This window comes from Zalophus californianus, chromosome 4 (assembly GCF_009762305.2).
Source record: "Zalophus californianus isolate mZalCal1 chromosome 4, mZalCal1.pri.v2, whole genome shotgun sequence".
In the NCBI taxonomy this organism is placed as follows: domain Eukaryota; kingdom Metazoa; phylum Chordata; class Mammalia; order Carnivora; family Otariidae; genus Zalophus; species Zalophus californianus.
In genome coordinates this window covers 78,527,596-78,654,858 of record NC_045598.1, presented here as the reverse complement: position 1 = coordinate 78,654,858, position 127,263 = coordinate 78,527,596, and the positions used below count along the sequence as shown (strand labels likewise).

At 36.3% G+C, this 127,263-nt stretch overlaps 1 protein-coding gene and 1 pseudogene across 4 annotated transcripts; one reads left to right on the top strand and one right to left on the bottom strand.

Moving 5' to 3' along the window:
• Positions 1-5,786: 5,786 nt before the first annotated feature.
• On the bottom strand, positions 5,787-103,996 carry FNBP1L (formin binding protein 1 like). Of its 4 annotated transcripts, XM_027611941.1 has the most exons (16): positions 63,665-63,783; positions 59,311-59,426; positions 41,288-41,341; positions 39,923-40,070; positions 38,536-38,598; positions 33,000-33,104; positions 29,417-29,545; positions 27,459-27,605; positions 25,112-25,315; positions 23,555-23,713; positions 18,976-18,990; positions 16,355-16,464; positions 13,713-13,845; positions 13,254-13,348; positions 11,248-11,396; positions 5,787-9,452 (listed from the first exon to the last, which is right to left on the bottom strand). In XM_027611941.1, exons 1-16 carry the CDS (start codon positions 63,695-63,697, stop codon positions 9,274-9,276), a joined length of 1,839 nt encoding a protein of 612 aa, XP_027467742.1. In that variant the 5' UTR covers positions 63,698-63,783; the 3' UTR covers positions 5,787-9,273. The 4 variants fall into 4 exon arrangements, with proteins under 4 accessions (XP_027467742.1, XP_027467730.1, XP_027467729.1 ...); XM_027611929.2 differs by lacking the exons at positions 18,976-18,990; positions 23,555-23,713; positions 63,665-63,783 and adding an exon at positions 103,733-103,996 and having other exon boundaries at positions 5,787-7,487; positions 9,294-9,452; XM_027611928.1 differs by lacking the exons at positions 18,976-18,990; positions 23,555-23,713 and having other exon boundaries at positions 5,787-7,487; positions 9,294-9,452; positions 63,665-63,779.
• Positions 39,317-39,768, top strand: LOC113932656 (annotated as a pseudogene).
• Positions 103,997-127,263: the final 23,267 nt, after the last annotated feature.

The window sequence follows — 127,263 nt, the reverse complement described above, 5'->3', positions numbered from 1 at the left end:
ACAGCAAAAACCCAGATTAGATCCAACTGAAGCTCTAATGAACTCTGAAGACCATGCCCAGAATACACAGAGACAAGGAGAGGAAAAGTAGAAGACAGAGATGAAAAGATTTAAAGGACCAAAACAGAATGACCCAAAGCATCTCACCAGAGCTCCAGAAGGAAAGAAAGTGGGGTGGGGAGGAAGCAATTCATCCAGAAGAAAGGATAGAGATTTAAGGACTGTTGAGCAGTGAAATGGGTAAACTTTTAGGTATATTGAGACAATAGTGTCTACTGTGTAAAGTTAAAAAGGCAATTAAAACAGCACAAACCAGGAATGGGGTGATCATTTACTAGAGTTCTGATAAAGTGTTTTCTTCTAATCAGTAGGAGGATTAAAGATACTGATTAGCTTTAAGTATGTAAAATGTCAACGGTAAATGCTATAAGAATAAAAATTGGGGTCAGTTTCAAACTACTAGATGAAAAAATGGAGAAAACAAAAAATATATGTAAAAAGACAGTAAAGTGAGATGAATAAGAGGCACAGAGATGTCAGAAAACACTCCAAACTTAATCAACAACCACTCTAAATACAAATAGACTGAACCTGCCAGTTAAAAGTCAGAGATAGCCATCTAGATTTAAAATAAAACAACCTGGGGCGCCTGGGTGGTTCAGTCGGCTAAGCATTCAACTTTTGATTTCAACTCAGGTCATGATCTCAGGGTTGTCAGATCGAGCCCCACATTGGGCCCCGTGCTGGGCATGGAGCCTGCGTAAGAGTCTCTCTCCCTCCCCACCCCTTGAGTTTTCTCTCTCCCAAAATAAAAAATAAAACCTATACTCTTTATAAGAAACAAAGTATAAAAACACATAAAAATTTAAAGTCCATATAAAAAGGTCAGAATTATGAGGGAACAGGGTGTGATTAGGGGGATGCAGTATGTGTCTGGAATGCTGGTAATGCTTTATTTCTTTTTTTTTAAGATTTTATTTATTTGAGAGAATGAGAGAGAGAGAGAGAGAGAGAGCATGAGAGGGGGGAGGGTCAGAGGGAGAAGCAGACTCCCCGCTGAGCGGGGAGCCCGATGCGGGACTCGATCCCGGGACTCCAGGATCATGACCTGAGCCGAAGGCAGTCGCTCAACCGACTGAGCCACCCAGGCGCCCGGTAATGCTTTATTTCTTGACTCAAGTGTTGACTTTCTAGTAACTTAATGTGTACATTTATGTTTCATGCATTTCTCTGAATGTGTATTTTATAACAAGGTGTTAAAGCATTCGTAAAAACGTGATACCTAGGAATTTCAAAAGATGTACAAGAATTTGGTGAAGAAATTTTTAAACTTTAAAAATCTGAGAAACACTTTAGAAAAATAAACAGGAACATGATGTTCCTAGACTTTAAAACTTGGTATCAGAGATACTACTTCTTAAAATGACCTATAAACTCAATGTAATCCCCAAATCCAACAGGATTGCTCAAGCTAACTTGATAAGGTTTTCCCAAAATTTACACGGCTAGAAATAGTCAAGACCATCGTAGGAAGATAAAATGTAGGAAGGGGGGAAATCTGTTCTACCAGATATAAAAGTTCATTATTAAGCTATAGTAATTAAATTGTCATTGGCAATTTGATATGACAGAAGTAACATTGGCAATCAGTGGGGAAAGGGGTAACTTTTTAAATAAATAACTCTTGGACAATTGGTTAAGCAAATAAAAGGGGAGGAAAATGGCCCCTTGCCTTCTATCATACACCAAAATAAAAATCTAGATGAATTAACAACCTCCATGTGAAAGACAAAACCATAACACGTTTAGAAGGAAATCCAGAATATCCTTTTTACTTAGAATCAAGGAAGAATTTTTTAAACTAGACAGAAAAAGCATTAACTATACAAGATTGATCGGTCTACATTAAAACAAACTCGTCATCAAAAGATAACATATCATAAATGCAGCCTCCAACATTGGCTACTGCTGTTCCCTGCCACCTAATATTCACACCCTTCTGTTGTCCCCTCCTATACTGCACCAGGTTTGCTCTGCATCACTAAGTAAATACAGAAGTCATGGTATATTATGTCTGAGATTAGGTTATAAAAACTACAGCCTCTGTCTTGAATTTTTTCTCTTGGATACTTCACTGGGGGAAGGAATATGCCATGTTCTGAGGATCTCTATGAAGATGTCCACATGACAAAGTCCTGAGACCTGCCAACAATCGTGTGAATTATCTTGGAAGTGAACTCTCCAGGTCCACACAAAGCTTTGAGGTGATTGCAACACCAACACCTTGACTGCAACCTCCTTATAAATTGAGGCAGTCACCAGCTATACTACATAGCAAGATAACTAATTAGCATCCTTAATGTATAAAGAATTCCGATGAACGAATATGGAAAGACAATCAACAACAAAAAATGGGCAAAAGATATAAACTGGTTTTTCACAGAAAAGGAAACACAAAAGATTCTCAACTTCAAAACACAGGGAAAAGCAAATTAAGACTACAATGAAATGCCATTTTCATTCACTGAATTGACAAAAATGGAAAAGTCTAACTCCTGTTGGCCAGGATATGGAGCATAAGTAACCCTTATACACAAGTTGTAGGTGTGTAAAACTGTTACAATCACTCTGAAGGAAAATGTGATAAAAATTGAAGATAAATATAACCCACAAACTAGCAATGCCATAACTTTTGTTATCAATAAACATGCACATGGATGTACATAGCAGCACAAGAATCAGGAAAAAGTGCAAATGTCCATCAACAGGAGGATGGATATATTGTCTATTTATATGATGGAATACCATACTAAAATGAACTATACATAAACACAGATAAATCTTAAGGGCGCTGAGTGAAAAACAAGTCTCAGAAGATACCATGCAATATTCAAAATACTTAAGAGTGGGATATTAATAATATACAAATCATATATGAACCAATAAGTTAATATATGTCAATGTGCAAATAAAGTAAAATAATCCCTTTTATTCTTTAAATAAACTACATAATAAAACTTAACCTAAAGTGATGAAAGTAGCACAAATCATTCAGCAACCACTAATCACTTCGAACAGCTTGGCTGATACAATTTGTTTGACATGGCTCTCCCCAGCTAAATGATACCCTCATTATTTGACATAGGGCTGCAAACTCTTCCAGTGACTCCCCCCATTCAACTGATAGTCATTAATGTACTACTGTGAGGTTTGGCATGTCCCTGAAGAGAAAGGAACATGCAGCTGACCCCCATCTTACCTCATGGGACAGGATAGTGCCATCTGGGTGCTGGCTCCATGCCAAGAGCCAGTGGTAGGAACTCCTAGTTAGAGGAAAGAATGGTGGGGTTGGGGGAGCGAAAGAGTACTAGCTGGGTGGGGATTGATGATCTTGGTTGCCAGAACTGGGAACTTGTGTTTTATGTCTGTCTCATTGCATACCCAAAACTGGGTCCCACATTGGCCAAACAAGAACCAATGACTGGTCAGATGATTCAGGACAAAGAAATAAGGGGATAAGTGAAGAGAATTAATAACAGGGCAAGTCTGCCAGAGCTTCTGCCGGCCCTGAGACGGAGCAGCTCGGTCAGACCAGTGAGTGTAAACTGGTAGAGATGAAGAGGGTAGACACATGAGATACTCCTGTCTATAGACAGGATGCGGGAGAAAAGAGCAGGAGTTGTGCTTTCACCTGGGGAGAGCACATTCTTTACAGTCACTCTCCTCACACCTCTTCAGTGCACAAGGCAGGTCACCCGCCACCACAAAATAAGCTGTCAAAATGTTTAAAAAACCATCTGCACCACAAAAGGTTATGTCCCTAACACTTGTGCCTACCCACACTTTCAATCTTCCCAGCTGCTACCAGAGCTTAGACACATCTCCCCTTGAGCAGGATGAGGCATTTCTTTGGGAGGATGAACAAAAGAGATCTTCTTCAGCTTGGTTGCCCAGGTTCCTCTTCCACTCATGGGCTTACAAAACCAGAAAAGATTTCCCCAAACCTGAAATAATAGTAATCTATAGTAAGCCCTTCAGCTTTTATCCCCATTACTCAAACCAGAAATACATCACAAAGTATCATGTATAGTTTCTGAGAAACCACATGTTCTGGAACTTGATTTTACTAGTTTCTGGAATTACTGTTTACCAATCATCATGGAAATATTTCAGTATTTAGCGTTAACCATGCCTTTATCAGTGTGCACTGACTCAGTATCAGGCCTGCACAGAGTATGACAACATCTTTACTCAAAAACATGGATAGCTAATCAAGTTTAGGAAAAAACACCCTTGTGGTAACATTAAGAGAAACTAAGAAAACAAAAACTAAGAAATTCAGGATAGTGGTTATCCTTGAAAGAGAGGAAGATGGTAATTTTCTATTAAATTGGGTGACAGACTTACATTTATTATGTATGGTTCATAACATATACATATTTTCCACAGGAAGTTTTCCTCAGGGTTGACATTCTGGGTTTACCATATTAGCTCGTTGCAAGCTCCCATTTTCTACAATGCTATCACCATCTTTTTACAAAAATGAGTTAAGAAATCCTGTCAAGTCCTCAACTTGACAAGACTTGAAATTGTGCTGAAATAAAGACATTTATGTCTCTTGAGTTTCCCAATTGTATCTAAAGAAAGGAATGAGGCTAATTTGATGTGGCTTGTTCTTAGGATCTAGGTCAGTTGCCCATTACATTTTCTCCTAAATGTTGACAAAATTACCCAGTATTTTTGAGTTGTCAAACTTCCAGAATTTACTGTTCACATTTTGTATTTTCCCACCCCTAATCTTTTGGCACCTCTTATATTTTCTGTAGTTTCTTATTCACAGTAACTATACTTGGGAATATATTTGACCCCAGGTATAAGAGCTCACTGAAACAGGTTTGGTGTTTTAGTATTTTTTTCATCTGAAGGAATACCTTCTCACAAAGAAAATCTATCCTTTTCAACAAGTCTGGAGATCCTTTCTCTCCTGTTAATATTGTTGTAGGATGTTATCTTTCCCTAGCAAGTAGGATTTGACTTCCCTGATCTCAATTCAGATAGTAAAAGCCCTTTTCATTGTTTTGAGTTTTTGTTGTTGACACTGTTTTCCTGCTATTTTGTATGTGTCCCTACTTCCAAGCTTGGCATGGATCTCTAAATTTTAATCACAACAATTGCAACCCATCACTGTTTAGGATCAACCCAGAGTTTTATAGTATTTTCTGGGGTTTCTAGAAGTTAATAGTCATGATTTCAAATTTGTCCTTTTAAAAAGCTGAGCCTTCTGAAATGAAGACTTCCTAAAACGACAGATGTGACACTATTGTGACAAACACTGCCTTTCCATGTTTTGACATGCCAGGAAGATACAGGTGCTCTCTGACCAGGAATTCAAGCAGAAGCACAGTAAATGCTGACCGGCATGTGGGTAGATCAAGCTATGTGGTACAGGGACTTCTTATGGATGCAGAGGATAAGATGGTGTAAAAGTCGTCTGTGTAACATAGCTACGGTAAAATAAAGATTAAAAAATCCAAATTATTACACTCAATTTAAAATTACTCTAAAGAAAGTTAACTTTTCTTACCTTTAGGAAAGCTTGAAAGAAACTAAAACTAGAATAAAATTTCCAAAACTGTTTTGCAAAAAATGTCACCCAACAGATGCTTCCACTTACAGAACTTGTCATCTACTTTGTATCATCAGGAATTCAGCACAACCAAGAACAAAATCATTACATCTCTTTAGTTCACATAGGAATAAGAGATAACACACTATACACCTTAACCGACCATGAAAAGATTGTTTTATTCTGTGAAAATATTCTCAACAGAGAACACGATCTTAAACAAAGCATTTACCATTAAATCAACATGTGCACAAAAAGAGTAAAAATTACTGAAAAATTAAAGATTTCTTTTGGACGATTCACATGTTCAAAATTTAAGAATGATTTAAACTGTGCAAGTACAAATGTCTGTCCTATTGTACTAACCCATATACAGGTTGCACTATTCCACGTGAAGGACCTTGCCTCCTACGGAAGCAAATCCTGCTTTGAGAAAAACAAACAGTAGCTTGAAAAGAACAGTTAGTCCTTACAAGAAAGCCTTAAACTTTGCCCTCTGTGGCTGTCAGCCAAAAAAACACAAGCACTTCAGGCTTTGTACAGAGGACAAACACAGCCAGATCACATTTCCTCCTCAATGCTAAACTTTAAAATAAAAATAGCACTAGATTTTAAAACTACTTTATGTAGTCTGTCAGTATTGAATAATGTCACATTATATAAATAACCCTGTAAAGAGATTCAAAGTCTAAACTTTATAGTTTACTAGCCGCACAGGTAATACACTACATGTCAGCTGTGTAACGGGTGTACTTGATCTTATGAAGGCATTAACTTTCACACAATTGTCATTCAGCTTTAGTATAACTGGTAGTACAATTCAAATAACACTGGGGAAAAAATTATTAAAGCAGTCGCACAGCTTCTAAAATATTGCTTAAAATCCAATAATACACACACCATTTCACATTCCTTCTTCCCTCAAAACAGTAACGAACAAAATTAATGAAGCTTCTGTGGTACAAATACCTACCCCCCTCCCCGAACCCATGCCCATCTCCTATTAAACACCACTAAGAAATTAGTTAAGATACAAGTCATTAACAGAATCACAAATGCGAGGCAGGACAACATGAGCAACAGGGGAAGTAATGACAATTATATTTACAAGTATAAACATACAGAAATTTCCATTTTACAAGTAAAAGTGCACAGAGATCATTACAAAGTTTCACTAAATTTTATCTGGTTCAAACAAAAGCATCACTTGGAAACAGACTATCGTTTTAATAATCAAATAAGAACACGGTCACCCCAAATTAAAACAATGGGGGGGGTCCATAAAACTTCTTCATAAAAACACTGAGTAAAGTAAAATGGACTTGGATATGTCTTTAGCTTGATGCATAAATTTGAAGATGCACCATCAAACATGGTAGAGCTCTAAAAGCCACCTACCAAGGCTACATCGGCATCCGCAGCAGCGCTGCCGAGTTAAAGGAGGTCGCACTGAGCTGACACATAAAGCCCTTTGTGGGATACTGTAGTGGTAGTGTTGGCAATCGACAGATTTAGGCACTCTAGTTTAAGGCAGCATTTGAATGGAAGCAGCTGACTTCTGACAACAGTCCTTTGTCTTGAGGTGGTGAGTATCTTGTGTGTTTATTATGCCAGGATTTCAGTGCTGACTATAGATTCTTCTCAGACTGAGGTGAAGATGTATCAGGTTCAGAGTTCTTTCAACTGGGCTGTAGGCTAGAGCAGAGATGTTTTCTTTTTCTTATCATAAATACTTCAGGTTCACAAACTACTTCTTCATAATGCCAAAACTGGAATGTTTGCAGTGGGCAAGTTATAGCAGCGTACACGAATACTAGGATGGAAACATTAGTGCTGGAGATGTCTGACAAAGTAACTCGCACTACAAATGTAAAACAAAACAAAGACTTTGACGAGAACAAGGGATTATAAAGACATGCCTGCAAACTCTAGCCCAATCGCTCTAGACATGCAACAGGATGTTAAGCAAGCACAGAGGTGGCGCAGGCAGACACTGACAAATGGCAAGGGTTCTGACAGACAACGGGTCTAAAAGCCAATTACAACAGAGCTGGTATAGACAGTCCTGCTGGGACAGCCAATATAAGACAAATTTCATGGTAGCTCTGCATTCTTTTTGATTTAAACATCAGTAAAAGAAATGGAAAAAAAAGTTAGCCATTTTTGGCTTTTTTCCCTTTATGTGAATAATTGTGAATGAGGAATTTAAGGATTGGTATTACAATGATTCTTTAAAACAATGTATGGAAATGATAATGAAGTTAGTAAAAAAAAAAAAAAAGATGTCTGCATGCACTCATGCAACTTGCTTCTCTCACTCTGTTTGAGCCTGACAACTCTAATACCCTCCCCCTAAAAGCAGCTGCATGTAACCTCCTTCAACATCTTGCCCATTTCCTCAGAAACCCTCTTCAGGAACCTGTAGTCCAGGAGGAAAAAGAAAAGAACAATTACTGAAGACCTTTGGTAAGACCAAAAGGGGTGTTCAGTTCAAAGTGTCTGTCCCAAATGTCTAAAATCATTTTAATAGTCAGCTATGTGAAAACACCAGAAAAATCTGGACATGAGCAAAATTAAGGACCAGTCTCTTAATTGCTTCTTCACTTTACTTCCCCACATGACCAGCACTGCACAATCCTTTATTATACAGTATTTTCCAAGAAATGCTTGTTGAAATTAATTGGAAAAAAATCTTGAATTGACGATTGAGCTAAAATGAGGAAATGTCCTAAACAATGGTACAGATATAGTCCTGCAACCCAGTCAAAAAAGTTTTTTCTTTTCGAAGTAAAATTTGCCAGTACTTTCCTTCCACTCAAGATTTCCTCTTTTAGAATCTATTTTCCTATGTATAATTGCTAAATGCTAAATCATCATGAAAGTGGTATTTCCCAAAAGACATTTTCAAGATGAAAAAATACAAGTGTTAACCTGGAAGGAAGTCTGTATGTTACTGAAAACAATTAGTACACTAGATGAAAATATTTTCAGGTCTCAAAAGAAAACCATTTTATTCACATAAGAGCTAGACCAGGTTGATTTTTTTTACAGGTCTCTTAATTAGCTTACTACTAAAATAGATTTGTGTTCAAGGTGTTTTCTTCCTTTAAGAAACCAAAGCTAAGAATAGGGAGAAAAATTAAAATGAATGTATTTATTTTTTTCAATTAGCCAACTATTACTTTTCTTCCTGGAAACTGTAGCTACAAAAATTCAAACTCCTAGGCCAAACCACTCTTTTGGGAGTTAGCTTTCAGAGCAGTTTTCCTTATTTGAATTCACTTACAGTCACTGCATTTTCTGGAGCAAAGAGTGTGTTGGGGGAGGAGGGCTTCCTATATCTGGATTCCTGCCCAAAAGACCAAATTCTAGGACTTATAAGGCAGAAAAACACAAATCTTTCACAGAGACTTAAGCAGGACATAAAGCAAAAGGCATCAATTAAGCTTCACACCGACGTCACTCAAATGGTAAAACATCACGAGAACAGTTTCTTGTGGTAATATTCACATCTTTAAAATCGAGCCTACACTCAGCTCACATAGTGAACAATCTATCTTGGATGCCTCTAAGTTTTCTTATGTTTTCCCACCCGTTGAATGTGTTTCCGTTTTATGTTATACACGTCACAAAGCTGCCTGGTTAGTTTAGATGTAAGTTACTGCACCTTTACTATTTTTCTCTAGAGTTACATCTATGTATGATGTGGGGACGTAGCCTTCTTCACCGTTCTGTCTCCGAGCTCTTGTCCATCCATCACCTTTGTCTTCCTCAATAATGTATAGAACTTCACCTTCTTTCATTGCCAGGGTACCTTCATTATGTCCTAAGTGAGAGTTTTAATAGCACAAGCATAATTAAGTGATAATTTCAAATAAAAGTTACAAATACAACACTCAAAATGACACGATACCCTACTAGATTTCAATGTACCTAGAACCAAGAGCCCACTGACTCTCATTAGCAACAGCTCTATAATGCTTTTGTAGTTTATCCAACACTTTCACATACATTATGTCACTGGAAATGCACAATAACCCTGGGAAACTGGCATTAATATCACCCCCCCCATGTAACAGATGAAGTATCTGAGCTACAATGACATTATATGATTTGACAGGATACTCTTATTTCACTACTCCAAATCCTTTCCCAAATTTGAGTGCATTGCTATCTAAAAAATTCATGAGGTGTGGATCAGGAAAATATTACTGACTGTGGGAGGGTGAGAAGAAAAAAGAATATAGTTTGGAGAGGGAACAGAGAAAAACACAGATTCAACTCTGGTGATGGTGGAGGCAGAATAGTCACAGCCACAAAGCACGAACTTTCTTCGAAATATCATCAGACTCAGGGCTCTCTTTCTTCTCCACTGCCAACTACTTCCAACCCAATTAGCTCTAACAGTTTTCACAAATGAATCTTCATTTAACATACCCTAAATTCTCTAGGTAACATTATTCCAAGATCTTATTTAATACTATTTTCACAGAATGAGGAGTAACTAAAAGCTTTACTCAACTTTATTTTTTTTTAAAGATTTTATTTATTTATTTGAGATAGAGAGTGAAAGCAAGAGCATGAGCTGGGAGACAGAGGGAGGAGGAGAAGCAGGCTCCCCACTGAGTATGGAGCCTGACTCAGGGCTCGATGACCTGAGCCGAAGGCAGACGCCCAACCGACCAAGTCACCCAGGCGCCCCTTTACTCAACTTTAAAACCAATACAATGGGGGCGCCTGGGTGGCTCAGTCATTGAGTGTCTGCCTTCAGCTCAGGTCATGATCTCAGGGTCCTGGGATCGAGCCCTGCATTGGGCTCACTGCTCCACGGGAAGCCTGCTTCTCCCTCTCCCACTCTGCCTGCTTGTGTTCCCTCTCTCACTGTGTCTCTGTCAAATAAATAAAATCTTAAAAAACAAAAAAACTAATACAATGGATGGTTGGGGAAGGACCTTAAACCATATACCATTTTATAACAAATGGTTTATGAAAGTATTACTCTGCTCCTCTGTGAATTGAGGAAAAGAATTTTTCACAGTCCAAGAGAGGGAAGGGCAACAAAATATCTCCAAGAGAGAACCACAATGTCTTCCTTCCCTCACAGGGACTGTTCTCCAACCATCACAGCAGGATGGTGTAGTCAGAAGTGACACATTCTCTCCTCTCACTTGAAAATATGGCCTACAGAGTACAGATACAGTAGGGACATTCAGTTATGCCATGTGCCTTGTACCTCTCTCTCAATGACAGCAAGTTACAAGGAAGAGCTTAAAGTGGCATCTACTAGCTTTCCACTTCCTAGGTTGCACTATGCTCAAGCTGCTTCAATTGTGATGAGTACATATAGTATTAGTAAGATCTCTGGGGGAAATTAAATTCTGTATCGACCAAAGTTGATAATTAAAATCTGTACTAGGATGTTGATAACACAAGTAATTTTCTTTCAGTGTCATGTACAGAAGAAAAACCTCTATTTGCAATATAGTTAAAACAAAAATATTCATACTAATGAGCTGGGATTACAATTTGCTGACAATGAATTATATAACTAAGGACACTAAAGTACATGATTCAATGGTAGACTTTAAGGAACCAGTTTTATCAAATACAAAAAATCACACCATCAAAAGGGTAGATAGCTTTGCAGTGTCCAATAGCAGGCAAAGGATCGTCGTCTTCAAATTCATCATCAAACTCATTGTGGTGCCCATGTTGTTGGGGTGGCCCACGGACTTCTTGGTTTGCATCATCAGTGTAACTTCCCTCAGGACTATAAAACATAAAAAGTATACCTCATCAAGTATCACAAACATGGGAAATTTTTCCCAAGTTGAACTCCTCAGGATCAATACAGACAACTAAATATCAATGACACAGTTCCAGATTAAGCCTTTATTTTCTTAAATCATGATGGACATACATAAATTGCTGGTAATACAAAATACTTCTTTGTTGAATTTCCTGAAATTAAAAAATTACAATGTTCTAGCCATATGGCATGCATTCAATAAATATGTCTCAGTATCACTGGGCCCAGAGATAAAATGGGAGAAATGTAGGGGACACTTGTCTTTCATCATCCCAGAATTATCACCTCCTCTTCTGGCAAAAAAACCCTAAAATTCTATGGGGGACCCACCCACACCCATATTCAGTTCCCAGGCTTCAGGCAGAGCTGTGTCCTGGCTCCAGAGGGCCCGTCTCAGCACAGCACTTGTATGGCCAGAGTGAACAGTTCACGATAGGCTTATAACCAATCAGGTAGAATAGACCCATGGAGACTTTTCTTTAGGGACTGAAGAGAAGCTCCCTCCCTGCCTTCTCCACTGGACTTGAACCTGGAGATATATGAGCCCAGAACTTTGGAAGACCATCACATGAAGTCTTCAAATGAAGCCAACACAGTGGAAGGCAGAACTGTGAGGTGGAGAGAAATAGTTCTAAGTTCCTAGATCAAGCTCTCCCTAAAGCAAGCCAATAAAATCCCTTTTTAGTTTAAGCCAGTATGAGTATTTATCCTGTCACTGAAAGCAAAAAGACTCCTAATAAAGTTAACTCCCAATTAACCATGCTAACAAGGAAGTTAGTAAAACTCAGAAAATTCAAAAGAGCAGGTAATCCAAAGGTATCGATTTCCTTAAAATTTTCTTAAAGAGAAAAATGTTAATAATTTTGCTGAAGAATCAAATGACTGTATAAAATAGGAAAATCTGTATGATTAGAAATTAAAAGCACTTTCAGTACGCCTGGAAGCCATGTTCTTAGATAACACAAACCAGAGATTAGATTACTTTAATCTAGGTCTTTCCTAGTAACAAAAAAGCAGTATATTTGTGAGTACCTCTTGATATACTAAAGATAAGTACTCTTTCAAAAAGTGGTAACATAAAAGAAGGAAGAACTAGTATTTGTCAAGCACGTACTATTCCCAGGTATTTTACTATGAGGTGATTATGTACATTATTTCATTTATTACTAATAACCCTGTATGATAGGTATTTTAATCTCTACTTTATATTTTAAGAAACTGAGACTCAGATTAAAAATGAACTTGTTCAAATTATACTGTAATTAAGTAGTAAACCAAGATTTGATACTAGATCTCTCAAATCCTCTCTAAGGAGAATCCTAATTTGTTGGATATTAGTGGGGGAGGGGGAAAGACATATACACAGAGGGGGAAATGTCATAAATGGTATGAAAACATGGAAACTTAGCAAAATGCCCTTTGGAAGCTCTGATTCAAACTAACAATACAGATTTCTTTTTTCCTTCACAAAACTTTGAGCAACTTAACAGTTAAACTTTTCCTTGGCATAAGCCACCCAACTCCATCTAAACCTTGGAATCTTCCCAGGTCGGAAGAGCCTATGCCTCCAGACTGTAGCTCCATGAATTTTCTGTTCCGACCCCTGTTTCTGGATGCATGACAATCTAGAACAGACCAGCAAATAGGAAATTTCATATTTTACCTGTAGCTACTTAAGGAAACAGAAAAACCATTTAGGTTCAGAAGACTAATGTTATTAAAAGCCAAACCTGCTAAATCAGGGAAGAATTGTTAGGACAAAAGGGTGAGAAAAATTTGAGGGAAAAGAAGAAATACAAATAAAATGCAAAAAGTAACCTTTCTCGTCCCTGTGTTACAAGATGATTTATGTCACTGCTATGTCTTCTGTCTCCTCTCCCACCTGTTTTGCCTTCAACTTCAGAGAGCCAAGCCTTAGGAAAAAAATAAGTAAAACTGAGCTCAATATTTCTAAAAGCTCCCGAGATAGTCTACATTTAAAATGTGCTTTAAGTTTTTATAATTATATAATTCTTGGAGAAGGGAAACATTTATTCCAGTTTGATCAATGAGCAACTTTACAGCTGGTAAGAAAAGCATGTTTAATTTTACAGTTTTAATTAAGAAAAACTTGAATGAGGAACTAATTCTAAAGATATACCATAATGATTCCTTTCAGATCATAAACCCTAAAATTAAATAAAAATTTGAAGATGAACTTGTAGCAAAAACCAATCTATCATAATGAAGCTTATAAAAATGATTTTACCTTAGACAACTGCAAAACAATAAATATACCTCATTTTTGTGGATTTCCATTCGCAGGCGGTCAATGTTATTCATGGTCTCCGCTAATTTAGGCTGCAAACTCCCTGGATCCCCCATTTGTGGATTTTTCTCATACACATCTTTCATTTTGTTGAGTGCTTCTCTGGAAATGGAAAAGAAGTCACAGAATTAAATATTCACTTCATATGGGAATTCCCAGATATAAGAGTTTCATTTGATTTTGGGGACTCTCACGTAAGCTAATCTTAAAAGAGAGCTCTCTCTTTAATCAAACGTAAACCTGCTTAAAGATAATCTGCATAAAGATGATAATGTGTATAGAGTTAGGAATTTATGGAGTTTTTTAAAATATTTGGAATAATAGATTTCTCATTTCTTGCTTCTCATTTATGAGATTTTATACATAGAGTATATATACTGTATATATGTATATTGTGTGTGTATGTATATATATATTACGTGTGCCTTTGTATATATAGGTTTAATCAAGGCCTGGAAGAATATTCCTCAATATTCTTAAATTCATGTCCCAAATCAAATCATTATGTCCCCATGTAGCCATACATTCCCCAGTGTGCCTCACCTTAAATCATAGCATCTTTGTCCTCCCACTCAACCATGCTATAAATAGGAATGCCATCTTTCACTTGCCCCTCTCACAGCTCATTCATCTCCTCTTCATTTCTCTTATCATATCACTGCTGGTTATACCTCAATCAGCACTCTGTGACTCCCTCTAACATCTGACATTATTGACTAACACTCTTAATATTCTTGTCCCTCTTAATTCCTGAAGGTTACATTTTCTCTTCCCTTCTCACCTCTACTGTCTCATCTCCTTCCCTGGGTCCTTCTCTACCTCTGTTCAAACTTTGTGTGTTACATAAAATGACAAAGGTTTCTTCTCACCTCATCCTACACTCGTTTTTGAAAATGATTTCTTGTTTTTTTTTCTAGTTTTATTGAGATATAATTGACTCTTACTATCTTCAGAGGATACTCAAATATCTCCAGTCTTCTTTCTTTCCTAAGTTCTAGATACCCTGAACAAGTATCCTTTCTGTGGTCCGTCTACTGCCATGTTTTTTTAAATTTTGTGCTCTTTGTTGATTTTTCTTTTTAAAATAAGCCCTTAAGTGTACTGAAGTATTGTCTAGTGTTTCCAAGTGCAAGAAGGCTGTGAGGTGCCTTATGGAGAAAATATATGTGGTTAGATAGGCTTTGTTCACACATGAGTTACAGTGCTATTGGTCTTGAGTTCAAAGTTAATAAATCAACAGTATATATTAAATTATGTGTCTTCAAACAGAAACACACATAAAACAAGGTTATAATCTGGGCACCTGTGTGGCTCAGTGGGTTAAGCAACCGACTCCTGATTTCAGCTCAGGTCATGATCAGGGTCCTCAGATCAAGCCCTGTGTTGGGCTCCATGCTCAGCCTGGAATCTGCTTGAGATTCCTCTCTCCCTCTCCCTCTGTACCCCCCCCCACTCACTCTCTCTCAAATAAATAAAATCTTAAAAAAAAACAAAACAAGGTTATAATCGATCAGTTGATGAAAATGTGACCAGAGGCTAAATGGAGCCTAGACCTGTATTTTCCATTTTAGTTTTCACTAAATCAGTGTTCACAGTGACTTTATAGAACTACTACAAATAATGAGAATCGACTATATTACAATATTTATGATTAAGCATCCTATCATACCTGATGTAAAACTCTTAAGATCAAAACTTGAATCACTTCTACACCTGAAACTAAAGTGACACTGTGTGTCAACTATACTTCAATAACAAGAAAAAACACTAAATCTGGAATAAAACTGCCTGAGCTGCAAAAAAACAAAAACAACCCCCCTAAAAAACCTTCAATCACTCATGCTACAGTTTAAGCTCCAATTTTATCTTCAGTATAAAAATCAGATAGTAGGGCACCGATTCACTCGAATAACCCTTTATTCATAACTATCTGTTCATGAAAACAAAATTGAACTAAAGGAAACTTCTATAAAATTGAAAAAAATTGGGGCGCCTGGGTGGCACAGTTGGTTAAGCAGCAGCCTTACGCTCAGGTCATGATCCTGGGGTCCTGGGATCGAGCCCCACGTCTGGCTCCCTGCTCATCAGAGAGCCTGCTTCTCCCTCTCCCTGCCACTCTGCCTACTTGTGCTATCTGTTGAATAAATAAAATCTTTAAAAAAAATTGAAAAAAATTACAGCTATGAACCAATGCTATAAGTAATCAAGTATTGTTTGCCAACACATTTGCTGCAAACAAAATAATTATAGCTTTAGGTTTCTACTGAACTCAATTTATATATCGGAGCAAAATGAAATGGATCAAAGTATAAGAGATGGTTAGTGCTGGTGAAACTATTCTTGATAATGAATCATCAAACTATTTTATAATATTAGGGAAAGCATAGACTATTGGCATCCAACAGGTAATCTGCAACCTAAGAAACTAACATTTCATTTTGATCTGTGATATGGCAACCATAAAATTTTTCAAAGTTTAGGAGTTTTTCCCTCAAAAGATAGGTCAATTAGGATATATGATTTTTAAACCTTTTATACATCACATTTAAACACATTATTCAAAGTTGACCCCTTAAGGAATAATATGGTAGAAAAGATAATGGAAAAATACTTTTGGTCTGATTCTTTTTGTAGTTCTCTGTTAAGTTCATCGATACGCTGCTGCAGCTTTTTACGTCTCTGTTCTGGTGGCAGATGACTGAAATCTTCTAGTGCTGGGCCCTGAAAAGGGAATCTAAATCATTATAAAAGACATCTTCAGGAAATTTTATTTTTTAAATACACCCACTATAAAATAAAAATACATATCAATTTTAAGTTTAATTTCAAATTAGCCCCCAAACAACTTTTTTTAAGAAAAAATCTAAACAGATATGTATGTATGTTAATTAAAACAACTGTATGGAAGAAAGAGCTCGAATTCCAGTCAGTTTATAAAATCATGAAAAAGAACAGGTAAAAATATAACCAGATAAAGAAAACTGGTAATGATCACTATCACATTATTTTCAGGTCTTGGCAGTTAAAATAAATACATATGAACCTTCTTACAGCAACAACAACAAAATGGAAACACATAACATTTCTCACCTATACAAATTATTGTTTTATAGATAACATCACATTGCCAAATATTGTAAATGTTGATTGCAAATATGGAAAGTTTATACAAATAAGCAACTTACCTCATGAAGATAATCTAATTGGTGAAATATAGTTTAATATTGCATAGTCTTCCAATGATTACATTATTAAGCCACTCTTTAGAACCAAAACATTACGTGATTATTAAAAAACAAAAGGTAGAACTATCCACTGTGTGAAATGTAAGAAATTATTCTAATAAGGAGTTTATTTTCAATTATCCTTTTGTACAACCTAATAACATTCCTCCGTTATTCCTGAAAGAAAGATATAATCCAAAAAAAGATGGGATCCTTCTTTAGGAATGCTTAATGTTTGAAAAATTTTTAATGTTTTAATAGTCAAGAAACTATCATTTAAGAAGAAGTACTAGTATTTAGATGTAAACTTCTGATTCAAATTATGTCTTTCTTATCTTAAATGTTAATCACGTCACTCTTATTTATCTTATTAGAGCTTACACAACAGAACCAATATTAGCAACTACTGATTCCATTTACTATAAACCCATATTTACATTAAGTTTTATACACTCCAAAAACTGATGACATTTTTCTTTTGGTGATTTTAGGACTATGCCAGTTCAATTTTTCAAGTATTTTTGAAATGAAACACATCTTTGCTCTTTGGGCCACTTATGCCTATAACATATGTGAAGTAGCTTTATTTCGCCATCTATAAAATGCTTCCCTGACTTCTAAAAAACTCACTTTTAGGATAGAGCCATGACCAAAGGTAACATTTAATTAATAAATAGAATCTCCAGAATTTTCCCCAAGTGGCCTACACATTATGGATATTTAACAAGCTTGCCTTAAATAAAGTAGGGCATCTTGTCTAAGTGGCTTTTGTTTTTTAATCTACCAGGTAGCAGAAATAAGAATCTGTCAATCAACTAAATCTGACCTAAATAAATGAATGGCAGAATTTCCTGATTCTGATTGGAATTTAGTGGTCAATTACTAATGTAAGTTGTCAGATTTAATCTAATTTCAGGTACAGGTTTTGAAAACTATTATATATGTGCCAAAGACAAAACTTCATAATTTATATTTTTAAAAATACTTAAAATTCTGAAAAATGATTTATTGAAGTAAAGAAATATATTTCAATGTGCTTTTTGGTAGTATTACAATAAACTCATAATTATCTATAAGTAAACCTTCCAGATTTCCACTTATCCCTAATTAAACCTTGTTTTCAAATTTATTAACAGTGGATACCTAGGCATTTCTGATATCCCATTTTGACATTATAACCTGCTCTTTTACAGATTATGAGAACTAAACACTCTACTTCCTATGGATATAAAGACCTCTGAGGCATTTAACAACTTTTCCTACTACAAGGGAATTAATTTCTAAAAGGCTAGGCTGCAAGTCTGAAAAAAGTGGTCTGAAAGAGAGTGGTCTATTTTCCAAAAATAAGAAACTATGCAAGCACCCAAAGATTTGGGGGTTAGGCCTTCACAATGTAGTTCCATTAATGTGTTGAAATGTATAAAGGACCATCACACACATACAACGCGTGCATGTACACACACACACACACACACACACACACACACAAATATTTAGGTTATATGTGCTTTTATTCCCATTCAGTAGTACAGAAGAAGAAAGCACTGACTCTCTAATGAAATTAGTAGGAAATTTTCTTTCTGTTTTGAAAATCTAATGATTCTTGTGGTAAACTACGAATAAAAATTTATACAATCTTTTTAAAAGATGTTAAGAAAAATCACTTTTAATTTTCCTTCTGTAAAAATAGGAACTTTTGTTCTATCATGTAACTTTTAAAAATAATGATTAACTATAATTTTATGCTCTGTAACATGACAAAGACTCCACTCAGTAACATTTAAGAACTTAATGGGTTGATTACAGTTAATCACATTATTTTTTAATTTTATGACATCAAGAAGTACTGGCATATATTGGACTATGGAATAAATTATAAAAAGAAAAGACGCATACAAGGTGAAAATGTGGGGTTGTACCTTACCACTTATTTTGAATTAAAAAAAAACACAATGTTTTGAAATTATTTAATGTTGGCACAGTATATAGATCAGCACATAAGGCTTACCATCTTCACCGACCACTGAATAGTTCAATGGAAAACAGAAAGAAATGGTAAATTATTCACATGAAATCATAATACAGAAGATGCAATAACTTATACTTTTTTTTTTACAGTATTAAAATAAATCATGAACATTTCACAATCCAAACAATTATGCCAGAAAAACAATTTTAAGCACATTTTGGGGAAAATAAATTACTTGCAAAAAAAAAAATACACTGATGATAATGGGCAGATATTTTCTAAATGCAACTAAAACTCAAAAGTAAATAGAAATCATTTGATCAGTAAGCATTTATTTTCTTTAAAAGATAATTTTTTCCTTAAGTGGATTCACTTAGCTCTTTATTCTCAAAATACTAATATTTGAAGAGCTGAATATAAAGATCTAATATGAGCCATTTAAAAGAAATCTTATATGAAGTATTAAAAAATGAAAGGCTCTTCCCAATGCATTAAACAAAACACCATCACAGGAATTTTTATAGTTCAAAATACTATTTTGAATTTAAATATGTCAAGGGTAGATAAAGGTAACATTTCTACTTTAGTTTTAAGGTTTTTGTTGTTTTTTTTTTTTTAAGAAAATTACATTATCAAAATAATAAACGAGTCACACAGATCCAAGTTTCCCATATGTATTTCCTAATAGACACAACTATATGGGGTGAATGTTGTTTTGAAGAAAGAGCTTCTATTTTTCAAATTTTATTCTGAAATCCATATGCTCAATAAGCAACACTAAAAATATAATGCCAATTTTTAGAAAACTGGATAAAATTTCTTTCTGAAAATATGAAATGACATAGCCAGAGTGCTCTCATACAGTATATATACCACTAGTATATATAACCCACATTACGTGGGTTAGCAGGGCTCTGCAACTGACATCGCATCTATCAAGCATCCCCAGTAAACACATGTGTGCACACATGTGCACACTTATGCACACACACGCACACACAGACACACCCCTTGAGACCCATAATATGCAATACAGCTTTACAAAGTTAATCTTCACATTCACTGTGTTTGGTTTGCAACCTCTAAAACTTATTTTTTCCTATTTTCTAAATCGTGATGTTTTAGAGAAGGTGGGGGGGATGTCAGGTAGAATTTCACATAAAAAATTTGAACTTTAATAAATAACTGACAAAAATATCTACCCCTTATCTCCAATGAATTAGCTATATATATTGATGGTTATGATGATAAGAAAGATGACATTTACTATCCATTATCTTTCCAAATTAAGCTTAACATTCTTTAGACTGTCAGTAGTTTCAGGGAACAAAACCACAACTTATTTTGGTATCACAAAATTCCTGATAAAAAGATTAAAAGGATTAAATTTTTAAAAGATATTCACGATCTTCTTTAATGTTCCTAATACAAAATTATACAGAGCACAAGAAACAAAATATGTGAAGTATTTGAATTTATCTTTTATAATTTTCCCCAGCTAAATTTCTAAGTGAAATAAAAATTATTTTCCAGTTTCTATATTTTAAAGAAAACATTAAGATGATTATAACTGAAGTATCAAATGTTTCAGTTTTTAATCTAGTTTCCAATTAGAAAATTAATTTATAGTTCAATAACGGTAGATTTGGGGATACAAAAAACTCAAGTTCTTTGTAAAAATATTAGAAATATATTAAAATATTTTTTAAGTAATTCATGTTCAATGCATAAATATCTGACTCTCATAAACAATTATCACGTACCTATAACTAGAATATTTCACATACCCCCACACCTTAATAAATACACAAAGGAACTAAACAGGAAATCAAGCAATTACAATTATTAGATGTATTTCATTTAAAGACAGGAAAATCCTGATAACTGTATTCTGAACAAATAAAAGCTTACAAATATGACTCCTGGTTTTTCAGACCATGAATAATTTAGACAGAAAACATGGACTTACTATTGCTAGATAAATCTTTCCCCCAAAAAAGAATTACGCAGAATCTCAAATGAAACAGTTATAGAGTAAAATTATTTGTTTCTGTATGAAGTAGTTAATTTTAGGTGTGCACCAAATACCCCTTAATGGTTAGATCCTGATGTCACAGAAGGAAATTATACACCACCAGCCCTCAGTAAAGTCTACTGGTCAAAAACATCAGCCCAATATAACATTTCTCATATCCTTAAAAATATTAGGAACTATACATACTAGGTTTCTTTAAAAAAAAAAAAAAAGGAAAGAAAAAGAAATTATAACTTCTTAGAAAAGCCAAAAGTAGGTATTTAGGAAAACAATGTAGCAAACATAGTTCAAAGCAAGAGTTTCTGATCTGAACAGTACAACTCATCAGCTTTAAGAAACCTTAAGACTTATTTTGTAAGCTTAACGGACTGACTTGTAAATCCATGTTTTAAAAAAAATCTGGCCTCTTAAACCTTCTCTTCTTTTTGGATTTTCCTACATTGAGAAAATTCTTCAGTGGCAGAAAAATATCTCTACAGGTTAATTCTGAAATAGAATCTGATAAACTACCAAATACCAATCAAAATGAAAAATTTCTCAAAGCCAAGGTTGTAATAAACGTGCTTTTCTGCTCTTTCCTCTAATCCCCTATCATCAATTTATCTGTCATATTTTCTACCTTGCATATTACTTTTTTCCTTTGGTATGATAACTAATAACAAGAGGAGGAAGACTTTGGCCTTCTGGAACTGCCCCCCGCCCCCGAACAACTAATGTTTAAAATTAAAGCAGTAAGTGTAAATAAGACAAATAATGACTAAGCAGATACTTTTAAGTTCTACAGTTTATAAAATTTCACCTATAAACTTACTCAGTAAGAATGAAGATGTCACATATTTAAAATTCTCTCTCCAGGGCTCACAGTTTTAACTTAACTTTTTTTCACAGAACTACATTTATTTCATCTCTCTGTAACTTTACCGTGTAGATTACTGTAACTGGGTCTGGTAGACTCAGTGTGTAAGATACATACACAATTACAAAACTATAGCTATAAATAGTAATTTTTCATGATTTATGTAGCACATAGTATTTAATTAAGTCTAAATCATCGAGAATAAAGATGAGAATTCTACCCTCATAATTCAAGCAACAGAAATCCCAAATATGATTTCTTAAAAGTCCTTCAAACAAGTGTTAAGGGCTTTTAAAAATGAACACAGGTACCTATAAGTGCTTGTAAATATAATACAGACTTATTTCTAGCGACTTTTCAGAATATCATTAATTTCCTATATTATCATTCACACAGAATTAGGTAAGATGGATGTAAAAATGTTCATGACATTATAGGAAAAAAGGAAGTCCAAAAAGAGACACCATACACTAGAACATGTCTGCTGCATTACTGACATCACTTTGGTTTGTCATATTGTTTTAATGAAAATGCAGAGAATAATGTAATCTTGCCCTAAACAAATATATCTTGTTCTACATGTGGCGAAAAGAGAAACTCAACTAAAGCAATTTGTAGAAAAGGCTACAAAATGTAATAAAACCAGACAGGCTAGACAGAGAAGGAAAGAGAAGGCATGAAAAAGAAGGAAGGACGACAGGGAGGGAGGAGGAGGGACAGTGCGGGAAGAGTGAGCAGCAAGAACAACAGTGAGCCCAACTACAGTATACCACCATTAATGATGAGATTTTTTATGGCACTGATAGACTCGAGTTCTCACCTGTGAGCTTTCAAACCTGTTTTTCATATGTCCAAACAAATGCTCAAGTTTCATAAATATATCTAAATTATGAGCTATGAATATTACAAGCACAACCTTAAATTCAAACATAAGAGAAATTAATTTTACTAACATAATGGAATAACGCTAATATTTATCAGTAGTATAATCAGCTGTTGCTAAAAAATGGTTTAATATTTGCTTTTTACTATTCTAAAATTTTTCATTTGCAGAGAATATCTTTAGTTTTAAGTAAACATCAAAGGCTGGCCAATTTTTTTTTAAAAGGAAAAATTCTGATAAAAAATACTTTTGTTTTAGTTCAAGAACACAAATTCCATGTAAACATTACTCAATATCTAGTATTTTATAGGCTTTTTAATTTACAAAATACCTACTGATGTATTATCTTACTTTGATCTACAATCCTGATATTTAACATGCCTATCTTTAATTCTTTAACTACTGGAAACTGTTTTTTTACTTCTAAAAGTAGGGCAATTAAAATTGAACTTGATTTTTTTTATTGGCAACAAAATATAAATTGGCAGAAGTCATTATTAGTGACAAATTATTACATGAGTAACTCCAGTGACAAATTACTGAAAGTCTTAAAAATGTAAATACATTACAAGACAATGGTGGACATATGATTTCACATAAACAAAAAAAATAGCTAATATGATTGTACCCAGCACCCTCTTTATAATACCATTCTTTTATGGTTGAGCATTTCAAATGTTATAAAGAGGAGTTATTTTTAACTTGAGGGCATCTATACTTAATTCTGTGGTGTTTTTAATCTACGTATTTACAGGAGAGAGCCTTATAATGAGGGTGGAGAGTATTAAAGCCACACTACACACACAATAGGCCATCATGCATTTTAACCCATTATTAAACTTACCCCTCTTTTGAGGCTTCTGAAAGAAGGAATTCTGGGCTTCCCTGTTTTTATTTCATTCATACAATAATGCACGGGCTCAATGGAGAATGTGAGAAACTGGGACCCATTAGGAGTACTGGATGTGAATAAACTAGTAGGGGTTAAGGGTGGGGACTGTGGCTAATATGGAAATAAAGAAAGGAATCAATAAGCCAAATGTGCATAGTTTTTTCCTAAATGAAAATTCTATTTTTGGCAACACACTTTTCACAAAATAAATCTCAAAGTTTTCTATAAAAATAAGAGAATTAACATAGTTTTGCCAAAACTGTCATTTTAAAAGTCAAATTTACTTTTAAAAATGCACCATTTCATTTGATCACTTTTTACAAGCTGACATTAAAAATATAGAGTACACAAATTATAATGTTAGAGAGAGCAATATGACCTACATAAAAAAATTCTCTTCTGGTTTCTAGAATATTAGCACTACCTAACTGGTTATACTTAACCTGTACTTGTCAGAGATAAAGGTGGCAGCTACAGGTAAAGTTATCTAAACAGGTAATGTCTACTAAAATATTAAAATTGCAACTGATTATCACAAATAGACAAATTTCATTACGTTTGTGGTTTTTCTCTCAGACTGTTTCTATTTTATCTTCATTACACCTCATTTTTTTAAAAAAACTGAGTAGTCCTTGTTTTTCTAAGCTCTCCTATCTACTTTAAAAGTCTCACCTCTCAACTCTTCGCCTGGAAAATATTATTAAAAGCATGAATAATGCTTGAGTTAATTCTAAGTGCACGTCTAAAGATATTTATAGGTATATTATAATTTGAGTTAAATTTATCTACATTCTTATGTCAAGCGCAGAAAAATGAATTACAATGTGTACTTTAATAGAGCATATCAGATTAAAAGTACATATCTATTCTCAAACTAGATAGACACTGTTAATCACTAAATTGGTTAAGATTAAGCACTCATCTTTTCCATTTGCTCATCTGCTGAGCTAGACTTATCTAACATATACAACACATCAAAAAAAGGATTCCAACAAGAGTGAGGATCTTTTAGTAAACTAGAGACTTTTTAAACTTCAAATAACCACAAACATTGAGCCCTTCCCATTAAATATTCACATGAATGATAAAAATAACCTTATTGGTATAACCTGTAAGACCTAATGTGACATTTATTATTGCTATGGTCAACCATTCATTCTAATAGAGAAACTGCAATTTTAGTGGTCTTATAGTTAGATCATAATGATTCCTTAGAAATTCTGATTGGAAACTACAAACAAGTGAAATTGCAAAAGCATACAATGCAAGAGATATTAACAACTATTTAATATTTTTACTTATCAAGTGGTGTTCAAATGTTAAATCCAGAAATAATTTTTACTATTAACATACAAAACAGTTTCTAATAAGTGAAAAGTTAACTGAATCATTCAAATAAAAATGCTTATTCTCTATTAATAGTAAGCCATTATCCAATCAACACCTACATTGATTTAAATGACACACTAAAACAAAATTATTAGCATAGAAGAATTTTATGACTTTTACCTTTGGCTTTTTTCCAAAGAGCCACAACTTGCCCTTGGCCTTTCCTACTGTGGTTTTGGCATCCGTCTTCCCACTTTCCTGTTTGGATGCACTGATAGTCCCATCAGAAATGGTTCTATAAATATGCTGACTGTAATCTTCAAATGGGAAGTCTCCTGGAGGTTCAAATCCAGACTTGAAGGAGTCTACTACCATTTGAGAGTCCTACACATATGAAACATGTTTTTAAAACCATTTCATTTATTTTTAATACCATCAGCTTTTAAAACTTTATTCAAGAATACAAATATTTAAAGGAAATAATCCTATAGTTATCATTAAAGGTTTAAAGTGAATAATTTGTCCCTGTGGATTAGTAATAAACCTTAAATATTTTAATCCCAATAAAGATACTAATTTATAACCAAATTAACCCATTATTAATTTGTAATATTCATGAATGTTTTTATTTCATAGCTTCAACCCACTGAAATTCATCTGAGGACAAGGATAAGTAAGATCTAACTGATGAAAGGAATACAAGAAGAGGTTATTCTCATGTAGAAATTCTAAGAAGTTTCAAAAGAAAAGGTCTTTTTGCTTACAGGATATCTCCAAAGATGATCTTTGGAACAGGGGAAAAGACACCTAATTGTAAAAGAGAGTAAGAAACAAGTACAAACGCTTTCATTCATCCAAAAGGGGAAAGGATAAACAAAATATCTTAAACACATACTCGGGAATGTTAACCAAGCAAAAGAGAAAGATCTCACACACAGTATTAAATACAAAAGGCAACTTAAAAAATTAAAAGTTCAGTATGATTTCCCTAAAACTTTAAAACTCACTTAACTACTGTATATTGTCTTTGGACATACCTACCACTATTCCAACGTTAGCTACTGACACCTTAAGCTCATTATTTTCAAACAGAATACTTTATCTCTACAAACTCCTCCCAACCCAACCCCTAGCTACTTTTTTATTGCCTATTTCTGTTAATTGTGCATTTTGCCTGTCATTCAGTCAAAAGTTATCCGTAAGTCACAGCTCAGTTTTGTCCTTAATGCCACCCCTACCAATCACTCACTAAAGGGTAAGAATGAGAAAGGAGAAGGGACATAACTATATTTGTAATCTTGCATCCAGCCATACTGAAATATAAATGTGATTTCTGAATTCCCAATTAAAGAACCCAAAAGTCCTTTTATTTTTTTTTAAAGATTTATTTATTTTGCGGGGGGGAAGCTGGTGAGTGGGGGGAGGGGCAGAGGAAGAGAATCTTCAAGCAGACTCCCCACTATGCACAGAGCCAGGGGTCCGGGGCTTGATCCCAGGACCCCAAGATCATGACCTGAGCCTTGAGCGAAACCAACAGTCTGACACTTAACCAATTGAGCCATGCAGGCACCCCAAAAATCCTTTTATTTTTAAAATTTAAGTTAGAATTCTATGTGTTATTACAGGAAGGATGCTAATTAATACCAACTTGCTATGAAGACTAAAATATATGGTAAATATTTGGTACTCCCCAAACACTGGTTCTCTTCTCTTGTTCTTTCCTCATAATCTCCGTTTCTGCCAACCATCCGTTCTGGTCACTCTATCAACATTTACTGAAAAATGACCAGGTACCAGAGTCTTACTAGACCTTAATCAAGACAGAATGTGACTGGATATTCTTCCTCAAGGGGAGCAGGGCTATGCTGTTCCTTCTACTCATGACGCCCTTCTTCCTTTTTCCCATGGGCCATTATTCCATACACTACCCATGCTTCAAGTGTCAAGTCATATATTAAAAGCAATTCTTACAGTAACTCTAGATCTTTCTCTTAACTTTCACGAGAGTAAGAATATAATACAGTTTGTAACCCACAGTTCACAGGTTATGTTATACTCTTGGAACAGAACTGAAAATTTAGTGAGGGGAGGAGAAGGATTAGAACTTTTTTCCTTCAGAACAACTAGAATTTTAGTGTTTAGAATGGTCTTTAAAGCCCAAAGCAGGGGCGCCGGGGTGGCTCAATCGTTGAGCATCTGCCTTCAGCTCAGGTCACGGTCCCAGGGTCCTGGGATCGAGCCCCGCATCGGGCTCCCTGCTCCGTGGGAAGCCTGTTTCTCCCTCTCCCACTCCCCCTGCTTGTGTTCCCTCTCTCGCTGTGTCTCTCTCTGTCAAATAAATAAATAAAATCTTAAAAAAAAAAAAAAAAAGCCCAAAGGAATCCAATCTACTGCCAGACTTCTACAGAATATAATTTAGAATCAGCTATTCATCAACTACTTCACCCCTTTCCCAATTCATTTCACCAACTCCAGCTGCATACGTAAACCAAATACATTTATTCAAATGTAATTATATAGCACTTACTCTTCTTTCATCAACTGATTTTGCGGCGAGAATCATTCCTTCCAAACATTTTGAAATGATAGGAATAACTTTGCGTTCTGAGTCTGCAAATCCTCTGTAACACTCACTGAGTTTAATAGTCCTTCGTTCATCCATTTCTTGTAGTTGCTAATAATCAGAAATTTTTTTAAAAAGGGAATACTGAATTTTCTTTTCATGCTGAAGCAAAACCTGCCTCCAAATTAAGGATTCTACAGAAATAGTTACACTGTTGTTAATACCTTTTCAGTGCTACAGACTTACAATACTTAAAACTTGAGACTTGTCATACAACAAGAGAAAAAAAAATCCAGCCTTTTAGCCCATCTTAAAACCAAGTGACACTGGTTTTCAAGTATTCTAAAGGCACCCCCTAACAGGCTACCAGCTCCCTACCCCTCACCACCTCCACCTTTCATTCTTCAGTCAGAGCAGTTGTCTACGTGTCCAGGAAAAGCTGCACTTGAAAAGAGAATTCTGATGCCTTCCCCCCTACCCCTTTAAAGCAACTGGTCTATAACATATATAAATCTAAAGACTTCTAAGCCCTTAAGTTAGTTCAGACTACTTTGGTAAGATCTGGCTGGACTAAGGATCCACAGCTGACTGAATACCAACAGGTACTCAGACCTACCAGTCAATCTACAGCTCAGAGTGACTGTTAAAGGATTGGGGACACAAGATGAAAAACAGGAAGCTATATGGTGAAAATGGTACATATAATGGAATTCCCACAATTCAAAAATTCACTAACATATGCCACTAAGAATTATACTGTGACAAGTGAAGCCAGTAACTTAATGGCATTTTTGACACTTAATATTTGCCAATACTACTAAGCCTTTCCTCCTCCTAGGAAGTAGCTACACTGTTCAAATCCCCAAACTCCCATAGCCTTCATACCAGTTTTTCCTCTCTAATTACTTCCCGAAGCCTGGGGGTTTGACACCCACATTTTCACAAAGGAACTGCTCCCAGCATTACAAAATGGCAAGACTGCTCCATAGCAAGGTCCAAACAAAAGGATCAACCCCCCCCCAAACACAGAAAGTGGTTGATCTCCCAAGTTAAGATCTCCCTAGAACATGAAGGCTTAGCTGGAGAGCCTAGAAAAGCACCCACCCAGAGTGAGGACTGGCAGGCTAGATACTCTGGATTAAATGACTGGAATACGATACCCACTCTAGGCCACCACCTCAAACTATGCTCCCTTTGTACTGCTAATTTGCTTAAAAAGAAAAAGAAAAAGAAAATGTATTTGGGCTCACAACTCTTTCCATATAAGCTCTGCTCTCCCAGAAACTACTTAGAACTCCATTTCACCTAAAATGTTTTCTCTAATTTCTTGTCTTTCTAGAATAAGTAGTAAATAACTTAACCATCATGTAAATTCTGGGTTTTTATCTCAGGCTGTTTGGCAACTGTTTATCATCAAGTGATAATGGATGGGATTTGTAAGCAAACTTATGGCCTGAATTACATTTATGATCTGGCAGCTAGGAAGACAAGCAGGTAAAAACCGGGCTAATAAATACATTTCATAAGATTTATTTCTGCTACATGGAGTAATGCCAATGATTCTGGTATAGTGTCAAAAAGCTACATCCCAATTCTTGTCAAGCAGATTACAATGTACAATTCCAGTGAATTCCCCATGTCCTAATGCTCAGTGACATGGTATTAAACTTTATCCAGAAAATGTCATTGTTTTAGTGAACTGTTTATTACACTAATAATAAATCTATAGGAAAATTTGTGATTTCAAAGTTAGGAAAAATTTACTTTTCAAATCTATAATCATAAAGGAAGTTCGTATCACTAATTCTGATGACTAGTAAATCTAGAAACATGCTGGTTGATTCCTGAAATTCAAGTTTTACATTTAAAGAATAGTTCTTCCAACTCTAAAACTACATTAATTTCATATACCTAAACTTTACCTTGTAAATCTGAGGAATCACTACGTAGAAATGTTTGTGTTGTTCTCCATTAAAGTTCTGTAACTGTGCCGCATATTCATTTTTATTTTCATCAGCCATATGTGTACGCAGATTCAACTGCTGTTTGGCCTAGAGACAAATTGGTCCAAATCATTACCAACAAAAATAACAACGAAAAAATTACAGCTAATTCACTTCTCTAAAAGTTACACTAAAACCAGACTTTTTCTAACTATTAGTATCATTTAAAATTTAAGGAGATGCTTGCAGATCTTCTGGCCAGAGCACTCTCCTTTGCAACATTCTCTTTCTCTTACTACAACAGTCCTCCCCCTTGCAACAATCTGTTCAAATAAAGTTTCTGCTTACCAAATCCAGACTTTTTAAAATTAAATAAATGACATTATGGCTTGACTTGAAATAGGATGCTCTTAATCAGAAGGGAAAATCAGTACAGAAATATTTTAGATAGTTAAAGTTAGTAGTGAAACATTCCTTTAAACATAATCCACTTATATCCAACTAGAACCAGAGTGAAACCAAATAATGATAAAAATGTTAATATTGGATAAAGTAATACTCAACAATAATTTCCAGCTCTATACAAAACCAGAAGTACTTTAAAAAATGTTTATTTAGAATACAGTTCCGTTCATCTCAAGGTCTTATAGAAATGCTTTTTGACTGAGTCAGGTTAGCATCATCTACACTGATAAGAATGTTAGAATACAAACTTAATGTAAAATCATTAATTCTAGATTTAATGAAAGAGAATCTAAATAAATTTCTCAATTGTTCTAAAGTAATAAGAAAAAAACAAAATAAGAACTGACCTCAATTTTTCAGTGTTCCAAGGAATAAATCATGTTATACGACAGTGCTTTTGAAATTGTAAAGCACATTGTGAATAAACTTCAATATTTTAATTCCCCTTTCTGCAAATGTAGTCTCTAACCTTCTAACAGGAGGTCCACAAGTCAGTTATTCCGAACTCAGAAACAAACTGACCTATGGAATTACATGGTAGCCAAGATACCAAATAAGCCCACAAAAATGCATTTAATCCACAGTGTACTTGAAGATTACAATACTTAAGTGCTACGGAAACTAAACACCACAGCCCAAAATATTTCTACAGAAAAATACATTTGAAGTTCCAACCTGGGACCTTAAGTACACATTCATTTATTTCTTCCCCCTTTCTCCCTGCTCCCACAAACTATGATGGAATATAGTATTCTAAATTATTCCTTACCCACAATGGTTCTGTCAGGAGAAACCGCTCCTGTTCTAAAGTCACTGGCTGTGATTCCCAAAGCCTAGGGCAAAGGTTCCACAGGGTATGTAGAAGTATAAGGCTAGAAAGCTAATACAACTGAATTCTCCTCTGGCGTACTGTGGGCTTCATACTAACTGCCTTCTCTCTCTCTTTTTTAACATTGCATTAAAAAATCTTTTAAATGTTTAATTGTGGTAAAACACACAATACACTAACATAAAACTGACCATCTTAATCATTTCTAAGTGTACAGTTCAGGAGTGGTATGGTATATGTATGCTGTGCAACTGCCTTCCTTTTCTTAAGGAAGATCAGTAACTAGCTTGCTCCCTCTTCACCTTTTTTTTTTTTTTTAACTTTTATCAGTAGTTGCTCAGTTGAAACTATGTTCCCTTCCCTCCCTGGTCACTTACAACAGAATTCCTCTACTCTATAGTTCCTAAAGCAAATCCTCAAAGTTTTCCAAATTTTCTAAGTAAGGAGACTACAAATAAATGAGCATAAAAAACTGTAAACATTAAAATTCTTAAGTTAGGTTAAACACGTTATATCTGGATTTCAAAATGTCTAATTAGTCTCTAAAGATATCTTTACGGACAAAATGAAAAAATAAGTTAAATGAAGAGTCCGGTTAAAGAGTTCCTTAAGTTGTCTAGTACATAAATTATATATTCAATCAATGTTTGGTCAAAGGAGTTGGAACCAGTGTCAACCAGCAAGGATGTCTCCCATGTATAAAACAGTGCCGTTTCCAACTGTTGTGGTCCACATTTTTATCAAATAATGATAACACATTATTTGTGTTATCACATGTGACACACATTATGTGTCCAAAATCTAAACAGCAGAGTTAAGTCTAGTAACTGATAGAGATGTACATATGCATTTAAAATACCAACAGTACAAGTTCTGAGACACATGTTCTCATACCACACCATATGTGAAAAAACATTGGGTTAACCATAAACTCAATGGGAGTCCATCCAAACAATGTAATTGCCCAAAAAGTCGATATACATTTAGGCCATAATTAACATAAATTTGGTGTTCAAAACAAGGGAGGTAATCAAACTCAGGACCGATAAGACCATAGCTAGATTATCACATCCCATTGGAAGTAACATAATTTATGTGGGATATTGACAAATTAATAGGTATCCAAAGGAAAATACTTATAATGAAAGGTAACTTGAAGCTATTTCCTACATAGAACAAAGAAACACAATGGTTTATCTAAGGGTAGAGAATCTGCTACAAATACCTGAAAAGCTATAATGAGGAAAATACAGATTTGATACTTTTCTGGTACCTCAAAGAAATTAAAACTAAACAGCGGGATGAGTGAGATCAATGTAAGGAAATGTTAGAGTTGGGGGGGAAAAAAGAACAAACTGCCTTAAGACTGTTTATTTCCAACGAGATGGAACTTACTATCATTAGAGGTTTAAAGTCATTAAAAATCAGGTAGAAAAACATAAAAGCCTCACAAGTTATACTAGAAGGCCTTTAAGGTATTTGCAAAATCTGGATTTTATATAATTTTATAGCTTTTAAGTGGTAAAGAAAATGGAATGCAGAAAATAAATTACTCCTCCCCTCCTTTTTACTTTTTTCTTGTTCTAATCGCATAGAGAATTATAAAATCCTAAACTGAAAATATACAAATGGTGGGCCTTTGTATATACAAAAATGTGGAGTAGGGTTCAATTGTATTTCAAAATCCCAACATGTCAACTCTATCACTATGTCAAATGTTCTAAGATAAAGAGCATACAGCAGGGGAGAAGGAAAAGCAAAGCAGCAGCAGTTACAGGACTGATCCTACAAAGAGTTATGTTACAGAACACCTGACCCAGATCAGTTAGTGACAAGAGAGTTCAGCTTCCCAAAATGAATGAATGAGTGAAACAAACACATAAACAACTAACATCACATACCTCTGACACTCTGATCTTGTTTTGCCTTGTGTCAAGTTGGGGAAGCACACTACCCAACTCCCACTTGCACACCCCATCAACTTACCTTAGACTTTCTATTCTGTTTTGGAATCGGATAGAAACTCATTCTCAATAGCAATCATGTCTTTCCTACGCATTCTGAATGCAGTTAAGGCATTACAATAAAGTAACACATATTAACTACTTTCTCAGACTAACCTGTGATTTGAAGTACACAAATATTTGTATATTTTAGATTTAGACATAGTTTTTCTCTTGGGGAAAGTACCAATACAAATATTTTAACTACCCTCCATACGCAAGTAATGATGTTTTGATATCAAAGTTAGTTTGGATTGTTTCTTACCTTTTCAACGTCCGCCTTGGTTGCATTAGTATCATTATCCAATCTTTCATAACTCTGTTGTGCCTTTTCTGCCTCTCTACATTCTCTTTCAAATTTCTTTTTACTCTGTTTAAAAAATTAAAATATCACACTGAGAAATAAATTAATTTTTCATTAAAAAATAAATTTAAAATGCTGCCACTATATATTGTATAGAATTACACACTAAAAATAAAATTTCTCTAAATTAGAAAAGAAATGTTAGTATTACAATCAATCCATGTGACTTAAATATCAGACACTATAGACTGTCTAGGAAAAAAAACATTGGCATGACTAATATTTATAATATACCTCATCGTTTGCCAATAAGAAAAAAATCATATTTTTTGGTAATTTTTTATTATAAGCTCACCTTCAGCAGGACTTTTTTGGTTTGTTTGCTGTTTTGTGTTTGGTTTTGTAGGTTTGTTTGGCTGCTTGGTTTTGGTGTTTGCTTGTTTTCATTTTTTTGTGGTGGAATGTGGAAATGTCCCTCCAAAGTGGCTTCATATTGTTTCTTCCAGGAGTCTCAGGAATACCATTAGCCCAGAACCAGGCCTTTAAAATTTTTACTTAATTCAAATTACTATGACTTTGTAAAAGCTATTCACAACAGAGCCATGTGATATGTACCATATTTCCTTCCCGGCATACTTCTTTTTTTTAATTCCTCGACTTAATTTCTTTTTTTACCTTTGCTTAGTTTTCAACGTATTTTCTTCTAATTCCACCCTAGTGTACACAGTTCTTTAAAAATCTCTCCTCAGTTAATTCAAACATATTCAGAATTCTATCCATTTTATTTTCTTAATGAAATCTCTTCCAAAGGCTTTGACCTATTGAAATTTGGACTGCTTATAGAAACTAGACCTATTGCATAGCTGCTTCCTTAAAAATTCCCTTCACCATCATCGCAGAGATTCCTTTCACCTCCCCTTTGATTTGAAATTCGTATTTCCCAGTTCCACACCTTCCCCTTTCTTGGTTCATTTCCTTATTTTGCTGGAACACATTTAGCAATAGCTTCCTAAAAGATTTGCGGGAGATAACTTTTCACATCTCCATGGCTGAAAATACCTTTACCATCACTTTTAATTGATAAAATTTGGCTGGGTATGATGCTGTCTGAAACTGTCTTTCTTCAGAAATGTAAAAGTACTAACTAATCCACTATCTTCTGGCTTCCTGATCCCATTCTGATTCCTGATCCTTTGCATAAAACATGTTTGTTTTGTTTTCCTCTCTGGAGGCTGGTAAGGATCTTCTCTCTCTCCTAACTGTTCTGAAATTTCATGGAGGTATGTCTTGCTGTGAGTCCACTGTGTGGAGCACCTAGAAAATCCTTTCCATCTGGAAACTCATGTCTTTCTGTTCTGGGAAAATTTTCTTAAATTATTTTGTCTGTCCATTTTCAATGTTTTCTCTTTTTTAGAATGCTTATTATTCTGAAAATGAATCTACAGGATGAACCCTCTACTTTTCTTGTATTTTCAACTTGTATCATTCTGCTCTACTTTTAGAGATTTCTTTAATTTTATTTTTTCTAAGTGAGTTTTTAATTTCTGCTATTCTAAAGTTCTTTGTGTGTTCCTTTGACAGCATCTTATTCCTATTTCACAGATGTAGTTATCTTCTCTATTCCCTTTCAATATTAATAGTGTTTCATATGTTTTGCTTGTTTTTGCTATTTTCACTGTTTCTTCAAAGCTGCTACCCTCCCCACCCCCATATTAGTTTTGGTCTTTAGTATTTACATTAGTTGTTTTCTCTAAATGTATGAGGATCCTTGCCTATCTGTTCTTATTTTAAAAGCCAACTGAAAGTTCCACACGTGGGGCTTGAGGATTATTGTCTCTTCCTCTAGGGTAATATGGCCAGGTAGTTTCCTTGGAGAAACCCTACTATTGTTACCTGTAAGTCTTTTCTCTCAAGCTAGTTAGATTCCCCAGAGGAGACTCCTCAATTTCTTACCTGGAAAAACATATCCCTTGCTACCTGTATTCTCAGAATCGCTCAGAAGAAAGCAGAGGATGTCAACATTTTCTATGTACCTAACCCCCTTATTAGAACAAGTTAGATGTCAATTTCTTATCTTGGGGATTACAAAATTATAAATGGGACAAATTTGGGTTCCAAACCTCTTAACTACCGGGTCAAGGTTTAAATTTTTCACAAGATACCTCTCCTCCTTTGACCTTCAGATAGAGACAAGTTTCTTTGCTGCCTTCCTTGACCAGTGGGCAGAGTTCGTATAGTCCATCTTTTACTAGAGGGTTAGTCCTTTGAAGGTTCAAAACTTTATACAGGGGTATCAGTTCCAACTCTCTACAACATATAGAGCTAAAACATCATCTCTGTCCCTGTATATTAAAACTTAAGCCCTTAGCAAGGTCCAATAAACCACCACACTCCAATACCTCTGCCTTCATTCTTCAAATGCCACTGTATCATATACCTATTGCTCTGGCTTCTAGTTTACCCTTAATTTCCAGCAGTTACAGATCTCCCTTTCTCTCAGCTCTAAGAACTTAAAAAATACAATAAAAAACAGTTTAGCTATTATATCTAAGTATTTGTAGCCAAGAGGTTTCTGAGTTAGCTCAAACTGTCATATAGCTAGAACCAGACATACCTCCCCCACCCCTTCTTAGAAGAGCCCACCTCCCAGTGTAAAGGCTGAAAATAGCTGATACTTGCTTTACCAGCCTCCCCACAGCGGGAGCATGGTCAAGTAATCTAATCCTGTCAAAGGCACCCATTAGGAAGTCTGCTGGGAATTTTCTGAAAGTTTTCCCTCCCTGATAAAAAGGAACAGTTAGAAGAGAGATGCCCTCTTTTTTCCTGCTTCCGCATGCAGCTGAATGAGGATGTGGTGCTTGGCAGCTTAAGTTGACTGTTGACCATAAGGGGACAAGCCTGAGGAAAAAGCCAACATGGTCAAGACATAAAAAGTGGACAGAGAAAGGAGAAGCAGCTTTAGTGACATCACTGAGCTACTGACCAACTCTGAAACTGCTCCATTTCTGAGCTCTGTTCTTATAAATCTGCATGCTCTGTTACCTGAGCCGCCTGATAGACCTAGCATCTTTGATACTTTAATCTTGGTAATCTCTCACTATTCCTTCAAAATCTTTGTAGGCTACTCTCTTCTGCCCTCATCTTAAATGCCAGTATGGCCTATTTTCATTATCCTGGGGTTAATAACTGTCTTTTTAAACTATTTTTCTCAATTTTCAATACTCTGTCACTAATTCAGCCTGCCTCTCCCACTTCTTTAAATCTCCTCTCAATTATTTCAAAAATGTTAGGAATTTTGCAATTTCATTTTCTTGATTAAACAGGAAGATAGAAAACTAAGAAATGGGATCCTGCACATATTTCTACATATTCCACAAAAATTTTATTTGTCTGTCTCCCTCACTAGACTGCAGGCTCCACAAAAACAAGGACTATGTCACTATTCACTTTTTTTTTCCCACTGTTCACTTCTATACCAGGACTCAGTACATGTCAAGGATGCTTTCAATAAACATGAGTTAAGCTGAACTCATCTTTAAAGGTATTGTTAAAGACTTAAAGAAATCACTCCCACATTTTTTTTCAATGCTTCTTTCTTATGACCCCTCTAACTTTTGCTTAGTAACTGCCAACTGTTCTAAAGGCAAGTCAGCACATATTAACAGGAATAATTTGTGCCAACACAAGTTTTTAAAGGGACCAGTGACTCACAAGTGTAGGAGTCTATTATTATGTGTATATGAAAACACACATATATACACACTCATTAGGTGACAGATACTAAGAATGCTAGTTAAGGTAAATTAAAATTTAATAAATGTAAACACTCCTAAAAGTCCTGTTAAAACCAGTTAGAATGAAAATGAAAACGAAAATGAAAGGGACTATTAATATAAGAATTCTCAATCAGCACTATTTGCCTAGAATCTTGTATCAGTGACATTTATATAGCAAGACTTTACTCTTAGAATGTGATTTGAAGCTCTGATGTGATTTTTAAAAAAAGAAAAAAAGGCCAAAAACACGTATATACATGAGGTTTTTTCTAATCTTAAACTTTAAAGTCCGTTTCCCAAACTAAATTAACAAACTAAATTGACATGGAAAAAAATCCTTTCGAATACAGTGTCCATAATAAAAATATGCAAGTAAAAGAGTAAAGAATAAGCTGCTTACTAACCTGAGAGTTCAAAAAGAATGTATTTTTTTAAGATTTTATTTATGTATTAGAGAGAGCGAGCCTGTGAGAGTAGGGAAGGGCAGAGGGGGAGGGAGAGGGAGAAAGAATCTGAAGCAAACTCTGCACTCAGTGGGGAGCCCAACGCACCTGAGCTGAAACCAAGAGTCAGACACTCAACCAACTGAGCCACCCAGGTGCCCCCAAAAGGAATATTAATCTTATACTACAGAACATGTGGTAGAGAATTTTAAGGAAAGCAGACAATGTTCTATGTAGACATCTTGTTTTTCAAATGACTGTATGCCAGTATATTTAAGAGAAAGCACATTAGCAAGCACCCTTGAAGTCTGGGATTTTTTTAAAGATTTTTTTATTTGAGAGAGGGAGAGCAGGAGAGGAGCAGAGGGAGAGGGAGAGAAATTCTGAAGCAGGCTCCCCGCTCAGCTCGATTCTAGGACCCTGAGGATCACAACTTGAGCTGAAATTAAGAGTCAGCCACTCAACCAACTGAGTCACCCAGGCGCCCCTACCCTTGGAAAGTTTTTATAGTAAATAATTATTATACTTTTATAATTTTACCTATAAATACTATCAAATATTTTCTTTCCTACAATTTGAACGGTCTATGACCAGGAGCCCAGTACTAGGAATATTTACATTATTACAGAATCACTGAACTGGAAGAAACATTTCATATAATCTAGTCCACTGTCTTCATTTTTCATATGCTATAAAGATGAAATCAAGAGAAATCACAAAAGGCAGAACTAGAATCTAGGTCCCCTCAGTTTCTGTCAAATGGTCTTCTGAGATACATCACTATTTTTTTTTTAAAGATTTTATTTATTTATTTGACAGAGAGAGAGACAGCGAAAGAGGGAACACAAGCAGGGGGAGTGGGAGAGGGAGAAGCAGGCTTTCTGCTGAGCAGGGAGCCTGATGTGGGGCTCAATCCCAGGACCCTGGGATCATGACCCAAGCCAAACGCAGACGCCTAACCAACTGAGCCACCCAGGCACTATTAATACTCTCATTACCCCTACCTTCTATCAATATTTTATAGTAACTATTACAAAAATAAAAAAGTATACTCCTAAGCTTTTAGAGTTATCTGAAGATTACGGAGTTGGTACAAGTATAAAGCCATATAGGGAAAAAAAAAAGAAAAATGACAAAATGATCTCATATTCTTTACACCAATGTTAAATATTTATAAATACATCGAGAAATATTAAACTCAAAAGATGTGAAGCATAGGAGAATTTGAAGCTAAACTAGTCTACAAAACTTTACAAGCATGAAAACACTGTAACTCACATTATCCATCTGTTTCCAGCACATGTCAAGGTACTGTTGAGCTTTCCGTCCCTCTTGAAGATGCTGAAGATCATAACCACAAAACAAATAAAACAAACAAAAAATTAGATTTAAATACTAAAAGTCTAAAAATCCAAAAAAACCTTTATTTTTCACTTTATTTTTTCAACGTACTAATTATGTAATTTTATCAACACTTAGGAAGAGATTATTAGTAAAGCAAAACTCTCTAAAATGCATTTAATAAGTATTATCTGAATACTTTAAGTATATCCTTTAAGACAGATATAATCTCTAGAAAAATGTATGATTTGTCTTGAATAGGGGTTGACAAATGTCTTCTATAAAGGGTCAGATATAAATATCTTAAGTTTTGCAAGCCATGTGGTCTCGGTTACAAATACTCAACTTTGCTGATATAATACAAAAGCAGCCACAGGAAATACATAAGTAAATAAGGGTGGGTCTGTTTCAATAAAACTTTAATTACAGTCACTGAAATGTGAATTTCAAACAATTTTCACATGCCATGAAATAGTCTTTTGATTTTCTTTTCAACTATCCAAAATATACAAACCATTCTTAGCTCATGGGAACTAAGAAAAACAGGCAGTAAGCTAGATTTGGCCCATGGGCTGTAGGTTACCAAAATCTTGGTCTTAAATCCAAAAGGATCACAAATTAGCAAGAGTATCTTAAGATAATTTTAGCTAAAAGAAATTAAAATAGGGCGGCGGTACGAGGCACACGCTTGTGGTCCCGGTCGCGAGGTAGGAGGAGAATGTGGCGCGCGGAGGGGAAATGGCTGCCGAAAACAAGCCGGAAGAGCGTTTCCTAAAGTGTATTCTGCGGAACTAGCACCTACTGTGTTCTCAACACCGTGCCACCTCTAGAAGATGATCATGGGAACAGCAATAGTAGTCATGTAAAAATCTTTTTACCGAAAAACCTGCTTGAATGTCTGCCGAAATGTTCAAGTTTACCCAAAGAGAGGCACCGGTGGAACACTAATGAGAGATCATGATGCAGCCGTCCTTTTGGATTTCTTTTTAATAACGTGTGACCCTTCACCTTTGATCCCCTGACCTGCATTACCTTGGTAACCATTTCATTTTTTAATTTAATTTCATTTTTTAATTTTGGTGTACAAGCTGTAACATTTCATCTCTCAAAGTGTAACACGCTGATTTCCTCAAATAGAGATACCCCTTTGAGCGATAAATTTGCAAAATGCTGTCATTTTCTGTATTAAAATTCATTTCAGTTTTTAAAATAAAAAAAGAAATTAAAATAGAAAATCAGTTTATACTGAACATTACTTTAAAAAGCAAAGTAATTATGTGAAAATATTTCATATACTATATAGCTGGATGAAAACAATAATTACCATTTTTCTTTCAGTTTTCAGATCATGAGCATATCTCATTAATTCACCATAAACTCTGTGCGCCATTTCTTCTGCTACTACTTCTCGCTGTCCTGCATAGTCATTTAACTCGTTAAGGATGTTAAAAAAGGCTATACACGAGGTAAACCTGACAAAAACATATTAAAAAATGGTGAAATTTATGTATTTTTTCTTTACAAATATTTTCTGTGAGGTATGGATGAGCCTGACACTTGACACATTTTAACATATTCAACCTCACTCTCCACTGGTAGCTCCAAATTAACTTTGTATGAAAAGAATACCGTATTTAACTCAAGTTGTGTATGTTTGGATATCTTCGAGTAGTCTTAATTTATAAATAAAGGGGTATATGGGGTCAAAAAATAGTAAGAATACTACCTGCAGGCTCTTTTGGCATACTGGAATCTCTTAAGTAGCCAACTGACTGGCCTGAGCTGGGGAATGAGCTTGGATTCCTAGGACTGGCAGCTGAACCTGTTGCAGAGATGATGTGCTTGCTCTCGAGGACAGAACCTGCCAATCGTACCACTCAAATGCATTTCGATGGCTGATCTATAGAACAATTTTGCTATCAGCTCTGGATACAGCTGCTTATATGCCTGCCCACATCCTGAATGGAAGTAAAGTGCCATTATGGTTGGCACCAAAGAGGAGTAAAAAGGGGCAATAAGGGTAAAAAAATGCATGTGGAGGGAAGGAGAGAAACAAAGAGAATTGCTGTATTAACATGTATAGATCTACTCTAAATACACTGCCCGAACACTCTTTCAGTAGAAAGCAAGTAACTCAGTACTCCATTAACACTAAACCTAAGAATCCTAACAACAATTATATACAAAGTTGTTCTAAGGCTAGTCTCTTTGTTTCTGTATTTTAGAGCCATCCACATATGCCTGCTTAAGACTACCAAAAAGCTCATAAGCAATTCCTAAACTTTTATTCAGAGCTCCAAGGTTACTCTGAAAACCTCATTCCATTTCGATATCCCTTTAAACTAACCAGCCAAACTGTTTTAATACCTGTAAGAGTAAAAGCAAGAATCTAACAAGCTAACAATTACAAAATAAAGGGGAAAATACCCTTTTCTTTTGAAAACTAAATCACTGAAGTCCCAGTCCACATTTTACTTGGAAATCCATACTTCCAACTATTTCAGAAAACTGAGCCCACTGAAACATTCATTCTTATTAGAAGTTTCTTATTCAAAAAGCTATGATTTTTTTAAATTAAAACTTAAAAAAACATTATAAAGAGCTAACAGCATATTTATTTTACTAAATAACAAAAATATAAGTTTTTTTTAAATTTCAATATGCAATAATAAACAGGTATATAATTTACCTTGGTTCTTCATCTTTGGAGGAACGTTTGGGACAGTACTTCTTGACCAGATTTCTATAGGAAGAAAACAAGTTTTTTAATGTATAAAAAATACTACTGTTGAAATATATTCTAAAAGTTGCCAATTTCATGATATCAAGAATTTAATGACATAAAACAGGACAGCAACATAATCCTCTACTACCATTAACATATGATCCTTACATTTTGTTCTTGAAATACTGATACCTGTTAAAAAGAAGTGTTATTTTTGGTGTGTATGAGTGTAATCATAATAATTTGGATGATTATGCTATCAAATGAGAGAGGTAAGAAGAAACAAAGTACACAGAACAAATTTCAGTATATGAAACTGAGTGACAGCAAAAAGACATGTATTTCAAAGAAATATCATCACTATTTTGTTTTCCAAATCAGGAATTTTAATATGAACTAAGTAAGGTAACATGCAAACAAGATACTGACTCACTAACAGGATAAAAGAACAGTATCCTCCATAACTCTGCTTTTATATGACCCTTAACATTCTCTTTTTTAGGCAAATTAATTTGCCTAAATGATCATGCATCCTCCATAACTCTGCTTTTATATGACCCTTAACATTCTCTTTAGACAAATTAATTATATTTATACTTATAACTTTCTTTGCCTGCATCTGTGTTCAGTCTACACAGTCTCAGCCTAAAATGCTACCTCATCTCACCTTTGCAAACTCAGAAGGAGACTAGAACATGGACTCTGAAGTCAGACTGGACTACCTGGGTTTGAATCCTAACTGTTTTGTGTGACATCTATGTGTCCTTGGGTAATTTACTTGCCTAATTTCCTAACAATGGCAATAACAGTACCTACACCCTACAGGGTAATGAAAATTAAAGCGGACAATATTTGTAAAGCATTTACCAGTGCTTTGTACAGTTCTCAAAATATGGTCAATGGACAAGTAAAGGTCCACAGACTCTTTGTTGCCAATCCACAAAAGGCTAAGTACAGAACTTGAGAGTAATTTTGTCTGTTGAATCTAATAAAAAAATTGGTGCCTATATTTTGTCTCCTTTTATGTCATTTTCCTAGCATTAAAATTTTACTGTATTTTACAAAAGCATTAATACACAATGGATTGGAAATTTAAAAAGAAAACTAGTCCATCAACAGAAATAATGAGATACACTGTTTTAACGTGTAGGCATTTATAAAATAAATGGCCCTATGGTCTTTCAAATAAATATTTCAAAAGAATCACTGTCTTAATTCTCAAATCATCAATTCATTCCATTTAATTCAGCTTATTCATTCTATAATTACCTACTATATGCTAGGCACTGGGCAAGCTACTGGGAACATTAGAGATGAGAGACTACCCATGCTCAAGAGATTTATACTCTACTGAAAGGAGATAAGCGTATACCAATAATTACAATATACAGCATAATAAATGCTATGATAAAAGTATACAAAGGGTGCTATGACAGACAACAGAAGGAGGTCTTAACACCCTGAACAACAGGGGAAAAGAACAGGCAAGACACTGAGAAGGGTTAATATTTACCGAATTAATCAAAATAAACTCACAGTCGGGGCACCTGGGTGGTTCAGTTGGTAAAGCATCCAACTCTTGATTTTGGCTCAGGTCATGATCTCAGGGTCATGAGATTGAGCCCCGAGTCAGGCTCTGTGCTCAACACAGAGTCGGCTTGAGATTCTTGCTCTCCCTCTCCTTCTGCCCCTCCCCCTGCTTGCTCTCTCTAAAATAAATAAATAAATAAATAAATAAATAAATAAATAAAATAAAATCTCTTTAAAAAAAACTCACAGTCATCATTGGTTGTAAAGTAAGGTACAGAATGAAAGCCTTAGGCCTTACATATATATACCTGTTTACTGAAAGTTTTACTAGAAAGGAGGGGAAGATGGAGAAGAAAGATCCTGAGCCTCTCTCTTCCCACAACACTCAAGGCTCTAACTATATACAGTGCAACTCTGGGAATGACCTCAAGACTAGCAGAACACCTATTCTACAACTAAAGATATACAGAAAAAGCCACATCAAAAAGGATATTAGGGGCAGATACACAGTCAGGAACCGAAACCCCATCATGGCAATGCACAAGTGGTAGAGATATCACAGGTGTAGAAGTCCCCCCTGAGGAGCAAATGGATGAAGCCCCACATAAAATACCCTCCCACTCTGGGGATCTGCACAGGAAAACAAGACCCTATAACATCTGGCTTTGGAAATCAGCAGGACTTAACTATGGGAGAGCGAGAAGTCTATAGGAAACCAAGACTCTTCAAAGAGTCTGTATCACTGGGAGATACAGCACAGAGGCAGAAGTTTAAAAAGTGCCTGGGCCACACGTAAAGGATTTCATTTACTGACTAATTTTAGGATGTGTGCACAGGGGCAAGGATTCATAGGAACTTTCTCCAGGAATGGAAGTGCTGGCAGGTACCATTTTTCTCGCACTCCTTCAGCCTACTTGGTCTTAAGAAGGCAGGCACCAGTTTTGAAACTCTCCATCTACTTTGGTAGCTGTGCTCACCCAGCCCTGTGTTCCCTTGCAGACCTACCACATTCAACCTAACTGCTCTGGCAAGTAGCCCTCCAAAGCAGTTCCCACTCACCACACCTGGCAGGCAGCCTCAGTTAGAACCAGCATCCCCCAAAACAACTACCACCCCACCACACCCAGTGGGCAACCCTAGCCAGAAGAATACCTCTCCAAAGCAACTCCTGTCCTTGGAAGGGTTTGGAGCCCAGCCACTCAGCCTTCCACCCCTCAGCATGCCTGCAACAGTCACAGCTGGGCCTGGCAGCCAGCTATAGCAGGAGCTAACCCCGCCTACCAGGACACTCACAGCAGGCCAGCTAGGCCAACCAGGCCTCTCAGCCAGCAGTGCTGTAGTCCAGTCACAACAGGAGGCTGCACAAAACCCACACGGGGAATATTCCTGGAGTGCATGGTTCTGGTGAGCAGGGGGAACTGGCACTACTGTGTCCCAAAGAACACTTTCTACTTAAGACCACTGCTTTCAAGACCAGGAGCCATAGCTGACATACCTCACATATGGAAACAAACACAGAGAAACAGACAAAAACAAGGAAATAGAGGAATATGATCCAAATGAAAGAACACAAAATCTCAGAAAAAGGACTAAATGGAACAGAAATAGGCAATCTACTGGATAAAGAATTCAAAATAATGGTCATAAAGAAGCTTACCAGACTTGAGAAGAGTAGATGAACTCAGAATCTGAACAGTTAGAAAATATAAAAAAAGAACCAGAGTTGAAAAATACAAAAAAATGAAATGAAAAACACACTAGAGGAAGAAGAATAAATCCGCAATCTAGAAGACAGAATAGTGGAAATCAAGCTGAAAAGCAAAAAGAATGTTTAAAAGAATAGATTGGGGCATGTGAGTGGCTCAGTTGGTTAGGCATCCTACTCTTGGTTTTGGCTCAGGTCATGATCTCAGGGTCCTGGGATTAAGCCTGGCATCGGGCTCCACACTTAGTGGGGAGTCTGTTTGAGATTTTCTTCCTTTCCCTTGGCCCCTCTCCCACTCTCTCAAATAAATAAATAAAATCTTTTTTAAATAAATAAAAATAAAAGAATAGGTTAAGGGACCTCTGGGGAACATCAAGCACACCAACATTTGCATTTTCAGGGTCCCAGATGGAAAAAGAGAGAGGGGAAAAAATCATCTGAAGAAATAACAGCTGAAAAATTCCCTAACTTGAGGAATGAAATAGATATCCAGGTCAAGGAAGGAAAGAAACCCCCAAAGGAGATAAACCCAAAGAGGTCCACACCAAACCACATAATAATTAAAATATCAAAAATTAAAAGAGCGAATCTTAAAGCAGCAAGACAAAAAAGTAAATGTTATGTACACGGGAACAACCACCTAAGTCTATTGTTTGATTTTTCAGCAGAAACTCTGCAGCCCACAGCATGATATATTCAAAGTGCCAAAAGGGAAAAACCCTATAAACAAGAATACCCTACTCAGCAAGGTATCATTCAGAATTGAAGTAGAGATAGTTTCCCAGACAAACAAAAGTTAAAGGACTTCATCACCACTAAACTGACTTTACAAGAAGTGTTGAAGGGACTTCTTAAAGTAGAAAAGGCTACAACTAGAAGAAAATTATGAAAGAAAAAATTTCGGGGCACCTGGGTGGCTCAGTTGTTAGGTGTCTGCCTTCGGCTCGGGTCATGGTCCCAAGGTCCTGGGATCGAACCCCGCATCGGGCTCCCTGCTCAGCGGTAAGCCTGCTTCTCCCTCTCCCACTCCCCCTGCTTGTGTTCCCTCTCTCACTGTGTCTCTCTCAAATAAATAAATAAAATCTTCAAAAAGAAAAAAAATTTCACTGGTAAAAGCAAATATATGGTAAAAGTGGTACATCATTCATAAAAGTACTATGATAGTTAAAAGACAAAAGTAGTAAAATCAATTTTATCTACAATAATTAAAGGATATACAAAATAAAAAGATGTAAAATATATGTCAAATACATAAAACAAAGGGAGGGGAAGAATGTAGTGCTTTTAGAATGTGTTCAAACTTAAGTGACCATCAATTTAAAAGAGACTGCTATATACATAGCATGCTATATATGAATCTCATGGTAACCACAAACTCAAAGCCAGTAACACATACACAAAAAATAAAGAGAAAAGAATCCAGCAAAACACTAAAAAAAAAAAAAAAAAGTCATCAAATCACAAGGGAAAAAAAGCAAGAAAAAAAGAACCAAGAACTACAAAAACAACCAGAAAACTATTAAAACAGCAATCAGTATATACATATCAATAACTATCTTAAATGTAAATAAACTAAATGTTCCAATCAAAAGACATAAGGTGACTGAATAGATAAAAAAAAAAACAAGACCCATCTATACGCTGTCTTCAAGAGGCTCACTTCAGACCTAAAGATATGTACAGACTGATAGTAAAGGGATGGCAAAAGATATTCCAAGCAAATGGAAACAAACAAGAAAAGCTGAGGTAGCAATACTTACATCAGACAAAACAGCCTTTAAAACAAAGACTGTAACAAGAGACAAAGAAGCCCATTACATAATGATAAAGAGATGAATCCAACAAGAGAATATAACAACTATAAATATCAATGCACCCAACACAGCAAGTACCTAAATATGTTAAGTCAAACATTAATAGACATAAAGGGAGAAATCGATAGTAATACAGTAAATAGTAGGGGACTGTAGCACCACACTTACATCAACGGATACCTCATGTATACACAAAATTTGTAAGGAAACACTGGCTTTGAACAACATATCAGAGCAGATGCACTTAACAGATACATACAGCATTCCACCTAAAAAGAACAGAATACATTCTTTTCAAGTACACATGGAACATTCTCCAGGATAGATCACATTTAGGGCCACACAAGTATCAATAAATTTAAAAACACTGACATCATATCAAGCATCTTTTCTGACCACAACAGTATGAAACTAAAAATCAATCACAAGAAAAAAAAAAATGGAAAAAACAGAAACACGTGGAGGCTAAACAATATGCAACTAAATAACCAATGGGTCAACAAAGAAATCAAAGAGAAAATAATAAAATACCTTGAGACAAATGAAAATGTAAACTCAACACTGAAAATCTCTGGGACACAGCAAAGGCAGTTCTTTAAGAGGAAAGTTTATAGTGGTGTAAGAAAAATCACAAACACTCTAACCTTACATCTAAAGGAACTAGAAAAAGAACAAAACCCAAAGTTAATAGAAGGAAGGAAATAATAAAGATCACAGCAGAAATAAATGAAATAGAGACTAAAAAAAAATAGAAAATATCAGTGAAACTAATAGTTGGTTCTTCAAAAAAAATAAACAATTAATAAACCTTTAGCCAGACTCATCAAGGAAAAAAAAGAGAGGACTCAAATAAAATCAGAAATGAAAGAGGAGAGGAGTTACAACCAATACCACAGAAATACAAAGGATTATGAGGCTACTATGAAAAAGTATACACCAACAAACTGGACAATGTAGAAGCAATGGACAAGTTCCCAGAAAAAGAATCTTTCAAGAATGAATCAGGAGAAAAGAAAATTTGAACACACTAATTACTAGTAATTTAACTGATTCAGTAACAACAATAAAAAAAACACACAACAAAAAAAGTACATGACCAGATGGCTTCACAGGTGAATTCTACCAAACATTTAAAGAAGAATTAATACCCATCCTTCTCAAACTATTCCAAAAAATTAGAGAAAGAAAAATTAAATAAAGGCTTCCATATTCATTCTATGTAGCCATCATTACCCTGATACCAAAGACACTACAAAAAAAAAGAAAATTAGAGGCCAATATCCCTGAAGAACATAACGCAAAATCCTCAATAAAATATGAGTAAACTACATTCAACAATAAATTTTAAAAAATCATTCAACACAATTAAGTGGAATTTATAGCAGGGATACAAGAATGGCTCAAATCCATAAATCAATAAAAGTGATATATCACATTAACAAAACGAAGGATAAAAATCATATGATAATCTCAAGAGATGTAGGAAAAGAATTCAACATCCATTCATGATAAAAACTCAACAAAACAGATATACAGGGAACATAACTCAACATAATAAAGTCCATATATGATAAGCCCACAGCTAATATCACACTCAATGGTGAAAAGCAGCTTTCCCTCTAAGATCAAGAACAAGACAAGGATGACCACTCTCGCCACTTTTATTCAACGTTAATACTAGAAGTTCTAGCCAGAGTAATCAGACAAGAAAAAGAAATAAAAAGCAACCATATTTGTAAGGAATAAGTAAAACTCTCACTATTGACAGATGACACAGTACCATATATAGTAAGGTCCTAAAGATTCTACCAAAAACTATAAATGAGCTAAGAATAAATGAATTCAGTAAAGCTGCAGGATACGAAATTAGCATATTGTTGTGCTTCTATAAACTAATAAAAAGTAGCATGAAGAGAAATTAATCCTATTTACAATTGCATCAAAAGGAATAAAACACCTAGGAATAAAGTTAACCAAAGAGGTGAAAGACCTACTCTGAAAATTATAAAAAGATGATATGTGTATGGTGACAGATGGTAATTACACTTATCAGAGTGAGCATTATATAATGCATATAAATGTTTAAATCACTATGTTGTACACCTAAAACTAATATAACATGTCAACTATACTACAATTAAAAATAAATTTTAGGGGTGCCTGGGTGGCTCAGTTGGTTAAGCGTCTGCCTTCGGCTCAGGTCATGATCCCAGGGTCCTGGGAACGAATCCCCTGTAGGGCTCCCTGCTCAGCGGGGAGCCTGCTTCTCCTTCGCCTCCCACCTCGTGTTCTCTCTTGCTAACTCTGTTGCTGTCTCTCTTTCTCTCAAATAAAATCTTTAAAAATAAATTTTAAGTTTTAATATTTAACATTACTACACTAGTACATGTACATTATTTATAAAAAAAATTGTGCATGCACTGTTCAGTTTTTAAAAGTAAGCAATAAAAAGTTCAGAGATCCCTGGCCTAGAGAAATCAAATATATAAAACACTTTTACATAATGTAATATGGTAAGAACAACAGAGGACTCTATAAAGAGGCTTCCCCAGAGAAGAAAGTCTGAAATTTCTGATTCCCTGACATACCCTTAAGAGGTGAACAAGAACTAGACAACTGGAAAGCCCTGGGAGGATTCTAAATAGGGAAGATCTAATAAGCATAGGCATGGAAGAGAAAAATTACAGCATTTATGAATAACTATGAATGGGTTCATGTTGCTGGAACATCAACCATGAACCAAACTATGGTAATCAGTGAGGCTGGAAAGGTATATGGGGGGCAGCAGAGGCGCTTCTATGTCATATTAAGGAAGTCTAACTAAATACCCTCTACCTGTAGTTCTTAGTCATGGTTATCTGAAACACCACCGAAAATTATTTTTGTGGATGAATGAATTTATTGATTCAAACATGAGCAAATCTATGTGCTACACATTAATTACTTCAGGTACTATATCAACAGAAAGAAAGACAAAAAACTCAGTTAATTAGAACAGGCAAATACACAAAGACAGGAAATAGATTAGTGGTTGCCAGGGCTTGAAGGAGGGGTGAATGGGGAATGACTGCTGATAGGTACAGGGGTTTCTTTTTATGATAAAAATGTTCTAAAATTAAATAATTGGTGATGATTTGAAAACTCTGAGTATACTAAAAGCCAATGAATTGTTTAAAAGGGTGAATTTAATGGTATGTAAATGATACCTCAATAAAGCTGTTACAGGAGGAGGACTGGCTACAGGACAGCAGTCCATCTGCCACAGGTACATCAAATGCAAGTCTAAAATGGAATTTATTTTCTTTATAAACCTTATTCTTTTCTTATATTAATGGTACTACCATCAACCTAGACATTTCAGCCAAAAATCTGGCAATGACCCTAACTTTATTAAGGTGAACACCTTAGGGTGTTCAAGTCCTAGAGATTCTATTTCCTAACTTTTTAACAATAAAAAGGAAAAAAATTACCTCAGAAGAAGTCCCTTCTTCACACTTTGCTACTGCTCTGGATACAGATGTGTGAGGATAGGATGACTGAAACTCCTACCACATCTTGCAACCGAGATCAAGAAATTCACAATGCCGCTGACATTACTAAGCTCTAGAATCCCATTTCCAAACTTCTTGTTATGTGGGAAGACTCCTACTTGAAGAGGAATGCTTCTTAAATGACACTACAGAAGAGCTGAACAAAAATGTCTAACAGAGAAATGTAGTAAAAACTGGAACACTAAAGAAACTTCTGGGATCTAGATACAGATGTAAGAGTTAACAAGTAACAGGACAGTAACAAAAACGAGAGCGACCATTTGTCACCCACATACTATTTACCAATCTCTATGCTAAGCACTCTATAATCTTATACTTACAGCAAACTTACAAGCAGGTATTATTAGCCCTATTCTACAGGACTAAGACATGGTCAAATAGCTAATAAAGGACAATGCCAGAAGTGCATGGGTGGCTCAGTCAGTACAGCGTCTGACTCTTGATTCGGCTCAGATCATGATCTCAGTTGTTGAGATCAGCCCTGGGTCAGCTCCGTGCTGGGTGCGGAGCCTGATTAGGATTCTCTCCCTCTCCCTCTGCCCTGCCCCCCCTTTAAAAAAAAGGGGGGGAGGACAACACCAAACCCCACCTCAAATCTGTTCCAACACCTAAGATAGTTAAAACAATAATGAATGAGAATGAGGCTACCCAAAAAGTACGAAACGAGAAGGTAGCTAAAAATAATCTAGAAATACACATTTAAGAGGGAAAGACAAAGTGCGTGAGAAGAGCAATAAGGATGAACAGTCAGGTAGATCAGAGGTAAACAAATTATGGCCCACCCAGCTACCTGTTTTTATAAATAAAGTTTTACTGGAACACACCACACTCATTCATCTATGTATTGTTTAAGGCTGCTTTTGCACTACAATAGCAGAGATGAACAACAGCAGCAAAGCTGAATAGTTGTAACATATGGTGCAAAAAGCCAAAATTATTATCTGGCACTTTATAAAAAAAAGTTTTCCAACCCCTAGGAGAGATAACTCAGACAACCCAAAAAAGCTTATCACTGAAGATGATTTTTTTTTAAGTTCTAAGAAGAAATAGTCAATTCATCACAGAGATGTAAAAACACTGGTACTAAAAATATCCATGGAATTTAGCAATTACAAGGTAACTAACTTATGAGCACCTTGATTATAACTACAGTCTCCAACCTATAAATGTTATTATTGCCATTATACTTAACATTCAAACTGGGTTTTCCACCATTTACAGCCACGAATCCTTTCTCATATAGTGTAAAATTAAACAGAAAAGATACCCATGTACAGAAGAATAAAGCTGTATACCCTTACCTTCCACCACAAAGACTAACTCAAAATGGATCAAAGACCTAAACATAAGAGCTAACACTACAAAACTCTTAAAAAGATAGGGGGAAAGCTTCATGACACTGGATTTGGCAATGATTTCTTAGATATGATACCAAAAGCACAGGCAATGAAAAAAAAGTAAAGTGGACATCAAAATGTAAAACCTGTGCATCCAAGGTCACAATCAACAGAATGAAAAGACAACCAACCAATGGAATGGAAAGAATTTACAACTCATGTATCTGATAAGGGGTTAAAATCCAGAAAATATATTCAAACACCTAAAATGCGGTAACAAAAAGACCAAATAATTTGATTTAAAAATTGGACAAAGAACCTGAATAGCATTTCCTCAAAGATACAAAAATGGTCCTCAAGCATATGAAAAAATACTCAATATCACTAATCATTAGAGAAATGCAAATCAGAATCAAAATAAGATCTCTTATACCCATTAAGAGGGCTGTTACCAAAAACAAAAACAAAGGGGTGGCTCAGTTGGTTAAGCACCTGACTCTTGATTTTAGCAGCTCAGGTCCTGATCTCAGGAGTCATGAGTCCAAGCCCCACATTGGTCTTGATGCTGTGCGAGACCACTTAAAAAACAAAACAAAAACAAAAACACAAAAATAACAAGTGTTGGAAAGAAGGTGAAGAAATTGGACCCTTGGGCATTGCTGGTGGGAATGTAAAACAATTCACAGCCACTGAGGAAAACAGTATGATGGTTCTTCAAAAAATTAAACACAGATTTACCATATGATCCAGCAATTCCTATTCTAGGAATACACTCAAAAGAATTCAAAGCAGGAACGCCAACAAATATTTGTACACACATGTTCATAGCATCATTATTCATAACAGCCAAAAGGTGGACCCAAATGTCCAGTAACAGATAGAGATACACAAAATGTGGTATATACATACAACAGAGTAATATTTAGCCTTAAAAAAGGAAGTTCTGAACATGTTCCAACATGTATTACCCTTATATTATGCTAAGTGAAACAAGCCAGTCGCAAAAAAAGAAATACTCTATTTTACTTACGAGGTACCTAGAGTAGTCAAATTCACAGAAACATAAAGTAGAATTGCAGAGGCTGGGAGAAGGAGAAAATGGGGAGTTGCTGTTCATTAGGTATAGCATTTTAGTTTTTCAAGATGAGTAAGTTCTGGAGATTGGTTGCATAATGGTATGAATATACTTAAGGCACCTCAAATGTACACTTAAAATGACCCTTCTAAATATCAGATTCTTAAAAGACAACTATATAACGTCTTCAAAGTCCAGATTCAAATAAGCAGCTAAATCTGATTTACCTATATTTTATATATACAGGATAATGAAATAAACATTTTACCTCATTTTAATCACTTCTACACAATTCAAACAGTAAAAAAATAATTTGGAAATGAAACTACTCAAGGCATTATGAAAGAGCCAAGAGATTAATGAAGTGATCTACTCAGCCAACACCATTATCAAGTTATTTTTGTAGTTGTTTAAACAAAATGAGGTCTTTAAATCCTTTTCACTGGAAAGTTTACTATCAAAATATTTAATACAACTGATTTGAACTTTCTTTCCTAAGAGCTTTGTGTTTTACTTGTTAGGTTCTGCTTCATCATTTAATCCAAAAAAAAAAAAAAAATCTAAAACATTTTAATAGAAAAATCAGGAACAGGGATTGTGATTCTCATTAAGGTGATGAGCCTGAGTTTCTTTACTAGTTAAATGAATCATTCCACATTATTCCTCAACAGTTTACTGTTGGATGTTTACTATAGGGAAAATACTCTACAGGTCTTAAAAATACAATGGTAACAAATATCATCAAACTCTTGTGAAGATTAAATAAGACAGCAGCATATATATACTGAAATGGACACTCAAACAATCCAGGTGTTAAAAATGGAGGCTGGTAGTTTGGGGTTATGATAATTAAGTTAGGAGGACTAGGGGCATGCAGCAGCATTTTAGATATAACAGTATGAAATGAGATTAAAAAAATAGAGCTCTATGGCTCACGAAAAGTACAAAGAAGGAGAAAAATGTCAATAATCAAAAAACAAAACATCAAAAAAGCTAAAATATGCTAATGATAACTACATGAAGTCCAATCCAAACATATCAAGAAAATATAGTTACGTGACATTAAAGAAAAGGTTCTCCTGCTGTCATGGTGTTTACTCTCTAAGTCATCAGGAGAAAAGAGCTAAAAGAGTTAAGGAAAATATTAAAGGCAAGAATCAGAGAGAACTAAAGTAACATTATACTATCCCTCACACCAATTTATAATAGGTTATGGGAACAATAAAAGTAAAAAGAATTTAAATTCTCATAATTAAAGAAACACTTTCTACATGAAGTTTAAAAAATACCCAAAAGTATTCTTTTCTTTAAAGATTTTTATTTATTTGAAAGAGAGCGAGTGAGAGAGCAAGAGAGAAAGCACAATTGGGGAGAGGGGCAGAGGGAGAAGGAGAAACAGACTCCCTAGGGAGCAGGGAGCCCAGCAGACGAGGGGCTCAATCCCAGGATCCTTAACTGACTGAGCCACCCAGGTGCCCCCAAAAGTATTCTTAATGTCTCAAGAAGGAAATGAAAATAAATAGGGCTTCTTGAAAGGTTTTTTCTCCTTAATTAAAAAAATTTTCTTGGGCACCTGGGTGGCTCAGTTGGTTAAGCAACTGCCTTCGGCTCAGGTCATGATCCCAGACTCCCGGGATCGAGTCCCGCATCGGGCTCCCTGCTCGGCAAGGAGCCTGCTTCTCCCTCTGGCCCTCCCCCATCTCATGTACTCTCTCTCTCTCATTCTCGCTCTCTCAAATAAATACATCTTTAAAAAAAATTTTTTTTTCTTAAAAGGAAGAAGGACTTCTAAGGTGTTAACCTTTTTTTTCCCCAACCTATTCTTATCTTTATGGAAAACATCCAACTAGACTTAAATTTATGAAGTACATAATAATTTAATTTACATTTTAATCAAATTTCTGTTAACTGTAACATAATAAACAGATATGTTAGTTATAAATACTGTTATATAGTTTTTAAATAATTTATTATTGTCTCCAGTAAAATACTCAAGACCCAAAGAAGTCTCTGTGGTACTAGGCACTGGTGATAGGAAAAAAAAAATCCTCAATAGAGAATTATTCATTCTCCCTATGCTGAAGCAGCATGATGTACTAGCAAGAGCCTAGACTCTGCAGCTAGTCTGAATCCAGCTAACTTTCTTCACCTCTCTGTAACTGTTTCCTAGTCTTTAAAATAATACTGACATCTCACTGGGTTTTTATGAAAACAAAACGTATTAGTATGTGTAAAAGCACTAGAACAGTACCAACACATTAAATGCTATATAAGTGTTCAGTAAATACAAAAAAAAGTGCTTGCTATGTGCCATGCACTGTTCTAGAAGCTAGGAATAAGCAACACACAGAACAAACAAAAATCTCTTTCCTTTGTGAAGTTTACATTTTATTTTTTTTTAAGATTGTATTTATTTATTTGAGAGAGAGAGAGAGAGAGCACAGGAAGGACGGAGCAGCAGAGGCAGAGGGAGAAGCAGGGTCCCCACTGAGCAGGGAGCCTGAGGCTGGGCTCAATCCCAGGACCCCAGGATCATGACCTGAGTCAAAGACAGACACTTCACCAACTGAGCCACCCCAGGCACCCCATGAAGTTTACATTTTAGTAAGTAGGTGATGATATTCTAGAATTAACCAGCACAATTATTTAGCCAATAAATCATCCAATACATGACACCTGGATATATGTATTCAGGCAAGCTCAGTGACTACTGGGGATTGACAGGAATGAACGAATTTCCACAGGATCTAATTCTATGAAGAAAGTTCATCTACACCCCAAAATATGGGGAACAGTTCTTCCTGCCTCTATCCAGATGGCACTATTAGGGTTTACTACATTAAGCAGCTGATCAAAAACTCAGAAGAGACCAAAGCAGTAGAGTTAAACAACGGCTAACCAAAGAATAAAAGTAATCTCTACTTTAGGGGCACCTGGGTGGCTCAGTCAGTTAAGTGTGGACTCTTGGTTCGACTCAGGTCATGATTCCAGGGTCATGAGACTAAGCCCCGCTAGGGCTCAGTGCTCAGCGGGGAGTCTTGCTTGAGAGTCTCTCTCCATCTGCCCCGCCACCGCCCCCCACCGCATTCTCTCTAAAATAAATAAATAAATCCAGAAAAATAATAAAAATTAAAGTAACCTCCACTTCCATCAAATCAGTACTAAGAAGGGGCGTCTGGGTGGCTCAGTTGTTAAGCGTCTGCCTTCAGCTCAGGTCATGATCCTAGGGTCCTGGGATGGAGCCCTACATCGGGCTCCCTGCTCAGTGGGAAGCCTGCTTCTCCCTCTCCGGCTCCCCCTGTTTGTGTTCCCTCTCTCGCTGTGTCTCTCTCTGTCAAATAAATAAATAAAATCTTAAAAAAAGAAAAATCAGTACTAAGAAGAGCTCCCTGGATTCTTGTGAAACTAAACAAAGTGACAAACAGAAAATTCTGATAAAGCGGCATGAGAAAGTAAAGACTAATTAGAAAATAAAAACTGGTTTTATTTGGATTATTCTGTATATCTAAGCCTACCCTAAATATCTGGGACAGCTCTCAGTAGAACAACCTCATCACAATGATGTACATGACAAAAACTCTAGTATGGATAGAAAGCAGTACTTTGTCAAAGGTTCAGCATATGACCAGAGATCCTAATTTCTATTTTTTTTTTTTTAAGATTTATTTATTTGACAGAGAGAGCGCACAAGCAGGGGGAGCAGTATAGGGTGAGGATGAAGCAGACTTCTTGCTGAGCAAGGAGCCCAACGTGGGGGGCTCATTCCCAGAACCCTGGGATTACAACCTGAGCTGAAGGCAGCCACTTAACCGACTGAGCCACCCAGGAGCTCCCAGAGATCCTAATTTCTTAACTAAACTGAAATACAGATTATTCAATTATTTATTCGTTCAAGTTATAGTCACTCAGCTCTAGAAGGACCAGCTATGTTGGCCAGGCTTGGCATTGGTACAGAACATAAGATCAAAAGGAATTTGGAGATTTCTGTTCTGGTTAAAATAAAAGTAGCTATCAGGCTTCTGTCGTCCAATCTATTTCTCTTCCAGTATACCACACTGCCACATTTGAACCAAAAGGGAATGGTCTGGGGTGGAAGTAGAGGAATATAATTTCATAGAGCAATCTCTATGATGGAACTTAATACTGTAATTATCTTTACCAGGAAAAAATAAAATGGGACACCTGGGTGGCACAGTCGGTTAAGCATCCAACTCTTGGGTTTCAGCTCAGGTTGTGATCTCAGGGTCCTGGGATCAATCTCTGCATCGGGCTCCAGGCTCAGTGTGGAGTCTGTTTGGCACTGTCTCTCTCTGCCCCTGCCCCCCTCCCCCGCCCTCTCTCTCTCTCAAATAAATAAATCTTACAAAATAAATAAATAAAATGATACATACCTATCATTTCAGCTTCTTTTACTAAACAAATTTTAATCTCTGTCATTCAAACAGTGTAAGTTTATTAAAAGAATGACCAATTTCAGGTTTTTATGCCTGCAAACCAAAAAGCATTTTACCAAGTAACCTGAAGTCATCATATACCATCAATTAAAATAGACATGATTTCAATTATCTGTCTCCAAACATGACTGAATAGATGCTTTATTGTCTATTTATTCCCATCCTCAAACCACTACTAAAATCATTATCAATACCAAAAATCAAAATAAAGTTAAACCAGAACCATCAAAACAGACAAAAGAAGGGGAAAAAGAGAATAAACTGAAGGTACTAAAGACTGACAAATTTAATCTTACAACATATCTAAAATGTAAATGTATAACATTCTGAATATAGTTATTATTTAGGAGAAAAAAAAGGCTGCCTCACTAGGAAAGATACTGTCTTCTGTAGTAGCAAAAACAGGAGGGAGTTAACCAAAAGAATTATTCACATTAAAGAAAAGGAAATAAACAAGGCAAACTTCTTCCCTTTGGACAAACAGATACTATAAAGAGCAGCTGATAATTCAATCATTCACTAAGTATTCAGCCAAAGGAACAAATCTCAATGTAGAGGGAGGGAAGGGAGTAGTGGTTTCAAGCTACACGTGCTTCATCCCAATTCTTCCTTACTGGAATTTCTCAACACGTTCCAATAATCCTGCCTTTGTTGAAAATCACTACATTGGAGAGCCACTGTTAAAATGGAAATGTGCCAAATTTCTTTAGTGTGCTGGGACAGAAGAAAGATGCAAATCACTGATCGAGAGCATCTATACATAAAAAAGCCTACTTTCTCACTACAAAATTATATTTTCTGTATCATGTAATTGTGGGGTCTAGTCATCCTTGCTTCAGTGAAGTGGTGTTCTAAACATCAATTTTGACAAGTAAGTGAAAATTATAATGGTTATTATCAGTCACAAAACAGAAAGGCAAAGAAATCTGCGATTTGATTAGTTCTGTTACTCTAGTTCAATCTTGGCCTTCCTGAAACTCTTGAGTCCAGAGATATTCTAGATAGTTAAAATACTTCAGATTGGGGCACCTGGGTGGCTCAGTCATTAAGCATGGCCTTCGGCTCAGGTCATGGTCCCAGAGTCCTGGGATCAAGCCCTGCATCCGGCTCCCTGCTCAGCGGGAGGTCTGCTTCTCCCTCTCCCACTCCCCTTGCTTGTGTTCCCTCTCACTGTGTATCTGTCAAATAAATAAAATGTTAAAAAAAAAACTTCAGATTGCTGAAGTTCACCTTATAAATCACCAATTTTTATTTTATAATTTGTGACAGAATTTTCTTTCGGAGTATATCACCTTCTTTGCTTAAGAACAAGTGTTTTAAACTATAAAAATAATATACAATCATTGAAAAACCTTCAGTAATTCAAAAGTCTAAGTAAAAAGTGTTTTAAGTTTCTTCCCTTAGCAACCCCTCACTCCCATTCCCCAGGGATAACCACTGTAAAATAGTTTGGGGTGTATTCTAGATCCCTTCAGAATACATACAATTTTTATATATAACTGTATACACAAACTTGAGTGAACAAGAAGGAGATCTTGCTATACATTCAGTTCTAAAACTTGCTTTTTACACTGAGGGACTGAATAGCCTTTTAAGTTTACCCTGCTACACCTGATTTGTTTAAACTGTATATTCCATAGTATTTTTCATCATACCCTTACTGACAAAGTACTTTTAGGTTGGAAACATTGTTTTCATCCATTTTTTATAATATGTTAAACTTTTCCTTTATTGTCACTTCATACTGCCATCACTGCATTGTCTATTTCTTCTCCTCACTTCCACTGAAAAACTTGGAAACTTGGCGCACCTGGGTGGCACAGTTGGTTAAGCGATGACTTTTATTTTCAGCTCAGGCCCTGACCTCAGGGCTGTGAGATCGAGCCGTGTCAGGCTCCACACTCAGCGCGGAGCTGGCTTGAGATTCTCTCTCTCTCTACCCCTCAAGCACCATTTTTATTAAGTTCTAGCAAGAACTGTCAAATTGTAGTCTAACAATGATTTTCCACTTGAACAAAATCTTAAGATAAATTCCATTTGTTTTAAGGCTAAAATTTTCCCTTAAAAACCCTTATCTTCTAACACCTACTCCAACATCACTTTCATCAGTGAAATATATCTGATTTTTGACAGAAATGCAGCTCAACACACTTGGATTTCCAAGTTATAGAAACTCTAAAGATCTGAGAAACTGAAGAAATCGTCAGTGCTTTCAAAAGATTACTAAAGCAAAAAAGTTACAGGGAAAAACTGTATTACTCAGGTATTTCTTTTTCCTAGCATTTTGCTTCCTGATTTTAGGATTTTAAGATGTTTCTGGAATGATGTCTGTTCATGATCTAGCTAGCCAATATTCCTTGTGGTACTAGCAATGATTTAATTAAATTGATCATTTAAAAAATCAGTTACCTAATTCAATCTGATTCTGACCCAAAAAACCCCACAGAATTTACATTTATCTAATACTCAACTACTTAAAAATGTAATTTCATTTCTGGAAACTGAAAAAACTTTAACTTACCTCAATTGTTTCGCATAGTTCTGTTCAATTTCTATCCTCTCCTTAACAAATTTGGCATATCTTTCCAAGAAGTCAATTCCCCATTGTGTATGCTTGTCTAAGCTGTCGAACTGATCCTAGAAAAAGAAGGTAAAAACACATTGAAAAGTCTAAAACTTTATCCACAAATATTTTAATCAGCTTCAGATATTTATTTAGAGAGGCAATGAGGTAAAAAAGGAAAAAAATCTAGGCTCTTCTGGTCTCTACCCACCTCATCCTTTAAGATCTACAGAGAAATACGTTATAAATGCTAAATTTCTTAAAATGCTAAACTTCTTAGCATAATTCACACTACTTTATGTCTAAATGCCTTATATATATGTGTTTTCCCCTGGATGCAACACCCTCCCCTGGTTACCTTTTTACAATTTTCTCTTACTCCTCCTTTGAGATTTAGTTCAGGCACTATGACTTCCAGAAAATGGCCCTAAATTCTCAGACTGTCTGGGTCTCCAAGGCTCCCAAAAGTTACTATATTTTAAGTTTTTATTTAAATTCCAATTAGTTAACAATGTAATTATTAGTTTCAGTTATACAGTACAGTGATTCAACACTTCCATACAACAACAGTGCTCTTCACAAGTGTGCTCCTTAATCCTCATCACCTGTTTCACCCATCCCCCACTCACCTCCCTTCTGGAACACATCAGTTTGTTCTCTGTGGTTAAGAGTCTGTTTCTAGGTTTGCCTCTCTCTCCCTCCTTTTTCCCCGTTGTTTTGTTTCTTAAATTCCAAATGAGTGAAATCATATGATATCTTTCTCTGACTTATTTCACTTAGAATACTCTCTGGTTGTTGCAAATGACAAGATTTCATTCTTTTTTATGGCTGTGTGTGTGTGTGTGTGTGTGTGTGTCTGTGTGTGTATACACATCTTCTTTACCCATTTATCAATCAATGAACACCTGGGCTGTTTCCATAATTTGGCTATTGTAGATAATGCTGCTATAAACATCAGGTTGCATGTATCCTTTTGAATTAGTATTTTTGTATTCTTTGGGTAAATACCTAGTAGCGTGATGGCTGGATCGTAGAATAGTTCTATTTTTAACTTTTTGAGGAACCTTCATACCGTTTTCCACAGTGTCTGCACCAGTTTGCATTCCCACCAACACTGCAAGAGGGTTCAAGGTTCCCTTTTCTCCACATCCTCGCCAACACCTGTTGTTTCTTGTGTTGATGATATTAGCCATTCTGACAGGTATGAGGTGATAACCACAGTTTTGATTTGCATTTCCCTGATAATCAGTGATTTTAAGCAACTTTTCATGTGTCTGTTAGCCATCTGTAGTTCTTTTTTGAAAAAATATCTATTCATGTCTTTGCCCATTTTTTTCATTGGATTATTCATTTTTGGGGTGTTGAGATTTCTAAGTTCTTCATCTATTTTGGATACTAACCGTTTATGGGATATGTCATTTACAAATATCTGCTCCCATTCCATGGGTTGCATTTTAGTTTTGTTGACGGTTTCCTTTGCTGTGCAGAAGTTAAAAAATTACTATCTTATTTACTTGCCATACTCTATTGAGGGCAGAAACCACCTATTATTCAACTCTGAACTCCGAAGGCATAAGCACCATGCCTGGCAACGTAGCAGGCACCCAATGAAGCTAAATAAAATCAAATATACCTGGGTTCAAATTCTGCCCAGATGTGGGTAAGTTACCAAGGTTCTCTAAACTCTGTCCATCTTAAAATGGGAGTCCCAACACACACCTCAATAGAGTTATGGTGATGTTACTAAGTGTTCTACAATGCAGTAAGCATGATACTAATACATCACAAAGTATCATTGTCCTGAAGAACTCTTTCAATCCTCAAATGATACTCCTTTCTTCCTGTTGCCTAAGAAACCATCATTTCCTATCCTTCAAGAATAATCTCCAGGATTGACGAATAACTTGGTGCTTTCTCCCTCTCCCATAACAAAAGTCTATAATGTTGATAAAATGTTCAAAAATCATCCCTTTCTAGTACCTCTAATTGTTCTTTTTCTAAATCACCCACAGTTTAACAGGATTCGTTATTTACAAATAATCATCTCCAACTCTTTGCCTTTTATCCCTTTCCCTACCTTAAATAATTTTAAAATTCTACTGGTAAAGGTAAATTCTACCTAAACAGCAGAAAAAGAATTCATCTGGTTATCATAGTTTGGTATTAGTACTGTAATTCTATTCTTTCACGCAACTTTTTCATTATCATTTGACTTCTAAAGTAGACTTGAAAACAGCAAGAGAATGCACTGCCCAGTGAACTTAACTGGCATATTATTAATATTTCCTAGTATAAATTAAACTCCCTTTCAAACTAAAACTCTCAACAAAATACATTCCCCCAAAAAGGAACAGTCTGAAAGCTAAAGCAATCACACTTCATTTTCCCAAAATGCTTCAAAGGCTTCTTCCCACCAGTTTCTTCATCAAATTTTACATTAATACTTCTTTATCTTCTAGATAAAATCTTCAATTTTTTAAAATTACAGACCCTTATCAGTAAAAATCTAAATATCCCCATATGTGTTTATTTATAAATTATGTAATTGTGAAACCCATAAAAATAGAAATCTTAAAAAATGAAAATGAGGTAAATATTAGTTTTAAATAGTTTTTAAAACTTATTTAACAAACAAAAGTCATTGGGCTTTGACTTTTTAAAATATTAACAATTTTAGTGAGATCCATGAATTAAATATGCTTCATTATTTCTAAAATCTTGGTATAATACTTAATGGCGGGGCACCTGGGTGGCTCAACTGGATTCTTGATTTCAGCTCATTGTCATGATCTCAGGTTGTGAGATCAAGCCCTGAGTGAGGCTCCAAGCTCAGTGAAGAGTCTGCTTCTCCCTCTCCCTCCCCCTTTGCCCTCACCCCACTTGCCCACACATGCACTCACACGCACTCTCTCTCTAAAATAAGTAAATAAAATCTTAAAAAAAAACAAAAAAAAAATTTAATGGCAAAGAAATCTAAACCCTTGGTTCCAAACTGTGGCATTTAGTTTTTAGGGGCTGTCATAGTTGTAGAAACAAAAAACACCTCACAAAGATCTAAAGATCTAAGTGGGAAAAAAATCACTACTGACAATACTTTCCAAATCCTTTTTCAATCTCATTCACTAATATGCAACGGTTTGTGTTAAAATTTGGCTAATAAAGGTTCTTGATGTTAGTCTGTTATTTTTACAAACTAATCAGAAAGCACTGCATCTCTATATTTTTAACACGTATGTTCAAACTGCACTGAAACTGTGATGTAATTTTGTGTGTCAATTTGGCTAGGCCACGTTGCCCATATATTTGGCCAAATATTATCCTGGATGTTTCTGTGAAGGCATTTTTTAGATGAGATTAATATTTAAATTGGTGAATTTATAATAAAACATTACCCTCTGTAATGTGGGTGGGTCTCATCCAATCAGTTGAAGGCCTTAACAGAACAAAGACTGACCTTTATCCTGCAAGAACAGATACTGCAAGCACACTGCCTTTGGGCTAGAACTGCAACTGGAACTCTTCCCTGGGCCTACCTTGCAGAGTCTGGACTTGCCAAACCTTTAAAATCATGTGACTGAATTCCTTATAAACCAATCTCTCTTATTTTCTCTACACACACACAGACACACACACACACACCTATTGGTACTACAGATAAAATATTTGCAGGTACACACATTTTCAGCAACAAAATTATGTAATGATGGAAGCATCCCCAAACATTCATCATCAAAATGCTTTCTCCACAGCTCAAACTTCTTTGGAAAAGTAGCTATTCACTCACTATTAAAATGTTCCTTATCTTGAAGGAACAGATTAAATTTTCTCAAAAATACTTGCTAAGAAAGCATATTACTAACCACCACTTATTAAAGAAATGGTAGCGGGTGCCTGGGTGACTCAGTCGGTTAAGCGTCTGCCTTTGCCTCAGGCCATGATCCCAGGGCCCTGGGATCAAGTCCCACATGAGGCTCCCTGCTCAGGGATGAGAGTCTGTTTATCCCTCTCCCCTCTGCCCCTCCCCCCTGCTTGTGCTCTCTTTCTCACTCTAATAAATAAATAAAATCTTAAAAAAAAAAAAGAAAAAAGAAATGGTCAACAAATTTGAAACACCCAGGAGATGAATAACAAACCTGTGTGAAACAAAGATTTTCAGTGGTCCCTCCCCATTTCATTTGGAGATACTGTAAAAAGTCTATCTACTGTATTATAAAGGCATTATTTTTATAAATAATGACCATTTTTATAAATGACCATAATAAAAATATGCTGTAATATTCTGTGAACTTCTGGCTTCACTTTTTTTGCTTACCAATAAATGATGAAGTGAATAAATTGCAACCATATCCCAATTTCCTTTTTAAAATTCCAGTCAGTGCACTGCTGTATCACTGGTTATATGATTTCTTCATAAAACACTGTTCAAATCATTTACTATTAAGATTAAATCTTCAGGGGCGCCTTGGTGGCTCAGTCGTTAAGCGGCTGACTTCGGCTCAGATCATGATCCCAGAGTCCTGGGATCGAGCCCTGCATCGGGCTCCCTGCTCAGCAGGAAGCCTGCTTCTCCCTCTCCCACTCCCGCTGCTTGTGTTCCCTCTCTGTGTCTGTCAAATAAATAAACAAAATCTTAAAAAAAAAAAAAAGATTAAATCCTCAACACATCTTCCCTTTAGCAGGTCACAAGTAGTTCTAAATACACTTTATTATTGAAACAATCTAAAAACATACACTGAAATATTAGAAACATCTATACCTTAATCAAACTGTATAGCCATGCTTTCAGAATATAATTTTTTCTAAAATATTTCTTTAGGAGTATTTCCTATGAGCCTTCTCACAGTATTTGTTGAGATCATTAGTTTGTCACCATGTTGTTTTACATATATTATATCACTATTTTTACCACAAAAGGAAGAGCAACTGTATTTCTAATAGCATGCTTTTACCACTAAGTCTGAAATCTGAAGAGGATTCCAGTACACTCATGTTCATAGCAGCATTATTCACAATAACCAAAAGGTGAAAACAACCTACATGTCCATTAACAGATAATGAATAAACAAATCGTGGTGTATACATACAGTGGAGTATTACTCAACCTTTAAAAGGATATTCTGACACTATAACACAGATGAGCCTTGAAGACATTATGCTAAGTGAAATAATCCAGTCAGAACAAATACTGTGATTCCATTTATATGAAGTACTTAGAGTAGTCAAATACATAGACACAGAAAATAGAAATGTGGTTACAACGGGCTGAGGGGAGAATGGAGAGTTACTGTTTAATGAGTAGAGTTTCATTTGGGAAGATGAAAAAAGTTCTGGAGATGGAGGGTGGTGATGACTGTATAACACCATGAATATACTTAATGTCAATAAACTGTACATTTAAAATGGTAAATGTTATCTGTATTTTACCACAATAAAAGGAAGGAGGCTTCCAAACATTTATCAGCAAATTCAGTGAAATTTAGTATACTCTTGATCATGTGACATTAAATATCACTAAGAAACTGCAGAGGTCACAATGTGTATTCTTATTTTTCAAACTCTTGCTTATTCTGATGGCTTCATGTTATTATCTGATTATCGTTAAGACACAAAATACATTCAGGGCAAGCTTCATTACTAACAGTAACAGATCAGTAGCCATATTTCAAATAATCTCATTATGGGAAACCACATCTAGTCCATATGATTATGATACAGCCACTGTATCTTTTCTCTTTAATAAACACTGTTAATAACCATTGTTTATATTTGTTCTCAAAAGTATTAGGAAGAGAAGCATCAGCCATGTCATTTCTTACTGTTTGCCTATGCTCATGTAGTATTATATTTAACCCACAATTTCTTTATAGGAAACTTTAAGTCAAAGACAAAATTCCAGTGTCAATTCATATTTAAAATACTAGTAAAGTGTTACAGTTCTTCTTTTTCATTTTTATTTTTTTAAAGATTTTATCAAATTTGTCAAATAAATATATTTGACAGAGAGAGAGACAGCAAGAGAGGGAACACAAGCAGGGGGAGTGGGAGAAGGAGAAGCAGGCTCCCTGCTGATCAGGGAGCCTGATGCAGGGGCTCGATCCCAGGACCCTGAGATCATGACCTGAGCCAAAGGCAGACACTTAACGACTGAGCCACCCTAGTTGGGCTAGCCCCTAGTTCTTCTTTTGTAGGTAACATATATAAGTAGAAATTCTAAGCTCTTTTCTCATCTCAGTGGATCATCTTGTGTGCTCTACTTTGAAGACCCTTGCTTTAAAGTATGCATTATCATCTGACCAATATCAAGTCCTCCCTAATCTACTATATGGTCTTACTGCTTTTTGTGATCTTTACCTTCTCTTGTATCCACATAGAATTCTACTTTTCTATTTTAGTTAATCACCTTCCAAATTAAATTAAGAATACTGGTCCAAATTTATATATACCCCAGGTCTCTTTCAAGCTCTTTGATTCTCAAAGAAAAATTAAATCTAAAGAACTTCATATCTAAGACCTATGTCAAACTGTTTAAAAAGTTAAATGTCATTCCTATTTCCTCCAATACTCAAAATAATTTATGTTATAATTCCACTGAACAGAATCTTAGACTATATATATTAACTCACCAAAAGGTATTTTTAGAGTTGGTCGCCATAACAAATGTATTAAAGCCCAATCAGAATATTAAAGTATAGTAAAATTTTATTTTTCAGCTACTGAAGGTTAAGTTACAACCTATAAAATCTCTTTTGATAAAATTTTTAATCTTATTTTTTAAATATTCAAAAATATCACTGGACACAACTGTACAAGTAAAAAATTAGCCAAATAATTGAGTTAATTATATTTAACTAAGATTTTCATATACCTATTAAGTAAATAGATCCCAAATAAAGGCCAGCTAAAAAAACATACCAATCAGCATTATAAGGCAGGATAAGGCAAGATATACATGTTTGAAAGTAAAACAAAGGTCTCTGTTTTTTAACTACTTTGGGGGAAAAAATCTGAATTGAAAAAAAGTACATCTGAAAGACAGAAGTCTTAAAATAGAGAATTTTAAGTACTATTACATATACACCCATATTATAAATGATTATTTGCCTCAGTCAATCCACGAACTATAAATAAAAATTTATGTCAAATATATATTTAATATTATGACACTTAAAATGCAGAAGAAACACTTTATTTTAAAGATAAATTTTATTTAATCCATTGAATAACGTATCTGGGTTTTCAACTAGATATATTAATTACAATACGTTTAAAAACAGTATAAATATCGTATACTCCAAACAAATATAAAAGCTGATGCCCAGAATGCTTAAGTGATTTGCCCATAGCTGGCTAGCAATCAAAATGGGGCTAGAAAGATTATCTTCTAAAATCATTGCCAGTCTTATATTAATAACCAAATGAGTAACTGTTAATGAATATTATTACTAAAAATGATGCATTTCTTTCACCAGGAAAGAAATAGATGGTTTGAAAAAAAATTCTGGGTCATTGGGGAGCTTTGAGCACCATGAAAGGAACAAATTAAAAAAATCCCAAAGTTAGAAACTGCCTAACACAAACACACATTGAGTATTTAAACCCTCTTTACAAGATCCCTGGTAAGTTGTTCAGCCTTTTTGAGCAGTCATATCATTAGTGGTCAGAACAACTCCAAAAGCATGAGAGAACATGGCTGGACATCGAGGAATGCTTTTTACTAACACAAAATAAAGTAGAAAACTCTTAAATCAAAAAATAAGAATCAATCATAAAGTCTTATGTATTCATAGGTAAAACCCTCTAATCTCTTTGGTTTCAAAGCCTGAGATCACATTTTTCCCCAGTCCATGCCAGCAAATACCTTGGACTATATAGTGGAAAATGTCAGGAAATGCTTAAAACAAACTAAAGAAGTGAAATTAAGCAGTATTCCGAAACCACCTATGGATTACAAATAATATTCAGTTATCAAAACAGCCAATTTATCTTTATTCCCCCATTCTCCCTACCTTTAGCATTGCTCCTATTTCTATGGATTTACTCTAGATTACTAGCAGAGTCCAACTTCTTCCATTTCCTTGCCTTCATTAACCCCTCACTTCCTTTTCCAACACATTCGTTCTTACACAGCTTCTGTGAAATGTGCTCTCTCCCCTCAGTGGTATGCCCTCATTAAATGTTATCTCATATTTAAATTCAAGAAGGCTATTACTTTTTGTTTCCTCTGTTTCCTTCAGGTATTGTTTTTTAATTCTGTAAAATGTTTAGTTATTTTACCTTTTCATTTGGGAACACAAGGAAAATATTCTAAATTAAAGTTGGCATCAACACCAACTAAATGTCCACACTATTCAGCATAAATCAAATGAATTATATGTTGCTCCAAGGTTCTACTGGTTCTACTGTATAGTGATGTGTGATAATAAATACTAAATTTACTCAGTCACCTTTTATCTATAAAATTATATCTTTAATGCAATTTAACTAAAAATAAGTATTTTATGTATCACAAAATGTTGTAATTTTTTTCAGAAGTCACTATTTTATATTCAATCCTTGTTTTCCCAATTACTTTGACACAGCCTTGCATCCAAATGAAGTCCCAGTAAAGTACTTTTGGTAAAGCACCAAGGGTCACAACTATTTATTAAAAAAAAAAAAAAAAAAAAAACTTTCTTCACTAAAAACCAGAATAATGACTTTGCTGTCCTAGTTTGGGCTTACTCTTATAGCTCTGATTTTCTGCCAAAGTTTCTCCAGCACTTCTGAATACCAAAGTACTACCAAAAACATTTTTAAGATCTAACACAACTGACTTTTCTCATTCTTGGATTCATACAAACTAGAAACTTTTTTTTAAGTCTCATGGAGCTAAAAAATCAATTCATAATTCAGAGTCAACAACATCTACCCCCAAAGTAAACAGGGATACTTTAAAGTAAATGACTTAATTATTTGGATTTGTTTCCTTGTGGGTTTTTTTTTTAATATTTATTTATTTGAGTGAGAGAGAGCAAGTGGTGGGGAAAGGGAGAGGGGGAGAGAGAGAGAGAGAAAAATCCTCAAGCAGACTCCCACTGAGCAAGGAGCCTGATGCGGGGCTCAATCTCAGGACCCCAAGAACATGACCTCAGCCGAAATCAAGAGTTAGCCACTCAACCCACTGAGCTACCACCCAGGTGCCCCCGTTCTTTAAAAAATAGATGTAAACTTGTATATTTGGAAAACTTACCTATTACGTTTTAATTTTCAATTAAATTTTAAATTAAGCTCTCAGTGACTTCAAAATCTATACAGATATTTCCAATACCCTACTGCACATTATTTTACTTCTCTTCTCATGACTTTCTCTTCCACTCTATCTCAGCAACTCATTCCAATGGTCATCCCCATTGTTATTAGCAATAACTACAACATCTCCTCCTCCAATAAATTTCAAGACTCTCATTCTCAGATGGCTAACCCTGTCTGCCAACTCACAAACTCCCACAAACCCCAAGGCCAGTAACTTTTTTTTTTTTTTTTTTTTTAAGTAAGCTCTACACCCAACATGGGGCTTGAACTCATGACCCGGAAATCAAGAATCACATGTTCTACTGACTGAGCCAGCCAGGCGCCCCAGGGTGAGTAACTTTTGACCCCACAGAGACCTCAATCCACTGATCCTGACAAATCCCCCTCCTGTCTGCATTTCCATCTTGACACAGCTTGGATTCCATAAGCCATCACTGTAATCACTCCATGCAAATAGCCTATACTGTCTTTGCCCTCTCTTGCTTTGTCAAATTTCAACCCTGGTTTTATACTTAACCTTTACCAACCCTTCCTCATGCTGCTGGAAAAAGGTGGGGTGGGAAGGAAGGAAGGACAGACAGGCAGGCAGAAGAACCAACCAACCAACCAACCAACCACACTGACTGGTCACATTTTGAAATGTGTGCTTATCAACCCAAAAGGCTTAAATACTACTTAGCCTGAACCCATTCCCCAGCCCATTATCCCAGCCAACTATCTTATACACTTTCAGTTTAAATTCACACCACTTTCTATCCATTTCACTCTCAGTCAATAACCTTGCTTCCTACCTGAATGAAAGACAAAATCAGAAGATAATTCCTCATTCTCCAACTCTATTTTTACCATGAACACCTACGTGCTTTTATTCTGCCCTCCTGCTTACTACTTTAGATACACCATCCATAGTCTTAGTACTTCAGCCTACCTGAAGAATCAGTGCGATTTCAGGTGTAGTTGTTAAAATGTTTAAGACCCTGAGCCTGCATATGATTGATGTATTCCAGGAAGAGTAAGAAGCTGAATAAACAAGCTACAGATGAATGAAGAGGGAAAAGAGTGGATGTTAAAATGGGAAGTGTATGGGGTCGGAATGCAGATTGCACAAGCCTTATCTTCCATCATAAGGACGTTGGCTTTAACACTGATTGAGATGAAAACACATTGGTGGTTCTTGAGCATAAGCCTAACATGACCTGACTCAGATTATTAAACAGATCACTCTGGCTTCTATGTTGATTTAAAAAAAAAAGATTCTGGGCAAGGGAGACTTTTGGACAAGGCTACTGCAATAACCATACCAGAGATCAGGTTAGCTTGGACCAAGGTGGAAGAGCAGAGTGAAAAGTGATAAGATTTTGGATATATTCTGAAGGCAGTGGCAACAGAATTTCCTGACATTTTCAGTGTGGGCTGTGAAAGAGAGACATCAATTTTGAGCGCCATGACCTAGAAGGATAAATTTGCTTTGAACTAAACAGGCAATTAAGTAAACAAGTCTGGTCAAGGGGAAGACAAAAGTTTTGGTTTTAGGCAGTTAAGTTTGTGATATCCTTAGATATCCAAGATATGTTGAATTGGCAGTTAAACACCTTTATCTGGAATTCAACAGAAGTGGTCCTCATGAAGATACATGGTAAGACATGATCCTGAATTCAAAAAGACTGACGTCATACCATGCATCTCTTCCAACCACAATGCTATGAAACTATTGACCACAAGAAAAAATCTGGAAAGAACACAAATATAGATAGGTTGAATAACATGCTACTAAACAATGAATGGGTCAACCAAGTTATCAGGAAGAAATAAAAAAATACATGGAGACAAATGAAAATGAAAACACAACATTCCAAATCTTTGAGATGCTGCAAAAGCTGTTCTAAGAGGTAAATTTAGAGCAATACAGGCCTACCTCAAGAAGTGAGAAAAATCTCAAACAACCTAACCTTACACCTAAAGGGGCTAGACAATGAACAAACAAAATCTAAAACCAGTAAAAGGAAAGAAATAATAAAGATTAAGAAAAGGAATAAATGATATAGTAACTGAAAGAACAAAGAGATCAATGAAACCAGCAGCTGGTTCTCTGAAAAGATCAACAAGATAGATAAATCTTTTGCCAGACTCATCAAAGAAAAAAAAGAAAGAACTCAAATTATACACAACACAAAATCAGAAATGAAAGAGAAGAAATAACAACACAAATACAAAGGATTAGAAGAGAATATTAAAAATTTATGCCAGCAAATTAAACAAGCTAGAAAAAAATGGATAAATTCCTAGAAACATATAATCTCCCAAAACTAAATCAGGAAGAAACAAAAAATTTGAAGAGAACAATTACCACCAATGAAATTGAATCGGTAATCAAAAAACTCCCATCCAGGACCAGATGGTTTCACAGGTAAATTCTAACAAACATTTAAAGAAGAGTTAATACCTGTTCTTCTCAAACTATTCCAAAAAAATAGAAGAGGAAAGAAGTCTTCCGAATTTATTCTATGAAGACAGCATTACCCTGATAACAAAACCAGATAAAGACACTACCAAAAAAAGAGAACTATGGGCCAATATCTCTGATGAAGATAGATGCGAAAAACCTCAACAAACTATTACCAAACCAAATCCAACAAATATATTTAAAAAATCATTCACCACGATCAAGTGCAATTTATTTCCTGGGGTGCAAGGGTGGTTCAGTATTTGCAAACCAATCAACATGATACATGCACGTCAGAATAAAGGATAAAAACCATACAATCATCTCAGTAGATGGCAGAAAAAACATTTGACAAAGTATAATACCCATTCATGATAAAAAACCCTCAACAAAGGTTTAGAGAGAACGTATCTCAACATAATAAAGGCCACATATGAAAAACCCACAGCTAATATCATAATTGATGGTGGAAAACTGAGGGTTTTTCCCCTAAGATCAGGAACAAGACATAGATGTCCACTCTCACCACTTTTATTCAACATAGTACTGGAAGTCCTAGCCACAGCAATCAGACAAGAAAAAAGAATAAAAGACATCCATATTGGCAAGGAAAAAGTAAAACTGTCAACATTTGCAGATGACAGGATACCACATATAAAAAACCCTAAAGACTCCACCAAAAACCTACTAGAACTGAAAAATGAATTCATTAAGGTCTCAATATACAAAATGAATATACACAAATCCATTAATTTCTATACACTAATAATGAAGCAGCAGAAAAAACAAAAAAAATTTCCATTTACAGTTGTACCAAAAATAACAAAAAACCTAGGAATAAGCTTAACCAGGGAGGTAAAAGACCTGTACTCTGGAAATTATAAAACACTGATGAAAGAAATTGAAGATGACACAAATGGAAAAATATTCCATGCTTTATAGTAATGCCTTTAATATAATAATGTTAAAATGTCCATTAATGCAATCCCTATCAAAATACCAACAGCTTTTTTCACAGAGTTGTAACAAATAATTCTAAAATTTGTATGGAACCACAAAAGACCCTGAATAGCCAAAGCAATTTTGAAAAAGAACAAAACTGAAGTATCAAAATTTCAGACTTCAAGTTATATTACAAAGCTGTAGTAATCAAACAGTGTGGTACTGGCACAAAAACAGACCCACAGATAACAGAACAGAGAGCCCAGAAATATACCCACAATTATATAATGTCAATTAATCTTTAGGAGTTGGCAAGACTATGCAACAGGAAAAAGCCTCTTCAACAAATGGTTTGGAAAAACTGGTTAGCTACATGCAAAATAATGAAACTGGACCACTTATTTCCACCATACACAAATATAAACTCAAAATGGAATAAAGACCTAAATGTGAGACCTGAAACCATAAAAATCCTTGAAGAGAGCACAAGCAAAAATTTCTCTGACACTGGCCACAGCAACTTCTTTCTAATATGTCTCCTGAGACAAGGGAAACAAAATTTAAAATATACTCTTGGGACTATATCAAAATAAAAAGCTTCTGCACAGTGAAGGAAACAAGGAAACTAAAAGGCAACCTACTGAATGAGAAAAGATATTTGCAAATGATGTATCTGACAGAGTTAGTATCCAAAAATATATAGAGAACTTATACAACACCAAAAATCAAATAATCCAACTAAAAATAGGCAGAAGACATGAACAGACATTTCTCCAAAGAAGATGTCCAGATGGCCAACAGACACATGAAAAGATGCTCAACGGCACTCATCATCAGGGAAATGTAAATCAAAGCCACAAATGAGTTATCACCTCACACCTATCAAAATGGCTAAAATCAAAACACAAAAACAAGTGTTGGTGAGGACGTGGAGAAAAAGGAACCCTAGTGCACCACTGGTGGGAATGCAAACCAGTACAGCCACTGTGAAAAACTGTATGGAGGTTCCTCAAAAAATTAAAGATAGAATTACCATATGACCCAGTAATTCTACTTTGGGTATTTACCCAAAGAATACAAAAACACTAATTTGAAAAGATACATGCACCCTTATGTTTATTGCAGCATTACTTGCAACAGCCAAATTATGGAGGCAGCCCAACTATCCACTGATAGATGAAAGGATAAAGAAGATGTGATATGCACGTGCACGTGCACACACACGGGAATATTATTCAGTCTTAAAAAAGAATGAAATTTTGCCATCTGCAACAACATGGATGAATTTAGAGGGTATAATGCCAAATGAAGTAAGTCAGTGAAAGACAAATACTATATGATTTCACTCATACATGGAATTTAAGAAACAAATGAACAAAGAAAAAGAGACACAAACAAAAAACCAGACTCTCTATATTAATATAGAGAACTGATGGTTACCAGAGGGGAGGTAGGTGAAGGCAACGGGTAAAATAGGTGAAGCTCCCTGATAATGAGCTCATCATGATGAGCACTGAGTAACGTATAGAATTGCTGAATCACTATACTGCACACCTGAAAATAATATGCCACTGTATGTTAATTATATCGTAATTAAAATTTAAAAAATTAAAAAGTGGCCATTAGAAAGAAAAATATCCGGTTAACTTCTGAATAGTTCACTATGTACACAAAGGAAGCAAATGATGTAATTCTTTCGTAAGTCACACTCGAAGGGTTTTTTTAAGCTACAAATTTTTTTTTAATTATGTTATGTTAGTCACCATTCAGTACATCATTATAAGCTACAAATTTCTAAAGAACAGCACACACAAAACTTCATACCATATTTTCAGAAAAGTGACAAAATTTTAAAAACCTTAATCTATATGCTTCTAAAATAACCAAATTCAGAAGAGCATGTGACTCTCGATCTCCGGGTCATGAGTCTGAGCCCCACAGTGGGTATAGAGATTACCAAAAAAATAATCTTAAAAAAAAAAAACAAGAAATGATAAATAAAATAAATAAAATTCCTCTTTTCTCTGAATACCCAAATCTAAGGTACAGCTTATACAGTACATTTTTTTCAACTATGTATTTTTCTTTTTATTGCAAAATATACCCAACATGCAAAAGAATGTATGCAATGAATATGTAGTTTCTACTACAAAAATACTTTCAGAATTTATTTAATACTAAAATACTAATTTTAATACCAGTATTTATTTATTTTGGCATTTACTTCATTTACCATAGAAACATTAGTTTTAATACCAGTATTTAGAAGTGTTCACAATTTAGCAACTCCTTAAAAAAATTAGGTGAAAAAAAGTCAATGAAACTAAAGCATTTAAAATATAGACTATGGGGGGCACCTGGGTAGCTCGGTTGGTTAAAGGTAGTGAGATCAAGGCCCACGTCCCACTCCATGCATTGTCTGCTTGAGATTCCCTCTCCCTTTCCACCCTCTACCCCTCTTCCCTGCATGCATATGCTCTCTAAAATCTTTTTTAAAAATTAAAATATAGACTACAAATACATTTTTATAAATATAACACTAAACATCACAAAATGGCAACATTCATAAATATAAATTTACAAAACAGAATGTAAAACACACATGGTTATTTTTAACATAAACTAGCACATTTAATAAAAATATTCTAAAACAAACTGAACAGTACATACACTGATGATCACTTAATTATGACACCTGAAAATAAAATTTCATTTGACTTTTTAAAAGTAATCTTTCATTGAAAGAGCCAATAACATTTTTTTGTTGTGCAAATTTTTATGCAGTTTTCCAGCTGCTGATACACTTTCTGCCTGAAGAGAGCAGTGAGGAGATAGCTACAAGCTACCACCACATATTTTCCTATGATGCTTTAATCTTCAAGTAATCTCATCTCTTGAATAGCTTTTGAGAAAATCTTTTGAACTTTTAACAGGAACTAAAACCGTTTTTACTGTTAGAAAGTTACAGCTTTTACTTCAAAAAAAATTTGTAGATTGGTCTTTATCTCCTTTAGTTTCATCATGTAGAGATGGAGGTTCCAACACATTTATCTATACATCATTTTTAGTACTTTCATGCTCATATTCTCTGAATTAAATTACAATTATTCTTGCTACAGTTACACTTTATAATGATTTTCATTTTCCTCTTGAAAATTATGTAATTATAGAACTCTGACCTTTGTTTAATCTGAAATTCTAATGTGGAGTACATATGTACTACCTGGTTACATCTCAAGATGCAAATGATTCAGATTTTTTAGATTCCAAAATAACTGTATTATACTAACAAAAATAGTGGCACATCAGTACATTAAAATAGCACATGATATATCAGACCAAACATCAATACTTCAATAACTATGCAAACAGACTACTAATGTTTCCTGCATTCACTTAAAGCATTTATTCAGCTTTCAGTAGACTACAAGCTCTAAGTGCAGGATCTACTTATAATTCTTTGCATCTCCCACCTAGACTAGGGTGGTTTTTTTTTTTTTTTTAAGATTTTACTTATTTGAGAGAGTGTGCGTGCACAAGTTGGGGGGGTGGGCAGAGGGAGAGGGACAAGCAGGCTCCCGGATAAGTGCGGAGCCCAATGCGGGGCTCCACACAGGGTTAGATCCCAGGACCCCAAGATCATGACCTGAGCCAAAGTCAGACACTTAATCGGCTGAGCCACCCAGGTGCCCCCCACATACACTAGTATTATTTAGTAGCTCTTGACCCCTGAGCCTCAGGTTCCACACTATAAAACTGGTGCAATTACAGGCTCCAAAGTGAGAACATTAAATGATATAAAGCATTCAACACAGTGCTTGGCACTGGTGTCTATTATTATTCATTTATTCAACAAGTGAACGAGTGCTGAGCTAGGCAGTAGGGACACAATGTGAGCAAAAATATTTAGTAGGAAGGAGAGTTAATAATTAAATAATCACAATTTCTCTTTAACTTCCTTCATTGGCTAGTATTTTCAGAATAATACTCAGAATAATTAAATACTGCAGTGATGGTTAATTTTCAGTGGTCAGATTTGTATATCTGAACGTGCATCAACATACAGGTTTTATGTCTTTAAGCAAACTCAACATATAAATGCCATGTTTACAAGACACTTAAATTACAAGATAACTGTTCTCTGTAGACCTTTAAAATAAATTTTTAAAATACCTTTAAAATGATTCTACTGATCCAAAATAAATTCACATACTATCAGAACATATCTGTTCTATGAAACAATGTTCGAAGCAAGGACTACACCTGTAAATTATCTAACGTCTTCTTTAATTTTACAATTTCTGACAATACCATAGTATCTATATTGATGATCCATCTTCCCACCTGTCCCTCTCATTTCACAGTTCTTTGTAATTTGAGGATCCTACTGACTTTCACTTGCTTCACATTAGCCTCTTGTTTAGCACTGCTCTGCTTCCCAAATCTCAAACTTGAGCCCAGGGTCATTCAGTGGTTACTTAAGGGTAAAACTGAGACTACAGAATAGGATTAACTACCTTTTTTTTAAGATTTTATTTATTTATTTGACAGAGAGAGCACAAGCAGGGGGAACAGTAGAGGGAGAGGGAGAAGTGGACTCCCCACCGAGCAGGGAGCCCGATGTGGGGCTCGATCCCAGGACCCTGGGATCCTAACCTGAGCTGAAGGCAGATGCTTAACCATCTGAGCCACCCAGGTACCCCAGGATTAACTGCTTTAAATCTAGTTTTATGTTATACTCTTTTGCCCTGGCTCAGATTCTCTGGTCATCAACTTTCAACCTTGTCCCTGCTACCTTCTATCCTGGACAACTTCCTGCCAATGTTCCTCTACCCTCACACCAATAATACAGTATCAATCCCCTGGAGCAGACATTTTCTCCTCTGTCCTCAGACCAAAGAACATGATTAACAAAAGGTAGAGTCAAGAGCAGAACCAGTCCCTATATATACGCATTCAAATCTTTAATATGAACATTCTCCAGAACAGTACTAAGCATCCCTTTGCATAATCCCCCTTTGATTTCTTGGCTTTCTTCCCCCTGAGTTCATTTTCCTTTTTATCCTAGCCTCTTTCCCTTTCCCCCATTTCAGACTCTTAAATCTAAAATTGTGAGCACAATTTAAGTATAAAAACCTAATCACAGATCATATGTCTAGAAGGGATATCAAAGGTCAGCCTATTTACAGATGAGAAAACTGAAGCCGAGATTATGCTATTTGTCCAAGGGAATAGAGCTGAGTAACAGCTGAATTAAGGATACAGATGTCTTAGTTGTTCCTGTTTTCTTCCTTCAAATTAGTACACTTAGGGGGCACCTGGATGGCTCCGTTCATTGAGCGACTGATTCTTGATTTCAGCTGGTCATGATCTCAGATCACAGGATCAAGCCACATCAGCTCCGTGTAGGGCTCCTCACTCAGAGGATAATCTCCTTGAGAGTCTTTCTCTCCCTCTCCCTTTGCCCCCACCCCCACGCTCTCTCTAAAATAAATAAATCTTAAAAAAAAAATTAGTACACTTAAGTAAATGCTCAAAGACTATATTATTTAGAGAGCAAATGGGCTTCCTGGCCCTAATCTAATCTGAAGAATTACTTAGTTGTTGGTATATTCATGGGAATAACTCCAAAGAGTGACCTCATACTATTCTTAGCATATAATTATGGTTTAAGTCCTGAGATAATTTAGCTATATCTATATATGCTCTATTATATTTGGAAGAAGGAGAACTGGCCCACACTGAACTTTTATGGCTTATTTTCCTAAATAGTACTGGAAAATCTTAATCCGTAGAATCAAGAAATTATAATTGTTAATATTAAAGTAAATTTTTATATGGCACAAAAGTAGTGTACATTAACCTACTCAGAAGAGTCTCTAAGATCCAAAAGCAGGAATATTCAGAAAACATACATGACTTAGCTATTCTTTATTCTTTCTTGTATATAATGCAATTATATTGCTGGTAGGCACTGAATAAAAGGTAAACGGTCAAGTAAATGAATTCTCTTGCATGTTAACATAAAATAGGTACTATTAATACCACTTTAAATTTACATGGCCACCTTGCCCTTTTCATACTGATTCTATAGGATTCTTCAACCTCAAAAAAACTGGCTTATGAGCAGGTGGGGTAGTTAATACTAGCTTTCATTCCCATATACCATCACTGTGCATAGTACTCTGAGTGAATAATACATAACTTCAGACTTTTTAAAAAAAACTTCCTATTAAGATTGATTCTTTTTTACTCCTAAAACAGCACTGGAGTAAACCTTATACTGCACATGAAGATGTACTAACAAGTATTATATCTATGAGATAAATTTAAAGAGGGACTATTAAAATTCTTACCTAGACTTTTAATGTCTACAGCAAAATGACATCAACAGGAATGACTTGTACTTGTTAATGTAAATTACATCATATATTTAGAGTAACAATTAAAAGAGGGTTAGCAGCTAAGAAAAGTTGGAAATAAGGCAAACAAAAAACTTTCAGGTTAGCACTCTGTTTTTCTGGTAGATTTGTATTCAAATGGAATAGACTGAAATTTTACATACAAATACTTTCCCTTTTTTTTCTTTCAATTTATTTCTCTACTTCCAAAAAGGATTAAGGAAAATGACCAACAGTTATTCAGAATTAGACTGTTTATTCACAGGTGGCAAGGAAATACAATAAAGTGCTAAAAAGATATTATAAATGGACAGCAGTCTGCTACTTTTTGTTGTATTCCCAGCTCAGAGGTAAAATCTGTTTTGAACCTCAATTTCTCTTGAGTTTTACTATGCCTTCATTTAAGCACAGAATACAGTTACAGGCTTGTATGACTTACCAATTTTTTTGAGAACTGTTAACTGTTATTTTATCCCATAATTAATGGTCCATTAGTTTCCTGAATTTTCCTCTTAAAAATTCTTAATCATTTCAGCCATCAACACTGTCTTCCTTTCTGATGGTATTAAGACCAAATGACTATTGACAGGCTGGTAGTGCTAAAGATTGGGTCTAAAGTGTGCGGTCACTAAAATATTCAGAGAGTAGTATTCAGCAGATGACTCTGAGATTTTTAGCCAAAATCTCTTATATAGGCCTATTTAAACTGAGGCCTATCTAACTGCTTATATAGAAATTAAGAAGTCTGTTCTACAATATGGAGAGACACCTCAACAAAAGAGCGGAAGCTTCAGCTCCTTATTGGTTATGTACCTCTTCTACTGTAGCATTTATTTGGGAGTGATTCTATGGTAACACAGGTAAGATTATTAATAACAGGCACCGGAAGAAGTGATCATCAGGATTATGAATCTTTTTCCACAGTTCTACCTTAAACCACTGTTTGCTCTTGGAAGACTTGAAATACAGTCTGGAAACTTTATTACGTAGAAACTTGTTGAAGAGATTTAATAAGCTGCTTCTTTAAATTAGGAGGATTTAGGGGCACCTGGGTGGCTCAGTCAGTTGGACATCTGCCTTTGGCTCAGGTCATGATCCCAGGGTCCTGGGATTGGGCCCTATGTCGGGCTCCCTGCTCAGTGGAGAGCCTGCTTCTCCCTCTCCCTGCCGCTACCCCTCCTTGTGTGCTCTCTCTGTCAAATAAATAAATAAAATCTTTAAAAATAAATAAATAAATTAGGAGGATTTAGAATTAAAAGATCCTGAGAGACCCGACTTGTAGGGCCCCCAGGGTTCATGAGTGAGGATGTATAAAGATACTTGAAGGGATGTACACTCCAGTGCCCCCAAAGCATGGAGGAACTTTATGTGCATTATCTCATTTAACCCACAAACCTATGAAGTCAGTGGTATTATCCTTATTTTGTATAATAGAGAGGAATGGGTTCCCAGAAGTTGAGCTGTTTGTGAGTGGTACAAAGTTGGGAGTCTTTCCATTTGACACTGCAGAAAAGACAAAAGCATTAATGATTTGTATTTGTATTCAGACTCAGGCCGGTATGATGTGCGTGAGTATTATTGGTATTATGGCTAATAGAGGTTTACTCATTTATCCTTGCTAAATCGTTCCGAGTTCAGTAAAATCATAAACTGTGAAGAACTGCAGTACTTTAGGGAATGTGTGAAATAAAGAGATTTAGAAGAGTTAAAATTTTGATGTATGATTCAATGGCTGCCTTCTGGAAAGCAAACCTCAGTATGTGTCTGAATCATCAATTATCTTTCCTGTCAATGTGACTGTATGAACTAGAGAAAACTTGAGTCAAAATTAAACTTCCCATAAGAAGAAATATTATTTCTGGGATTTTTCAAAATTGCTATATAAATCTCAGCACTCCCCAGGAATTTCTGAATGGCTAAATTCTGTGTAATGTTTGTGTCCGCCTGACTTGGGAAGTTCATTCTCCTTCATAAAACTGCTAAAAGCTGAAAGATACAATATCCAAATCTTAGCATGGATTCGGGCCCTAAACCTAATACTGTAATTCTTGGTAACAGTCAACTCTATAAAAGTACTGACTCACTTTTCTATGAATATAGCTGATTGCATTTTTGCCGCTTTTAAATTTTTTAATTACTAAAAATTCATATATCTCACAGTCTAATGATCATCACTGTTATCAATAAAAAAATGTAAGGACCTATTCATATTAAGTTTTTTAACATGAGGTTCCCGCTGTAGAGACACTTCCAAGTTTCCAAGTTATAAAGCATGGGGAATAGTTCTGAGGCTATCTGGGGTTCAAAGCAGGAAGAGTGAACAGCCAAGGCAAACTGGGGGAAATGGCCCCTGGATAAACTGCCTGGGTTTGTTACCTGACCTGGCAGTTGAGTAGTCTAAGACATGGTGTTCCTGGACTTTTGAATTTCATGGACCACTACAATTTCAGATTAGATTTGGGAAATGACAAAAGACTGTCAACACTGTTTGTTTTGTGTCTTTACTTTAAAAAATAAAATCCATATTACTGCCTTCACTTACAATTTTATAAAAGAAATAATTTAATACAATCCCCCAAAAGAAAATATAATTTCAGAATAAGACAGTCCTTTAAATTAGTATTAGCCACTTATACTTTTAAAAAAATCACCATTATTTTTCTCCTTTTATGCAATTATTTGTGAAATGTTTATTGTGAGACCAGCATTTGAAAATCAACAGTCCAAAGCAAAGATTCCCAAACATGATCATTAGTTAAGAAGCACCTAGGGAGTTTTAAAAATAACGAATCCTAGGACTCAACCCCAGAACTACTGAATCAATCTCTGGAGTTAGGTACCCAGGAATTTTGATGTACAGCTTGATTTGGGAACATTGGTCCAAAATATATATAAATAAGTACAATTTTTTTAAGATTTAATTTTTACTCCACAAAACCAATATTGCACTATATGCTAAGTAAAATTTAAATTAAAAAAAAAAAGACTTTATCTTTAAGTAATCTCAACACCCAACTTGGGACTCAAACCTACAACCCCGAGATCAAGGGATGCATGCTCCACCAACTGAGCCAGCCAAGTGCTTCATAAACAAGTATAATTTAGGCAGTTCTTCATAACAGTTATGTCCAATCTGGTTGATGCAGGCAACAAAAGCTCCAGTAAGAAATCCTTTGGGAAGTCAGTGGAAGTGCTGCTTGGAATTCAGTTATGTTTATATGGCAGATGTACTAAGATGTACATGTAACTTACCTCAATGCGTCAGGTGTATTAAAAACAATAGTATGCCAGGAGCTAGAATGGTGGCAGAACTAGGAAAGGGTAGTAGGGCCATGGTTCTCCAGGGGGATTAAAACACTCAACGCAGGCAAAATAACCAAGAAGAAACTAAGGCAAAAATATAGGTTTTTCACTGGGACCACCATGGCATATACTTAGAGTTACCATCTCAGCAAATCCCAAATTTGGAAAATGTCATTTGTTTTAAGCCCTGTGATTTTAAGCTCCCTAAGGATTAACTAAGAAAGTGCTTGACACAGTGTTTATGCATAGGAAATGTTCAATACAGATGCACTGAGTAAAGTCAATTTTTACTTTAAAACATTTTTTTAAACTATTTTTCTTCCACACTTGGAAAAGGTTTTGCGATTCTGGGAAATATACACAATTTAAAACAAGATAGGGTAACAGGTTTAATATATCACACTCATGAGTTCAGAACAAGGACCTTTTCCTTATGGAAAAAAACACTCACAATAAAAGTAAGTAATACACAGATCTTTCTCAGTTATCAAGAGTTGTAGAAAAGAACAAAATTGTTTATAATTTTGTAAGACCCTAATAAGTGACTCTGCAACACAGTTAACATTAAGTTTTTATATCAGGTTTACTTTCCAAACATTTTTCTTCAACTGATATCTATATTAATGTGCATTTTTTTCAGTATATACCAGTTCATTTTGGGAGACCTGGCTGGCAGATGAAAGTTAAACCAAAATTGAACATTTGCCACCAGCAGTATGTGTAGGACACAGAATATCAGAGCAGTCTAGAATTCAGATCCTGAAGCCAGACCATCTGGATTTGAGTCCCCATCCCACCTCTTACTGGCTTTTGCACATTGTTCAAACTACGGAGTCTCTGTGTCTCATTTTCCTTATCTGTAAAGTAGGGAATAATAATAATACCTACCTCTTACAGTTTTTATTAAAAGTAAATGGGTATGTGTAAAACATGTATGGTAAGTGTTCAATATGTTGCTTTGACTAATTTGGAACAAGCACTGATTCTAGTTTTACAGACCTTTCTTCTTTTTTAATATTTATTTATTTATTTATGTATTTATTTGAGAGAGTACATAAGCCAGGGGGAGGAGCAGAGAGAAAGGGGAAGCGGACTGCCCGTTGAGCCCAGAGCCAGATGCAATGCAGGGCTCCATCTCACAACCCTGAGATCATGACCTGAGCCGAAATCAAGAGTAGGATGCTTAAACAACTGAGCCACCCAGGCACCCCACTTTTTGACTTCTTTTTAACTGAATAAGGATATTATTCTAATTCTCATGAAGTCATCACATACACAATGGTGTAACAATTAAGTTGTATCAAACACTCAATACATCAAAACTCCTGATCTCATTTTAAGCAAACTGATTTTTTTTTTAAAAAGGTGCCATGTGCTCCACCTTCAGGTCAATTTAAACATTCTACCAGATGAGATTAATAGTGGGCAAAGCAAGTTAACATGGCCCTGAACACCTGTAAGCGTTTTTACTGGATATGCCAAAATGCAAGTCCTCAATGGACTTGAGAATCTTTTGATTTTTAACTTTTTAAAGGAGCTATGTGTTGTCATCTATGGCATAAAGTTTTGAGGAGGAATGACTGTCCTTCCTTAGGATTAAATATAGATTACAGATTAGATCATTCAGTGATCTCTGTGACTAAATTTTTTAAAAAATTTACATATGCATATATAAATATATATGTAAAAATAGAATGCTTTCTTTACAGACTAGTATTTGAGTTTGTTAGTCAAATTTTTTAACTATAAGCAAACTGAGTTACATTTTTCTACTCTTATTTTTATTCTTGCTAATGTCAAGGTATAATACATAGACACTATAAAAATTAAATATAAAGACTACATAGAAACTTTATCTCTTAATAGTAAGTATCAGTTAATACTGAATGTTGACCCATTTTGTGGCTTTATACGAACATAGAAAAGATGCATTCACGGTCATTAAGAAAGACTACTGCTGTCATTATACATGCGTATGTATACGCAATTTCTTTTTTTTATAATTTGGATATTTTTCTTGTTTTTTTAATTTTTTTTAAAGATTTTATTTATTTATCTGTTAGAGAGAGAGAGCATAGGCAGGGGAGTGGCAGGCAGAGGGAGAAGCAGGCTCCCTGCTGAGCAAGGAGCCCAATGCGGAACTTGATCCCAGGACTCTGGGATAACTTGAGCAGAAGGCAGACAGTTAACCGACTGAGCCACCCAGGCGCCCCTGTATATGCAATTTCTTTGAAGAAATTCAGAGTTTTTTAAATTACAAAAACTAAATGGACAAATTAATTGCTTTAAGAAGCACTAGCAAATTTCTTTGAGAATAAGTTGTTTTCGTTTATTTCAGCTCAGTAAAAATCTATCAATGGCCTGCTATCATATTAAAGATATATTCATCCAGTTCACTTAAAATGATTTAAAGTTTACAAAACTTAAGCTTATATCCCACTTTTTCTGAAAATCTAAATTGTTATATACAGGTCAGATTTATGCCAGACTTGAAGGTAGATCAACAATCTTTATTAAACATTCAACAATCTACAGAGTGCATGGGTGGTTCAGTCTGTTAAGCATCGGACTCCTGATATTAGCTCAGGTCTTGATCTGAGTCGTGAGTTCAAGCCCCACAGTGGGCTCCATGCTGGGCACGGAGCGTACTTAAAAAAAAAAAAAGAAAGAAAAGAAAAAAAAGTTCAACAGTCTACAATATGGTCAATTTCGACCCCTCCCCACCCAGGGGACATTTGACAATGTCTGGAGATATTTTTGGATGTCTCAATGGTGAGAAGCAGGAGGGGGAAATGCTACTGGTATCCTGTGGGTAGAGGCCAAGGATGCTGTTAAACCTCTTAGGGTATACAGGACAGCTCCTACTCTGCCACAATAAAAAATTATCCAGCCCAAATGTCAATACAGCCAAGTTTGAGAAACCTAGTCTATGCTTCTTCTAGAAGATACGCTGGTAATCTTAAGATTGGAAACCCAGAAATTATATGAAAACTCGTAAAAGAACAGGAATGAATGCTCTAAAGTGACCTGGGTGCAAAGGACAGACACATGAGAGAAACAGGGTGTCCCCTTTATGAGCCCTCACAGGTTGAAAACACACATAAATGAGAAAAAGCCAAGAGAGTTTTAAATTAAACTTTAAAGAATGGAAAAATGGGGGTGATGAGATTCTGGGTCAGATGTTAAAGAGATGACAGCAGCCAAAACTTGGAATTGGAAATGTTCATTAAATAATGAAAACCAGTAGTAAGGCAGATGTGTTTATCTCCATGATAAACATTTTTAGTGCAAGGAAATAGAATCTGAGAATACAACAATTTCAAAATTGTAATATATCCAGAGATATACCATTTAATGTTTCTGCCTCAAGATAAAGGCAACAGGGCATGTTAAAAACAAGATAGCTCAAAATGGATTTGCTTATGCTAAGTCACACATAACCAAACTGAGACTTACAGTTTTGCCTTTCCCAGAAATGAAATCTTAAACTGGTCAATCAGGAATCACCTAATCAGCATAGTTAGATAATCCGCGTGATAGACCCCTGTCATCCCCTAAAGGAAAGTAACCTTGCAATAACCAATATGCTATTCTGACTAGTGTATAACTTCCTTGTTCCTGCTCCCTTCTGCCTATAAAAGTCTCATTTTGTACAGCTCCTCGGAGGTCCTTTCTATCTGCTAGACTGGATCCTGCCCGACTCATGAACTATTGAAAAAAAGCCAGTAAAATCTTTTAAATTTACTCAGTATTTGAACTGAACTCTTTGGATTCCCATTCTTCAATGTACTAAATGAATAATTTTAAAACAGCACTGTGGAGAAAGTCAGTTAGTTACTGCTGGAGAGAACCTAACTACTTACCTCTTTTCATAAGTCTTAGAGGTAAGCAAGCCAATGTAAAATAAGTACCCATTTCTGATAAAACATCAACGGTGAGAGGGTCAATGTTAAGTAGTCTCATTTGGTCTATCACAGTAATCATTCCCTTGCAGCAAGCATCCTCAGTTCCTTTGCCCTTCTCTTGCTTTGTTGTACTTCTGATAAAATCCAACCCTGGTTACATACAGTTGTCTAATTCCTCCATAGGCCTGTACTCAGTCAGCTGAACAGAGTTGGAGAAAAACAGCCATCCATATTACTTGGTCTCACTTTTAAATTTTTGACCACAAAACTCAGGAGGGCCCTCAGGGGTGACCTTTAATCCTACATTTTCCTGGTCTGTTCACTCTCCTACTCTTCACAATTTGCCACAATTTCCTCTTGCTCGTGAAACCTCCAATGCCATCTTTCCTCATTCTCAACTACTAATTTAGATTCTGTCTTCACTAGGAAAATTGAAGCCATCTATGATTACCTCATCTTCACATTATTAAACTCTCTGCCTGTGCTCTACCTTCTTCTCTGCTCTTTTGGTCCCTGCTCCTAAGATCAATTCCTTCATTTGTGCATGCACCCCATCCATTTCTTACTCAAGTACATTCTAAAACTGTACCCTCTTCCACATTATCAATTCCCCAATCCTCTAGATCTTTCCTATTCATCATAAACATACATCCCATTAATATCATCCATGTTAAAAAAAAAAAAAGACAAAAACCAAGAAAGTCGGTTACTCTATTTCCCTACCTAGTCCCACTTTATTTTTCCTTTCTTAGCAAATTCCTCCAAAGAGCTGTTTGTGTACTTGCTGTTTCTACTTCTCGCACCTCCCATTTACTTTTTTTCTCACCCCCAAATCCATCACTATGTATTTTCTACAAACACGGAAATTCTCCTACATGAAAATATAATCAAAATCAGAAAGTTAACAATGATGCAATACTGCCATCTAATTCTCAGACCTCATTCAAGTTTTGTCAATTGGTCCAACAATGTCCTTTAAAATAGGACCAAGTCTAGAATATGTGACAATACTGTCATGTTTCTTTAGTGTTCTTCAATCTGTAAGTTCCTTAGTCTTGTCTTTAATGACTTTGACACTTGTGAAGGTTTCAAGCCAGTTATTTTGTATAATGACCATCAATTTTGTTTGTTTGATCTTTCCCCATGATTCAGATTAAGCATCTTTCACAGGAAATGATGCAGTCTCCTCACTGCCTTCAGTCAGGTGGCACATGACTTCAATTAGTCCCATTACTGGTGATGCTAACTGACCACTTGATTTAGGTGATAACTACCAACCCTCTCCAGTGTAAAGTACTCTTTTTCCCTTTGTGATTAACTGTGAAACTATGAATTATCTTTTTCATCAAACTTTCAATTTATTCATTTATTTTTGCCAGTACTCATGGGTTCCCATTTTATTTCATAGATTATCATTCATAACATCATTTAGTTTGATTTTTTTTAAAGATTTTATTTATTTATTTATTTGACAGAGAGAAAGAGAGAGGGAACACAAGCAGGGGGAGTGGGAGAGGGAGAAGCAGGCTTCCCGCTGAGCAGAGAGCCCGATGTGGGGCTCAATCCCAGGACCCTGGGATCATGACCTGAGCCGAAGGCAGACGCTTAACGACTGAGCCACCCAGACGCCCCTATTTATTTTGATTTTTAAACTGTCCCATATTTGGCCAGTGGGAGCTCCTTTAAGCTGGGATCTGTTTGACATGTCCTCACCATACTTTGAGCACTTCCTTACCTGTAGAACAATGTAGTTCAGGCTCATCTTGTACTTTCCCTGCCCCAGCCCTGGAATTAGCTATTTCTCCAGGGAGCTCTGGTTGCTTTTAATGGAGAAAGATATTTCAGATTCTGATCAAGGAGGTTAGAGTAGAGCTTGGGAGTTTGTTTTCTTGTTACTGCCTTTAAATTCCCAAGATGATTCTAATGGTCACCAAGTTAGTTTTAAGGACTGCTAATTAACAATGTTTCTCAGCCAGGGGTAAGAGCCACAATCACCAGCAAAGTTTTATAAAACTCCAGATGGCTGACCAACCTACACCCCCACAACTTAATAAATCAGATCTCCAGGCCAATCTGGCCAAATAATCAAAAGCTGAGTGAAACTAGAGAGGAGCTGTTGTTGTTCAAGGGTATGAAATCCACAAAATAAACAATATCCTCTGGACAATCAGAAGTTGAATGCAGAAACAGATCCAACATTTTACCTAACCAAGAAACAATTAGGATAGAGGAAAAGAAAAAAGGAAAGGAAAAAAAAAAACATACCTAGGTACTCGACCTAGATAACATAGTCAAAATACTAAGAAAAACAAAAATGTGACTTCGGTTAATAACTAACGTCAAAGCTACAATAGAATAAGTAAAGTAAAAAGTAAATAAATACTACTGCAGCATTTGTTACCTTGCATCACTAAAAAAGAACACTGCCATTAGTCTTTTTAGAATAGATCTGAAGAACAGTTATCTTAGTTCCAGACATTAACCTAAATTCTGCAGTAAAATTCAAAATTCAAAGGGTCATGTATGAATTATACGAAGTTTTCATTATTTTTAAGTATCTCCTAGACCCCACCTTTCCTTGCCTTTTATAGCTGAAACTACTGAGATCGAACAACATGAAGTTTCTACTTGACAATGACAAGCGTTGCCATCATGGTCAGAGCTAAGGGGAGAAAGCCAAGTGGAGTGCCACTTAGCTGAAAAGCTTCTTAAACAAAAAAGAGAGCATAGCTAACATTTACACTTGGATTTTAAGTTTCTCAAATTAAATGCCAAAATCAAACATCTCTTAGTCTGAGTGGCTGACAAGTTCAACGAGAAACATCAAATATAAATATAGTATCTTCTTAGCTTTGCAATTAAGTTTCTTTTTTTCTCAATAGTATCACTGCCATCAATACTGGTTATTTATATTTCACTAATACATACTGCCACAGCAAATTAAGGTGAACATTAATAACTGAAGCCAAAAGACATTTCTCCAAAGATATGTAAATGCACATGAAAAGATGTTCAACATCATTTGTCAATAAAGTAAATGCAAATGAAAACCACAATGAGATATCACTTCATACCCACTATGATGGCTATAATCAAAAAGTCATATGATACCAAGTTTTGACAAGGATGTGAAGAAATCAGAATCCTCCTATTTCGCTGGTGGGAATGTAAAATGCAAAAACGGTTTGGGAATTCCTCAAACAGTTAAACACAGAGTTACCATATGACCCAGCAATTCCACTAAGTATATGCCCAAGAGAAATAAAAACTTATGTCCACACAAAAACTTATCCACAAATGTTCATGGCAGCATTATTTGTAACAGTCAAAAGCAGAAACAACCCAAATGTCCATAAACTGATAAATACGTTAATAAAATGTGGTATATGCATGCATACAATGGAATATTACTGAGTAATGAAAAAAGTGAATTTTTTAAAAGATTTTATTTATTTATTTATTTATTTATTTATTTGACAGAGAGACACAGCGAGAGAGGGAACACAAGCAGGAGGAGTGGGAGAGGGAGAAGCAGGCCTCCTGCCGAGCAGGGAGCCCAATGCGGGGCTCGATCCCAGGACCCTGGGATCATGACCTGAGCCAAAGGCAGACGCTTAACATCTGAGCCACCAAGGTGCCCGAAAAAAGTGAATTTTAATGATATACACTGTTAACATAGATAAGCCTTGAAAACGTTATGCTTATTGAAAAATTCCAGTTACAAATGACCACATATTGTATGATTCCATCTATATGAAATGTCCAGAATAAGCAAATGCTTAGCGAAAGAGAGTAGATTAGTGGTTTCCTAAAGGTCCTAAAGGTTTCCTAAAGGTCCCCTGAGTTTGGGGACGAGAGAGAAATAGTTACTCCTAATGGGTACTGGCTTTAAGGGTGATGAAAAGTCCAAAGAAAGATCAGTAGTCAGAGGTTAGAAAAGAGGAAGAATTAATAGGTGGTGCACAAAGGACTTTTAGAGCAGTGAAACTACTCTGTATGATCTCCGAATGGTGGCTATGTCATTATACATTTGCCTAAATCCATAGAATGTGCAATATCAAGAGTGAACCCTCATGTAAACTATGGATTTGGGTAATAATGATCTGTAAATGTAGGTCCATCAATTGTGGCAAATGTACCACTCTGGTGGAAGATGCACCAGAATGGGGAAAACTATGCATACCTGCGGGCAAGAGACATATGGGAAATCTCTATCTTATGCTCTATTTGGCTGCGAACCTAAAACTGCTAATTTAAAAAGAAGTCTACTAAAAAAAAAAAATCAGTAGTTGGGTAGGGAGGGATGAACAGGAAACAGCACATAGGGGATTTTTTTTTTTTTTTGGTGGAGGGGAGTAAAAATATACATAAGACAAAATTTACCATCTTAATCATTTTTTTAAAGATTTTATTTTATTATTTATTTGACAGAGAGAGACAAAGCGAGAGAGGGAACACAAGCAGGGGGAGTGGGAGAGGGAGAAGCAGGCTTCCCGCCGAGCAGGGAGCCCAATGCGGAACTCGAACCCAGGACCCCAGGATCATGACCTGAGCCAAAGGCAGACGCTTAACAAGACACCCCAGCGCCCCCCATTTTAATCATTTTTAACTGTACAATTCAGTGTTAAGTACATTCACCACCATCTATCAGAATTCTTTTCATCTTCAAAACTAAAATTATACCCATTAAACAGTAACTGCTCATACCCTCCTCCTCTCTGCCCCAGCAACCACCATTCTATGTTCTGTCTCTATGAATGTGACCTCATGTAAGTGGAATCATACAGTATTTTCTTTTTGTGGCTTGTTTCACTTACCGTAATGGCCTCAAGTTTCATCCATTTTTGCAGCAAAGGTCAGCATTTCCTTCTTTTTTAAAGCTTAATAACATTCCATTGTATCTACACACCATTTTCCTTATCCATTTATCTGTTGATCAATACCTGGACTGCTACCCTCTAGCTACTGTGAATAATGCTATAAATGTGGGTGTACAAATCTCTCTCAAGATCCTGGTTTCAGACCGCCTGACTCGCTCAGTAGGTAGAGCATGCAACTTGTGATCTCAGTGTCTTGAGTTCAAGCCCCACTTTGGATGTAGAACCTACTTTAAAATAAACAAAAAACCCTGCTTTCAATTTTTTTGGTATATACTCAGAAATAGAATTGCGGGATTATATGGTAATTCCATGGTTAATTTTTGAGGAACCACCATACTGTTTTTCACAGTAGCTGCACCATTTTACATTCCCACCTACATTGCACAGGGTTCTAAGTTCTTCGCATCCTTGCCAACACTTGTTTTTTTCTGTTGTTTTCACGGTAGCTATCCTAACGGGGGTGAGATAGGCCACAGGGGATTTTTAAGAGGTGAAACTATTATTTATATGATCTTGGAATGCTGGATACATAACATTATACCTTTGTCAAAGCCTACAGAATTCAAAGCACAAGGAACGAGCCTTAGTCTATTAGTCAGAGCCTTAGTCTATGCAATTTTTAATTTTATTTTTTCTTTTTGAGAGAGACTTTGAGCAGGGGAGGTACTGGTGGGGGCAAGGGGAGAGGGAGAGAGAATCTTAAGCAGGCTCCACGCCCAGCCTGGAGCCCCATATGGGGCTCAATCTCACGACCCTGAGATCATGACCTGAGCTGAAATCAAGAGGATAGCTTAACCAAGTGAGCAAGCCAGGTGCCCCTATTTATGCAATTTTTTAAAAAAATCATTGAGAAAGTCAGAGGATCCCAAGACAGAATGCAGACTGAAATTAAAAAAAAAAAATCTAACTGTATTATAAATGTATGAAACAAGTTCACTGAGGGGGCTGGGGGGAGTAAATGGTGCTGACCTAAGTAACTTTAATAATTAAGAGTCTGTAGAACTAGAGGGAAAAGGAACTGCATATAAGCACTGTACTCTAGTTGATAAAGTTGTTCCCCACAGGGCTACAGGTTAATAACTGTTATTGCTATACTACAGCTATACTGAAAAGGAACAATTAAGCAAATGGATGGCAGCCAAAGGGAGTTGTCTCAAGTGGGAATTTACAGAGAAGCAAGAAGAGGCTAGAAGGATACATATACAAATGGATTACTGTTGGAGACATCATTAAATGTTTAATATAGACACATATTATGACATATAGAATTATTTATAGATACAGTGCACCTACACATGTATTTCTTTGTTTTATCAGCTGAGAGAGACTAAAAGAATAAAACTGCAGTAGCAAGCACATCTACCACCTGTATTTTGGTATCTAATACCATTCTCCAGTAAAAGGAACCAGGGCTCTTTGGAGAAATGGCTGATTCTAGGACTGGGACAGAAAATATGTAAGATGAGCCTGGACCACCTTATAGCCCAAGGAAGTAAAGTTGTTCTTTAAAAAAATCCTTATTGGGGTGCCAGGGTGGCTCAGTTGGTTGAGCATCCGATTCCAGGACCCTGAGAAATCGAGCCTCATATCAGGTTCCCTGTCGGTGGGGAGTCTGCTTCCCCTATCTCCCTCTCCCTCTGTCCTTCCTCCTGCTCATGCACACTCTCTCTCTCTCAAATAAATAAATCTTTTTTTAAAAAAGTCCTTACTGATGGAGATGTGTTACAGGGGCACAGCAACCAACTGAAAGCGCTCCCAATGGCCAAAGCTGGAACAATCTGAGCAAAATAAATGAAGCAGCATTGGATTATATCCTTGAGTCCATACTGCTATAAATGAGTGAGTAAATTAATAAATGGGGGAGATAAATTTTCCATGCAGAATTCCAAATAAATTATGTAGCTACTCCAATCATAAAAAAAGGGAGCATAACCCCTTTCTCTTTAAGTGTGGGCTACAACAGTGACTTCCTTCCAGAGAGTACAGTATAGAAAAAGGGGAAAAAAATAACTTTACAGGGAAGAAATGTGACAAACACTACTTCAGCCAAGTGAGCAAAATCAGTATCAACAGTAATAAATCCTGTTGATAATATGTACCTTTGAAATGATGTGATGAAAATGGCACATGATCATCCTCTCCAAAATACGTAACCCCAGTCTGATCACAAATAAAAACATCAAACAAATTCCAGTAGAGCGGCACCCCGCAATATACCTGACCAATACTCCTCTAAATTCTCAAGGTCAAGAAAAAGTCTGAGAAAACAGCAGACAAGAAGTGCCTAAGGAGACATGACAATTAAATGTAACATGGAACAGAAAGGTATTAGGTAAAAACTAAGGAAATCTGAATAAACTTTGGATTTTAGTTAATAATAATATACTAATATTATTTGTAAGAAATGTACCATTCTGCTGTATCAATTTAAAGAAAGGAAAAAAAAAAAAAGAAAAGCGAGTGCCAGTAACTCCAGGCTGATGGCCTCTTACTTCCTGGAGTCAATTTTATAGCTTGGTATTATATCTACATGACTAAGAGACCTGGGTCATTACAGGAGATCTTTATTGTTTCCAACATCCAGGAAAACTTTCTCCTCACAAAATAAACTTCTGGACTTCTTTTTCAGTACCCCTTCCTCAGTCCCTGTAGTTCGGAACTTCCTTCACTCAGCCTGAGGTTAGGTAAACTTCAACAAGCCCTGACCATCAATTCTGACCATTATGCAAAACACCCATTTATTCTGGCAGGTGATGTCAACATGGCATGGTATGGCAAACAAAAGGTGGGGCTATAAATTCCAGGTGAGACACAAAAGCCCTTTACCATCAAGCTCTTAAATGATGGTGGGGCATGTTAGACTCTGAAAGACCTCAACTCTAAAATATCTGCTTCCTCACTTGTATTACTGCCTTTTCTTAACCCTCTTGCTATTATTCAAATATCCATAAATAAATAAATAGGCATGTGTCTGCCTCTACAAAGCAATCATTAATTCCCTGGGGACAGACACCATAAATTCTCTATTTTGAGGTACCTTATACTTATTCCCCTTCTTCCTAATAAAACCCTACTCTTGTTCAGGTGGCAATGTGCCCAGCTTTGGACAATGAGACCTAAGGGGAAGTTTGTTGTAGAAACACTGGGAAAGCTTTTGCCTTCCTGACAAAGAGGCAGACATATTTGATGTTGTTACTCTCTTTTTCTTTCCTTTTTTTTTTTCTTTTTTTGGCCTTAAATACAGACAAGATTGTTGGAGCTGGAACTTGCAACTGAGGGAACGTCCGAAACAGTCCTGCTAATTTCTAAACCCAAGCCAGTGACTGCCTACCCAATACCTTGTTATATAAGACAAATAAACTATTTGTTTAAGCACCTGTTAAAAAAAAAATACCAAGTTGTAGCCCCCAACAGCATAAACAGCAGTGATTAAGTGTGACTTCAAAACACTACAGTATACACTTTCTGAGCTTTCACAACAGGATTGGAAAGGAGGTAGAAGATGTGAACAATCCCAGGGGGAACTATTAAGCAAAAACCCTTAAAGGGATCAGAAACTTCAAATGGCCCAAACCCTAAACTTACAGGTAGGGCATATCAGAACTCAGTATGCCCTAATCTTTTTTCTTTTTTTGAAGATTTTATTTATTTGACAGAGAAAGACACAGCGAGAGAGGGAACACAAGCAGGGGGAGTGGGAGAGGGAGAAGCAGGCTTCCTGCCGAGCAGGGAGCCCGATGCGGGGCTCGATCCCAGGACCCCGGCCGAAGGCAGGGGCTTAACGACCGAGCCACCCAGGAGCCCCTCAGTATGCCCTAATCTTAACAGACATCTTTCCAGGATCCTGGGGTCACAAAATATTTAAGTAAAGTCTCTAACATAAAAACAAGAACCAAAACTAGCAAAAAGGGAAACAAAGCAACTTAGAGGCTACAAATATTATGCAAGGGTAAGAAAACTAAACACAATAAAACAAAAAACCTATTTTTGGTATACACAAAACCTAAGAGAAGATAAGTGGAGGATGCTGTGTTAAAAGTACATTCAGAAAACTGAGTGTCTCAGTCGGTTAAGCGTCTGACTCTTGCTTCAATTCAACTCTTGATCTCAGGGTCATGAGTTCAAGCCCCACACTGGGATCCACACTGGGCACGGAAACTACTTTAAAAAAGAAAAAAAAGCGGGGGGGGGGGCAGCTGGGTGGCTCAGTCATGATCCCTGCTCAGTGGAAAGCCTGCTTCTTCCTCTCCCACTCCCCCTGCTTGTGTTCCCTCTCTCACTGTGTCTCTGTCATATAAATAAAAAATCTTTTAAAAAGTACACTGAGAAAACAAAAAACAGCTCTTAGAAATTAAAAATACAATAACAAAATAATTAAAAACTCAACGTAACAATTTTCAGTTTCCAGTAGTAGCAAGCTAGGTTTTTGGGATCACCTATCACTATTCTACTAGATAAAAACTTTAAAATATGGATAAAACATATTTAAAAATGTAAAGCATCAAAGACAAGTCAAGATAACAAGGAATTACAAAGTCACAAACAAAAAATGAGAACCCAAAATGGGAAGAAAAAAAAAAAAAGCATATTAAGCTACTTTTGCCCTGAGGCTGTTTGCCAATCCTGAAAAACAGGATCTTTGTTTTGATAACATAGCACAAGATTTGGGGACAGAAATCAAAACCCAACAACCACACAAAGGAATTTCAAGCCCTGAACTTGGTTTAAGGTGGTCCCAGACTAGGAGTGACCCCAGGCACACAGAAGAAAATACAAATCCTATACATAACATGGAATACCACAAAGTAACCATAAAGGATGATTCTCACATAAAACATGTTAAATGAAAGAAGACAGACGAAAAAGAATATATAATGCATGATAATATTCATGTGAAGTTTAAAAAACCTACAAAATAATCAAAGGCAATACAAGTCAGAATAGTGGTTACTTTTGGACAGATATATACTGGGAATGGTATGAAGGAAACTGGAAACATCTGTATCTTCATCTTAGTGGGAATTACAGAAATGTGTTCATTATTTTTAAAAAAATCTTAATGTTGTACATGGAAAATCTGTACACTTTAATGTATGAATGTTTTATCTTAATGAAACTAAAAAAATGAAGGTAAACAAAGTTAACAAATGTTGATTCAAAAAGTTAACAAATGTTGATTATATTCAGCCTTGGCAAACAGTAAAAGATGTTATTTAGTTCGTGATCTAAGTCTGGAAAATTGACTCAAAAGTTATAGTTTGTATTTATTCAAAAGCTATTTACCATAGCTGTTTCAATAATTTTGACTTTTATAATTTCTAATGGAAAAAAAATCTCAACTAACCACCACTAACATTTGTCAAAAATATCTCAGATCAACACTTGTACTCACTAAAAACCAATCTTTTATGTTTTCCCAATTCATTAAGTCTCAGACAACTTACATGAGAATGTTAACTGTTCTCATTTTTAGAATCCAAAGGTTTGGGGTGCCTGGGTGGCTCAATCAGTTAAGTGCCTGCCTTCGGCTCAGGTCATGATCCCAGGGTCCCGGGATGGAGCCCCACATCGGGGCTCCCTACTCAGCAGGGAGTTTGCTTCTCCCTCTGCCTCTCACTCGTGCTCACTCTCTCCTGCTCTTTCTCTCCAATAATAAAAAAAATCTTTAGAATCCAAACGGTCATAAGATATGCCATCACTAAAAAATAATCATTTGTACTCAATCAAGGAAATGAGAATTCCAGACCTAAAAGAAAAAAATTTCATATGAATAGGCACAATCAGTTATATTTCCAGATTATAAAAAGGATCCCTAAAGGGGCACCTGGCTGGCTTAGTTGGTAGAGCATCCACTCTTGATCTTGGAGTCATGAGTTCAAGTCCCATAGTGGATGTGGAATCTACTTAAAAACAAAGGATCCCTAAAGTTAAAGATAAAAGAAATATACATGCTGGGGAAAAAAGCCTAAATACCCTTAGTATTCAAAACATAATCTGATGATAGAGTTATAGCAATTCATTGACTTCCTCATTCAACAAATAATTCAGTGCCTATTATATGCCCATTCCTTCTGAACAAATTAGGGATACAGCAGGAACAAAACAGATGACTTTCACTCTGGAAACAACAAAATAATGGTGTGGGAAAACAGGAAAATCTGACTCTATTATAAACATTTATATTTTTTCAAACTACAAGAAATATATAATACTAATACTTCACATATTTCATGAAGCATTGTGAAAGTCTGATGATTAGTTTTCCATCAAGAACTTAAGGAAAAATTGCTCCTAAGCCCCAAATATTAATAACTAATTTGGATTCAATAGGGACATCTTACAAAAACTTTTATTCTTATTCTAGATTTCTTTCTCTTGGGCTCTACCCAAATTCTAAATGCTAAATCCCACATTACAAAAAGCAGTCAGACACCATCTTACAATGCCTTACAGCAGCTCCCTAAGGTGTAAGAGGTGGTTTTAAAAGAACTAGTCAATGAAAATCCTGTAAAAGTAATCACAGAATACAACTTATTACAAGAAAAAAAGGAAAATGCTTAAAAGCACAGGTGACAATATTAAAATTAACTGTATCAACACAGATTATTTTTAAGCACAATTTGCAATTTTAAAGCATCTATCATTCTGTCGACAATTAAAGGTGATAACTCAAAATATTCCAAAATATTTTTGTTATATGAGAAAATTAGTGCATGAGTCAGCTCGTGAAGCTATTAATTAGAGCAAAACTGGGAGGATCAAAACTTACTACATTTCCCAATGAACACCTCTCAGCCTCAGAAAAAGCACTGGAACTAAACTGATATACAAGTAAAAAATATTAAACTCATAGATAAGGGAGAGAAGGTAAAACAGTATAAACAAACTGCAGAAGTAACAATACAGCTGATATCGGGACAAATAACACATTGTTAAAAGAACGAACACCCTTCAAATATTCTTGCAGAGGTGATAAAAATCAATAAACTTTCATCTTTTAAAACCCAGGGGGATTCTTCCTCCTGCCACTAAAGCATTCAGAAGGAAGAAATAATCCCTTCTACTAACACAAACTACAACTTCCTTCTGTGGATTTTTAAATGGTCTAAAAATCGACTTTATTATATGCTAATAAATAAATAATACGTGTGTGTGTGTGTGTGTGTGTGTGTGTGTGTGTTCACGAATGTAAATCAAGGGGCGCCTGGGTGGCTCAGTCAGTTAAGCAGTCTGTCTTCAGCTCAGGTCATGATCTCAGGGTCCTGGGATCCAGCCCCGCATCAGGCTCCCTGCTCAGCGGGAAGCCTTTTTCTCCCTCTCCCACTCCCCTGCTTGTGTTCTCTCGCTGTGTCTCTTTAAAATAAATAAATAAAATCTTTAAAAAAAATGTAAATCAAGCATTCAGCCAAATCAACCTCTTAGCCTGGTCCCAATCTACCCTGCATCACTACTTTCAGCCATCCCATACTCAAAATTCAAGCCAAACCTAACCACTACACACTCAGGTCAATCCAGCAAACAGTTACTAAAGATCTGAGTAGCATCAGGCTCTATGCCAGGGGGTGTGCTGACACGGGAAAATACAGCAATGAATCAGACAATGATTAAGCAATGAATAAGACATGACCTCTGCCCTCTAGGAACTTAGGCACCTATATGCAAAATCTTCCTTATTTCAAAGCCCGTGCCAAGTATCTTTATGTTATATCTGATTTACATAGCCTGGACTAATACATGGAACAGCTTTTGTTTCCTATACAACAAAACCTTTACATAATCTTTTCCCACTAGTTTTTAATACGCTGTAGGTAGGACTATGTTCCCAAAACAGAATTTTTCTTTTTTGCTTGAGCTAAAAATGTTTAAGGACTGAAGACTAATAAATAAGATAGCACCTACAAGTGCCATAATTATAAATCATTACTATTTTCTGATTTTCTGCCTGCAAATAGGGGCTCATGGATAGGAAAAAGTAGGTAAAAAAAATTTTTTTAAGGATTTTACTCATTTATTTGAGAGAGAGAGCACGAGCGGGGGGAGGAGCAGAGGGAGAGAGAAGCAGACTCCCCGCTGAGCAAGGAGTCCCATGTATCCTGTTCCCAGGACCACAACCTGAGCCAAGGCAGACGCTCAACTGACTGAGCTACCCAGGCTCTCCCGTAAAATAGGTTTTTAAGTGTCCAGCCCAACTCACAATTATAGACTGGGGGAAGGAGAAATAGCTTAAGTGTTCCAAAATAAAGGCAGGGAAGGGGAGTGGAACTGAGTGGTTTAAGCAAGCAGCAAATGGCAGAGGAGAGATATTGGTTAGAGGCCATTCTCCAGCTTTCACCTTAATACAGTCAGGATAGAATGGTGGCATAAATAGGTGTCTTGATTAACTCTCAGCCTCCTTAACTAAGAACAATAGCTGTAATACAATATTGAACACAACAATTCCTATCAACAAAATGGAACATAAGATACAAATATTTATACCATGACCATTTTCCAAAGGTTTGAATGTACAAAAGAAATAACTGTAACATAAGGTGGTAGTCCCATAAGAAACATGTTATCCAGAATGTGTACTCTGGAAAAAAGGGGGGTTCAGAGGAACTGGTCAGCTGAAGACATTCTGGACAGCGAGACCAACACAGAGGAGTATTTTGGAGCTAGGAAAGAATTATCACCTCAAAATGACTCTAAGTTTCCTCATAGCAGGACCATATTATAAACTTTCATAAATTTCACCATACATTCACAGTGCTTCCCCATAACAGACACTCAATAATTACTTTATTGTTTAAACTAAATTCCTACAGCAATTTCATGGCCTTTGAAAAAAGCAATACCATTAACTTTAATTAACAAGGAGTCTTCATTGTCAACCTCCTCTACACGGGTGCACAGATTTTCTAAAAAATGTGAAGTAATACTCAAGTCAATATTACAGAGATAGTCTAACCACTATGGACTACAATGGAACTACACTGCTATCTTCTAGACAATGTATTAATGTGGTCTAAGATTTATTTCATCAGCTATTTTTACAGTCACATCACAGAGCTGTAAGTCAGGTAAAGTCACAAGAACTACCTGTAGGTCAGTTTTCCCCCAACTGTAAAAGTTTTTAACCCAAACACTAAACCTTAACTTCATAATCTTGGTTTCAACTTAGACATTCTTGAACTGTTATCTAGACCACTTAATCTATCATCACCTACAAAGGCCTTCAGAACCATAAAGACTTCCTCCAGGATGCATTTTTTAATCAGTAATCAATATTCTAGGTAATGAACTATGAATTCAATTGGGCAAAACATGCGTGATCAGCTACAGGCATTGTTTTAGTCAGTGAAAACAAAGAGATTAATCCAGTTCTATACTCCCAAGACTCAAAAGTCTAGTACACTTACAGCAAAGATATTAAATAAATGCTATAAGGACAAAGATAAAGAAGCATTAAGGGTTAAGACTGGGGGTATCCACTGAGTCAAGAGCATGAGCGGGATGCCCAGGTGACTCCGTCAGTTGAGCATCTACCTTCAGCTCAAGTCATGAGACTAGAGTCCCCGGATCGAACCCTGAGTAGGGCTCCCCACTCAGCTGGGAGTCCGCTTTTCTCTCTACCCCTCTCCCTGCTTGTACTCTTTCTCTCTCTCTCAAACAAATAAATAAAATCTTAAAAAGAAAAAAGGGCACGGGCTTTGTCAAATGCACTTAACTAATAATTTAATGAAAATAACAATGGCTTTTAAATTATACACTCTTAAAACTAAGGGCCAAAAATCACATAGACCAGGAAACTAAGGCATAAAAAAGGTTTATAAGGGGGCACCTGGGTGGCTCAGTCGTTAAGCTTCTGCCTTTGGCTCAGGTCATGATCCCAGAGTCCTGGGATCAAGCCCCCATCGGGCTCCCTGCTCGGCAGGAAGCCTGCTTCTCCCTCTCCCACTCCCCCTGCTTGTGTTCCCTCTCTCACTGTGTCTCTCTCTGTCAAATAAATAAATAAAATCTTTTAAAAATAAAAAAACTTTTAAATAAATAAATAAAATAGGTTTATAAGACCCAATAAATTAAGTCAGATATTGGAAGCTACCTTCTAACTTCCAGAAGAGTCACCTCATTTCCCTTGGGGAGCAAATTTCTGAATAAATCATGATATGAATATAACGTGCTCAGCCATTTTTTTTTCATATCTATATACACGTTCATAATCCATATACAGATTTTTTTTTCTGGCAAAATTTGGCGCCTCAAAACACCAAAAAAGTAGCTCCTAATAAATAAAACTTATTGACTAAACACATAACTTCTCCAACTCTAATTTACTTCCTTGTAAAAAGAGCTAATTACAAAATCTGATTTGTGAAATCATTGATTTATACTTGGACTCTTTTTGATCCAACCATTCTTCCTGTGGTAATAAAAAAATCAACACAATAAACAACACTTAAGATGCTATCTTATAATTATGTTGCAGCCTGAAGAAATGAAGACAGTGTCATCTCTGTTTGATACTACCCAGAACACAGAACCAAATCTCTAGCATATATTCAATGCTTACTTAAATGCTCATTTGGAACACCTGAAATACCTTGAAGCACAGCTCAAATCTAGTACCAGTTAATTCATATCCCCTCACAACCACACACAACAAAGTCTGACATAACCTACTTAGCCTATCACTATTAATTCTGTCCCCCAGAGTCAGTACTAAAGTGGTTCTCTATTTTATTAGTTTATTTTCAAATTTAACATAAGACTTAAGAAGCATTAAAATAGCAATGAAACTCCAAAGAATATAAGGAAAAAACTTAAGCTTCAGTGCATAACTGCATTCATCATATTTTTTAAAAACATGTTCCAATAATTAAACCTTTGAGATAGTAATGTGATCCTAAACATGAAATAACAGAACTGGTTTCTAAACTCAGAATTTCAAGAGAATTCTCCCAACCTCAAATTCCTCAATGACAAGAGCACAGTATAGGTGTTTGTTACAATCCACTGGAAGCACAATATCCTTATTCAAAACAGAACAGTAAAAACAGGAAGTCCAATCAAATTTTTCTAAGGTCTCTTCTGGTCCTAACAATAGCCCTCTACACCAACTTCTACTTATCTAAGGTTTAAACATCCAGATGATACTGGTTGATTCTCTATCATTTAGTTTCTAATAAATCTCTCCCTCAAATCCTAAAACCACTAAAAAGTTTGAAATATGGTGCATTAAATTTTAAGAGGAAACTTAATTTAAAATCTTTTTTTCATAATTTCCAAAAGGCTACAAAACAATTTTTAGTTAACAGAAATTCCCATCTCTTCTACAGTTTACCTTTCCAAACTGCTGAGAAACTATTCAAATGCTGAAAGTAACTAACCAAATTATGGGAGACAATGTGGGATTGCTAATCACTTCTGAATGCATTATATTCTTAAATTATAACTTAAAAAAACTTTTAAAAATCGCATTTTAATCTTCACTAAAATACTGTTTCTCCTTAAAACTGTTTTTCTGCAGTATGAAAGTGCTTTTTAAATCTAAAAGTTAAATCTAAATATTACTCTATTCTTCCTATGTGTACTGTAAGAAAATATTCTGAGTACATTTTTGCTTCCTCTGAAACGTGAATCATTTAAGTGTATAAAAATAAAAATATTTTCTAATTATAAAAATGGAAAAACCATATCCATCTACCTTAATTGACGACGCACTATAATCAATTATAAAAATGCACAAAATCAAAGGGAAAAGACCAATAACGCCTGAGAATCTAAAGGGTTAAGTTTTATATAATTCATTTACTACATAATCCCCTCTAATATAAGAACAATTAATGCTATCTAAGAAACGAATGTCTGAGGTATTTTCTCTTGGGTGGTGTGTTTACAGACTGGGCAAACTTGTCCTGAATGTTGCAGGAGATTCCTGGGCTGGGCTAAGTGTTCTCCTAGATGAACTCTAAAGTCTCTTTCAGTTCTAAGATTCCCAATCTGTGGTTAAGAGGTGAAAAATAACCAAAGAAAACATTTTGCCCTTCAATTAACTAATCTACCTTCATTCGCAACCTACATGCTCCTACCGAGACAAAAAAGTTCTTTCTCCCCTTTCTCTGCAGTGGTTTCACAAGACCCTCGTTAACAAAAGGCACGGAAAATGTGCACAGGTGGGATAAAAAGGGGAGTGGCTGAAGCCAGGCAGCTCTCGGGACAGCGCCCCCACGCCCCGGGTCCCTCGGCTGCACCTGAGAAATCACTACCCTCCACACCTCCACCCTTGTGAAGCCGCGTCGCGAGCAAATTCTCCGACCTATTTCAGTCCACCCGCACCTTGGCCAGACACTGGGCATTGTCTCAAACCTTCAGCGCCCAAGAAAGGCAAGGAGGAAAGAAAGAAAACAGGGAGAACGAGTGGGAATAAAGAACAGCGGAAGGGGAAGTAAAGCAATCGGAAAGCCCTACGCTCCTTTCGGCAAAATTGGCTTCCCCGTCGATCCATCAATTTAATTCAGATTCCAAAAGCCAACCCCCCTCCCCCCCAGCCCAAGGTAGCAGCCGGGGATAGCCCAGCCGGAGTCCCCGCAGCCACGCGCGGGTTCAGGGCACACAGACTGGGAGAGGGAAATGGGTTTGTGGGCTGGGCCTGGCTGGCCGGAGGCCGGGCTCGGAACAAAGCCGCCCGGCTCCCCCTACCTGGGGCGAGGGCGGTGGGAGGCGCCTCGAGGCTCCCCGCGCCGTCCTGGCCCGGCGACGCCCTCGCCCCGGGGACCCTCGCCCGGGCTGGGGGCCACAGCGGGGCCCCCTCCCCGCCCGCGAACAGCGCCCCTTCGGGACAATGGACCCCCTCCCCCGCCTCCAGGCGAAGAGATACAAAGGGAGAGGAGGGCGGCCCGGCAACGAGCCAGGCGTCCGGAAAGTGAAGACGAAGGAGAGACAGGGAAAGGGAGAGGATGGCGGCGGACGCGCGAGCCCCAGGGGCCGCTCCTCCCCGCCGTCCAAGGCGCTGCCCTCAGCCCCGCCGCGGCGGCAGAGGCGGGAGCGCAGACCAGCAGCCCACTCAACCCCGGCCGAGAGGGATGAGAGGTCTGCACACAAAGAAGAGTGGAACCCCCGCCCTCCGCTAGCGCCAGGGGCGGGGATGACCCAAAGCACTCTGGCCGCCGACGGTCAGCGGCGCCTGCCCGGCTCGCGGGCCGGAGTCCGCGCGGGGCGCCCCTCACTCGGACTCACCCACAGCTCTGTGCCCCAGCTCATGGCGGAACTTGAGGCGACTCGGGGCGTCTGGCCGCTCCGCTGTCCGTCCGTCTGTCTGATCTGCCCTTAGTCTGTCCGACCTCCCACTGGCTGACCGACGGGCTCGCAGCTCCGCCGCTCTGCCTCCGAAGGTGCCGCCACCGCCGGGCTCCCCAGTGAGTGAGAAAGACGCGACTGGAGAAGCCGCCGCCGACGCCGCGTCCCCGCCTCCCCGAGCCGGCAGGGAGGGGACCCCGGCCGAGGGGAGGCGGGACGCGGAGAGGGGAGGGGGCGGGGCGCGGTGCACCCTGGGATCGCGGCGGACCCGCGCTCGCTGGGCCTCCGCGGGCGAGTCCCCTCGCGGAAGGGTCTCCCACCCCGCTGGTCCACCCGCTAGGTCTCTTCCCCCTTGCGGGTTGGGGCTCGGACAATCCCACCGCCGCCGCCACTCGCATCTCCGTGTCCAAGGTGGAAAGGGAGAGAAGGGAAAGACGCCCACCACCCTTCTCTGCCCTGAGACCCCTTAGATGAGGCAACTCCAGTCACCATCCCTTCCTGCCCTTTGCGTCCTCCACCTGGGAGAAATCCTGGCAGATGCCTCTTAAAAATCCTTGGGTTTACGTAGTCGGAGATTTGTGTTTATTTTTTTTTTAAAGTCTTGATTGGTAAGGTGATCGTGGGAATAACCAAAATGTGTAGAGCTTGAACGTCAAATGTGAATGCAACGTGCCCCGATTCTATTAATTTTATAAGTGCTGTCAGGAAATCATAAAAAGAGGCAGATCTTTCAGCATTCATTTTGGGATGTTGCCGTAACAAGAGATGAAAGAGGCGGACCAATGTGAGCCGAGCTGTCACCTGCAGGAAACGAGAACCTAGGTTGCCCCAGCGGAGGAATGGGCACCTGGTCTGTGGGGGCTGGACGCGGCATTCCTCTCCGGTAGTGCAAAGAGCCCACTGCAACTTCAGACACCTCTCACTCAGAATATTCGAATCTTGGAGGCAGGTCCACCATTTCCTTTTTTCTCTGTGGAGTTATTCCCGGGCTTTCTGAGCAATCATTAACAGCAATCAGTCGGTTTGGCGGATACAATTAGATACCAGATACACTTAGCAACTCCTAACATACGCTTTAGCATTAATTGCTTGTCTCCCAAACACACACACAGTTCAGTCCAGTCACTAGCACAGTACTCCTCAGTGTTATGACAGCTGAACTTAAGAAGTTCTCCAAACCGGAGTGTCAGCATTTGAAACTCCTCCCTTATACGGCCTGCTCTGGTGCCCTAATCTCTTCTGCTTCAGTCCTTGTCCCTGCCAGGCTGTGATCCCTCTTGGGGTTAAGGCAAATAACCTGTCCCTTCCTGACAGGCCGCCATTCTTGCTGAATTCTTTGCCTCCTTTCTCTGAGTCCAGCTTGAAGTATACAAATACTCTCCTCCAATGGCCGATTTCAAATGCTTAAGTATGCCGTGCAGTGAAAAGTCTGTAAAGCACTGACTGAACGCTTTCTCTTTCCAATATTTTTCTATACTGCCTCTATTTCAAATAGAATTCTTTCAGTGTTACTTGTATCACCTAATGCAGCTATCCATTTCTCCTCTGCCTTCCTCTTAACCCCCTAGACATCATGAATGCATTTAGCAATTACAAGTAAGATTAGTAATGGAAAGTATATTTATTAAATGGATGTCTCGTTATTCAGAACCATTCCAATACTAAGGTTTACTGTAACTAAGTATTGTCATAAAAGTTAAGACATGTGGAGCAAAATTTAAGCCAAAATTTCATGCTTTCCCTTTAAAAAGTAAAATAATCTACCATTCACATTGAAGATTATCCTTAACCATACTGTTTACATAATTTCCCAAATGAACATGAAGTCTTATCTGCTAGATGAACATTTTTCTTCTCCCGAAGTTTCTGAACAGAACTCCACACTTAGAACAATTCATTTCTCTTCAAAAGGTTAGATTTTTGGCCAACAAATTCAGGGAAAATTTCCGTTATCCTACATTGCTATAAAATTTAAATATAATTCATATAACCAACTTACCTTGATAATATTGATAAGTATTTGTAACTTGCAAAATTTTATATTAAAATTCACTACTTCAAAGTCTTTAGGCAAAAATGTTTAAAAAGTGAAAACTATCACAACAAAAGAATGTTTTGTTTTATATTTTGTTACAGAAATAATAAAGATTAATCAGCTTCCAAAGTATTCCTTTCTATGACCAATCTGTAAAATAGTATAGGCACATTTTAGCTAACAAACATCCAGAGGTGTTTTACACACATATATATAGTCACACACAAATATATATTATTAGCATGGCAGTTCTTAAAAATGTTGATTTTTTTTTTTGGAAAGAGAGAGTGTGGGGGCAGGGCGGGCAGGGGGTGGGCGGAAGAGCAGAAGGAGAGGAAGAGAGAGAAACTTAAGCAGGCTCCATGCTCAGCACAGAGCCAGCCGCCTAGATCTCAGGACCCTGAGATCATGATCTGGGCTGAAATCAAGAGTTGAACATTTAACTGACTGAGCCACCCAAGCACCCAAGAATGTTGATTTTTTACATAATCAGAATCCACTGGGTTTTAAATTATTCATATATATAAGATTTATTCTTTATGGATCCATGACAAGGCACTTTGTGGGCAGTTCAAACATCATTTTTCTCTCTAAAAAAACCCCGTAACTTTGCATCTTGAAAGCAAAATCACTTTAGTGATTTTGCATAACAGCAATCTATTATTTCAGATGCTACTACCCCCAAGTCATATTTTGCATCATTAAGGGATACAAAATTCCATCAAACCAATTATCTTATACCTTTTTGCTATTTGACCTATTTTGATAATCCATTACCAAAGAGTTTCTGTTTCTTTTACATATTTTATAAAGTAATCAACACTAAGAAGGAATTGAGGAAATAATATTATTTTAGGTTTCTCCACATATTTTTACAATGCAGCCACTCTACTGAGTAAATTTGACAGAGCTCAAATTACACAGATTCATTAGCAATTTTAAAAATTATTACACTTTTTATTAATTATGAAAAATAATTTTTATTGAATCCATTTTCTCTTCAGGCATATATTTGAATTCTGCTCTATGATAAGCCATTGAAGTGTTACATTTTCGTTTGCGTATTTTTATCTTGTATTAATTCGAATGTAAGTTCCTTTTACAGTCTCTTGGTTATAAACACTTAACTAATGCCCTTTCTAGTTCCAAATTTTCCCCGCATGAATTTCCCTATTAAGTCAGATTATAAAAGATAACTGTTCACTGCTGCATTCTGGAATATAGAATAATTTACTAGCCCAAATACATCAACCTTCAACCATAAACCAATCTCTTGTCTTAAAACTAAATTTTTGCAAAAGTTTATTCCATATATAAAGTTAGTAATGTATGGGGCACCTGGGTGGCTCAGTCGGTTAAGCATCTGCCTTCAGCTCACGGCATGATCCCGGGGTCCTGGGATTGAACCCCACATCGGGCTCCCTGCTCAGCAGGAAGCCTGCTTCTCCCTCTCCCACTCCCCCTGCTGTGTTCCCTCTCTCCCTGTGTCTCTCTGTGTCAAATAAATAAATAAAATCTTTAAAAAAATAAATAGGGGCGCCTGGGTGGCTCAGTTGGTTAAGCGACTGCCTACGGCTCAGGTCATGATCCTGGAGTCCCGGGATCGAGTCCCACATCGGGCTCCCTGCTCAGGAGGGAGTCTGCTTCTCCCTCTGACCCTCTTCCCTCTCGTGCTCTCTGTCTCTCATTCTCTCTCTCTCAAATAAATAAATAAATAAAATCTTTAAAAAAAATAAAGTTAGTAATGTAAATTGTCTTCAAAGAAAAAAACAAAACTTTATATCTAAACACCTCGAATATGGAAAGCTTTTCTCAACACACATGTATCAATGTTCCACCAATATACAGTTACCAATCATAAAGAATTTCCACTATTGAAAGGAAATCTCTAGGATATAAACAATAGGAACTCCTTTCTTGCCATTTAAGTATCTTAAGATTATGTCTTAAAATTATAGCAAGTGTCCACAGATAGAATCATTATCAACATAGGTAAGCCAGAACAATCAAGCTAGCACTATTTTAGGAGGAATACCAAGACGATGTACTTGGCACCTCCATTTTAATGCTTCGAATGGAGCATCACAGCAGAAACAGGATCATGCCAGAATACAGATCCATGCCAGCCAAGTGAAGAATGGCACTGGGGAGTTAATAGTCATCACTGCTTCCTGCGCTGCCGATTTTCCTAACCAAGAGTTGGAAGAAATTCAAAACTTCAAGAGGATAGTTTAAAAGTGGCTCACTGAAGAAAAAGAAAGAAAGAAAACCACCTACTATTTTGTCTCTGGGGATTCTGCTCTGCGTTACTGAATCTAGTTGAAGCATTTTATATAATTGCTCTAATGAAACTTAGCAAAAAGAAAAAAGTAAAAAAACAAAAGACAGAAAATCTTATGTAAATCAAATGGAATAGATTTGTTTAAAGAGGTAACGCATTGCCAGTTTTCTATGATTGATTCTTTCCCACTGGTTATTACAGAACCATGTGACTTTAAAAGCATTTAGGTATTTATTTAGATAAAATTCTCTTTAGAGTCAGGAGACCTAGTAGAACAAAAGTTACATAGAGTTTTCTTCAGCTGATTATTGCACCTTCCCAAATCCATTCAAAATTTCCATTAATTAAACTCTTAAAGTATTCATTTGTTTTTGTCTGTTTGTTTTTTGTGGGGATTTTTGCCTGTGTTGACAAATTTAAAAACACACACATCAATTAACAAAAAAGAGCACCTCGTTCTCTATTTTCTTTTTATGAAATCCAGTCAGGTGTACCATATGCACTTATAGAAATAAAACTAGCCTTTACAGGCTCACAAGAGCCAACTGTTAAGTTTTCAGGAGTTTTGCAAACAGATTGTTAAAAATGTTAACTTGATAGCAGTCATAGTGAAAGTATTTCCACCATGGAATTGGCCAATGCTACAAATCAGGGCTGTCTTTTCCCTTGAAGAAGGAATCGTTAAACATCAGCACACTGCTGTTGAAATCTGATACAGGTTAACATTGAAGGAAATGAAAATTTAAATACTAAGGAGAACAATTCTGAAATGGAATGATAAATTTTAATTTTATTGACTCCATTTAGATGCATTTGGGATACCAGTTTCTAACATAATTTTTCCTTCATTTCCTGTGTAACGGAATCCTACCTATCATGGTAATCCTTGTTTCTACTGTTTACCTATTCGGATTCTAAAGTCTTCGTCATTTGATATTTACTATAACATGTTATTGATTTACTAAAAAGTCATAAGTAACAATTTTGCATCCTCCATGTCAGGATATTATGCTACCTATGAGTCAATGCTTAGTATTATTTTTGTTGATAATAAAGATGATTTAAATAATCAACAATGAAAACTTACCTCTAGGCTGATTCTCTTCATCCTTGTCCAAACCCAATTAGCTAAAATTTTAGTACTCATTTTAAGGACCAAAATAGCCCAGATTTTAGATATCTTAAGTTCTTTGAAAGTAAGATAAACTACTATATGTAAACTCAATGTAAGTTTTTATTTTAATGACCATTGCATTGTAACAATACATTTTATCCCTTAAATAAAGCAGCAAGTTAAAGCCACTTATTTTGAAATAAACCAACAGATAACCAATTTCTGGTTAAACTATTAGAATTTGACTTTATCCTGAAGAGCCTGGTGGTATAGCTATAATCTAGGTCATCTCTCTAATACAGGGTGTTCTAGAGAGAATTAGTTGGAGTAGCTTCCTATAAATCAAAATTTTCTGTAGGGTTGCCAGATTTAGCAAATAAAAATACAGGACTCCCAGTTAAATTTGAATTTCTGATATAGCTAATATTAAATGGGACATACTTATACTAAAAATTATTTATTTGTTGTCTATCAAATTTGAAATTTGAATTCAACTGGCATCCTGTATTTTATCTGGCAACACTAACTATTCAGGATAATCTTAAACACCAGCAATTAGAAACTCTTAACCATGAATTTTGGCCATGGGTCTGAGGGAATTCATAAACACCTAAAATTGGCTGTAAGAAATTTTTAGGGATGCCTGGGTGATTCACTTGGTTAAGTGTCTGCCTTTGGCTCGGGTCACGATCCCAGGGTCCTGGGATCCTGTCCCGCAGCATCGGGCTCCTTGCTCAACGGGGAGCCTGCTTCTGCCTTCTGCTCCTCCTGCTTGTGTACTCTCTCTCTCTCACAAATAAAATCTTTTTTTAAAAAAAGATTTTTAATAGATGTGTCTGTAGCATTTCTTCAGAACAGAGACATAGCTTTTATCTGTGGCTTTTCATGAAGAATTTGCTTCTTAGAGAGTTTTGAAAAATGTGTGCCTTAGAAGGTTCAGAACAGTTGGTAGAAGATGCTATCACTTTTGTTTAATAAAGAAAGGAACTTTTTGCTGTGTGTTTATAGGCACAGAATACCTCTGAAAGGACACACAAAAAACTGGAGGGAGGGGTTTCCTCTGCAGGGGGGAAAGGGGGAGACTGGAGTGAGAAGTCTCACTTTTCATCACTCTTGCACAATTTCCACTTAATTTTATTACATTACCCATGTTTTACGTATTTAAAAATAGAGTTTGGAATCAAAAAATAACAGTGGCTAGGCCTTACCTGAAGCCTGTTAAGTCAAGATTTCTAATTTCCAGTGGTTGGGCCATGATATTTGTATGTAGTTGTGTCTGCTATTTTTAAATTCCACAACGTATTTTGATTATTTTTTTAAAGATTGTATTTATTTATTTGAAATAGAGCGCGAGAAAAAGCACGAGCCGGAGTTGGGGGTGTGCAGAGGGAGAGGGAGAAGCAGGCTCCCCACTGAGCAGGGACCCGATGCCGGGCTTGATCCCCAGGATCCATGACCTGAGCCAAAGGCCCACTCTTAACCAACTGAGCCACCCAGGCACCCCTGATTATTTATCAAAATCATGCACATACTGTTCTATGGCATTTGCCAAAAAAAGAACAAACACAAACATACACACCCCACACTCACACAAATACCATCCTTTATATCTCTCAGGAAAGACCCAGAAAATGAATGACTCACCTCAAGCTATGCTGGAGAGATTCTGTTTAGAACTGATAGGGAGTGAATCAAACCAGCCCACACTCAGGGGTGGGGAGACAGGAAACTGCTCAGTGTTTAAGTTGAAGGCTCAGGAAAATGGACTCCTAATTAATGTTTTTGGCCCCTAGAGTATGCAATGGGGGTAATTGAGCAGTTGCTTATACCTCTATTAAGTAACCTGCCTTTTCTGCACTTCTAATGGGTGAGGCCAGGAGTAGCAAGGACCTGCCACTCCCAGAAACTCTTCCTGGCATGGTAGGAGTTTGCCCAGCCTGGTGCAAAGAGACAGTCCCACCTGTTCACAATTTACCTCATCCTACCCATTACCCAGCAAACGTCCTTCAGTGTTCGTGGACTGACTACAATTCTTCAGGATTCAATCTATTGCCCCCAGCTGAGTGTGCCAGAGCACTGCCTGAGTTGTTCTCCTGAGGTGTCACCTCTCTGATCATGCTTCCTCTCCATTTCAGCAAAATGGGCAGCAAAGAATTTTTTCATAAGCAAATATATAGTCTGAGGGGAAAAACTTTACTTCCCATTTTTACTGGTTCTATTTCTGGTCCATTGTGTTCAGAGGAAAGGAATGCCACAAATTACGAGACTGCATTACAATTTATGCAAAGCATTTGATTTCATTCACAAATACAACTCTAGCCATTACTATAAACCCATATTGTAGAAAAGGGTGCCTGGTGTTCTTCCATTGAGAGTAGTCCTGGGGCTTCTTGGAGATTCTTCTTCAGCCTCCAAATTGGGTACTTTCTGAGGTCGTTACGGCTATTTCACTTATTCTTTGGAAGAGGGTGATCCAAAATTTTCCCTGATAATACTAAATATTTTGTTGGCTACAAGGATCCAGATGATCATGTTAAAATTCTTTTTTAATAAAAAGAAATATTACAGAACTGTGAATTTTGTCAGCATGCAAGAACCTTCACGATACGGCTTCATACTATCTCACCCCCTGACTCCCGTCACTCTGCCCTCACTCCTAAACTCCAGCCATATCCAAATGCACTTAGTTCCACCACCGCCTGGGTACCCCATCATGCCTTGGTGCACGTGTTCCTCTCCATCTGGTTAACGCACATTCTCAAAGATTCACCTCACATGTGATGGGACTGAAAAGCCTTTTGCGAATCTTCCTTTTCCTCTTCTTTCCTTTCCTGACATTGTATTTGGTGCTCCTTGGTATGTTCTTATTGTTCTCAGTACCTACATCTAAACAGATAATTCAAATAAGTCTAACTTGTCTGTCTCCTCTGAGCTCAGGACTATTCCTGACGTACTCAATTTATATTTAATAAATGAAAATGAAAGGTTCTCAAATAATAAAACAAAATTAACTTTCTACAGAGCTTTAAGGTTGACAATAGATGTAAAGTAAATCATATTTCTAGGATTTTCAGATTCTTCTGCATCAAATGCCTATATCCCATTCTTATTTGCTTCCAAATTGCCAATAAACTAGAATTAAAATGTGATTCAAAAGAAATTTTAAAATGAAAATTATTTATAAGACAATGTTTTTGGTTTTTTAAAGATTTTATTTATTTATTTGACAGAAAGAGACACAGCAAGAGAGGGAACACAAGCAGGGGGAGTGGCAGAGGGAGAAGCAGGCTCCACACTGAGCAGGGAGCCCAATGCAGGGCTGGATCCCAGGACCCTGGGATCATGACCTGAGCCGAAGGCAGACGCTTAACCAACTGAGCCAGCTAGGCATTCCTAAGTGTTTATTAAAGAGTGAATAATCTACAAAAAGGAAGTGAGCTTAAGGCTTTTTTTGAAGTATGGAGAAAGTCAATTCAATTATGACTCCCAAACTTCTAAAGATTTTATCTTTTTCTATTTTGTTGTTTTCCTAAAGAATTATGCTTGCAGATATATAATTAATCAAACAACACATTTTAATGTATTTAAATACAAGAGATAATTTGGCAAGACTTAAATAGAAAGACAGCCAGATAAGGCCATCTGTGAAAATATATAATCATAAACTTCAAAAAGTAGTAAACAAGTTAATCTACATTCAAGTATAAAAGTTATAAAGTACCGAAATAATTTTAGAATACAACACCTCTTATTTAAAACCACACAGATTCTTTAAATTACAAATCTTTTGAATTTCTGGGAACAGTATTCATGGTTTGTTTGGGGTTTTTTTTCATCTTTTACTAAGCCAACTATGAAGAGGTAAAAGACAAAACATTTGATTTTTATTATTGTGTTTGTTTTCTAACCGTTGAATGTGTTCATGTTTCCCCAGCTTGATGGTAACACCTTCTCAGGTTTGGATCAGATCAGTCACAAGGCAGATTAATACTAGCTTTGAGGTTGATGAATTGATTTTTAAAGTGTCACCAGGATCATCTTTAAGCCTATATAATATGCTTCACTTGAAACAATTTGTTTATCTTTTACTTTAAATTCCCTCAAGAAGGAGAGTTTTAAACTCTCAGAAAATTCAATGCCTTTTGGATAATGATGAAACTATCCCCTATTATAATCAAATGTGTTTAGGTTTTGTCAAAACCATGCAACTGTCTACATATTAAAGGATTTTAATGGGGTTTTCTAATGACTTTCTTTTTCCAGAAAAACTCTACCAATGATGAACTTTGCTAAATATGGATATGTTCTACTTTAAACAAACCTGATATAGCTTTTAAAAATCTGAACATAAAACACCCATGTTGGCACTGAAGAGTAGGAAAGCTATAGCCCCTTTATCAAATGGTGCTCAATCAACTGGATACCCGTATGGAATAAATCTTGACCTCTATCTCATATAATACATAAAAATTCAATCCCAGGTAGATTTTAGCTCTGTCAAAATTAATCTGGTGAAGCTTCTAGAACATATTATAAGAGATTATCTTCATGATGTGATATAGGCAGAAATGTGTTAAATGGGATACAAAAAAGCACTAGCCATAAAGGAAAAAATTGCCAAATTAGTGTTCATTAGTATTTATCAAAAAATGCTTTTGAGAGAATGAAAAAACAAGCCCAGAACAGGAGAACTATATTAGAAATACATAAATCCAACATAGGACTCATATCAAGAATATGAGAAGAACCACAAAGCAGTAAGATAAACCACATGATAAAAAAATTGGCAAAATACCTGGATAAGCACTTCACATAAAATATTCAGGGGCGCCTGATTGGCTCAGTTGGTAGAGCATCTGACTCTTGAATCTTGGGGTCATGAGTCTGAGCCCCATGTTGGGCATAGAGATTACTCAAGAAAAAAAAAAGAAAATATTCAAATAGTCTACAAATGTATTAAAAAGTGTTTAGTCTTATTAGATATCAGAGAACACATTAAAAAACCCCAGGAAATATTACTACATGTCTATCAGAATGGCTAAAATTTGAAAGACTGACAATACCAAGTGTCGGTGAAAAATGGAACAATGGAAATTCTCACACACTGGTGGAAATGTGAATTGCTACAACTTTGAGGAAATATTTGGCAATATGACATACTATATGAAACAAAATTTCTACTCCTAGATATATATTCAAAATGAATACATTCATATGCAGGCCAAAAGGCATGTACAAGGATGTTCATAGCAGCAATTATTCAGCTAAATGCTGGAAACACTCCAAATTTCCTTCAGTAGTAGAATGGATAAATAGAGGTATATTCATATAATAAAATACATTACCACAAAGAAAAAGAATGAAGTACATCTATAAGCAAAAGTAACAAAAATGTTAAGTGAAGGAAGCCAGACACAAAGAATCTATAATACATAATTATACTCATAAAATTTCTCAAAACAGGAAAACCTAAATTATAATGTCAGAAGTCAGGGTAATGTTTATCTCTGGGGAGAAGGAAGAGGGTGATGATTAGGAGGAAGAATGAGAGGGTCTTTTGAGATGCTGGCAATGTTCTTTCACTTGAGATGGGGGATGTTTATACAGGTGTTTTCACTTTGTGATGAGCTTGAAACTGGAGGCACTTAGATTTGTGCATTTTGTATTTGTGTTACATATCAATTTTTAGAAAGTTAATTTTTAAAAGAAAAAAGCTGACCTCTTTAAGGGGATACTTATTTACCTTGTAAAATAATTCTGCTTTCCAAAAGGAATGCTGGATCATTTACAATGTCTTACAATTTTCACTGAACTTTTCAGAAACTTGTCCACCGAACAACGTTAACCCACACTTATGCAAATCATTAAACGTAAGGTAGGGGAGTTTAATCATTACATTAGTTTTGACTGCCATCTAATGGCGAGAATGCTGCATTATCTAGAAACAAAAAGAACCTGTCCCTGCAGTGAGCAAAGGAACATTGACTTCAGCTACAGTTTGCAGGCCTACTTTTCTGTGCAATTTATTACCTGCAAATATTAGGCAAATATTTGGACATGATGTAAATATTTAGGTGTGATATTAGGACATGTAGATATTAGGACACTATGTAAATATTATGACATTCATTTAAGATTGTTAAATCTGAAATAAAACTGAATTTTTCATTTCTTTGTGTAAGAACTTCATGACCCTATTATAATTTTTATTCTGTCTCTTGACCAGACTATAGAGTCCTCACAGATTACAGCCCACTTAGTACAGCAAATATCAGGCAGCAATACAACATGTATTTCTGCTACCATGAAAATCCAAAAGGAGAAATAGACTATGAGTAATTCAGTTCTTTGAATATAAGCAGTGCTCAGTACAAAACACTGGATTAATGTACTGCTTAAAGCATCCTACTTGCACTCTAGCTTTTCAGTTGGATTTTGAAAGCAGAGGCCTATGTGGCATGTCACTCTTCATCTAACATGTACCGTGACAAAAACTATGACTAAAAGAAAAAGGTAGAGAATGCTTCAGTGAGATTTCTAGGGAGAATAAGCACTTTTGAACCTCAAGCATTAACTAGATATTTTTGAAAGCAAAGAATTTCCCTAGGCAGAGTCTTCTGAAAGAAGCCTTAAGATAACTACCACCCTTTTGGTGGATTTCAACAACTTCCATGGAAAACTGAAAAATAGAAATTGGAAAAGAGGAAGTTTGGGTTATATTTCTTTGGCACCCTGCTCCTGATCAAATCCAGTTTGATTACTAAGAAACCAAATGAACACAGTTTCACCTCAAGCAAAATGCCCCAACCCCTTATACTATGTTTAATCCAAGTAGAAGTAATAAATTGGTTTTTTGTTTGCTTATATTAACAGTTTTATTGAAGTATAATGGAATATTATAAACTGTACATTTTTAAAAGGGATATATATAACCATTATAACAATCAAGTTAATAAATATATCCATCACCTCTAAAAGTTCCCTCATGACCCTTTGTAATCCAAACCCTCCTCCCTCTATTCTGCTCTGTCCTTAGGCATCCATTCATTTGCTTCTGATCGTTATAAATAAATTTGTATTTTCTAGAGTTTTCCATAAACGGAATCATGATGTATGTACTCTTTACTGTCATACTCCTTTTACTCTGTAATTATTTTGAATACATCTATATTGTTGCTATATATATTGTTAATTCCTCTTTATTGTTGAGTGCTGTTCTATTGTGTGGGTATACTACAATTTGTTTATCCATTTATGTTGATTGACAGGTTTTTTGTTTTACAAATAAACTACTTGTAAATATTACTAATAAAGCTGCTATGAACATTTATGTAAAAGCTTGTGTGTGAATATATACTTTCATTTTTTTCTTTGTAGTGATTACCTAGAAGGTTTCGGCAGGCTGAATAATGACTTGCCAAAGATGTTCATGTCCTAATCCCCAGAACCTGTGAATATGTTACCTTACATGGCAAAAGTTACTTGGAAGATGTGATTGAGTTAAGGAATTTAAAATGAGGAAATCATCCTGATTATCCAAGTAAGCCCAGTGTAATCACAAACATCTTTACCAGAGGTAGGCAGTAGAGTTAGTCAGAAGATGAAGTGATAGTGGAGCAGAGGACAGAGAAAGTAATTGGAAAAAGAGTCTCTGCTGTTGGCTTTGAGGATGGAGGATGGGATCATGAGCCAAGGAAGAAGCTAGAAGGCAAAGAAACTAATTCTCCCCTGGAGCCTCCAGAAGGAACCAGACCTGCCAACACCTTGAGTTAGCCCAGTGAGAGTGACTTTAGACTTTTGACCTCCAAGACTGTAAGATAATAAATGTATATAGTTTTAAGTCACTGAGTTTGTGATAAATTGTTACAGCAGCAATAGAAATAATGTAATAGAATATAATTGCTAGGTCATATAGTAGGTCTATGATAAACTTTTTAAGAAGTTCCCAATTGTTTTCAAAAGAAATTGTACCATTTTAAGTTCCCACTGGCAGTGTATGAGAATTCCAGGTGCTTCACATGTTCACTGATACTTAGTATAATTGGTCTTCCTACTTTTAACATTCTAGTGGGTGTATGGTGGTATCTTGTTGCATTTTAAGTTTGCATTTCCCTGATGAACAATGATGTTGAGCATTATCTCATGTACTTATTTGCCATCCATATATCTTTTTTGGTGAAGTAATAATTAAAATCTCTCTTGCCTATTTTAAAAAATTGGTTTATCTTCTTCTTATTGAGTTGTATGTGTTCTTTATATATTTTAGATACCAATTCTTTATTGGATATATGTTTTGCAATTTTCTTCCCAGTCCATAAGAGTGTCTCTTGAAGAGCAAAATTTCTTAATTGTTGCAAAATCCAATTTGTTCTTTATGATAGTCAGTTTCTGAAATGTCTTCTAATGATCTCCATCTTCTGGCATTTGTGTAATACACTCCTCTTGAGTGTGAGCTGGACCTAGTGATTTATTTCTAATGAAAAGCTTGTGGGGAAAGTGATGGAACGTCACTTTCAAGATTCTGCTACAAAACTCCTTGACTTCCTTCTTGCGTGTAGCCTCTCTCTGGCTTTTTTCTCATTCTTTGATGAAACAGGGTGCTCTGTTGTGGACTGCCCTATTGAGAAGTCCATGTGGCCTGAGGTTGGCCTCTGGCCAATAACCAGCAAGGAACTAAGACTTTTCCAACAACACTTGAGAAACCGAATCCTGACAACAACCATATCAGTGAGCTTGAAAGTGAATCCTTACCCAGATGGGCCTTCAGATGAGACCACAGCCACAAGGACAGCTTTATTGTAGTCTTATGAGAGACTCTGAAGCAGAAGGCTCAGCTAAGTCATGCCTGGATTCCTGACCCACAAAAGTCATAATGTGTATTGTTTTAAATCACTAAGATTGGAGGTAATTCTTACATAATAGCAAATAAATAATACAGTAGGGTTTTTTCTTTTTGTTTTTTGCGCCCCATTTAAGAAATCTTTGCCAAACACAAAGTCATGAAGATTTTCTCCTATGTTTGCTTTTAGAAATTTAAAGTGTTAGCTATTTGTTTATTTATTTATTTATTTATTTATTTAGAGAGATAGCAAGCAGGGGGAAGGGCAAAGGGAGAGGGAGAGAGAGTCCCAAGCAGACACCAAGCTGAGTGGAGTCTGATGTGGGGCTTGATCTCATGACCCTGAGATCATGACCCAAGCTGAAACCAAGAGTCAATGCTTAACTGACTGCACCATCCAGGCACTCCTAAAGTGTTAGTTCTTATGTTTAAGTCTATGATTCATTTTGAGTTAATTTTTGTATATAGTGTGTATACAGTGTGACATAACAGTGTACAGCATGTGTATAGTGTGAGGCTCATTTTGTCACATATGGCTATCCAATTGTTTCAGCATCATTTGTTTGAAAGATCACCCTTTCCCCAGTGAATTGCATTAATCCTTTGTGAAAATCAATTGACCATATTATGTTTGGCTCTAATTACAAACTCTCTACACTATCCTATTATCTATATTTATACCAATACCAAAGCAACTTGATTACTGTAGCTTTATAAGGCTGGAAATTAAATAGTGTAAATCTTCCCCAACTTTACTCTTTTTCAAAGTTGTTTTGACTGTTTTAGATTCTTTTTATTTTCATATACATTTTAGAATCAGCTTCTCAATTTCTACAAAAACAATTTTTTTGGCCTTTTTTTATTGGGCTTGTACTGAGTCTATAAGGGGAGAATTGCCATCTTAACAATATTGAGTCTTTGATCCATAAATAGGCTATATCTCCCCATTTATTTAGGTCTTCCTTAATTTCTCTTAGCCATGTTTTATCCTTATCAGCTTTCAACATCTTTCATCAGATTTATTTCTAAATACTTCATATTTTTAATGCTATTAAGACTGGTAGAGATTTTTAAATTTTGAATCCTTACTATGGCTAGTATTTTTATATTTTTTCTATATTGACCTTGTATATTTCAATGATGATAATTCACTTCCTAGGTATAGTAGTTTTTTTAAAAATAGTTCCTTAGAGCACCTGGGTGGCTTAGTCAGTTAAGCATCTGCCTTTGGCTCAGGTCATGATCCCAGGGTCCTGGGATCGAGTCCCATGTCAGACTCCCTGCTCAGCGGGGAGCCTGCTTCTCCCTCTGCCTGCTGCTCCCCCTGCTTGTGTTCTCTCTCCCCCTCTCTTTCTCTCTCTCTCCCTGTCTCTCTCTGTCAAATAATAAAGTCTTTAAAAGTGTTCCTTAGGGTTTTCTTTTCTTTTCTTTTTTAATTTTATTTTTTAAGTATTCTCTACTCAATGTGGGACTTGAACTTACAAACCCAAGATCGAGAGTCACATGCTCTAGGGGCGCCTGGGTGGCTCAGTCATTAAGCATCTGCCTTTGGCTCAGGTCATGATCCCGGGGTCCTGAGATCAAGCCCCGTATGGAGCCCCGTATGGAGCCCCGTATGGAGCCCCGTATGGAGCCCCGTATGGAGCCCCGTATGGAGCCCCGTATGGAGCCCCGCATCAGGCTCCCTGCTCAGCAGGAGGCCTGCTTCTCCCTCTCCCACTCCCTCTGCTTGTGTTCCCTCTCTAGCTGTGTCTCTCTCTGTCAAATAAATAAATAAAATCTTTTAAAAAAAGAGAGAGAGAGTCGCATGCTCTAGCAACCAAGCCAGCCAGGCACTCTAGTTCCTTAGGATTTTCTCAAAGATGACTATGCTGGTATAAATATATTTTACGTTCTTCTACAATTTACATGGTTTTTGTTTCTTTTTATGGCCTTAATACAATGTTGAATAAAAAAATGAGCATGGACATTTTTTGCCATGTTTGGAATCTTTGAGGGAAAGTAGTCAGTCTTTTATGATTAGCCATGAGGTTAGCTGTCATTTTGTTTGTTGTTGTTGTTGGTTTGATTTGGTTTGGTTTGGTTTTTCTATGGACTTTGTCAGGTTGAGGAAGTTCTCTTCTATTCCTACTTTGCTGGAAGGTTTCATGGAAAATGAATGTAAGGTTTGTCAAATGATTTCTATCAATTGGGATGAATGTGTGAGTGTTGTGTGTGATTTTCAAATGTTACACCAGTCTTACTTTCCTAGGATAAACTACTTTAATCATAATGTATTATCCTTTGTATCTATTATTGGATTTATTTTGCCAAAATTGTCTAAAGATATTTTGCTTTTATGTTTATGAGGAATATTAGAATGCACTTTTTTTCTTCTATTGTTTTGGTCTGGTACCAGGTTAATGCTGGTCTCATACAATTAATTAAGAAGTATTCCTTCCTCTTCAATTATTGGAAGGAATTTTTATACAATTTTAAATATTTCGCTTTTACATTTTTATAGACTTCAACCATGAAGCACTCTGGGCCTAGAATTTTCTTTATGGGAAAGTTTTTTTTTTAAGATTTTATTTATTTATTTATTTGATAGAGAGAGAGAGAGTGAGCACAAACAAGGGGAAATGCAGGCAGAGGGAGAGGGAGAAGCAGGCTCCCCGCTGAGCAGGTGCCCAATGTGGGGCTCAATCCCAGGACCCTGGAATCATGACCTGAGCTGAAGGCAGATGCTTAACCGACTGAGCCACCAGGCACCCCTCTGGGAAAGTTTTTAACTAAAAATTTGATTTAGTAGCTATGAAACTTTTAATATTATCTTTTTGAGTAAGCTTTGGTAGTTTGTATATTTCATCTAAGTTGTTGAAATTATTGGTATAAAACTATTCCTAATACTTCCTTGTTATATTTTCAATGTTTATAGACTCTATAGTGTTGTTCCTCTCGGGTTTTTTTTTAAGATTTTATTTATTTGTGAGAGAGAGAGAGACAGTGAGAGAGAGAGAGAGAGCATGAGCAGGGGGGAAGGGCAGAGAGAGAGGGAGAAGCAGACTGCCCACTGAGCAAGCAGCCCGATGTAGAACTCGATTCCAGCACCCTGGGATCATGACCAGAGCTGAAGGCAGATGCTCAACTGACTGAGCCACCCAGGTGCCCTGTTCCTCTCCTTCTTAAAATTGATGACTTGTGTCTTCTTTATTTACCTTTACTATGTAACTATTAAAATGCACATATAGTGGATAGACAGAACTGTAATGTATAAAGTATGTAGTCAAGACATTCCTGTTCCTGAATCTTTTGAAGTAGATATTTCTATGGGCTTTCTAGGGGATAACTCTAAAGAAAACAAACAAGGAGAATGGATAAAACATTTATATTGGTTCTCGATTTGAGGGGTCTTTTCTGAACCCACACTTTAAGCAATCCTCTCTCATCCTATATAGAGCGGGTCACAGTCACTATGTGAAAATATTCCCTTGGCTTGGAGTGACTTCATGGAAGATATTTTTTTTTAAGGTACAGCTTTTTATTTTCTTTTTTAAAAAGATTTTATTTATTTGTCAGAGAGAGAGTGCAAGCGGGGGAGCGGCAGACAGAGGGAGAAGCAGACTCCCTGATGAGCAAGGAGCCTGATGTGGGACTTGATCCCAGGACCCTGTGATCAAGACTCTAGCTGAAGGCAGATGCTTAACTGACTGAGCCACCCAGGTGCCCCAGGTTTTTCTCTTTCTACAAAAAAAAAAAAAAAAAAAAAATCTCATTGGAATCTTGGTAGGGATTGCACTAAATCTGTAAATCACTTTGGGTAGTATTGATGGCTTAACAATATTAAGTCTTCCAATCCATCAACATGAGTATTTTTGGCTTATTTATGTTTTCTTTAAATTCTTTGAGCAATAATTTGTAATTTTCATTATACAGATCTTTCACCTCCTTGGTTAAGTGAATTCCTAAGTATTTTTTATGTCATTGTAAATGCAATTGCTTTCTTAATCTCCATTTCACATTGTCTTTAGTGTATAGAAATGCAACAGATTTTTATGTTTTGACTCTGTATCCTGCTACTTTGCTGAATGTTTATTATTTCTCACAGTTTTTTTGTGGAATCTTTAGGGGTTTCCACGTATAAGATCATATCATCTTTATACAGAGATAAATTTATTTATTCCTTTTTAATTTGGATGCCTGTTATTTTTTTTCTTGGATAGAACCTCCAGTACTATTTTGAGTAGAAGTGGTGGATGGGACATCCTTATCTTATTTCTGATCTTAAAGGAGAAATTTTCAGTCTTTCACTATTGAGTGTATTTGCTGTGAGTTTTTCATGTATGGCTTTCATTATGTTGAGGTAATTTTCTTTTATTACTAGTTTTATTGTGAAAGGGTGTTGATGAATGTTTTTTCTGCATCAGTTGAGATGATCATATGTTTTTTTTTCTTTCGTTTTGTCACTGTGGCATTATTACCCAATCGATTTTCATATTTTTAAGGATCCTTACATTCCGGGAATATATCCCACTTGATAATGGCATATACTTCTATTAATATGCTGCTGAATGAGGGGCTCCTGGGTGGCTCAGTCATTAAGCCTCTGCCTTCGGCTCAGGTCATGATCCCAGGGTCCTGGGATGGAGCCCTGCATCAGGCTCCCTGCTAGGCGGGAAGCTTGCTTCTCCTTCTCCCACTCCCCCTGCTTGTGTTCCTGCTCTATCTCTCTCTCTCTGTCAAACAAATAAACAAAATCTTTAAAAAAAATGTGCTGCTGAATGAGAAGGTACTTATATTTAAAATTTTTATTTAACAAACAAGTTATATTTTATGTAATCACTATCCTAGACATTTTACAAATATTAAGTACTTTAATCTGCCTAACAATTCTAAGAAGTAGGTATTATTTTTATCCCCATTTTATAAATGAGGAAAGTGAGTCACATAGAAGTCAAGTAAGTTTCGGGGTGCCTGGGTGGCACAGTCATTAAGCGTCTGCCTTCGGCTCGGGTCATGATCCCAGGGCCCTGGGATTGAGCCCTGCAACAGACTTCCTGCTCAGCGGGAAGCCTGCTTCTCCCTCTCCCCCACTCTCCCTGCTTGTATTCCCTCTCTAACTGTCTCTTTCTCTGTCAAATAAATAAACACAAATCTTTAAAAAAAAAAAAAAAGTCAAGTAAGTCTCGAAAAGTCACTTGGCCAACAAAGGACAGATTTAGATACAGGTAGGCTTGGTTTTAGAATCCAAGTTCTTAATTATTGCCTTGTGCTGCCTCCCGGCAAGCCTTTTCATCAAATGCTATTTTGACCTATAGTTTTCTTCCTGAATCAGAGCTTTTAGGTTTATAATTTTTATTTCCATTTAAGTGTCCATTTGAAGGCTGCCATTCTGTTAAATAATAGATATATCCATAATAAGCTTTCCTACACACAATGGAATGAGAGCCTGACTCTTTTTTCTATCATACATGACACATTCCCCCCTTTACACTAGTTGACTACAGATCTTTATCCTATTCTGGAGAACATTTGGTCAGATAATTTCAGTTTATAAATTCATAAATTACATATAATACCAAGACATTTATTATCAGTGTCTGAGTTGTCAGATAGATTCTGAGATCATATGTGTGAAAACAGTTGGTAAGCTGGGAAGTACTATGTAAGTGTCAGCTATGATTAACTATAAGGCATTACTATATTGCTCCAGGTTTTTCGTTAAGCCCAGCTTTCTTTTTAGGATAAAAAATTTCAAATTTCTGACATCTTATAGAAATGAAAACTTTCCCAAGTTTTAAGGGAATTTATTTTCATGTGCTTAAATATTTAAAGACACCAATAGAGGGGCGCCTGGGTGGCTCAGTTGGTTAAGCGTCTGCTTTCGGCTCAAGTCGTGATCCCACGGTCCTGGGATTTAGCCCCGCATGAGGCTCCCTGCTCTGCAGGGATCCTGCTTCTCCCTCTGCCTCTGACTATCTCTCTCTCTGTATCTCATGGATAAATAAATAAAATCTTAAAAAAAAATAAAAATAAACAAAAAATAAAGACACCATAGAGACCATCTTATCTAAATCTCTCCTTTTTTATTAAGGAAAGTAGAATCTAGAAAAGATAAGTGATTTCCTCTAGGTCTTATTGCTAAATAGGGACAGGTCCAGGATTAGAAAATTCTGCACTCCTTACGCCCAATCTAGCATTCTTTCCATTATCGTACCAGCTCAGCAAACATAGATTGGGCATTTACTATATTCCAGACATGTAATATCTAGCTTATTTTTAATGTAAAAACATATTTTTATTCATAGTTTGTACAAAAAATAAACATGCCTCTAATGCATAACTTTGTCATGCCCAATTTGACAGTCTAATACATAAGAAAATGGAAAGGAATCTCATTTGTTCAATATCGTAGTAGAATTACAAATTTCACATAATTTTTCTAGGTAATATAATTTATTCATTGTAAGTGCAATTTTAAGGGCAAAATAATCTTAATATTGCTATTTTAAGTATTATTTAAAATTTTCTCATATATTTCAATAATTATTTTGTTGTATTTTCTTTTTTCTCTTTTTTCCATTTTTTTAAAAATTTGAGTATAGTTGACACTCAGTGTTATATTAGTTCCAGCTGTACAACATAGTGATTCAACAAGTTTGTACATTATGCTATGTTTACCACAAGTGTAGCTACCATTTGTCCTGATATATCACTATTACAGTATCATTGAGTATATTCCTCATGTAGTGCTTTTTATTCCTGTGACTTATTCATTCCATAGTGGAAGCCTACACCCCCCCCACCCATTTCCCTATTTCCCTTTTCTCCCCCACCCCAGCAACCATCAGCTTGTTCTCTGTATTTATGATATCTAGCTATTGCAATATGTATAGTCGAGCTACCTACCATTGAAATGGCATATTGTGGCAATCAGTGACACCTGCATACAACTATGGTGTTGTTAACCTGCAGAAAACTATTACATAGGGTTATAATGCCTCCAATTTGCAAGTTATAACTATGGGTATTTATCATTTTTATTAACACTTTATTAGGAAAAACTGTATACAGAAAAATGAAAAAAAAAAAAAACCAATTCAACACCATATACCTTCCATTAGCATCTACCTGGAATTAGACTTAACATTTGTCAACCTTTTGTCATACTTTCTTTGCGTGGGTGTAGTTTATATTTTTTCTGAATCATTTAAAAATAGGTTGCAGAAATCATGACACTTTACTCCTAAATAGTTGGGCAAGCATGTTCTAAGAGTAAGGATGTTCTTTTTGCTCTTGTTGTTTAAGTTGATTGATTGATTTATTTTTAAGTAATCTCTACACCCAGTGTGGGGCTTGAACTCGTAACCCCGAGATCAAGAGTCGCATGCTCTCCTGACTGAGCCAGCCAGGCACCCCTTTCATTGCTTGTCTTTCCATACTACTTTGCAATCAAAATAAACATGAAAACTTTCATTACAAAAGTCATGTTTCCTCTGATTGTAAGGCTCTAAATGTTGAAAAAAATTCTTTTGTATATATTTATAATTCCAATGATCAATAGTATTAAACTTATGAAGACAGTGAAAATATAGTATACATTTTGATAAGTATTGAACATACAAGTCCAATTTTATTGGAAATGCATTTCTTAATGAGTTGAATGGGCCATTTTAATTTTTTATATGGATGAATATAACTTATTACTATAATGAGAGAGGATTCAGCATCAGTTTTTTTTTTTTAAGATTTTTATTTTATTTATTTCTTTGAGAGAGAGAGAGCACAATCAGGGGGAGTGGCAGGCAGAGGCAGAGGGAGAAGCAGGCTCCCCACTGAGCAGGGAGCCTGACATGGGGCTCAATCCCAGGACCCTGGGATCATGACCTGAGCCAAAGGCAGACACTTAACCAACTGAGCCACTCAGGCGCCACTCAGGCGCCCCTCAGCCTTAGTTCTATTCTTAGCTTTCTGTTTTAATAGATGTAAGCACTGAGAAACCTGTTTACATAAAGAAGTAGCTGGGAATGGAAGAAGTTTTGTCAGAGTAATGCCACTCAATTCTTTGAACTTGAGTTACAGGCAAAAAAAAAATCATATAATAATCTATCATCAAAAATAATTTTTAGGGGTGCCTGGGTGGCTCAGTCAGTTAGGCTTCCAACTCTTGATTTCACCTCAGGTCATAATATCAGGGTCATGGGATTGAGCTCCATGTTGGGCTCCATACTGGGTGTGGAATCTGCTTGGGATTCTCTTCTTTCTCTGCTCCTCTCCAGCCCCGCCCCCCCAACTAAAATAAAAATTCTAAAAAATAATAATTTGTACATGGGGCGCCTGATTGGCTCAGTCAGTTTGATTTTGGCTCAGGTCATGATCTCAGGGTTGTGGGATCCAGCCCCCCATCCAGCTTCATGCTGAGTGCAGAGTCTGCTTGAGATTCTCTGTCTCTCCCTCTGCCCCTGCCCCTCCTCCCCGTCACACTCTCTCTCTCTCTCTCTCTCTCTCAAAATAAATAAATAAAATCTTTACCACTACTACTACTAATAATTTCTGCTGATTTCTCCACTGACAACTCAATTAAGTTCTCCTCTAAATTTCTGGAAAGAAAAAAAATTGAAACCACCTGACTTTTAAAGGATTTGCTCGCCTGTCATTCACTTTCTCAACAACCATATTCAAGTTTTCCCTTTCTATGGAATGGAAGTTTTTTTTGTTTGTTTGTTTGGGTTTTTTTTTTTTAAAGATTTATTTATTTATTTTAGAGAGACAGCGTGAAGGGGAAGGGCAGAGAGAGAGGGAGAGACCGTCTTAAACAGACTCCAAGCTGAGCGTGGAGGCTGAAGAAGGGCTTAATCTCACAACCCTGAGATCACAACACTGAGATCACTACCTGAGCCAAAACCAGGAGTCAGAAGCTTAACCCACTGTGCCCCTCAGGTGCCCCTATGGCATGGAAGTTTTTAATACCTCGGGAAATGCATCTAGAAGAATTTGGGATGTGAGGAAGGTTTATTTTTATAGACTAAGAGAAAAATTGTGAAAGGCGATGTGAGAAAAGAGAATCTACACTTATATCACAAGCTCATATTCAGGCAGATCAATCTTTAAAAAGAGTGTGTATATTAGTTGAAGATGTAGAAATTGATTCCTTAAAAGTTATCCTTCCTGTGTACCTTGGGAAAGTCTTAGGTATCTCATAGGGTAAGCATCATGTCTTTGG

Coding starts and splice junctions, on each gene's coding strand:
- FNBP1L (XM_027611941.1), bottom strand. CDS start 63,697: ATGGTTGCAATTTATTCACTTCATCATTTATTG. Junction 40,071..41,287: donor TCCAAAGATGAAGAACCAAG/GTAAATTATATA, acceptor TGTTTTTGTCAG/GTTTACCTCGTGTATAGCCT. Junction 29,546..32,999: donor CCAAGGCGGACGTTGAAAAG/GTAAGAAACAAT, acceptor ATTTGTCTCTAG/GCCAAACAGCAGTTGAATCT.